The sequence below is a fragment of the Hyperolius riggenbachi genome, chromosome 10, assembly GCF_040937935.1.
Source record: "Hyperolius riggenbachi isolate aHypRig1 chromosome 10, aHypRig1.pri, whole genome shotgun sequence".
Taxonomy (NCBI): Eukaryota; Metazoa; Chordata; class Amphibia; order Anura; family Hyperoliidae; genus Hyperolius; species Hyperolius riggenbachi.
Genome location: NC_090655.1, coordinates 254,780,374 through 254,898,457, shown reverse-complemented (window position 1 = coordinate 254,898,457; position 118,084 = coordinate 254,780,374). Strand labels below are relative to the sequence as shown.

Genomic DNA, 118,084 nt, shown 5'->3' with positions numbered 1-118,084 from the left:
AAAACGCCTATTTACTTACCTGGGACTTCTTTCACCCCCTGAAGTCCTCTTGCTTCCGCGCTGTCACTCATGCTCAGCCATTCCTCTGCTGTCCCCCTCCATAAACACTCATAGGGCCACTGCGAAGTATATAGTATTTTTATATTCCCATTACTGTTGCCCATTTACTTACCTTAAGCTCCTTCCATCCCCATGAAGTCTTTATGGTCCTTCGCAGTCATCCTGCACTCCGCTGTTCCTCCTGTGTCCCCCTCCAATGCTGGATGTGCGGCCAGATGCCGTGTGCATCCTCTATCATGCTCCTGTGGTTGGGAGCGCTCTGCACTTGTGCAGTAAGCAAAAATTGCTACCATTGCCTGCGCAGAACGCTCCCGGCTGTGGCAGTGCGATTGAGGACGCACACAGCTGGGGAAACACAATATATACTATATACTTCAACTAACTAGCCACTGCGCATGCATGGCATGAACCATGCGCTTCCTCTTTCACACTCTTGCGCATTCACAATAGCAATTTTTGCTTAGGCTCCTCACCACAGGAACGTGATAGAGGACACACGCAGCACAGGGCTGCACATCCAGCATTGGAGGGGACACCAGAGTAACAACGGAGTGTGGGATGCCGTCGAGGGACCAGGAGGACTTCAGGGGGCTGGAAGAAGCTCCATAGCTTATAGTGACCCTACTGGGCAAATATCATTAATGCCATAGATATAAAGGAACAGCATAGAGAATATAAAAATATTATATACTTCAAGTCACAGTGACACTATAAGTCATAACAGCCATAGTCCTAGATCTTAACTCATAAATGCAGTAGCATGGTCGCATCCACCATTTATCACAGAGCCTTATATTAACCACCAGCAAGGCCTAAGACAGGGACAACTTGTTATCTAGTATCTAGTACAATAGAAACTATTACCTGGTCTGTAATGTATATTAACCTGAGGTTGTTTACCTGTAATATTTAAGCGTATCTGACTTTATATATCATGAATGAATGTGTGTCCTATCGGTGCGCCCGGAGAAGGCTCTGCCAATATTCACACCAACCGTACACAATGGCAGCCTAGGAGTGTCAGCAGAAAATGAGCTCCTGCTCCCTCTATCCATCATTCCGCAAATGCAATGAAGCCTGGGGGCCTCCAATGCTTCAGTCTAGGGCCACTAAATGCCCTCATTATCACAACTTATTATAGTTCTCCCAATAACTACACCTACGGAGGAGACCAGGAGGCGGTGCAGCTGGAGCAGGGGAGATTTACAATGCAACAGAACTACATACAGAAATAACTGCAGGTGGTATCATGATAAATGAGTTTGTTAAGTGCACTGGGAAAATATACTCAGCACTCTCTATATGTAATCAGCACATTTGTACATATACACAACTGATTTACTAATCCAAGAAAAATATTCAATTGCACAGCTGGTATAAAGGGTAATAAACTCATTATTTTTTTGATACACAAGAGTGACTAAAACCAATTAAAAACATACAAGCAAAAAAGCAGAGCTTACAGTGGGTTGCAAAAGTATTCGGCCCCCTTGAAATTTTCCACATTTTGTCATATTACTGCCACAAACATGAATCAATTTTATTGGAATTCCACATGAAAGACCAACACAAAGTGGTGTACACATGAGAAGTGGAACGAAAATCATACATGATTCCAAACATTTTTTTACAAATAAATAACTGCAAAGTGGTGTGTGCATAATTATTCGTCCCCCTTTGATCTGAGTGCAGTCAGTTGCCTACAGACATTGCCTGATGAGTGCTAATGACTAAATAGGGTGCACCTGTGTGTAATCTAATGTCAGTACAAATACAGCTGCTCTGTGATGGCCTCAGAGGTTGTCTAAGAGAATATTGGGAGCAACAACACCGTGAAGTCCAAAGAACACACAAGACAGGTCAGGGATCAAGTTATTGAGAAATTTAAAGCAGGCTTAGGCTACAAAAAGATTTCCAAAGCCTTGAACATCCCACGAAGCACTGTTCAAGCGATCATTCAGAAATGGAAGGAGTATGGCACAACTGTAAACCTACCAAGACAAGGCTGTCCACCTAAACTCACAGGCCGAACAAGGAGAGCGCTGATCAGAATTGCAGTCAAGAGGCCCATGGTGACTCTGGATGAGCTGCAGAGATCTACAGTTTTGCGTTTTGTATGCGTTTTTTAATTTAAATTTATTCAAATCACTAGAAAGACAACAGGAAGCGGAAACACCTCAGAAATCGTCAATTTTTACTTAAAAATGCATGCAAAACACAATGCATATGCGTTACCATAGACTTTCATTATGGCAACCAGCCTGCATATTATGCAACACTACCAGCGTTTGCGAAACGCATAGTGTGAAAACGCATTGAAACGCAGCTTCTTCTGCATCCCATAGGCTAACATTGCTGCATAAAATGCAGCATTTCCCGCTACGCTAGCATTTCTGCTATGTGTGCACCCAGCCATACAAAGATACACCACCACTCGTAGGCATAGTTTCATAGGCAAAAAGTTGAATACATTTCGTATTGACAGTTTAGCCCGTACAACGTGGGAGACTCTGTCCATGGGACAACTATAAGTCATGCACTGTACAAAGTTGGCCTTTATGGAAGAGTGGCAAGAAGAAAGGCATTGTTAACAGAAAGCATAAGAAGCCCCGTTTGCAGTTTGCCACAAGCCATGTGGGGGACACAGCAACCATGTGGAAGAAGGTGCTCTGGTCAGATGAGACCAAAATGGAACTTTTTGGCCAAAATGCAAAACACTATGTGTGGCGGAAAACTAACACTGCACATCACTCTGAACACACCATCCCCACTATCAATATCAAATATGGTGGTGGCAGCATCATGCTCTGGGGGTGCTTCTCTTCTGTAGGGACAGGGAAGCTAGTCAGAGTTGATGGGAAGATGGATGGAGCCAAATACAGGGCAAACTTGGAAGAAAACCTCTTGGAGACTGCAAAAGACTTGAGACTGGGGCGGATGTTCACCTTCCAGCAGGACAATGACCCTAAACATAAAGCCAGGGCAACAATGGAATGGTTTAAAACAAAACATATCTATGTGTTAGAATGGCCCAGTCAAAGCCCAGATCTAAATCCAATCTGAATCTGTGGCAAGATCTGAAAACTGCTGTTCACAAACGCTGTCCATCTAATCTGACTGAGTTGGAGCTGTTTTGCAAAGAATGGGCAAGGATTTCAGTCTCTAGATGTGCAAAGCTGGTAGAGACATACCCTAAAAGCCTGGCAGCTGTAATTGCAGCAAAAGGTGGTTCTACACAGTATTGACTCAGGGGGCTGAATAATTACGCACACCCCACTTTGCAGTTATTGATTTGTAAAAAATGTTTGGAATGATGTATGATTTTCGATCCACTTCTCACGTGTACACCACTTTGTATTGGTCTTTCACGTGGAATTCCAATAAAATTGATGCATGTTTGTGGCAGTAATGTGAAAAAATGTGGAAAACTTCAAGGGGGCCGAATACTTTTGCAACCCACTGTATATTGCACATAACAGCCGGCTCATTCCCCTCACTCCCACAGTCATACAAAAGATAGTGACCGGTCACTGGAAAGTTTCTGCAAAGCAGAGATGCTAATGCTGTACAGCTCTATAGGGCCACAGTACTGTGATGAAATTTGATGACAGATGACATTTGATGTGCAAAGCCAAGAAGCAGACTGGCAAAACATGCTATGTCCATCAATAGGGACTTTATCCAGCTAAGCAGCAGGTCCCCTTATACTGCATCATGTGCCATAGACTGAACCATACTGTACATTGCAATTCATAGTCAATGCGCTCATTCAGATCATACCATGTAGGCTGTACAGATCCTGTTGTTGCTTCACTGCCCTGAGTCAGCCACCACTTGATCACAGGACATTGCTGTATGGCTGGCGAGCGTTCAGACAAGTGTCCAGCCAAACCCGCTTGGTTCCAGCTCTCCAATGCGAGGGGAGACGTGAGGCTGAGCTAACATGGTTCTTTTCCATGGCTGCCTGACATGTGGACCGCAGGGATAGCGTGTGACGTCACTCACCACATAATAATTGTGGTGGAATAGGCTAACTGCAGCCTCTGTTTGTGGAATCATCTGCATCATTTTTTATCATCATCATTATTTTTTATCTATCACTGCACTACATCCTCAAGCACCACATTCTTTTTTTTCCTTTTTATTACTCCTCAGGCAGTTGCTGTAGATGGAGAGCTGCCATATGGATGTGGCTCCATAGTTATGGGACGAGTCAGTTTCCTGCACCAGAACGGGAAGAAGAGGCAGAATTACTGGAGAAATTGTCTGGGCTGGGATGTCCACTTAATCCCTTCATATCTCTCCTGGGACTCCCATTCTCTTCTGGCTGTACTCCTCCTCCCAGCAGCTGACAGACTGGTAGCCGGGAAATGGAAGTCCTCTCCTCCCTCCGCCATTACTGAGCTTATGGGAAGTATCCTGGAAATCAGGTGACTGGATGGGTCACAGCTCTGATGTAGACTACAATGGACACTATTGGACACATTTGCTATCCAGGCATCAGAAATTAGTGATGGGAAGTAAAAGAGGAAACAGATTGTAGTGAGCATGTCTGCTGCTCCATGATGTAGATAATGGTAAGCTTATTTAAAGTTGCCTTAAAGCATACCTGTAGTTCCACATGTAGTTACAATTATCTCTGACCCCCAACAATCATCAGCCACCACCCGAATTTAAAGAATCTGTAATCCCGCTCATCCCAACACCTGCCAGGGACAACACTAACTTTACAAACTTTCATCTTATCTCACTTCTAAACATTCTCTCTTAGGTCTCCAGTGACCACACACGCCCTACAAGTTTAGAGGAAATCCCACTTCAAGAATAAACTACAGTATACTGTCTCCCCCTTACAGAGATTTTAGGAAACCCTGACTTCCCTGCTGGTACTGAACCAATGGCCTTCCTATGGTGGCAGATTGGGGATATTACCATTATTATTTATTGTATTTATAAAGGACCAATGTATTACACAGCACTGCACAATAGATAAATGAGTTGGCATACAAGGTAGGACACAAGGAACTCGCAACAAAACAAGATCATGCAAGCGTCTTTGATAACAGTAGTTCAGTGTCTGTTCAGAATAGTGTCTGTTCAAGCAAGAGGGAGTAAGATCCGCTGTTTTCTACCAGCGTCAGGGCACCGAGAACCGGGCTGCAGCCTGAACTTCTGGGTCTCAGCAGGGCCCTGACGTCACTGAAGCACAGGGTGATTCTTGCTCCCTATTGGATAGACGGAGGACGCGTTCACAGTACACGCTCCCCAGACATAGCTCCCAACTGTCCCTCTTTTGGAGGGACAGTCCCTCTTTGGGAGCCCTGTCCCTCTTTCCTCATTTGTCCCTCTTTCAGGACTTTGTCTCTCTTTCTATGTAAATATATGTATTTTTCTACTGAAAAAATGTGTTTAATTGCCTCAAAACTTTATGACCATCTTTTAAATTGATATATTTCTTATTTTCAAATGTTTATATGAAGGATAATGCATCAGAATAGAAAGGACCAGTGTGGTTTGAATTATAAAACGACATATTTTTCTTATGAAATCTTTATGGCATGTGTGACTAGGGGTGTGCTGGAGGTGTGATCAGGGGTGTGGCAGGGGAGTGACTTAAGTGTCCCTCTTTCTCATCTCAAAAAGTTGGGAAATATGCGCAGATGCAAACAGTAGTGCACGTGTACCTGCGTGTCAGCTAATTGCTTACACGCTGTTCTCTGAATGGTTGTTTTCAAGTCTGCTTTATGTTGATTTACTAGGCCTTGTATTTAAGCACAGTGAGCGCCCTCAGTTATCACCCGTGATAGCTTCTAGCTTTGGCTTGTTGCTGAGTATGCGCTCACGTATTAGAAAACTCCATTGCCAACTTTGTTTGTTCCTGACCACGTTCCTGATTGATTACCTGCTGTCGACCTCTGCTCCGTCTGACCATTCTTCTGCTTGATTACCTGCTGCCAAGCTCTGCTCCATCTGATCACGCTTCTGCTTGATTACCTGCTGTCGACCTCTGCTCCGTCTGATCACGCTTCTGCTTGATTACCTGCTGCCGACCTCTGCTCCGTCTGACCACGCTTCTGCTTGATTACCCGCTGCCAAGCTCTGCTCCATCTGATCACGCTTCTGCTTGATTACCCGCTGCCGACCTCTGCTCCGTCTGACCACGCTTCTGCTTGATTACCTGCTGCCGACCTCTGCTCCGTCTAACCACGCTTCTGCTTGATTACCTGCTGCCGACCTCTGCTCTGTCTGACCACGCTTCTGCTTGATTACCTGCTGCCGACCTCTGCTCCGTCTGACCATGCTTCTGCTTGATTACCCGCTGCCGACCTCTGCTCCGTCTGACCACGCTTCTGCTTGATTACCCGCTGCCGACCTCTGCTCCATCTGACCATGCTTCTGCTTGATTACCCGCTGCCAACCTCTGCTCCGTCTGACCACGCTTCTGCTTGATTACCTGCTGCCGACCTCTGCTCCGTCTGACCACGCTTGTGCTTGATGACCTGCTGCCAAGCTCTGCTCTATCTGATCACACTTCTGCTTGATTACCCGCTGCCGACCTCTGCTCCGTCTGACCATGCTTCTGCTTGATTACCTGCTGCCAAGCTCTGCTCTATCTGATCACACTTCTGCTTGATTACCCACTGCCGACCTCTGCTCCATCTGACCACGCTTCTGCTTGATTACCCACTGCCGACCTCTGCTCCGTCTGACCACGCTTCTGCTTGATTACCTGCTGCCGACCTCTGCTCCGTCTGACCATGCTTCTGCTTGATTACCCGCTGCCGACCTCTGCGCCATCTGATCACGCTTCTGCTTGATTACCCGCTGCCGAGCTCTGCTCCGTCTGACCACGCTTCTGCTTGATTACCCGCTGCCGACCTCTGCTCCATCTGATCACGCTTCTGCTTGATTACCCGCTGCCGAGCTCTGCTCCGTCTGACCACGCTTCTGCTTGATTACCTGCTGCCGACCTCTGCGCCATCTGACCACGCTTCTGCTTGATTACCTGCTGCCGACCTCTGCTCCGTCTGACCCCGCTTCCGCTTGATTACCCGCTGCCGACCTCTGCTCCGTCTGACCACGCTTCTGCTTGATTACCTGCTGCCGACCTCTGCTCCGTCTGACCATGCTTCTGCTTGATTACCCGCTGCCGACCTCTGCTCCGTCTGACCACGCTTCTGCTTGATTACCTGCTGCCAAGCTCTGCTCCATCTGATCACACTTTTGCTTGATTACCCACTGCCGACCTCTGCTCCATCTGACCACGCTTCTGCTTGATTACCTGCTGCCAAGCTCTGCTCCATCTGATCACACTTCTGCTTGATTACCCACTGCCGACCTCTGCTCCGTCTGACCACGCTTCTGCTTGATTACCCGCTGCCGACCTCTGCTCCGTCTGACCATGCTTCTGCCGGATCACCCACTGCTGACCTTGGCTAGTTACTGGACTTTGCAAGAACGCTGCCTGCCCTGAACTTGGCTCCCATGACCACGTTTATCTGGACTCTTACACCACTGGTTCTGTCCTGCTTCAACCACCTGGACTACCTTTGCTACTAGGCCTCAGGTGACTATACAATACCTACTACTTTTCTGTGCCCATTGCATTATTGTCTTAGTTCCTATTGGTGAGTTACTATATGTCAGTATGTATGCCACATCTACCTGCAGGGTTTGTTAATGTGTATGCTAGGTAGGAGCTATAGCAGGTGTTAGGGCTGGGTTATAGGTCAGTCATATGGGCATACAGTCTGACCTATAGTCATTGACCAGACAAGCCTGACAGAGGGTTGTCAGACAGTGAGATTGCATAATCAAGCTGGAAACACTAGGGAGGAAGGCCCTGCCAGAGGCTTACAATCTACTACTCTGGAAGACACTCTGTACAACAATAAACTACCTTCTTTAAGTGCGTTCATTATGAAAATCCAGCCCCCAACTGCTGAACTATTTAGGTGCAGACAGGTACATCGCTTCCTCGCCTCCTTAAAGAGAAACTGAAGTGAAAACAAAATTATGATATAAAGAATTGGTTGTGTAGCACAGATAATTACTAGAACATTAGTAGCAAAGAAAATATTTGCATATTTTTATTTTCAATTATATATATTTTTTTTTAATAACATTTCGTCATTCTCTAACATTTGCAGTTTACACATTGCACTCAGCATTCTAAATGATTTCACAGAGCAGGATAGTGAACCTTTGAACTTTCCTCTGCAGACAAAAACAAAACACGACAGACACTTGAGATAATAAGCTTCAGAAGACAAACTCTCTGCGACTTTGAAAGTCAGAGAGATCAGTGGTTTTTTTTTTTGCATAGATAACAACTGGAGTTTCTTAAAGAGACTTTGAAGCCAGTCTAAATTCACGTTTTTAACTTTTATTAACGTTAAGCACTATAGCTAGTGCTAAACCACCGCATCCTCACAGCAAAATGAGGGGTTTATACCCCCAAATCCCCTCTGCTAAATCCGGGGAGCGCTTCCTGCTTGAGGCAGAGCTTAGGGCTGTAGTTCTGCTTCTTCACGCGTCAGTCCCCGCTGATCGCTGCCTCTCCCCACCCCTCTCAATCTTCCTTCACTGAGAGGGGCGGGGAGAGGCGGAGATCCACGGGCAGATTGGCGCACATGGAGGCAGAGCTGCAGCTCAAAGCTCTGCCTCCCTGTGCAGCAAAATCCACGACCAAGAAAGTTGTGGATTTAGCAGAGGGAATTTGGAGGGTATAACTCCCTCGTCGTGCCGCGGGGATGCGGCGGTTTAGTACTAGCTATAGTGCATAACATTAATAAAAATAACAAAAGTTAAAACCGTGAATTTAAACTCGCTTCAGAGTCTTTTTAACTCTTCCTGTAATGGAAACAATATTAGACTCATATCTCTGCTGCTAATGTTTTATTTCTTAGCTGTACTACACATACAAATCATTATATCATAAGTTTATTTTCACTTCAGATTCCCTTTAATCAAGGCCGGATTTAGGCCAAGGCCACTAGGCCATGGCCTAGGGCACCACAGGAACAAGGGCACCAAAGCAGCAGGTTAACCTGGTGCATTTGCAAGCTTGCAAATGCTGCAATGCAGGGAGTTTGGATGAGCGCCTGGCTGCGGTACTCTGCTGCTAGCCACCTGCTCTCTGTGCACATTTGCATTGTGGCGGGTGGCTATGGACTTGGGCAGCATTGGAGATGGAAAGGAAGAGGATATTTCTGCACTGGAGACAAGTGGAGAAATGATTGACACTGATGGCTGCTGCAGTGTGAAGGCAAACTGGCTACCTATACTGAAAGGGGGGGGGATTAAGGGGGTCATCTGGCTACCTATACTGCAGGGAGGGGGAGGGGTCATCTGGCTACCTATACTGGAGGGGTCATCAGGCTATCTATACTAGAGGGAGGAGGAGGGGTCATCTGGTTACCTATACTGGAGCAAGGGGGGTAGGGGTCATCTTGCTACCTATAGTGAAGGGGGGCAGCTGGTGACAGTGGCCTTGGGTGGTAAAAAGTATAAATCCATCCCTGCCTTTAATGACCTCTCATCGGGATATTCAGACCTGCACCTTTGACCTATATTGCCAAATAGACCCAGTTTCTTTCCTGTACTCCACCCTGAATCAGCCACCTTGGGAGGTCAGGTTTTCCTTTGTAAACTGTTGAGAAGAAGATGGGAGGCATGATTGATAAGGAGGATTGGCGGCAATTATATGAGACACTATCCAAGGGTAGTATTCAGGCTACGGCTATAGAGGTCTCCATTCGACTCCTCCACAGGACCTATTTGGTCCCTCTCAAGATTGCTTAAATATACCCCTCATTATTTTCTGACTGCTTTAGAGATTGTTCAACACTTGGTGGGAATGTCCAAAGGTGGAAGGGAGGAGAGACAAGTGAGGATGCACACCTAGTAATAGATCAGGCAATAAAGCTAACAGGGCCAGTTCTCTCTAGAGATGGTCCGAACCTCCGATTTTCGGTTTGCGAACCCCGTTCGCGAACTTCCGCGGAAGGTTCGGTTCGCACGAACCTTTGCGAACCACAATAGACTTCAATGGGGAGGTGAACTTGGAAAAGTAGAAACACTTATGCTGGCCAGAATAGTGATGGAAAAGATGTTTCAAGGGGTCTAACACCTGGAGGGTGGCATGGCGGAATGGGATACATGCCAAAAGTCCTGGGGAAAAATCTGGATTTGACACAAAGCAGCTTTTTAAGGGCAGAAATCACATTGAATGCTAAATTACAGGCCTAAAGTGCTTTAAAACTTCTTGCATGTGTATACATCAATCAGGTAGTGTAATTAGAGTGTAATTAGTGTAGTGCTTCATACTGACAGACCAAACTCACTGTGCAACGCACCGCAAACAGCTGTTTGTGTAGTGACGGCCGTGCTGGACTACTGAGCACCATGGCGAGATTGCTCTTCCTCACTCAGTGATGTCAGGTTAGGTAATGTCTGACTGCCTTATCAACTTTTCATGGTTCTTTCTCTACCATTGTTAAAGCTTACATCTATTTTTTTTTAAATTACATTTTCTGCTTGCGATTCAGTACCTTTAACGAGAATCCTATGGAGGGCAAGTCTGCCATTGTGACCAAGGGTAATGGTTGGGGAATCAGGGTTCGATTCCGGTCCGAAGTGGGAGCATGAGACCCATGCTGTATAAGTCCTGTACCTGCCCTGACCACGCTTTGCAGACCAGGCATCTGTGGTAAGATGGACCCTTGACCCAAACAAACCAAGTCGAAAGCATTTGCCAAGAATGTGTTATGGAGGGCAAGTCTGCCCTTCATTCAAGTGTGTGAAACTTTCTTTGGTACTTACTCAGTACCATGGTGTCCACGGCGGGTAACAAACAGGCCGGGGAATCCTGCTTCGATTCCGTTCCGGAGTTGGAACCTAGGAAACGGCTACCACAAGGAAGGCAGCAGGCACAGCAGGGGATACACTGGTCCTGACTGTCAGAGTAAAAGAAAGAACCGACCAGGACTTTTTCGAGGCCCTGCTGTAATGAATCAACTTTAAATCCTTTAACGAGAATCTGTTATGGAGGTCAATGATTCCATCATCACCATCCTTTTATGAGAATCTGTTATGGAGGTCAAGTCTGCCATTGTGACCACTGACCATGGGTAATGGCCGGGGAATCCTTCCTGGTCTGATTCCGGTCTGAAGTTGTAGCCTAAGAAACGGCTACCACCACACATCCAGGCAAGGAGGGCAGCAGGCATGGCATGCCCGCCCCGAGGTAGTGACCAAAAATAACAATACAGGAGGACTTTCGAGGCCCTGAATGAATCAACTTTAAATCCTTTAACGAGAACCTATGGCGGCCTATTTTTGCACCATGAGCCTTCTACGAGAATCCTCTGGAGGGCAAGTCTGCCATTTGTGAGTGACCACGGGTAATGGCCGGGGAATGAGGGTTAAATTCCGTTAAGAGGAGACTTTGTGAATCAGGCCTTCATGGTAGAATATCTGCTAGGAAACCAAGGACTATAAAGACTTCGGGGGGATTGAAGGAGCTTAAGGTAAGTAAATGGGCAATAGTAAAGGGAATATAAAATACTATATAATTTGCAGTGGCACTATGAGTGATTACGGAGGGGGGCAGCAGAGGAATGGCTGAACATGAGTGACGGTGAGGAAGCAAGAGGACTTCAGGGGGCGAAAGAAGTCCCAGGTAAGTAAATGGGCGTTTTGTTTTATTTTAGGTTCACTTTAAGTGTAAGTGTACCTTTATATTCTGTTTCAAGGGTGTTTATTAATATAAAAACTCAAGAACAGGAATATTTCACTTCATAGAAAATTTCCGCACGCAGGAGGAGTGACTTAAGGAACATCATCAATGGAACAAAAAGTATGAAACATTCCAGAAACATATTAATAGAACACATTTTGAATTTTATGAATCTTAAGGTGTGTGTGTGTGGGGGGGGGGGGGGGAGATGAGGTAGGGAGGGGGAAAAGATATGGAAGGGTACAGGAATATGAGACCCAGGAGTGCAATGCACAACATGCCAATGGGTCTCAGGTAAAGGAAGAGGGGAAGGGATGGGGGTGGAAGGTTTTCCCAAATATATATAAGCAGGTTTACAATTTACCCAAAAATAAAGATGTGAGGTAGCAGGGTCCCAGATAGTCCAGACAGCTCCTGCTTCCATGTTGTGCCAGAGGTAATCTATTTAAAAGGAGTGGAGGAGGACATAATTTAGGCCATTGTTGTCCTGCCATTCAATCCAGTCATTCCATGTTTTAAAAAAGTTTTGCATTTTATCCTGAATTTTGGCAATAATATGCTCAGAGAGCATGGTTGAATTGAGATCCGAAAATACACAATCAGAGGATAAAGTGGCGGACTTCCATCTAGAAGCTAAGTGACGTTTCCCAAGTGCAAATGTATGTTGAAACAATCTATGCATGGGATGTTTAAACTTTGTGGGTTTGTTACCCAACAAGATGACTGTTGGGTCTATAGGGATTGTGACTTTAGTAATAATACATAACTTAGTCCAGATGTCATTCCAAAATGATTGAGGTATTGGACAAGTCCACCATGTGTGCCAGAGATCCCCCCTGATCTGGCAGCCCCTAAAACAAAGGGCTGAAAATGACCGATCAAAATCATGAATTCTGGCTGGGGTCATATAATATCTATGGAGGAGCTTAAGTGAGGGTTCAATAGATGAGTAGTATGAGCTGTTTTTCAGCAGAGAGGTACAGCTGTCCATCTGCTGGCAGATAATTCCATATTCATATCAGTTTCCCATTTACATTGAAAATTAAATTTTGTATCTGGAGGAACCTGTGTAAAAGTATCATATAAATCCGAGATCAGACCCCTCTCAAGTGCAGAGTCTTTGCATCTGACCTCGTAAGCCAGGTACGAGGTAATGGAATTAGTTGGGTTCAGTGATCTGAGAAATTTAAAGACTTTTCAGCAGAGAGGTACAGCTGTCCATCTGCTGGCAGATAATTCCATATTCATATCAGTTTCCCATTTACACTGAAAATTACATTTTGTATCTGGAGGAACCTGTGTAAAAGTATCATATAAATCCGAGATCAGACCCCTCTCAAGTGCAAAGTCTTTGCATCTGACCTCGTAAGCCAGGTACGAGGTAATGGAATTAGTTGGGTTCAGTGATCTGAGAAATTTAAAGACTTGTGAGACTCTATAAATTTCACTTGGAGGGGGGTGATGTTCAGTCAAAAATTGGTGGATAGGGATTAATTTGTATGCACTTATGAAAATAACCATCCTCGTAAGACCCTTATCAATCCACCATTTGAACAGGTTTATTTGATGACCGGGCGGGAAATCCGGATTACCGAGTATTTCTGTCAAGTGGGTGACAGATGATTGTAAACCATAAAGGAATCTGGCTTTTTGCCAAATAGTGAGAGAGTGAGCAGTGATGGGTGATGATTTTTTAATAGATGGGAGTGGAATTTTTGAGCCCACATTACTCCGGGCAGGGTAAGAGGGGCAATCAACTGTGATTCTAATTGAACCCAGAGAGGTGTATGGGATTTCGCATTTATTGCGGCTAACTGGGCAATCTGGGCTGCTTTGCAGTAGGTGGGCAGGTTAGGAAGGTTAAGTCCTCCCAGATGCTTTTTCCTGGAAAGGGCGACTATTTATTTTGGCTCTGCGGTTTTGCCAGATAATTTATGTATTTTGGTTTGGAGATCCTTGAATGGTTTAGCTTTAAGTTTGATTGGAAGGGTCCTGAAAAGGTATAATATTCTTGGCAAGAAGGTAATTTTGATAGAGTTCACCCTTCCTAGCAAAGACAAAGGATAAGAGGACCAAGTTTGGGGATCATTAGTCAATTTATGATAGATTCTGAGTGTAGGTGATTCCAAAAACAGAGGCTGCAGTTAGCCTATTCACCACAAGATGGCAAGCCAGGTGGAAAGCATAGTGAGGAAGAAATTAAACCAAAGATAGGAAATGATGTAACAAAGACAAGAAGTGATGTCACAGCAGGAGGCGCAGTAGCAGGAAAAGGAGAGGAGATATGTCGTTGGAAGAGGTAATTGTGTAATTTTTTTGTTATATATTGAGTAGAGCAGAGGTCGGGGTGGGCATACTTTGTTACAGAGGAGGTCATAGTACAGCTGTCACTGTCCTGATCACCCCCTTGAACTAGCTGCCATGCAAGATACTTTTATATAACTGCTGTTACAATATATCAAAAAGAGAAAGAGGCCTTGCACATCTCTATGTAAAACTTGTAGGTTTATTAGAAAAAGTTTAAAAGGCATACATTACTGTTCCAGTCAACATGGCAGAGAGAGGTATAGGCAGGTGGGGAGGTCGACAGCCGTTTCGCGCCGTCACATACAGTGGCGCATCGTCAGGACATCGGTCATATGCCTTTTAATCTTTTTCTAATAAACCTACAAGTTTTACATAGGGATGTGCAAGGCCTCTTTCTCTTTTTGATATATTGGACTTTACTTGCCTGGCCAATTGCACTCCCTTAGTGTGTTGGATTCAGCCTCCTGTGCATGGTCAATTTTCTCCATTGGATTGATATAACTGCTGTAACGTGTGGTCGCCCTATATGTGCCATAGATTATGGTTGGCATCTCGGTGCTAGTCTACTTTAGGGGACTCAGCAGGAAACCTCATATAGAAATTCTGCTAACGTGATTGGGCGGACGGCACCTTCTCATACTGCTAGATTTCAGATAGACTGCAGCAAACACACTATTCAGCCAATCACAACGCTTCCTGCTGTAGATGGTGCTGTAATTAGAGTACTGTCCCCTATGAGGTTTCCTGCTAGGTCCCCTAAATTAGACTAGCGCTGCCCGTTCCCCCTGTGTACCCAGCATTGCCATTATCCTCCAGTATGTAATGTACCCACCCCAGTAATGCCATTTATTTCCTAGTATAGCCATGTCCCCCATGTGTCCCCAGCATTGCCATTATCCCCCAGTATATAATGTCCCCCAACCACAGTAATTATTATTATTTAGTATTGATGTAGCGCCAACATCTTCCACAGTGCTGTACAGAGTATATTGTCTAGTCCAGTGGTCCTCAAACTACGGCCCGAATGCGGCCCCCCAAGGCTTTTTCACTGGCCCCCAAAGACATAATGTATAACTTATAGATGTGGCCTATTGCACCTTTAATCATCAGCACCCCACATATAGAATAACAGTGCTGGCACCACCCATCCACATACTGTAGAAGCCAGCAGGCAGTCATTCGCTGGCTTCCAAACCAATTCTGTATCAGGTGACACTGCTGCCCAACTAGACGTCAGTTTGTCACCCGGGTATGCTTCACTGTCTGGTGCACAAAGACGTTCCTTCAGGCGTCACATGACTGAATGGCTGCTGCTGGGAGTTCTCCAGGCATGATTGGGGGCGGAATCAATACCTAGATTCAATGTCATGTTTTTCAAAATCATTTTATTTATGTTCTGACCCCCCCCCCTCCCCCCAGCAGCCTGAAGTATACTGACCCGGCCCATGACCGAAAAAGTTTGGGGACCCCTGGTCTAGTCACTTAACAGTCCCTCAGAGGTGCTCTTTATCTAATCCCTACCATAGTCATATGTCTATGTATGTATCATATAGTGTATGTCTAGGGCCAATATAGGGGAAGCCAATTAACTTATCTGTATGTTTTTGGTATGTGGGAGGAAACTGGAGTGCCCAGAGGAAACCCACACAGACAGGGGAGAACATACAAACTACTTGCAGATGTTGCCCAGGCTGGGTTTAGAACCGGGGACCCATCACTGCAAGGGAAGAGTGCTAACCACTACGCCACTGTGCTGCCCACAGTAGTGCCATTACATCCCCAGTATAGCCATATCCCCCTGTGCCCCCCCAGCATTGACATTATACTCCAATATGTATTGTCCCACCCGTCCACCCCATCCATTTTTTCCCAGTATAGCCATGTCCACCCCCAGTACTTCTTTCTTCCCCCACCTCCATAATATGAGGCAGGATTTACATTGCTTTATAGCTAGCTGTCACTGTGTGCTCCAGTCCTCTTACCACTGACAACTGTACAGCCTAGATTATCCTTTCCTTATGATCTATCAAAAGGCAGCAGCATCCTGTATGGATCACCTGACCACATCACTGAGGATGGATGAGGACCAGAGTCACATGACTGAGCGGATATTCAACCTCACCCTGGAGATCATCTATCTGCTGACTGGAGAGGTGAGGAGGATTCTGGATGTCTCTTATATCTATTAATAAAACACACAGCCAGTTCTGGGCCAAGGCAGGGAAGGCATTAGCCCCGACGGTGCACCAATGACCCCTCCCTTTGAGAGACACCCTTGCCTGTCTAATACAGAGTCGAGAGTAGAGCTTGTAGTGTTGCTCCTCTTCCCACTGGGAGCTCCGCGATGTCACAGGCTTGCAGCAGCTTCTCTCTCTCTTCCTTTTTTGGCATCTCTCATTAGTTTCATCACTAGAAGGAGACAAGGAGATGTTGTGAGCCTGACACAGCTGAGTTCCTGGTGCAGTGATGTAAGTAGACAGCACTAGAGGCTCTGCTCACAACTCTGCATGCGGGGAGGGGCTGCTCAGTTTAAGGGGTGGCCTAATACTGGGGCTGATCTGGCTACCTAAACTGGGGAGGGGGTCTTCTGTGTACTGGGGCTGATCTGGCTATCTAAACTAGGGAGGGGGGCTACCATATACTGGGCACAGTTTAGGGGACACTGAAAATCTGGTGCACTCTATGGAGACACTGGTAAGCTGGAAGACACCATGGGAATGCTGGGACACACAATAAGGAGGCTGGGAATCTTGGATGCACTATGGGGCCACTGGGAAGCTGGGACACTATGAAAGACACTGGGAAGCTGGGACACACTATGAGGGGCACTGGGAAGCTGGGACACTATGAGAGACACTGGGAAGCTGGGACACACTATGAGGGGCACTGGGAAGCTGAGGCACACTATGAGGACACTGGGAAGCTGGGACACACTATGAGGGACACTGGGAAGCTGGGACACACTATGAGGGGCACTGGGAAGCTGGGACACACTATGAGGGGCACTGGGAAGCTAAGGCACACTATTGGGGTACTGGGAAGCTGGGGCACACTACGAGGGGCACTGGGAAGCTAAGGCACACTATGAGAGGCACTGGAAATCTGAGACACAACTATGAGGGGCACTGGGAAGCTAAGGCACATTATGGGGATGCTGGGGCACTCTATGAGGGATACTGAGAAGCTAAGGCACACTATGAGGGGCACTGGGAAACTAAGGCACACTATGAGGGGCACACTATGAGGACACTGGGACGCTGGGAAACACTATGATGGGCACTGGGAAGCTGTGGTGTACTTTGAGGGGCACTGGAAGGTGGGACATACTGTGAGGGCATGGGGAAGCCGGGTTGCACTATGAGGGGCACTGGGAAGCTGGGACATACTATGAGGGACACTGGGAAGCTGCAGCACACTATGAGGGACACTGGGAAGCTGGAGTGCACTATGAGGGGCACTGGGAAGTTGGAGAACACTATGAGGGGCACTGGGAAGCTGGGGCACACTATGAGGGGAACTGGGAAGCTGAGACACACTATTAGGGGCACTGGGAAGCTGGGACACACTATGAGGGGCACTGGGAAGTTGGGGAACACTATGAGGGGCACTGGGAAGCTGGGGCACACTATGAGGGGCACTGGGAAGCTGGGGCACCCTATGAGGACACTGGGAAGCTGGGACACACTATGAGGGGCACTGGGAAGCTGGGACACACTATGAGGGGCACTGGGAAGTTGGGGCACACTATGAGGGGCACTGGGAAGTTGGGGGACACTGGGAAGCTGGGACACTATGAGGGACACTGGGAAGCTGAGACACACTATGAGGGGCACTGGGAAGCTGGGACACTATGAGAGACACTGGGAAGCTGGGGCACACTATGAGGGGCACTGGGAAGCTGGGGCACACTATGAGGGGCACTGGAAGGTGGAACATACTGTGAGGACACGGTGAAGCTGGGTTGCACTATCGGAATACTGGGAAGCTAAGACCCACTATGGGGACACTGGGATAGGCCTGAACGATAAATCGTTTGGGGATCGAAATAGCGATCACGGAAACAGCGATTCCACGATCATCATTGCGGCGATTTCGTCCCCCTCTGCAGGCAGCCCCCTCTCCCGCTGTGCACAGCTCGCTGCTCCGTGCAGCGGCGGCTCAGCGGGTGTTACTCGCAGGTCCCTTTCGGCGATGGAGGCGGCTCACTCTCCCACCAACTTCCGTGCCTGCAGCCTGTGAGATGAGCCGGCAGCAGACTCCGGCAACAGTCTCTCGCTCTTGCGGCGGCTCACTCCTCCCAGCGCCTCTATGTCATTGGCTGGGCGGACGGCAGACTCCGCCCACAGGCTCTCAATCACGCGTAGCTCAGCCTCCCGGGTCCACATCACTAGCTGGCCGGGCAGCCTGTCAATCAACTTTTTTGCACTGCCTCCACTTTCTTTGCACAGCGTGTCAGCATGATAATGCTGATGACTGTGCTGTGGCAACCTAGTATTCTGCACGGCTGTTTGCAGTGGGGTACTGTGAATGTGAAATTGAGGCAATCTATTCTGCATAGCTGTTTGCTGCAGTGGGGCACAGTAAATTTGTGCAAAGGCATAATTGTGTTTGCAGGAAAGGCTAGGCTTGATAAACTGGCCAAAGCAAAGCTTGATTGACAGGCCTGCAGAGACTCTCATAAAGCAAAGGAAGGACTCTGCTCACACACACACACACACTGATCCTAGCTGTGAAACTACAAGCTGTTTGAAGAAAATCGTGAATCAAATCGAAATCTTAATTTCTGACAGAAATCGTGCGATTCACTCTTCTTAAAATCGTTCAGGCCTACACTGGGACACAGTTTAGGGGACACTGGGAAGCTCAGACACACTATGGGGGACACTACAAAGCTGGGACACACTATTAGGAGGCTGGGGCACAGTATGGGGACACTAGAAAGCAAGGACACACTATTAGGAGGCTGGGACTCAGTATGGGGACACTAGAATGCTGGGACACACTATTAGGAGGCTGGGACTCAGTATGGGGACACTAGAATGCTGGGACACACTATTAGGAGGCTGGGACTCAGTATGGGGACACTAGAATGCTGGGACACACTATTAGGTGGCCGGGACACAGTATGGGGACACTAGAATGCTGGGACACACTATTAGGAGGCTGGGACACAGTATGGGGACACTAGAATGCTGGGACACACTATTAGGAGGCTGGGGCACAGTATGGGGACACTAGAATGCTGAGACACACTATTAGGAGGCTGGGGCACAGTATGGGGACACTAGAATGCTGGGACACACTATTAGGAGGCTGGGGCACAGTATGGGGACACTAGAATGCTGGGGCACACTATTAGGAGGCTGGGGCACAGTATGGGGACACTAGAATGCTGGGACACACTATTAGGAGGCTGGGGCACAGTATAGGGACACTAGAATGCTGGGACACACTATTAGGAGGCTGGGACTCAGTATGGGGACACTAGAATGCTGGGACACACTATTAGGAGGCTGGGGCACAGTATGGGGACACTAGAATGCTGGGACACACTATTAGGAGGCTGGGGCACAGTATGGGGACACTAGAAAGCTGGGACACACTATTAGGAGGCTGGGACACAGTATGGGGACACTAGAATGCTGAGACACACTATTAGGAGGCTGGGGCACAGTATGGGGACACTAGAATGCTGAGACACACTATTAGGAGGCTGGGGCACAGTATGGGGACACTAGAATGCTGCTGGGGTGGATTTAAGTCCTGGAAGGGGGGGGGTTGGTGATATTAATCTCCAATGTGTAAATGTTCTCTGATACACAGAAAAAGCCCCCCTTGCTGCTGCTTCCATCAGCTGATCTGATTATCTAACTTGGGTAGGGGGCTACCTAACACTGGGGGCACATCTGGCAAGTTAAACTGAAGAGGGGCCCTGCCATATGCTGGGGGCTTCATCTGGCTAACTTGTGGAGGGTGGCTACCTGTTACTGGGGGCTGATAAGGCTATCTAACTTGGGGAGGGTGGATGCCTAATACTGGGGCTGATCTGGTAATCCAAATACAAAAATGTTTATTGGCAGGACCAAATACACTTAGCATGGCCAAAGGAAAACAATAGCATTAGCATGGGAGGGGTGGTTGTGGTATTAAGGGAAGGGTATAGGGGTTTGGGGTATACAGTCCATAAGGGTGTGGAGAATATCAGGGACAGTATAGGGGGCTAGAATATATAGCCTATAGGGGTAAGGAGGTAATAGGAGGCAATATAAGGCATATACTGTCTGTGGGGTATCATGTTCCTCACAGTGGGTGGCAGGTAGCGACATATTGGGCCACTATTTGCATGGTTGTTTCCTCTTCCCCAGTTGGATGTAGAGGTTCTTTCCTCATCTGAGGAGGTGAAATCCGGTATGTGGGTGGAGAGTCTCTGGAAGTGGGCAGTCCTTACAGGTGTATATTTGCTGAAGGGTAGCAGGAAGTGGTCCTCATCCTCCAGGGGGGTCACACTGCCTGCACAGTCTCTCCTCCCGGGGCTTCCATGTCTGCCTGTGCCGCCCTGTCTCTACCTCCAGGCCGTGGGCGCTCAGACGGTACAAGATCAGGATCTGTCTGTCTTTGGGGTGGTGTAGCCTCTCTTATTGTGTACTCCCTCTGCGGTGATTGGTAGACAGAGAGTTTCTGGGAGTTCTTTGTCACTCCTCCATTATTCCAGATATCGCACCTTGTAGCTTTCTATAGTCCCTTTTATTTGGACTTTTGTCAGACTGTGTTGGTGGTTTTGGCTGGGATGATGCTTTGCTTCAGAGCGCATGGTATGGTCTTGGCCCCCTGGCTCAGCGAGGCAAGGGTAAGTGCCAGGGCTGCTGCTCTGCATGTGCGCCCAGATGAGAGCGCCCTCTGCTGCATAGTCAGCCACAGTGGGAATCTGCCTAGCTCTGCCCAGCAGGCTGAGTTTGAAGTGCAGGGATGGACTTGGAGAAGATACTTTGAGAACTCTAGATGGAAGACTTCTGTTGGGCTGGAGTCCCATTTTGATTGGTCAGGGTAGGTGACCGGGCCCCATACCTCACTACCATAGAGCCATAGAGTCTCTGCTATGATTTTCTAGGTCATCGACTTTGCTTTTAAGTGCTCCTATTTGCTCACTGTTGCTCTGAAGTATTTCCTCAAAACCCCCCGCCCACTCTCCAAGTTTTTTTGTCTCTGACTCTACCTCTTCAACCCTTGCAGTAAGGTCTTGTATTGCATCTTTTATAGGCTTAATCTCTGCAATTATTTCCTTCATATAGTCTTTTAAGGAGTTCTGTATATTTAAGACAAAGTCTGAAAGCCTTTTAGACCTTATTTATTCAATTGAGGTACGCAAACTGATTAGATCACTTTAACGGCCTGTTCTGTATCTTCCAGTTACAGCAGAGAACCCCAGTTCTGTTTAAAGTTTTGCTTCCAGTGGTTTTATTCCTGTATCTGGTATGGTTTGCCATTGTTTACAATGATCTCGCAGTATATAATTTACACTATGGGTCACAGATATTAGATCAAGGTGCTTCCTTAGAGTCTGAGACTCAAAATCTGTAAACTACTCACTTATAAAAGGAAGAAAACAATTATATAAAAATATCATTTATTATAAATCACCAAATATATAAAAAAGGACTATGACATCCATTAAAATCAGAGCCCTGACTCAAAACACCCAATGGGACTAGAGGCTTGACCAATGCAACACATATCACATCAGATAGAAAAGAACTTTTTAGCTGGAGCTCTCAGCACAAAAAAAATCTGTTAGATGTAGGCCACAATAACGTTCAGAGTTCCCAGAAGAATTATTCACAAGACATGGAAATTCCAAAAAAGACAGTTCAGTGTACTTTGCAGATGAAAAATCACTTGTTTTGCACAACATAAGGAGTGCTCACAGGTGCATGTAAAGATCCACCTCAATAGACGGGTTTCTAGTAGGCAGGACAGTCACCAAATCCTAGGCCCTTCATTCAATCTTCAATCCTGATTTGTATATGGTATAGTATCTCACAAAGTGCTGCATCATTATTTTTCTCTTATTATATATTAGGTGCTGGAGCCCTTTTTGTTGCCTGTATTTTTATTTATTCATTATTCATTTTTTTGGGTTTGTGTTCTTTCCTGGGGCCGCTCTGCTGTGTCGTCTCTGACCCCGTTTGTGGGGGGGGGGGGGGGGGTGCGCTGTTGGCACTGGGCCGCTGCTTGGGGGGGGTGTCTTACCGGCCCCTGCGGGCGCAATCTGAATGAGATCTACCTTGCTATTTGAGTACAAATTTGTTTACAACTGTCCCCATTTGGGGACATTGTTGCTTGTTATCATATTTAGGGTATCATGTATTCAGAAAATGTTTTGCTGTATATGCTGTTAGTTATTTATTTCTCAAAAATGGATATACATTTTGATTTTTTATTAAATTATGTTGATAATGTGGAGAATTCCCTATGGTGTGACCGCTATGGCCCCCTGGGGTCCCCTCTTTTTTCCCCCCTTCCTTTCCCCGGTAAGGGGGGGGGTGTTGCCTGGCCTGGGGGTTCCTGGGGTGGGCTGCACCTATGGGCATTATTGATATGTCCCTTACACGGGGCGTATCTGGCTTTCTAAACTGGGCAGGGAACTACCTAATACTGGGAGTCTGATCTGGCTATCTATATTGGGGATGGGGGGGGGGGGGGCTACCTAATAGTGCAGACATATTTGACTAGCTAAACTTGAGTGGGGGCTGCCTAATACTGGGGGCTGATCTGGCTATCTAACTTGGGTAGGACGCTGCCTAATAGTGGGGGCTCTTATAGCTATCTAACTTGGGGGGGGGGCAGCCTAACACCGAAGGCACATCTGGCTAGTTTAACTGGGGAGGGGGCTACCATATACTGGGGGCCGATCTGGCTTTCTAACTTTTAGAGGGGCCTACCTAATACTGGGGGACATTTGGCTAGCTAATCAGATGAGGGGACTGCCATATACTGGGAAGCTAATCTGGCTGTCTATCTTGGGTAGGGGCACCGCCTAATACTGGCGGCTTCTCTGGCTATCTAGAGTAGTAGGGGTGTCTCAGCACCCTAGAGGAAAAGACACAGGAGACAAAAACGAGAGCCCAATAGTGCAATATGTTATCATATACGAGATACCAACAGGTAAGGTAATTGTACTTCTCACAAAGGTGGGTTGCAAAGGGGCAACTAACCGCAGGAAGCAGGTGGAGAAAACACATCTGACTCCATTCGGGGTGGTCCAGCCGGACCTGGGTGTGGTCGCTCTCCTTGGTAAAAGTGACTGATTATCGCTATGGTTTAAACCATGTGTGGTCTGTCTACACCCCTCCAAAGGGTATGTTGGGGGGTACGTAAAGCACAATTTGGGTAAAGAGGCGCCCAAGTGTGAATACATTTGGATTAAAAACAAGATAAAATTGAAAAAGAGGCTCCCTTTGCTGATCGGCTATTTGCAGTTGGCACTGTTATTGGCCTGAGGAAGCGGGCTTAGAATCATAAAACGCGTTGCCTGTGCTAAATAAATAACTGGAGGTCTCTCCACCTCTAGTGCTGGGGAACCTTGTCCCAGCCCTGCACACAGCTGACTGGAGAGGTGAGGAGGATTTTGGGAGATCATGTGACATTATTGTTGGTCTTTCTATACAGAGTTTTCCTCCATTAAAGTCTGGTGATCATGTGACCATCACTGTGCCCCCACCTCAACCCCTGATATCTGAAAGACACAACAAGCAGAAGATTCTGGAAATCACCAGGAAGATGATGGAGCTGCTGACAGGAGAGGTGAGCAGTGCTGGGAATTATGGGACATTATCCAGTAACAGCAAGCGGTGTGTCTGGGTCTTAACTGTATTATTGTATGTGTCAGGTTCCTAAAAGGTGTCAGGATATCGCTGTCTGTTTCTCCATGGAGGAGTGTCAGTATATAGAAGGACACAAGGACCTCTACAAGGACATAATGATGGAGAATCAGCCACCCCTCACATCACCAGGTAAGAGGAAACTTTCATGTCATGTAAAGAAGAGTGCAGACTGAGATCCCCTCCATCATTTCATAAACGCATGGATCAATGTACAGGTGAAAGTCCATTTATATCAGTAATTCAACTTAGGTGAAACTAATATAGGAAACCTTTGCAGGTGTTTTGGATTAGTTTGGATTGATTAGCTGACACTCTGAGCCTAGGATATTGAATATTTTCTCAATATACGAATGGTCTGAGATTTTGATTTTAAAGAGGCTCAGAGATGAGTCTCGACACAGTTTTTTCCTTACCCGGGGCTTCCTCCAGCCCCATAAGCATGGGTGCGTCCCTCACCGTTATCCTGCAATCTCCCGTTCAGCTGCGGTGAGCCCCGGTAATGGGCTTAGTTGAAGCCAGTCAGGGTCGCATGTGTGGAACTACTGCACATGCGCAGTATTCCTGGACTGACATCACTGAGTCTGTTACCGGGGATCACCGCGGCTGAACGGGAGATGGCAGGAGGACGGTGAGGGACACATCCATGCTTATGGGGCTGGAGGAAAACCCGGGTAAGTAAAAAAAACTGCGGTGAGACTCATCTCTGAGTCTCTTTAAGGATTTTCATAAGCTGTAAGCCATAATCATCAAAATTATAACAAATAAAGGCTTGAAATACTGTATATTGCTTTGCATGTTATATATATGTCTCCTCTTATATTTATATCGTGTATTGTCTGTTAAACCTTGTATTGCTGCCTCTGAAGAAGCAGGTTATCCTGCGAAACAGCTGTTAGGCTGATCTTTACTGCATGTATATGTCTGAAGGTGTTGGGAGTATAGATTAAAGGTGACTACTTATGCAAATTGGTGCCCGGAAACCCTCTGTTCTTTTTCACTTATACAATTGCTTTGCATGTAATGAGTCTATTGCATATATTAGTTTCACCGTTTAAGTTGAATAACTAAAATAAATGTTTTGAACAAAATTCGAATTTTTCAAATTTCAGCTGTATTCAGTCAGTGTGTGTTTCCTTCAGATGGATCCAGTAACAGAAACCCACCAGAGAGATGTACAGGTCCTCTTTATTCCCAGGATTGTCATAAGAAACATCACACCATCCCCCACCATTATCAGGTAGGTGGGGCTGAGGGTCCCCAGAGACTCCAAACCATGACACATTCTTTCTTCCTGTGTATGCTATTATCTGTGTTCACATTTACATCATCTCTCACTTTGTGCACTTAGGGTGGAGAACTTATACATGGAAGTGTTGTGGTTAAAGAGGAAGAAGAGGAGACATATGTGAGGAGTGATCAGCAGTCTATGGAGGAGGGTGACATTATGAGGACAAGTAAAGAGGAAGAAGAAGAGACATATGTGAGGAGTGATCAGCAGTCCATGAAGGAGGGTGACGTGATGAGGACAAGTAAAGAGGAAGAAGAGACATATGTGAGGAGTGATCAGCAGTCTATGAATGATGGTGGCATGATGAGGACAATTAAAGAGGAAGAAGAGGAGACATATGTGAGGAGTGATCAGCAGTCTCTGGAGGACAGTGACGTGATGAGGACAAGTAAAGAGGAAGAAGAGACATATGTGAGGAGTGATCAGCAGTCTATGGAGGATGGTGACGTGATGAGGACAAGTAAAGAGGAAGAAGAGACATATGTGAGGAGTGAGCAGCAGTCTATGAAGGAGGGTGGCATGATGAGGACAATTAAAGAGGAAGAAGAGGAGACATATGTGAGGAGTGATCAGCAGTCTCTGGAGGAGAGTGACGTGATGAGGACAAGTAAAGAGGAAGAAGAGACGTATGTGAGGAGTGATCAGCAGTCTGCAGAGGAGGGTGACCTGATGGAGACAAGTAAAGAGGAGGAAGAAGAGACATATGTGAGGAGTAATCAGCACTCTATGGAGGAAGAGGACATGATGAGGACAAGTAAAGAGGAGGACATTGTTACAGAGGGCAGAACAGGTGAGTAAGCAGCAGTAAATATGGAATAATGTGTATCTGTATTGCTGTATGACTGTCACTGCTCACAGACTGGCCATATTAGGGGTTATGCTATGTGACCATGTTAGATGTTTGCCATCTATAACTATCATTCATGAATACATATGGTGACAGCATACTAACAATAGCAGTACAGACACCCTGAGGAAGAGAAAGGTCTCTTTATTCTCTCACACTGGGCTGCCCTCTTTTCCTCTGAGACTTTAGCAGTGGCCTTTTGCTAGTGTCAGCAGTGCTGATTGAACTAATAAAGTGTTACATTTCTCCTGTAGTTGTCGCTGATTCCCATATGTCATTGTTCTGCCACCTTAGAGCGATCCCGGTTGCTTAGCAACTAGGGTTGCAACGTTATGAAACTCCACGGTATGATAACCGTCTAAAAAAAAAAACCATGATATTACGGTATACGGTATTATACAGTTATTTAGTCCCAGGCCCCGCCCTTAAATTAAATGCCCCTCACCCACCCCAGTGTGGGGTGTCCCACTCCCTTGGCATACATATGGTTAGGCCATCGGGAGATTTGGGGCACTGGGTAAAACTGTAAAAAGGCTCACCCTGCTCCTGCAATTTAATGAGCTTAGCTAGCTGCGCATGCGGTGGCAGTCAGCTGACACGGAGAGAGATCAAATTACAAAGTTTGCTGTTGTGCTGCGCAGTCACAGAGAGGGCATTATGGTACATACACTGTCTAAAGGCTCATACACACGTCAGATTTTTCCAAACGACCGGTCGTTTGAACGTCAAATCGGGCGCATGTACAGTCGGTCGTTCAGCTGATAACGCTGGTTTTATGGATCCACCCGGCGGATCCATCACAACCAGTGTTATCAGCTAAACATCCGACTGTACACACGCCCGATTTGACGGCCAAACAATTGGTCGTTTGGAAAATTCTGACGTGTGTATGAGCCTTTAGACAGACAATTTGCCTCTAAATACATGCAGGGCAGCAGGGAGCATTTATCTGTTTTTTTTTTTTTATTATGTCCTCACTTAGTCACGTCGCAGGTGGTGACACAGGGAGGAGATCAAATTACAACGTGTGCTGCTGTGCCAGCTGTGTGAGGTAGAATATTAGATAGGCTAAACTCTCTTTATAGATACAGGTGGGACGCAGTTCTCTGTTTTCCTTCAATCTGCCCTATGCAAGAGTTCAGGCTGCCATACACTGGTCGATTGCCACCAGATCGACTAGCAGATAGATCCCTCTGTGATCGAATCTGATTAGACAGGGATCGTATGGCTGCCTACACTGCAAACGTATTTTGAATCAATTTCACTATGAAACCGATTCACAATCTGTGAAGGTGCCCCTGCCGGGGCCCTAACCCCCTCCTTCCTCCTCCCTGCATGCATTACCTGATCCGGCCGGCGCGAGTCCCCCGGTCTCCGCTGTCTCTTCTCCGCTATGGACTCCAGCTTCACTTTACTTCCTGTCGGGGGAAGTTTAAACAGTAGAGGGCACTAATGAAATTAATTATAATTAAACTTCCCCCGACAAAACGTAAGTGAAGCCAGCCGGAGCCCAGCGCGGAGAAGGGACAACGGAGAGAGCGGAGACACGCGCCGGCCGGATCAGGTAATGTATTGCCGCTAGCGTCGGACATTTGAACGCCGCTATCGACACACTCCTGACCCACCAGCGATCAAGCAAAATCTTCCGCACAGACAGATCGACGGGAACGATCGATTTCGGACGGAAATCGATCGTTCGGTCAGCGTTTGCGCAACAATTTCACAGGAGATTTGATCACAGTGATCGAATCTGCTGTATATCGGCGGGAAATAGTATAAGTGTATGGGTGGTCCACTTTAAAATTTCTGGTACAGTGGTGTAGTCCCCTCAGCTGTGCCCCAGGCAGGAAGGCCCTCAGTGTAATTGTGTCAGACTCCTCATTGGGGGAACTTAGAGGCCACTGGAGTGACTGTGGGATGACATGAGTGGGGGTCGGATGTACTAACCTTATGGCATAGTGATGGTGTTTGCTTTCTGCCTCCTAATCCGCAGCATATATTGGCATACCTGCCTCTGCTTTCCCCTTGTACTCCTCTCTGTCCCCCTCCACGAGCATCCCTGATGACACCACACCCCCACTATGTTCGCGATCCAGCCGTGGCCCCATCTTCTCAGAACGTGCGTCACCATCTGACGCCTGCTCAGACTGTCAGTAAGCTGCCACGGCTTGCATCTGTCATAAAGGGGGACGGAGAGCCGGGAGCAAAGTGGGGGGAAGCGGAAAACCGGTATTTTGAAAATGTGCATGGTATGATTACCATGTACATTAAAACCGTGGTTTACCGTCATACCGGTATACCGCAGCAACCCTATTAGCAACCAAGGATGCTATCTATAGGGAATTGGAAAATCAACTAGAAGAGGAGAGTAATTGGCGTATCTCTGCATGGAATTAGCAATGAATATATCAAAATTTGTCAGGAGGAGGAGATACCTCCAAACATTAATGGAAAACCAACAAAATTTCTTTTGAGGCATTTGTCCCTCTCGTGACCCTTCAAAAAATAATAATCTATCGCCACATAAATTATAAAAATATCAAAATTGTATTCCTAAATAGAAAACGAAATCACAGCACATCAATAGTCCCCATAGATGAACCCGAAAACCACCACCCACTTAAAAACCTATTCCCATCATGTTGGCTATGGGAGCCCCGAAGTGCAAGGTCGCCCCCCCCACCCCCCACTGCTCTGCCTGTAGCCTGTCTAATGTTATGCTGGGCATCCCCAGGCAAAACAAGAGTCCAGAAAAATGAGGCATCTTCATGTGTTAGTGAAGCAGAACATCTGTTGGATTGTATGGTTCACTGATGAAATTATATCATAAAGCAGAAAGCAGTCAGCACATGAAATTGTTAGTATAGCGGAGTTGCAAAGTTCATCAAAAACATTGTGTCCCAGAGTCAGAAGCACCAGAAATTCCTTCAGTATAAGTTCATACAGTATATAATCATTATGCCAAAAGAGAGAGAGAGGGAACCGGCACTGCTGTCATATACTTTAATCCAGACTTGTAATAAAACGAAATGACATTGTCCATACAGAAGTCAAAATTCTAAGACACATACCATTGGTGACTGTGGATGGTGCGGAGGGTGCAGAGCCTTACAGCCGTTTCGCGCGTCTTGCGCTTCTACGGAGGCTGCAGGGGGGACTGGCGCAGGCAGACTTATATAATATAACTGATTCTGCGTGCGGCATCTCGCCGCTCAAAACGCCGCCCTCCCGGCCATCACAACAAGCCTCCCAGTTGGCCGCCCGAACGAGCGGAAACTGCTGGGAGCGAGTGACGTCAGGCGCTTCCTGACTATGGTGGCCTGTATGGGAGACACTATATTAGGTCTCCCAGGCAACCTATGCAAGCCAGGCCAACAACGTAAGTCAGGAAATCCTGGCGCCATCTTGTGGCAATAAAAAATATTGCATCTGTCAGGCTGTAAAGCATTAAAATAGTGCACAATTTGAACATTATTAAGATAATAGGAGCATATTAATGCTTATAAAACGTTCATTATATAATTAAAGTGCAATCAGTGCTGTCCCTGGACATAAATGGTGACAGTGTATCAAAAACATGATATAGTGTAAACATTGGAAACTGTGATGAATAGAGCAATTAATTGCAACATGAATGTGCTAAAATGGGGTATGTGAAAAAATACTCATTCATAAAAAAGTGCATGTAAATGAGCCAGGGAGATTTAGCATATTTGCACAAGTACCAGGGTCCCTGGCTCATTTACATGCACTTTTTTATGAATGAGTATTTTTTCACATACCCCATTTTAGCACATTCATGTTGCAATTAATTGCTCTATTCATCACAGTTTCCAATGTTTACACTATATCATGTTTTTGATACACTGTCACCATTTATGTCCAGGGACAGCACTGATTGCACTTTAATTATATAATGAACGTTTTATAAGCATTAATATGCTCCTATTATCTTAATAATGTTCAAATTGTGCACTATTTTAATGCTTTACAGCCTGACAGATGCAATATTTTTTATTGCCACAAGATGGCGCCAGGATTTCCTGACTTACGTTGTTGGCCTGGCTTGCATAGGTTGCCTGGGAGACCTAATATAGTGTCTCCCATACAGGCCACCGTAGTCAGGAAGCGCCTGACGTCACTCGCTCCCAGCAGTTTCCGCTCGTTCGGGCGGCCAACTGGGAGGCTTGTTGTGATGGCCGGGAGGGCGACGTTTTGAGCGGCGAGATGCCGCACGCAGAATCAGTTATATTATATAAGTCTGCCTGCGCCAGTCCCCCCTGCAGCCTCCGTAGAAGCGCAAGATGCGCGAAACGGCTGTAAGGCTCTGCACCCTCCGCACCCACCGCACCATCCACAGTCACCAATGGTATGTGTCTTAGAATTTTGACTTCTGTATGGACAATGTCATTTCGTTTTATTACAAGTCTGGATTAAAGTATATGACAGCAGTGCCGGTTCCCTCTCTCTCTCTTTTGGCATATAGATACTACTTCTACCTGAGCACGCTGAAGATATACAATATACAGCGCATATGTTTTAACATTAGACTGTGTTGCCCTCTCCCCCCTCCTCCCTCCCCTCCGCGGACAGCACATGGCCAGTGAAGTGCCAGCATTTCTTTTTTTCTTCCACCTATATGACATCAGTATATAATCATGAATCCATTTTCTTAGCAGTCAATATAAAGGGCCAATCGCAGCCAAGACATCACAGGATCATTAAACTTCTGCACTCAAGAAAGCAAAAGGCCAAATCGCAGCCACGGATCCTTCAATACATATTGTGCTTCGTTATGGAAGGTTGATGGATTATATTGTAATCATGATTACTATTATAGAACAGTCCCACCATGTGTGAGGAGCTCCTGATTTGTTAGTAGATCAATGAGCATCCGGCGTTATGTAGTCCTCGGATGGATAGAAGAAAACCTCTGCTGTGCTATGCTGTGGGAACAGCATATGGATACCAGGTTTGCAGTGCTAGGGGTGATCCGGTGGGGCGCCTCCCGCTGACTAGTTTCGCCGTGTAACCGGCATCATCAGAGCTGCCATACTGTCTTAAAACTACTGTTTAAATATATCAGGCTGCGCTCTTGCGGCTGCGCACATCCACCCGGGGGGAGGCCCAGCCCATCTGGCGAACGTCACCACCCTCTGGCAACGCCGTGCAGGAAACAAAAAGTCACCAGATTGGCAGGGCCATCCCGGCAGGCGCGTCCATCCGGCGAACCTCACCACGCTCCGGTGACGTCGTGCAGGAAACAAAAAGTCACCAGATCGGCAGGGCACAGCAGAGCGCCGTCTTGTGGAGAATCTCCTAACTGTATCGCACATAATAACCCTCAAATGAAACTGATCAGGTCCCTAGCGTACCAGGGTTTCCTAAACCGTGTCAAATATTCAAAATACCATTACAATACATCCATTGTTCCCTTTCAACAGGGACACAAGGATATACAAAAGAATATACATACATCTACATCGAAAGTGCATGAGTTTGTTATCCCTATTGAATTCAAGAAAGAAAGAAAACAGGCCATCATTTGGGGGTGATCCCATAAACCGGCCGGCCCGCGCCCGCAGCTGCGGCACTGACGGGTGGGAAGGGGGAGGGGGAAAGGGACAAAGAAACAAAAAGGGAGGAGTGGGGAAAAGAGAGAGAGAGAGAGAGAGAGAGAGAAATAAAAAAAACACCACTCATCTAAGGGAGAAAAACTCCATAATTCAATTGGTCATTAAGACCGGGGGGAGGGGGGTTGGGGAAATGTTGCATTGAGCCGATAGATCCATTTCGTCTCACTGCGTAGCAAAGTTACATCGGGATCACCCCCTCTAGGGTTGGGGTGAATATGATCTAAGACAAAAAATGAGATGTGGGACGTAACACGTCCATGTCATACAATCCAACAAATGTTCTGTCACTAACACATGAAGATACCTCATTTTTTTCTGGACTTTTTTGTTTTGAATGGGGACGCCCAGTATAACATTGGACAGGCTACAGGCAGAGTGGGGGGCGACCTTGCACTTTGGGGCACCCATAGACAGAATGATGGGAATAGGTTTTTAAGTGGGTGGTGGTTTTCTGGATCATCTATGGGGACTATTGATGGGCTATGATTTCGTTTTTTATTTATGAATACAATTTTGATATTTTTATAATTTATGTGGTGATAGATTATTATTTTTTGAAGGGTCACGAGAGGAACAAATACCTCAAAATAAATGTGGTTGGTTTTCCACATCTATAGGGAATTGCCTGCGTGTCAGCTCTTCCTGTGTGTCTGACACAGCTGAGATGCACGGACTTAGGCCCAGAGGTGGGCTGTACAGCGACCCAGCCGAGGAAGAAGTGGCCACCAGTGTGAAACGGCTGTCAGGGTTTAGTTCCCTTCACCCACTGCCTGAGTCCTTCCATCACCTGTATGCCAGGCTTATTTTAGTGCCCTGCACCCATTGCCTGACTCCTCCCATCACCTCGGTATGTCAGGCTTGCTTTAGTGCCCTGCACCCACTGCCTGACTCCTCCTATCCCTTCGGTATGTCAGGTTTGCTTTAGTACCCTGCACCCACTGCCTGACTCCTCCATCACCTGGGTATGTCAGGCTTGCTTTGGTGCCCTGCACCCACTGCCTGACTCCTCTCATCACCTCGGTATGTTAGGCTTGCTTTAGTGCCCTGCACCCACTGCCTGACTCCTCTCATCACCTCGGTATGTCAGGCTTGTTTTAGTGCCCTGCACCCACTGCCTGACTCCTCTCATCACCTCAGTATGTCAGGCTTACTTTAGTGCCCTACACCCACTGCACGACTCCTCTCATCACCTCAGTATGTCAGGCTTACTTTAGTGCCCTGCACCCACTGCCTGACTCCTCCCATCACCTCGGTATGTCGGGCTTGCTTTAGTGCCCTGCATCCACTTCCTGACTCCTCCCATTACCTCAGTATGTTAGGCTTACTTTAGTGCCCTGCACCCACTGCCTGACTCCTCTCATCACCTCAGTATGTCAGGCTTACTTTAGTGCCCTGCACCCACTGCCTGACTCCTCTCATCACCTCGGTATGTCAGGCTTACTTTAGTGCCCTGCACCCACTGCCTGACTCCTCCCATCACCTCGGTATGTCGGGCTTGCTTTAGTGCCCTGCACCCACTGCCTGACTCCTCTCATCACCTCAGTATCTCAGGCTTACTTTAGTGCCCTGCACCCAGTGCCTGACTCCTCTCATCACCTCAGTATGTCAGGCTTACTTTAGTGCCCTGCACCCACTGCCTGACTCCTCTCATCACCTCAGTATGTCGGGCTTACTTTAGTGCCCTACACCCACTGCCTGACTCCTCCCATCACCTCAGTATGTTAGGCTTGCTTTAGTGCCCTGCACCCACTGCCTGACTCCTCTCATCACCTCAGTATGTCCGGCTTGCTTTAGTGCCCTGCACCCACTGCCTGACTCCTCTCATCACCTCAGTATGTCAGGCTTGCTTTAGTGCCCTGCACCCACTGCCTGACTCCTCTCATCACCTCAGTATGTCCGGCTTGCTTTAGTGCCCTGCACCCACTGCCTGACTCCTCTCATCACCCTTGTATGTCAGGTTTGCTTTAGCGCCCTGCACCCATTGCCTGACTTCTCTCATCTCCCCAGTATGTCAGGCTTTGCCTTCACATTTCAAAGCAACAGATTTTACATCAGCAGTGTCAGGTGTTTTTTTTTGTTTTTTTTGGGGGATCATGGAGTCAACTGAAAAGCGCTTTTTCCTGGCCAGGAGTGTTTCTATAATCCAGCATTTATAATTGCTCTGCTAATCGGCCACTGGGGTGGAGAAGGAATCGGTAAGGCTCGGTTCTCACTAAGCCTGCAGCTGCTAAATGGACCTGTCAGTGGATCCTGTGCTAAGCATGATCTGATTAGTGATGACCTGCAGTTCACATTGGTGGACAGTTCACAGCAAAAATTTGCCAATGGTATTTACCGCAAAGCTTATGTGAAGTTTGTGTTCTCCCCATACTTTAACATGGAGCCAAATTTTGACCCTTCACCCTCAAGTCAGGTGAGACAGGACAGCCAATTAAGCATTCTTACCATATGGGCCACACACCCCATAAAAGAAACAAACCTGGCAGCCATTCTACAGTCAGACTGGAGTCAGTGTAGGGAGAGCTGTGCTGCTGATTGAGGGACAGAGAGATAACTTGCTGACACTGTTCTGTGTTATTCAGTGTTGTGTAGCTGCTTCCATAGGTGTTCTGCTCCTTGCAGTTCACCAGCTAGGGCAGGGGTCGGCAACCTGCGGCTCCGGAGCCGCATGCGGCTCTTTTTCTCTTTCGCCGCGGCTCCAGTGTCAGTGGCTGACTGGCTGCGGGGCGCATGTGATGTGTGCTGTTGTTGCTGGCCGGCAGCCTATCAGAGAGGCCGCCGGACCAGTGCCGTGCAGGGCTTCGGGCGGCCATTTTCCCGTAGCCCTGCAGGCAGGACGTGACGTAGGTAGAGCATCGTGGGAGTTGCGCGCCACTAGGTCGGGACCGGAGGTCGGGACAGGAGGACATCGTGACAGGAGGTCTTCTGACGAGGTGAGTAAATGGGGTTTTTTTTTCAGATCTGCTTGGATTGTGCATATGGGGGTCATATCTGCGAACTATCTGTGCATATGGGGGTCATATCTGCTAACTATCTGTGCATATGGGGGTCATATCTGCTAACTATCTGTGCATATGGGGGTCATATCTGCTAACTATCTGTGCATATGGTGGTCATATCTGCTAACGATCAGTGCATATGGGGGTCATATCTGCTAACTATCTGTGCATATGGGGGTCATATCTGCTAACTATCTGTGCATATGGGGGTCATATCTGCTGAAGGATTGTGCATATGGGGGTCATATCTGCTGAAGGATTGTGCTTATGGGGGTCATATCTGCTAACGATTTGTGCATATGGGGGTCATATCTGCTAACGATTTGTGCATATGGGGGTCATATCTGCTGAAGGACTGTGCATATGGGCATATATATATATATTATAGCATTATATATAGCATTAAGGTAAGAAACAATATATGCAGTGTACGATTTGTTTTATAATGGTTTTGCGGCTCCCAGTTTTTTTCTCTTTTCGAAAACGGGTCCAAGTGGCTCTTTATGTCTTAAAGGTTGCAGACCCCTGAGCTAGGGACTCCAAAAGTCCTTTAGATGACTGATCCTGCTGTTATTTTTGTTGTTGTTTGTGGTGTGTAGCTTATATACACCACCTGTTTAGTATAGCATAGTGTGTGACTGTGTCACTGTTACAGCCTGTCACTATGTTAAAATAGAGTGATTGAGTGACTGTGTTGTACTGTAAAAATTGGGTGTCACCTGAGATTGTCACACAAAGTGTTTCACATCCCTGTTGATTTTATAGTGCAGTGTTAGGCCCATTGAACAAAGTAAAGGAAAAGTCTGGCACTGTCACTTTTAATGATCTGAAGGAACAAGCAGTATGGTGAATGCACAGCAAAGGCATGAACGACTATAATGAGCGATCATGAGAAGTACGTATCCCATCTGGGTGGTCCTGTGCTGGGGGAGGGGGAGTGTCAAGGGGCCGGACTTGAACTGCTGGACTGGAAGTTGTGTTTTCAAGTGAAATGCATTTAATGGTTGCCCCCAGCACCACTCATTGTGCAACTTTTTACCTCAGAAGAAGCTAGGTGTCACCCTGTGAAATGGTGATAGGCCATCACTCACTGGTGCCCCCTGTCTACACCCCCTCAGCACACAGAACCACCCGGATAAGATAAGTACCTTTCATCATTGCTCATGTTTGCTTGTTCCTTAAGGTCATTAGAAGTGACAGTGCCAGACTTTTCCTCTACTTTGTTTGTTCATTTGGACTGTTCTCTGTTGTCTTGAGCATGTCGCCAGGTCCTGTAGCATATGCAGCATTGTGACACTTGATTGACTAATATGTCCAGTATCCAAGTGCCTACCAGTTCTCTTCTCTACACCCAGTGTTAGGCCCACACTGCACAAGCAGCATGTTTTGTGACTGCAGTGTACTTTAAGAATTAAGCAGGTATTTGCCAAATATTTAAAGCCTCTGCTACAGTGGCTGCAAATAACAGTTTTAGGCAGGTAAACACAGCGGCCATTCTACAAAAAAAAAACGTAATCTAAAAAATATAGACCTGAAATGCAGTTTTAACCTCCTGAGCGGTATGGACGAGCTCAGCTCGTCCATCACCGCCGGAGGCTGCCGCTCAGGCCCTAAAAAAAGCCGCTGTGTAAAATACATAGTTTGAGGAATGCTGTGCCACTGCCGGGGTTTATGGACAGTTTTGACACCTTTTTAACAGCAATTGTAGCTGAAAAATATGCCCTGAAGGTTTTTGAAGTTCAAAGTTTGCGAACGCTGGTTTGTGAACATTTGCGGAAACATTTGTGAATAGTCCCCAGACATTCATTCATGATGTTTGTCCAGCACTAGTTTGGAGATGTATGCTGTGCCCATTGCAGTGACAGGAATCAGACGTGGCATAGGCAGCCATGACAACGATGGAACGTCACAGCACGTTACATCAAATCCGCTGTGACTGTCCTCCTGTTACTCCAGGTCACATTTACATATTGCCCAGCAAGCTCATGGTGAACCAGAACTCCTAGGAGTTTGTAAGGGGCTAAAAAGGACCAAAAAGCCCTCTCACTAAAATGCTACGCTAAACAGAAATTTACCTTCTCAAAACTGAAGATATTTGTAATTATTAAGGTTGGATTGAGTGTTTGAGCTATCCCACAATGCACCACTGCTGAAAATCATCTATTTGTTGTCCCTGCAAGCTGAAACAAGCTGACACATCACTGCATTCCAGCGGTTCTGGAGGTGTGCTTAGCTTTCATGGTCAACAAAGGGACAATTTGCATGTTCAGCAGTGATGCATTGTGGGAGACATCATACGCTGACACTAACATGAAAAATCGTAAAAGCCTTCTGTTTCGAGAAGGCAAATTTATGTTCCAGGTCAACTGTGCACCAGCCTAAGAGCTTCTTATGGTAGAACCTGTGTCACATGATTACAAAAAATCTGATCTAGGACGCGCTCCGCCGGGCAGCGCAGGCGTACTACTCCGGGTCATTGCGACCCGGAAGTAGTAAGAGGCCCATGAATTTAGAGATGTTCGCCGGCGAACGGTTCGGGAACCGTTCGCCACATCTCTACATAAGATATGTATTGCACTATCCACATTTTGATTGTAGTGGATTTTCTATAGAAAAAAAAATCCTTCTTAGGATTCTCAATTTTAACTGTGTCTATCTTGAAGCCAATTCTGATGTCATTTCCTCCCTTACTCTCCTCTGCCTCATTGTGTATGCAATTTTGTAGTAGGGGTGGATGAACACCCTGTAGAAAAAGTCACAGGAGACAAAAAACGGGAGCCCAGTAGTGCAATATGTCAATGACCACAATAAAAGAAAATAAATTAAAAGCACTACTCACAAAGGGAGGTTGCTTGGGGCAACCAACCACAGGAAGCAGGTGGAGACAATAAACCCGACTCCACTCGGGGTGGTCCTAGCCAGAACCGGAAGGATGGTCGCTCTCTTAGTGGAAAAAAGGGGACAGAGTCCACTGTGGGGACTCCACTGGTGGTCTGCCACCTCCCCTCGGACAGGATGTGTTCGGGGGTATACTTAGCACGTAAAAGGGAAAGAGGCGCCCTGATATAATAAAAGCATCTAAAATCAGCTTAAAATCGAAAAGTGATATGAGGTAGCTTACCTCAATGACGAAACCTCTGTAGTTAATACAAGGGATTTTTATTAGCACAGGCAACGCGTTTCGCGGGTCTCAGCCCGCTTCATCAGGCCAGTAAAAGTGCCAAATAGAAAAGATCATCTAGCATAGGGAGCTAGATAGGCTCCCTATGCTAGATGATCTTTTCTATTTGGCACTTTTACTGGCCTGATGAAGCGGGCTGAGACCCGCGAAACGCGTTGCCTGTGCTAATAAAAATCCCTTGTATTAACTACAGAGGTTTCGTCATTGAGGTAAGCTACCTCATATCACTTTTCGATTTTAAGCTGATTTTAGATGCTTTTATTATATCAGGGCGCCTCTTTCCCTTTTACGTGTCATTGTGTATGCATTGCCCGCCCTCCTGCCAGTCTTCAGTCACTCCCACCCAGCTCTGCAACAGAAAGTGCATTGTCTCAGCATGAGAAATATTGGCCAATCGGAGAAGAATATAGGTGTGGCAGGGGAAATCAGGAGGGAAAGAGGCTTCAGCCAATCAGACTGCGTTAGTCAAGTCTGAGAGGAAAGTAAAGAAGCAAAAAAAGACAACCCAGCATGCCCTGCAACTTCCTTTGTGCGACAATGTACTAAATAAGAGTCAGGTAAACTGGGGAATGATAATTTATCTACAAGAAAAGTAATAGTGATTTTTAACTTTTGGATTGCCTGCTTCAAAATAAGAATCAGAATCCTCTTTATTTCGCCAAGTACGCCAGATAACGTACCCTTAATTGTATGTGGTACACATGGCATTGGCAGAGACAGGACAAGACAAGGCATAGTCAACATGAGAGTAAATGAGAATATACCATGGTACAAACAATAGATACAATATACAATGCAAGACATACAATATACAGATCCGTGAGTCAATTTTGGGTGTAGGCAGACGTCTGCGTATGAGTTCATGGTTCAGAGTGGTAATTACACCAGAGAGGAAAATTGTGTGCATCAACCAAGTGAACCTGACAAATCTGGCTTTGCAAATTTGGCCTATTGGCTAATCACGAGACATTGCTCATGCAAATATGCTTTTGCTTTCGCATGCTTAAATATGCAGGGTCAAAAACCAAAAACCGCAAAACAATTGCCCTGCGGGAATTAGTTCATGCTACATAGCACTATCCAGGGGCGCCACGAGGAGGCTTCCCATTGCCCCCATAAAACCGGGGGGCTGCGGGGGTCCCAGGCTCTCTCACCGCCTGGAACCCACACAGCGGCACCCCGGAGGAGGAGGCTGGGGGGTGCAGGCTGTCTCCCCAGCGTGGCCAGCGCCGGGAAGAACCGCCCGCACACACCTCCCAAGATTAAAAACAGGCACTTACCTTAACGTCCATTGTGTTCTGCTACATGTGCATGACCTGGGCGCGACACATAAGGGGAGGACAGGCGCAAACAGTCTGCTCCAGGGCTCTCACCTCCTAAAACAAGCCATTCACCACTTGCCTCCAAAGGGAAGAAATGCAATGCTAATTACACCAGAGAGGAAATGTGTGCATCAACCAAGTGAACCTGACAAATCTGGCTTTGCAAATTTGGCCTATTGGCTAATCACGAGACATTGCTCATGCAAATATGCATTTGCTTTCGCATGCCTAAATATGCAGGGTCAAAAACCAACCAACCAAACCTCCTCGTGGCGCCCCTGGATAGTGCTAATGTAGCATGAACTAATTCCCGCAGGGCGATTGTTTTGCGGTTTTTGGTTTTTGACCCTGCATATTTAGGCATGCGAACGCAAATGCATATTTGCATGAGCAATGTCTCGTGATTAGCCAATAGGCCAAATTTGCAAAGCCAGATTTGTCAGGTTCACTTGGTTGATGCACACATTTCCTCTCTGGTGTAATTAGCATGGTTCAGCGTGGGCAACAGATACATTCTGTGATGCATAATACAGTTCATGGTTCAGAGTGGGCAGCAGATACAGACCAGGTGCCGGTTAAGGATTTGCTTCCCCAGGGCTAGAGTGTTGCAGCCTGACAGGAGTTAGAGTTCAGTAGGAGGACTGCGTGGGAAAAGAAAGTGCACTTACGCCTGCTGGTCCTGGAGGCAATTGCTCTGAACCGGCGACCCAATGGGAGGAGCTCAAAGAAGGGATTGCCTGGATTGGAGGGGTCGAGAGAGATCCCTTTGGCCATCTTCCCCAGTCTGGCAGTGTGGAGGAGATCAAGAGGTGGCAAGGGAAAACCTGTGGTCTTTTCCACAGCATGAATTATTCTCTGGAGTTTGTATTTGTCACTAGCTGTTGCCGCTGCATACCAGACAATGATGGAGGAGCAGAGGATAGATTCTACGGTGGCAGTGTACAAGCTGATGAGCAGCTTCTTTGGGATACCACATTTTTTCAGGTGTTGCAAAAAGAATAACCTCTGCTGTGCCTTCTTTAGAATTTTGATAGTGTTCTCCCCCATGTAAGATCGCTAGTAAGAGTTGTGCCCAGGAATCGAGCACTCGGCACCCTGGAGACTGCAGTCTCCCCAATTAGGACTGGGTGGAGGGTGGGGGAGTGTCTCCTGAAGTCTACGATCAGTTCTACAGTCTTTGCCGTGTTGAGGATGAGGTTATTTCCCCTGCACCAGTTGCAGAGCCTCTCAGTTTCGCTGCAGTAGGCAAGCTCTCCATTGCCGCTGATAAGGCCGATGATTGTTGTATCATCCGTGAATGTGATGACCTTACCAGAGTCGGAGGTTGAGGTACAGTTGTTGGTGTACAGGGAGAACAGGAGCGGGCAGTACACACCCTTGCAGAGCTCCCATGTTGGTGGATCTCTCGCTGGAGAAGCAGTTGCCGAGCTTCACCCTCTGCGTTCTGTTTGAGAGGAAGTCCCTGACCCACCTGCAGAGGGAGATGACAACTCCTAATTGCACGAGATTGTCCAGCAGGATGTCTGGACAGATGGTATTGAAAGCGGAACTGAAGTCCAAGAACAGGATCCTAGTGTAATAGTCAGGCCTGTCTAGGTGTTCCGTGATGTATGCTAGGCTCACGTTAATGGCGTCCTCAACTGACCGGTTTGCCCTGTATGCAAATTGATAAGGATCAATGGCAGTATCTGTGGACTGCTTCAGGAGGGCCCGGATCAGACGCTCAAAGCCCTTCATGATGGTTGAGGTTAGAGCTACTGGTTAGCATCCTTGTTACTTGTTATCCAGATAAAAATAAGAATAGATTTTGATTTTACGCCCGACAGTTACACTTTAAAGAGGATAGAAATCCCGGCATTCACAAGCATTTAAAAGGGTGTCACACAGGTACAGAGGAGAGGTTTGTTACGAAGGTGGAGGAGGTTTCCCAAGTTTTGCAGGGGGAGGTCCAGTGATTTCTAGTGACACCCTTTCCCCTCCCCCACTGATCTCCTGTCCAATAGGAACTGCAGTGTGCAGCAGTTTGGTTCCTTATTAGACAGATGGGAGGAGAGATATGGCTATACTGGATATCAAGGAGTATATATGGATGTATTTATACAGCTACAGAAGTATTAGTGGTTTGGGGTCTCCATGATGTAAATAGATAATTCCTCTACCTCGCAGCTCCTATAATTTATGTTGTGTAATGTCACAATATCTTTATTTGCACAAATGGGAACAAGATTTTGCACAATGGTAATAATAATGTGTAAGTGACACCACATTGCTCTACAAACATAACACAGATCTCTTGCTATAAGTACATATAGGTCTGTTGTCACAAGACTTGAGCTAAATCTACACGCAGCGATCCGGCGGCTCGATTAGCCGCTGGATCGCCTCTTCCGCGTCCCCGCTCGCCCGCGCCGGATTCGATACCCGCTCGTCTCCGCGCCGCACCGCTTATCTTCCGCTCCATTCCCTGCCATTGTCCCCTCGCGGGGAACGAGCAGGGAATCGGTGGTAGCAAGATCCGACCTGTCTCGATTGATAAAACACATCGGAGCCTCATCTACGCGTGTAGATGAGGCTTAACACTTTGCTTCCATTGTCTCATCAATCTGTACAATCTACTGCTTGTCAATGTGTGGCCAATGCTTTATGTGTAGGGAGGTCAATGAGATGCAAATAACTCTGTACTTGTATGCAAATGTCATGCAAATTGTATGCAGCTAATCACATTTCCCTGGTAATTCATTTCATTGTCCAGATTCCAAGATACAGAAATTTTGCATGCAAAGCAAAGTTATTGTCATGTGATTGGCCGCCTGTAATGAGCACAACCTTCTGCAGTTCTCTGTCAGGCTGATAACTAGCGATGGTCAGTGACATGCCAATAACTCTGAGATGGTAAAAATTATATGCTAATGCTAATGATATGCTAGTTACGTAGATGCTGCATCTGGTCCATTTCTAATCTGCATCATCTTGGCATCAACTTGGAGTTATCAGCAGCTCACTGACCATCCCTAATGATAATTGTTCCTCCCCTCAGAATTATCTAACAGGAAGTGATGATGTTTCTCTGTTTGCAGGGCGGAGTCCCGACATCAGGAATCACTCAGAGACTCGTCTCTCTGTATCCACAGACTGTACAATGGAGGATTATGTCACTGGACAAGAGTCTCCTGCAGATATCCTGATTACCCCAAATATTTCCCCAGACTTCCCTCACCTGTCTAACCCTGAGGTGCCACATAGCCAGTACAGCTCTCCCCCTGCTGATGGGTCTCATTCCTGTTCCACATGTGGGAAATGTTTTGTACAGAAATCACATCTTGTCCTACATGAGAAATACCACACTGGTGAGAAGCCCTATTCATGTGCCGTGTGTGGGAAATGTTTTGGACAGAAAGCAAACCTTGTCAGACAGGAGAAATCTCACACTGGTGAGAAGCCCTATTCATGTGCTGAGTGTGGGAAATGTTTTGTACAGAAATCACATCTTGTCAGACATGAGAGATCTCACACTGATGAGAAGCCCTATTCATGTGCTGAGTGTGGGAAATGTTTTGGAGAGAAAGGAAACCTTGTTACACATGAGCGATCTCACACTGGGGAGAAGCCCTATTCATGTGCTGAGTGTGGGAAATGTTTTGCACATAAAGGAAGCCTTGTCAAACATGAGAGATCTCACACTGGTGAGAAGCCCTATTCATGTGCTGAGTGTGGGAAATGTTTTGGGCAGAAATCACATCTTGTCAGACATGAGAGATCTCACACTGGTGAAAAGCCATTTTCATGTGCTGAGTGTGGGAAATGTTTTGGAGAGAAAGGAAACCTTGTCATACATGAGAGATCTCACACTGGTGAGAAGCCCTATTCATGTGCTGAGTGTGGGAAATGTTTTGGAGAGAAAAGAAACCTTGTCAAACATGAGAGATCTCACGCTGGTGAGAAGCCCTATTCATGTGCTGAGTGTGGGAAATGTTTTGCACATAAAGGAAGCCTTGTCATACATGAGAGATCTCACACTGGTGAAAAGCCCTATTCATGTGCTGAGTGTGGGAAATGTTTTGGACATAAAGGAAGCCTTGTCATACATGAGAGATCTCACACTGGTGAGAAGCCCTATTAACCCCCTTGGTGTTATGATTCTTTCTGGATTTTAGGGCCTAAAATTGGTGCAATTTTTTTGCACCCTTTCAGACCCTAAAACCTGGAAAAAATCATGCTGCAAGGGAGATCTGCAGCAGTTACAGTAATCGCTCACCTCTCTGGCGCCGCAGTTAGACCTCCATCCTCTGGGTGGCGCTGCAACTCTAAAGTGAAATTGCCAGCTGTCATCATGACGACAGCCGTCGATCTCACCAGCAGGAAGCAGAGCCCCGGAGGAGAGGAAGAAGAATGCCGGCCGACGTCGGGATCCCCCGGAGGTATGTAGAAACGCTCCCGCTGCACGCATTGCTCTGCATTCAGCCTCTGGCGGGTACCCCGAGCAGAGGTCGGGATTACCGCTCTTAGCTGCGGTTTTCCGCCCCGACCCTAGCTCGGGATTACCGCTAAGGAGGTTAATGTGCTCAGTGTGGGAAACGTCTTGAGTGTAAATCACTGCTTGTCAGACATTTGTGTTGTGTGTAGAAAGTGATTTGGCCATTAGTGTTCTTTTCCAGTGTTTCTTTTACTTCTTGCAAAGTGCACATGGCAGCATTCTTACACTGAATCCTGAGGACTCTTTCATGCTGCTCAGTGCATTGGATTGTTGCTGCTCTTTGACTGTCTATATCAGACGCCTTCATCTCCTCCAGCAGTTGCATGCATTTGCAGGCGTTTGTAAGCGTTGGTCCCTAGTATACATCAGGCATCTTACAGGTTGTGGCATTGGCTGGTTGAACGCTCTGCTACCATATATTGTGCGTTTGTGGCAATTTTTTTCAATCTAAGTGTTTATTTTAGCAAATGTCAAACATCCTGCACAGTGTTGGGCTGCAAGCACAACCCCCACCTGTGGACGTTGGGCCCCCATACCACCCTCTGTTCTGTTTCACCACCCGCTCTAATAAAAATGAAATAGTAGAATAAATAAATAAATAAATAAATAGTAGAATGAAAGTAGTCTAATACTTTCCCTAAGCGCAATTTTTCTGTGTTTTATCTTTACTTTTGGTGTTTATAATTATTGCGGCTATGGAGAATGGTATTGATATATTTGAATTGAGAAGGCAGAGAGTGGTAGATCTTGATGAAATTTTTAATGAAAATATATAGTGTGGTGGATTTGGATTGAGATTTGAAGGCACTACATTCATTAATGAGTAGAGAACAGCAAACATGGTGGGATATAGCAACCTAAGAGAAATATCACAAGGAACAAATTGTACCTAAGAAAATTAGATGGGATCTCACTCCTGATGATGGGGAGGACACCGAGGAAAACTCGGTGGAGTGGGAGGAATTTGTTACTAAAAGTGGGTTAGAATTAATGAAGATACTGATTAAAAGAGAAAATGCTCGGCTTGATAGGTTGGGTAAAGAAATTGAGCAAATTAGACTAAAAATAGAACCCCATAAAACCACTGAGATATATAAAGTAAAGTCAAAAAAATGACAGGAACAACTGTCCAATAGCGAAAAAACTATTATCACCGATAAACAACGGAAATTTTCAAGGGATTTAGATGCACATAGGAAAAAATAGCATATAAGTGGCAACCTCTAGTGGCGAAGAGAATAGATGATAAGAAAAAAGCCACAATAAGCCACATGGAGGTAGCTGATCAACAAATCCCTGAATCAAATGGGGGGACTGGTAGCAACCAAATTTCCAGTAATAATTCAAATCAGGCTAATGGCAATGGTGGTAATCCACAAATAGTCCAAAACACACCCAGAACGGGAATCTAGTGAATCAGATATATTCATACCCAAAAAGAGGGGGAAATAGGGGGGGGGGAAGAGGTACTTATGGGAATGGACCCCAGGGAAATGTCCCCCATCCTCAGGAACATTGGAATAATGGAAAGGGTGGAACAATGAGGCAGTATTCCCAAATAGAAACTCATAACCGTTTCCAGCCATTGTATGAAAACCGAGAGATTGATCATCCCCATTTTTTAGCCCCACGCCCCAGATATTGGAGGGAGGATTGGAGAGAGGGGAGGGGGGAGCCATGGGAAGATCCACAAGGTACACCAAGAAAAAGAGGAGCAGAAGGGGGTGCAGAGCTGGGAAGAGGGAACAAGAGAAGAAGACAGTGAGGGGAAGACGTGTGTTTCATCTGAGTGGTGTTGATTTAAATCGAAAGGAACTACAATTATTGGACCAAGGCCTAAAATATGCCCCCAAAAAAGGCTTGAATAAGTTTCAGACTTTTATTGATGTTCATAAGTACACTAGGAAATTAAATATTAAAAAATATTTCATCCAGAAGGAAGGACCTATAGGTAGAGTAAATCAAATATCTGCATTTAGGAATGCTTCAGTATTCAACCCTCAGGATTCATCTAATCTGAATGCTGTAGAAATCTTTAAGGATAGAGTGTTATGTGATCTAAAGAAAATTGATAGTAAGAAACAGAATCAGGAAAAAAGTACAGTGGAAAGTTTTTAATTAAGGATAAAGATCTGGTGATTCGCGCAGCGGATTAAGGGGGTGGAGTAGTAGTGTTACGGAAGGACCAGTACTTTAAAGAGCTGGATAGGCTGGTCTATGACGAGTTGACATATGAAAAATTAAGGGGTGACCCTACAGTGAAAATTAAACGGGATTTAACATTGATGTTGGATGAGGGCCTAATAAATGGTTTGGTTGATAGAGCCACTGTGGGATTTTTGGTACCCTCTGCACCTAGGGTCCCGGTGGTTTACCTGCTACCTAAAATTCATAAAAATTGAACTGAACCACCGGGGCGTCCAATCTTGAGTGGGGTTGGCTCTATTACACATCGGTTGGGCCAATATATAGACTCCTTCTTACAACCTAGTGTTCGGAGGTTGCCAAGAATTCTACTCGACACAAAACATACTGTACAAATATTGGAACGATTGGAGATAGAGGAAGATTTATTGATGGCTACAGCGGATGTTGGGTCATTATACACTAACATCCCACATAATGAAAGCATAGAGGTGGTACGTTCTTTTTTGATAGAGGGCAGCGATATATCGACCCCATTCATAGGATTTTTAACAGATTTATTGGAGTTTGCGTTGAAGAATAATTACTTTTGGCACAAAGGGGATTTTTTCAGGCAGATCTTTGGCTGTGCCATGGGATCGTCCTTCGCGCCCAGTTTAGCAAATATGTATATGGCACGATGGGAGGAGGAAGCCATACAAATAGGGGGAGAAAGAGTGTTATTATGGCGAAGGTTTATAGACGATCTGCTGATCTTCTGGGCGGGAGATGAGGTGAGTTTCCATGATTTTATTAATGAGATTAACCAGATAAGGCCCAATATACAATTGACAGCCGAATGTAGCCAGACACATATCCATTTTCTAGATCTGGACATCTATAGGGACCAATCGGGTTTTAGGACTAAATGTTTTTTCAAGCCGACGGACCGAAACGGTTTTATTAACACAAGTAGTTGCCACCACCCACAGTGGCTGAAAGGAGTCCCAAAGGGACAATTTATGCGAGTTTTAAGGAACTGCTCAGATTTGGCGAATTATTTTGAACAATCGGATGTCATTAGGACCAGATTTCTGGAAAAGGGATATGAGGAAGGTTGGCTGGATAGAATACAACAAGAAGTAGCAGAAGTTGATCGGGAGGCACTGGTCTTTGGAGATAGAAGAAGCGGTGGGGGAGAACAAAGACCATTCGCCTTTATTTCAGAATTCTCCTCTCAGTTTAAACAGATAGAAAAATTTTTCCAAAGACATTGGAGTATCCTTCAGGGTGATCACATCCTCAGGGATGTACTTCCAGATAGGCCTTCCTTTATATATAGAAAAGCCCCTAATTTAAAAAATCTTATCGCACCAAGTTGCGTGGCCCCCCCAGAAAAAAAGCAGTTAGTAGGCTGGCAGACCCCTGGTTTTTTCCCCTGTAGGGGTTGTAAATGTTGCAGAGAATCGAATGGTGAAAGAAAGGTAAGTATTCGATCAAATACAAATGGTAGGGTTAACAAAATTAGACAGTTTATCACTTGCGCCACGGTAGGTGTGATTTATGTGGTATGGTGTAACTGTGGTCTGCAATATGTAGGCCGCACCACTAGGCCACTAAAGGAAAGGATAGGAGAACATATAAACAATATTAAAAAAGGATTTGAACAACATAGCCTTTCTATGCACTTTAAAGTAGAACACCAGTGTGATCCGAGACAGATGTATTTCTGTGGGGTGGAAAAATATATACTGTAGGTCCCTGGAGGGGATATAATAAAGTTAGAGAGATTTCGAAAAAGGAGGGAATGTGGATTTTTAATTTGGAAACATTGATACCGGCTGGTCTAAATGCTGATTTTGATGTGAACTGTTTTATAAGGAATGATTAAGAAATGATGAGAGGGATGATGTGTTTGGGGATATGTAATGAAGTTATGTGAATGACCACTCTGACAATATCAGCTGAGAATTGCGGTTTTTAGGCTGGGTTCTTGTATTAAGAGTCCTATATATTTTTTAGTAAATCAAAACATTTTTTATATATACTAGTGGAGTTAGGTTAGGAAAGGTGAATTTCGGATTTTATAGGATGTATGATTGTTTGTGATACGTATCAGTAAAACTAAGAGTAGTGGGAGTAAAAAGAAAGTATAAGTATATGAGCATGCGCATTTAATACAGAGTTCTTTATTCCGTTTGTGAAACTTAAGGTACGCATGAATACCCTGATGCGTTTCTATTGCGGAGATATAGTGAGAAGAAAAAATCTAAGTATGCGCACATGCATACTAAAAACCTGGCTGCTCACTGTGTGAGCCCAGTGTGGGAACAATAAAGTTTTTCGTAAAGGGGGAGGAGTGAACTCACACTATATGAACAGCCGACGGGGCGTCTAGCGTCAGCCCCTGATGAGTCATACTTATGACGAAACGCGTAGGGCGGAGCTACGCTAGACGCTGTCGGCAGATGCGGAAGTAGCAGACCAGGCAAGCGGAGACGAGGGGATTCAAGGCGGCTATTGACGGAGTGGTCACCCGGGGACCCAACGTTGTTATACGCGCTATTCCCAAGTCAGCCTATTGTGAGTGCGGTCTGATTTTTATCGTTTTATAAATAAATGGTTTTACACTATATAGACTTTTCTCAGTTATAGTGCTGTGGATTAGAATTGGAGTCTTGCAGTTTGCATTCCCCACATGTTATCAATCTTACCTCCGGAGATCTAAGGAGGCTTACTGGGTGAGTGCACACACGGTGGGGGTGTGCTGTGGTGCCCACAGAAGGTGTACTAATAGCAATAAAACAACACGGATAATAGTATAAGGGAAAGGTGGTGGTGAACATAAAACAGCCATAAGGTTTTACACTATATGCCCTCTCTCTCATTTTTTCACATGACGTGTTGGTCCTGAGCGGAGTCTAACGGTGGAAACCAGGAAATCCAACAGGCCACAGACAAAGAGACTTTTGTTGCTGATGGTGGACATTTTTCAGGTTTTGTTGTGACTTTTAGCTATTTGGCCCTGGAGCGCAGCCTAATTTGGGACTACAATATAGTGATTGTTGCTTCTCAAAATAACACAACTCACCTCACAAGATTGATTGTGTCCAAAGTCATAACAATAAAAGTTGTTTCAGTGATATCTTTAATGACAAACTAACAGATTTCTTTACAAGTTTTCATAACTTTAATTTTCATCTCCAAGCAGGATACAGAACAGGATCAGAGCGGTACCAAAGTAATGGAGCATACAGAGACTTGTATGTGATTCTCAACAAGATCATATATACCGTACATCTCTGTATGTTATGTTACTTTGGTACGGTTCTGATCCAGTTCTGTATCATGCCTGAAGATGAAAATGAAAGTTATGAAAGCTTGCAAGGAAATCTCATACAGTTAGTCATTAAAGCTATTGCCTAAACAGCTATTGTGGTTATGACTTCAGAGTCTCTGCATGACTTACACCGGACAACATACAAATTGATTGATTGTGGACAGTGAAAACACAAGTCTGAATGTTCCAAACACTTTATTGAAACAAATGTCTTGAAACATAAGACACAATAACCCCCCGGTGGTATGATTATTTCCAGATTTTAGGGTCTTTTTAAAATATTTCAGACCCTAAAATCAGGAAAAAATCATGCCGCCAGAATGCCTGCAGCAGCCCCTGCTCTCACTCACCTGTCTGGGCTCCAGCGCTGCAATTTTACCTCCGTCCTCTGGGTGGCGCTGTAACTCCGTGGTGAGATTGATGACGGCAATCTCACCAGAGTGATTCAGAGCCTTGTAGGACAGGAAGGAGAACAGCTACTGATGTCTGGATCCCCCGGGTGGTGAGTAAAAATGCCTGCTGCACGCTATACTCTGCATAGAGCTCCTGGCAGCTAGCCCGAGTGTAGCTCGGGATTACCACCAGGGAGGATGAAGTGGGATGAAACTCCATATTAACTGAAAAGTAAAAAGCACCTAATGAGAATGACTTATTTAGTGTACCGATCCTGTTGTGTTTAGTGTTCACTGTCACATTTAGAAGAAATGTGATATGAGAAAAAGGAAATAATATTTCTGCTGGTTTCCATCTTTACTGTTTCCCTGTGATTCCAAAAGTGACGTTACTTCTGCTTTTTTATTCTTTTTTTTAACCCAGCTTAGTGTTAGTTTTCCTTCCCTACTGTCACAGCTTACTGTCTCTCCCACAGCAAGCATCACCTAGACAGCAGGCTTACATGGCTGTGTATACCAGCGGTTTTCACACTTTTCTGGGTGAGGGGACCCTGATGACTGACATTTTTACAAGGCAGCCCTCGGAAAAAAAAAAACATCACAATATTGTTATGACCTGACAGTAGTTAGTACTTGTACTGTTATAGGTTACAGCACCTTGAAAATTACATTGTGAGCTCCTCTGAGGATATTCAGTGACATGACTATGTATTCTGTAAAATGCTCCAGAAGATGTCCGTACTAAAATACACACTTGTCACCATTAGTGACCTATTACGCAGAACAATCACTGGGAAATATAGATGGCTCGGACCTCCCAATTTTCGGTTCGGGAACCTCGAACGCAAACCTTCCTAAAAAGTTTGGTTTGCGCGAACTTTTTGAACCGCAATAGACTTCAATGGGGAGGCACACTTTGAAAACTAGAAACATTTATGCTGGCCACAAAAGTGATGGAAAAGATGTTTCAAGGGGTCTAACACCTGGAGGGGGGCATGGCGGAGTGGAATACACAGCAAAAGTCCCTGGGAAAAATCTGGATTTGACGCACAGCAGCAGTTTAAGGGCAGAAATCACATTGCAAGCTAAATTGCTAAATTGGAGGCCTAAAGTGCATTCAAACATCTTGCATGTGTATACACCAATCAGGGAGTGTAATTAGTGTACTGCTTCACACTGACAGACCAAACTCACTGTGTAACGCACCGCAAACAGCTGTTTGTGTAGTGACGGCCATGCTGGACTGCTGCGCACCATGGCCAGAGTGCAGGCGATACCGGTTTTCAAGGCCATATGGTCGCCGGGCTGAGGTAGCTCAATGACAGAACAACAGTGACTGTCCAGCTGATCAAATTTGGTCTGTCCACAATGAAGCAACGACCTTATTAACTTGGGTGTGCCCCCCCCTCCCTCCGAGACACTCATATAGCCGGCGGTCATTGCTTCATTGTGATACGCAAGCCCCTTTACCGTGGCAAGGTAACGATCACGAAGGGGAATTGACACATGTACATGTCTTTTGTTTTGTTGTTGCAGCCGCTGTGCAGTCAGCAAAATTAGGCAGGCATGTACACGCACCAGCGCACCAGATTTTTCCCCAGGACTTTTGGCATCTCATCCCACTCCGCCATGCCCCCATCCAGGTGTTAGACACCTTGAAACATCTTTTCCATCGCTTTTGTGGCCAGCATAAATGTTTCTAGTTTTCAAAGTGCGCCTCCCCATTGAAGTCTATTGCGGTTTGCGAAAGTTCACGCGAATCGAACGTTTGGCGAAGGTTCGCGAACCTAAAATTGGAGGTTCGGGCCATCTCTAGCTGCTAGCAGTGACCTTAAAAATTCAGAAATCTGCCTGGAGTCCTGGACCCTGTTGGTGGTGGCGGAGAAGGCAGTCAAGCGGCCTGCGGGCAGAGATGCTGTGTGGGGAGCAACTTAGTCTTGGGGCAGTTAGTCACATGGCGTGCAGGAAGAGATGCTGTGTGTGAGGACTGACTTAGTCTTTCGGACAGGCCTGACCATGCTTTGCAGACCACGTGGTCAGATGGACCCTTGACCCAACGATGTGTGCCAGAGATGACACCACTTGCCTTTCAACATCACGGTACAGTTTGGGTATCGCTTTTTTTGAGAATTAATTGTGGCCTTGTATCTTCCACTGCGGTGTGTGGCTTCACTGAGAGAACAGCCGGGTGCTCACTGCTCACCAAAACGAGCCGGGTGGAGCACCTGGCTAAAAGAGCCTGGGGAGAGCACTGCTCATGGGGAAGGAACTGCCCAGACAGAGCAGCAGAAAAAATATCATTCAAATAAAAAACTAGCACAGTAATGTTTAACATTTTTTTTTTAAATAAATTTTGTATTTCTTAGTACAGTACTTATAAATAATGTAGCAATTAGTCAACCTTTATAGATGGTCAGGGCTGAGGTTTGCTCTGTTCTTTACACATATGTAGTAAGTGGAAATGCCACATCCATGCCTGAGATGGTGTCAGAGCAGAAACATTATCATTGAAACTAGAATTATTTCACTTTTTATTTTTTTTATAAATACATTTGTATCTCTTACTTTGTTATAAATAACAAATCCATCCATAACCATAAATAACTTTCCCTGAAACTTATCAAAGCCGATACTACACTTGATCTAAGCCAAAAAAGCCGAGAAGCGTTCCATTGCTTGCAAGTCTCCACTGCGGGGCTCTGCATTGGATTTGGGTGACACCACCCCTACCATGAGTGGCAAGCAGGCCTGCTGCTGCCAGCCGGACACCTGACTTTGTTTACTTTCTTGTAAATTATCAATTTGAATTATTTTATTACCTTGAAAATTTTTATTTTTTATAACTAAATTTGTATTTCTTACTCTGCAACTGATCAATTTTAGGAATGCAATGTGATTTCTGCCCTTTAGGGATTGTAACCCTTTATAGTCACGTGGGGTGGATACACAGTGCTTCCTACAGTCCATGTACGCATGGAATCGTCACAGAGCACATTTACTCCATAGGATTCTGGTAATTATATTTTCCTATGGAAACATTTTTCTTCACCATATTCAAGATTCAAGAACTTTATTTCATTGTGTAACACAACGAAATTACCTTTCATGACAACCCCACGGTGCATATAGGGAACATAGTGACAGTAACAAAGGTAGAAAGAGAAGAAATTATACAAGTATGCCAGGTATTACAGATATTTAAACAATTTGTACACGGTGTTAATTATTTCAGAGAGGATTCAGAGTTTATCAAGTTTATGGCGGATGGGAAAAAGCTGTTTTTCAGTCTGTTTGTGTGTGTGCGGATTGATCTAAAACATTTACCTTATGGAAGGAGCTCAAACAAGGAATTTCCAGGGTGAGTGTTGTCCTTGATAATGTTTTTGGCCCTTCTCACGCAGCGAGTATTATACAAGAGTTCCAGTGATGGTAGTTAAGTGCTGGTAATGGCTTCTGCTGTTTTAACAACTCGCTGCAGGGCTTCTCTAATAGCCTTGGTGCAGCTGTTGTACCAGGCCGTCATACAATTAGTCAGAACACTTTCTATAGTGCATCTGTAGAAATTAACCAGCAGCTTCTGTGGGAGGTTAGCGCACCTTAGTTTTCTCAAAAAGAAGAGGCGTTGTTGTGCTTTGCCAGTTAGAGCTAAAGCATTGTCAGCCCAGGACAGGTTCTCTGCGATGGCGACTCCCAAAAATTTGAAGCTGGAAACTCTCTCCACAGCCTCTGCATTGATCATTAGTGGTAGGTGAGTGGTCTTTTTGGTGGTCCCAAAGTCCAGAATAATTTCTTTGATCTTCTTTGTATTTAATAACAGTGTCACGCTGATGTGTGACAAGATACGTACAGATAATACACAATTATAGTATCGTCTAGGTTGGTCAAACTTGTGCACAAGTATATGTCGAGGTACAGAGTCATTAAACAAAATCGTAGTCAAATTCAAGCAGGTTCATACACGTGTATCAGATGTCAGTCGTATTGCAAGGATCAGACAGTAACAGAGTCAGGAACAGGCCGAGTCGGTAATGTAAATCAGATGGCTAAGGTACAGAAGGATCAGACTAAAGCAGGGTCAAAGGCAGGCAAAGGTCGGTACACAGATAAATATACAATTGATGTTAAGTTCAATAATAGGAGGATATTACGAATGAATTACAATAGTAATAGTAATCAAATACGAAAATAAAAGACGACTGACTAACTGGAGTACATATATATTGTGCGTCTACCCAATATATAAATGTAGCTCAGAGAAGCTAGGCCAAGAACCAGCGAACTGATTAGTATCAAGGCCAGTGAGCAACTGAAGGTTTCGGCCTTAAACACAGATTGCAATTCCCCTGAAACCACTCCCACAGTGATGTCACATTAGTCGGCTGCGAACTCCTGCTGCTTGCCCGGGCCATGCTGGAGACGCCGCGTCTCCAAACACTCATTACTAGGTTTATCAGGAAATTTCAGATGAAAGTCGCAGACTAATAAATTAGCATGGACTTGCCGGGCTGGAACCCACCATCTCTCCTCAGGACCATATCCCTTCCAGTCCACCAAATACTGTAAAGAGTCACAAACCTTTCTAGAATCTAAAATTTTCTCAACTTCGTATTCAGTTTCTCCATCGACCTCAAATGGAGGAGGAGGAGTGAAAGGTAAAATAGTGTTAGCAGCTGGTTTTAAGAGAGACACATGGAAGGACTTGACTCCTTTAATAGACTGAGGGAGTGGCACCCTATAAACTACATCATTGATCTTCTCCTGAATGGGGTAGGAACCAATAAACCTAGGACTCAGCTTAGCAGAAGGCTGGCGTAAAGGAATATTGCGGGTAGACACCCATACCATATACCCTGGGGAAAAATCAAACTCGGGGAAGCGTTGGGCATCAGCATAGTCTGTCTGATGGGACACGGCATTCTTCAGATTTTGCTGTACCTGAGGCCAAATTTGCTGAATATGAGAGCTCTAATCCTCTAGAGCTGGAAAAGAGGAAGGAGAGGATGGAAAACAAGTAAATTTGGGATTCTGACCTGTCATTATCCAAAATGGTGATAATTTGGTAGAAGTGTTGGGTAAATTATTAAAGGCAAATTCAGCAAAAGGCAAGTACTCTAACCATGTTTCCTGACAGTCTGAGACAAAACATCGTAGGTACTGCTCTAATGATTGGTTGGTTCTTTCTGTCTGCCCATTGGTCTCAGGGTGAAACCCTGAAGAGAACGATAGTTTATTACCCAACAAGTCACTAAAAGCACGCCAGAACCGGGAAACAAATTAGACCCCTCTGTCTGACACAATATTTTCAGGGATACCATGCTATTGGAATACATGTATAATGAACAACTTGGCCAATTCCTGAGCTGAAGGTAGTCCGGGAAGCGGCACAAAGTGTGCCATCTTACTGAAGCGGTCTACAATGACCCAAATTACTCTTTTTCTAGCATTGTAGGGACTCTTAGGGGGATCATGACTGGTGAGTTTCGGGCCCCTAGGCCAAAGAGGTCATAGCCTGGGGCAGGGGTGCCCACACTTTTTCGGCTCGCGAGCTACTTTAAAATTTGCCAAGCCCAGGAGATCTACCAACATTTAGGTAGCTATGTATACGTGCCTTCAGTATAGGTAGATAAGTATAGGGGCCTTCAGTATAGGTAGCCAGGTTTAGTGTAGTTAGGTGTAGGAGCCTTCAGTATAGTTAGCCAGGTATAGTGTAGTTAGCTGTGGGTGCCTTCAGTATAGTTTTCCAGGTATAGTGTAGTTAGGTGTGGGTGCCTTCAGTATAGTTAGCCAGGTATAGTGTAGTTAGGTGTAGGTGGCTTCAGTATAGTTAGCCAGGTATAGAGTAGTTAGGTGTGAGTGCCTTCAGTATAGTTAGCCAGGTATAGTGTAGTTAGGTGTGGGTGCCTTCAGTATAGTTAGCCAGGTATAGTGTAGTTAGGTGTGGGTGCCTTCAGTATAGTTAGCCAGGTATAGAGTAGTTAGGTGTGGGTGCCTTCAGTATAGTTAGCCAGGTATAGTGTAGTTAGGTGTAGGTGGCTTCAGTATAGTTAGCCAGGTATAGTGTAGTTAGGTGTAGGGGCCTTCAGTATAGTTAGCCAGGTATAGTGTAGTTAGGTGTAGGTGGCTTCAGTATAGTTAGCCAGGTATAGTGTAGTTAGGTGTAGGGGCCTTCAGTATAGTTAGCCAGGTATAGTGTAGTTAGGTGTAGGTGGCTTCAGTATAGTTAGCCAGGTATAGTGTAGTTAGGTGTAGGGGCCTTCAGTATAGTTAGCCAGGTATAGTGTAGTTAGGTGTAGGGGCCTTCAGTATAGTTAGCCAGGTATAGTGTAGTTAGGTGTAGGTGCCTTCAGTATAGGTAGCCAGGTATAGTGTAGTTAGGTGTAGGGGCCTTCAGTATACTTAGCCAGGTATAGAGTAGTTAGGTGTGGGTGCCTTCAGTATAGTTAGCCAGGTATAGTGTAGTTAGGTGTGGGTGCCTTCAGTATAGTTAGCCAGGTATAGAGTAGTTAGGTGTGGGTGCCTTCAGTATAGTTAGCCAGGTATAGAGTAGTTAGGTGTGGGTGCCTTCAGTATAGTTAGCCAGGTATAGTGTAGTTAGGTGTGGGTGCCTTCAGTATAGTTAGCCAGGTATAGTGTAGTTAGGTGTGGGTGCCTTCAGTATAGTTAGCCAGGTATAGTGTAGTTAGGTGTGGGTGCCTTCAGTATAGTTAGCCAGGTATAGTGTAGTTAGGTGTGGGTGCCTTCAGTATAGTTAGCCAGGTATAGTGTAGTTAGGTGTGGGTGCCTTCAGTATAGTTAGCCAGGTATAGAGTAGTTAGGTGTAGGTGGCTTCAGTATAGGTAGCCAGGTATAGTGTAGTTAGGTGTAGGGGCCTTCAGTATAGTTAGCCAGGTATAGAGTAGTTAGGTGTAGGGACCTTCAGTATAGTTAGCCAGGTATAGAGTAGTTAGGTGTGGGTGCCTTCAGTATAGTTAGCCAGGTATAGAGTAGTTAGGTGTGGGTGCCTTCAGTATAGTTAGCCAGGTATAGTGTAGTTAGGTGTAGGTGCCTTCAGTATAGTTAGCCAGGTATAGTGTAGTTAGGTGTGGGTGCCTTCAGTATAGGTAGCCAGGTATAGTGTAGTTAGGTGTAGGGGCCTTCAGTATAGTTAGCCAGGTATAGAGTAGTTAGGTGTGGGTGCCTTCAGTATAGTTAGCCAGGTATAGTGTAGTTAGGTGTGGGTGCCTTCAGTATAGTTAGCCAGGTATAGTGTAGTTAGGTGTGGGTGCCTTCAGTATAGTCAGCCAGGTATAGAGTAGTTAGGTGTAGGTGGCTTCAGTATAGTTAGCCAGGTATAGTGTAGTTAGGTGTAGGGACCTTCAGTATAGTTAGCCAGGTATAGTGTAGTTAGGTGTAGGTGGCTTCAGTATACTTAGCCAGGTATAGTGTAGTTAGGTGTGGGTGCCTTCAGTATAGGTAGCCAGGTATAGTGTAGTTAGGTGTAGGGGCCTTCAGTATAGTTAGCCAGGTATAGTGTAGTTAGGTGTAGGTGCCTTCAGTATAGGTAGCCAGGTATAGAGTAGTTAGGTGTAGGGGCCTTCAGTATAGTTAGCCAGGTATAGTGTAGTTAGGTGTAGGTGGCTTCAGTATAGTTAGCCAGGTATAGTGTAGTTAGGTGTAAGGGCCTTCAGTATAGTTAGCCAGGTATAGTGTAGTTAGATGTAGGTGGCTTCAGTATAGTTAGCCAGGTATAGTGTAGTTAGGTGTAGGGGCCTTCAGTATAGTTAGCCAGGTATAGTGTAGTTAGGTGTAGGGGCCTTCAGTATAGTTAGCCAGGTATAGTGTAGTTAGGTGTAGGTGCCTTCAGTATAGGTAGCCAGGTATAGTGTAGTTAGGTGTAGGGGCCTTCAGTATAGGTAGCCAGGTATAGTGTAGTTAGGTGTAGGTGCCTTCAGTATAGGTAGCCAGGTATAGAGTAGTTAGGTGTGGGTGGCTTCAGTATAGTTAGCCAGGTATAGTGTAGTTAGGTGTGGGTGCCTTCAGTATAGGTAGCCAGGTATAGTGTAGTTAGGTGTAGGTGGCTTCAGTATACTTAGCCAGGTATAGTGTAGTTAGGTGTAGGGACCTTCAGTATAGTTAGCCAGGTATAGTGTAGTTAGGTGTGGGTGCCTTCAGTATAGTTAGCCAGGTATAGTGTAGTTAGGTGTGGGTGCCTTCAGTATACTTAGCCAGGTATAGTGTAGTTAGGTGTAGGGGCCTTCAGTATAGTCAGCCAGGTATAGAGTAGTTAGGTAAAGGGACCTTCAGTATAGTTAGCCAGGTATAGTGTAGTTAGGTGTGGGTGCCTTCAGTATAGTTAGCCAGGTATAGAGTAGTTAGGTGTGGGTGCCTTCAGTATAGTTAGCCAGGTATAGTGTAGTTAGGTGTGGGTGCCTTCAGTATAGTTAGCCAGGTATAGTGTAGTTAGGTGTGGGTGCCTTCAGTATAGTTAGCCAGGTATAGTGTAGTTAGGTGTGGGTGCCTTCAGTATAGTTAGCCAGGTATAGTGTAGTTAGGTGTAGGTGGCTTCAGTATAGTTAGCCAGGTATAGAGTAGTTAGGTGTAGGTGGCTTCAGTATACTTAGCCAGGTATAGTGTAGTTAGGTGTAGGTGGCTTCAGTATAGTTAGCCAGGTATAGAGTAGTTAGGTGTAGGTGCCACTCACCTCCCTCCAGTTCCAGCGGTGGTGTCTGGGGCTCTTCCTGGTCTCCCCTCCTTCGGCCGCGCTGGCTAGAGTCAGTGCAGATGCGCGGCATAGAAGAAGACTCCGGCGAGCGAAGGGGGCGGCGGGCAGCGTGCGCTGATGCATTGTGCCCAGCACCGCCCCCCGTTATGACGTTGCGGCGTCCTCCATTCCCGCTGCGCTGCCCCTCTCCTCTCTGCCTCTTCCGATTGGCTAGCGTCTGACAGGGGTGCAAAAGTGGTAAAATCCCTAATAGGCTTTCATTGGGCCTCCTATTTACCGTTCCAAAATCTCACACCATTTCAAAGGGCAATGGCTCAGCAGGGGGATTTTACCACTTTTGCACCCCTGTAACTCTGGTTTGCAGAGATGTAGGGAACCCATCTTTGGATTCCAAGTATAACAATATGCCTTCTACCTGCATAAGACATGTCGTGAGATTCAGACGTTGCTAAAGGCCATGGCTGCGATTTATGTTCGTCAGAATTTCCACCATTGACATTGCCCAAACAAACAGGTTTTTTTAACCCTAGGCTATGACCTCTTTGGCCTATGGGCTCGAAACTCACCAGTCATGATCCCCCTAAAGGTGGCCATACATGGTACAATTTTTCAATTAGATAATTTAGTTCGATTATTCCATTAGATCGAATATAAAGATTTTTCCAGCATGTCCGATCATTTTTCCAGAAAAAACGTGATAATCGTTCGAATTTCTTGATCGAAAAAAAAAATATTTTCAACTTTCATTCAATTCGATCATTTAGATCGAATAAACGGGAAAATCGAACGTTTTTATTGTACCATGTATGGCCACCATAAGAGTCCCTACAATGCTACAACATTTGGTACTGCTGAGCCATTGCCCTTTGAAAATATTTGAGATTTTGGAAAGTGAAATAGGGAGCCTATGGCAGAATTCAGCACTTTTGCACCCCTATAATTCTGGTTGGTTATCATCACCCGCCGACTTTAGCAATTAATAACAAAGGCCCCTTACATCCTAGCATCACCAAATTTGCAGGATATGTTAAAAAGATAGCAGGAAACAATATTTAACGGACTTCCGAGGCCACAAATGTGAAAAAAGTTAAATACCTTTTCATAATCCAGATCCATGGAGGACGCCATCCGCGCCCATTCATTCCCCCATGGCTCCCGCAGTAATACCGGTCCCGGTCGGGCCCCAACCCTTCCAAACGGGTCGGGTTCTCATTCCCCCCTCAATATGACCGCCACAGATTGCCGCTGCTGTGTAGTCTGCATAGGCGCAATTGCGGCTGCGTAGCTCTAGGCCCTCCTCCTGCCGCGTCATCAATATGCGTGCATACATCGGATGCATCGGGAGGAGGCCCTAGAGCTGTGCAGCCGCAATTACGTCTATGCAGACTACACAGCAGTGGCAATCTGTGGCGGTCATATTGAGGGGGGAATAAGAACCCGACCCGTTTGGAGGGGTTGGGACCCGACCGGGGCCGTTATTACTGCGGGTGCCATGGCGGAATGAAAGGGAGGGCGCAGATGGCGTCCTCCATGGATCTGGATTATGAAATGGTATTTAACTTTTTTCATACTTGTGGCCTCGTAAGTCCGGGCTTGTTTGCGCTGATCTGTGCAGCGTGGGCTCTCCAGCCCCCAGCACAGATCAGCAGACAGCCAGGGCGACCAGACTTCCCCACCTTTTTTCCCCACTAGAGGGATGTCCTGCTGGGGGGCTCTGATCACCGCCGGCTATTTGTAATCAGCGGGGGGGGGGGGGGGGGGGGTCTACTTCCCTCCGTGAACTGACATAGAAAAGCCGCTCGAATGAGCGGCCAGTTCCATGTAAAACCACTTAACACCTAGGTCCGCCGATCGGCTGACGGTGGTCGTTAAGTGGTTAAAAAAAATAATAAAATATTATATATATATTTTTTTTTTATTATTTTTATGTGCTGAGTGTGGGAAATCTGAAAAAAAAAATGACGTGGGGTCCCCCCTCCCGAGCCTCTGTAACCCCTTGTCCCCCATGCAGGCTGGGATAGCCAGAATGCGGAGCCCCGGCCGACTGGGACTTCGCACCCTGAGCTATACCAGCCCGCATGGTCCATGGTATGGGGGGCTCTGGGGGGAGGCAAGCCTTCCCCTCCCCCCCCCCCCCCCTCGGAGCCCTTGTCCAATCCATGGACAAGGGCCTCTTCCCCACCTCCGGTGCCCCAGGAGGAGGTGGGGGCGACGACTCCCTGGTGGGGGGGGGTTCATGGTGGCACCTGGGACACCCCCCTCCCAGGAGAAATGAGTATAGGGGTACAAAGTACCTCTTACCCATTTCCACAAAGGGTTAAATGAAATGAAAACACAACCACAAGAAAAGTATAAAAGCCTAGGTGGGGGTTGACAGGTGCAGGCAGGTGGGGAGAGACAGCAGCGAGAGCCAGCAGCTTCACGTCCTGCCGAGGACGCATTCTCTGCTATACTAACGGCTCATGAATGAGCCGGATCTTTTTAATGAATCGGTTTTTTTTTTATGAATCAACTCTTTTTTTTAAATTTAAAATCGATTTTCTCAAAAACTATAAGGTCTTTTTGAAAAAAAAAATGTCCTCTTGTTCCCACTGTTCTTCTTAACATTCCCAGTAATTTTGGTGTTTCTAGCTTTTAAAAGGGCTTTGCTATTAACTGCTAAAGTCGGTGGGCGTTTAATTTTCCCACGGTCAGAAGGAGTTACTTTAAAATGATTTTCTCAAAAAATATAAGGTATTTTTGTAAAAAAAATTTCCTCTCTTGTAGTCACTGAAAGATCTCAGGTGTTAGACACCTTGAAACATCTTTTCCATCACTTTTCTGGTCAGCAGAAATGTTTCTAGTTTTCAAAGTTCGCCTACCCATTGAAGTCTATTGCGGTTCTCGGAAGTTCCTGCGAACCGAACCTTCCACGGCAGTTCGCAAACCGGGTTCGCGAACTGAAAATCGTAGGTTCGCGACATCTCTACTACCTATACAATACAATAACACAGTAATTCTATTCCCTAACCTATACTGTCCTGCTGGCCTGCACCGCACACACAGACACAGACAGGACCTAACTGAGTGAGTGAAAGCAAACAATTACAAGCTAGCTAGCTACAAAAACAATAGAACAACAGTGTAGTGGCGGTGTTTAGCACTCAAAGCTTTAGGTTTATCACTGTATACAGCACTTGCTAAGCCAACAGCACTGGAGCAAGTCTGTCAGTGACCAGCCAGCCACACATGCAAGGACGATCTGTCTCATCATGCCAGCCCTCCTTATTATACAGGGGGGCTGGCCAGGGTTCCCTTCTGTGATTGGGTGCTAGGGCTTAGTCTGGGAGCCCTCTGATTGGCTCAATGAGGTCAGGGGGTGGGCTGGCCAGAGTTCCCCTCTGTGATTGGTTGCTAGGGCTTCTGCTGGGAGCCCTCTGATTGGCTCAATGACATCATCTCCTTAGTTACAGTACCCGGATCCGGATATCCGCCGGATATCCGCCGGATATCCGTGGGTATCCGGATTATGTGGCCAGATATCCCTATAGAGCAGGTATGTCAAACCGGTCCTACGAGGGCCGAGATCCTCACACATTTTTGATACAGCTCAATTGAATTGATGGGTCTGAATCTGGAAAGGTGTGGTCCATCAGGTAGAACACATTCCTTTCTTTCTCAGTCCATCCTAAACACTGGCATGGATCCGGCCCTCCAGGCCTGGAGTTCGACACCTGTGCTATAGAGCTATCCAGATTTGGGCCCAGGTATCTGGGATCTGGATGAGCATCCCGGTCAATGGTCAAACTTGTGCACAGGAATATGTTGAGGTACAGGGAGTCGTTAAACAAAATCATAGTCAAATTCAAGCAGGGTCATACACATGTATCAGATGTCAGGCGTATTGCAAGAAGCAGACAGTAACAGAGTCACAAACAGGCCCTGTCGGTAACGTAAATCAGATGGCTAAGGTACAGAAGGATCAGACTAGAGCGGGGTCAAAGGCAGGCAAAGGTTGGTACACAGATAAATATACAATTGATGTTAAGTTCAATAATATCAGGAGGATATTACGAATGAATTACAATAGTAATAATAATCAAATACGAAAATAACAAACGACTGACTAACTGGAGTACATATATATTGTGCGTCTACACAATATATAAATGTAGCTCAGAGAAGCTAGCTAGAACCAGCGAACTGATTAGTATCAAGGCCAGTGAGCAACTGAAGGTTCCGGCCTTAAAAACAGATTGCAATTCCCCTGAAACCACTCCCACAGTGATGTCACATTAGTGACATCACTGCTGATGTCACTGGAACCTCCTCCTAAATCTTATCGGTGTCCGCATGCACACGTTTGGTCGCACTGCGCGCGCCGGAACTCACCGCCGGAGGGAAGCTGGGGAGGCCGCCAGAAGAAGTCGGCAGTGAAGTCCCGCCGCTCGCCCAGACCATGCCAGAGACACCACGCGACCTGCCACTGGAAGGTAAGAATGTTACAAACAGATTGTTAATGTTGTACCATGCAGTCAGGTTCCTAACTTCTTCTCTGTATGCAGCTTCCTCATTGTCTGATATAAGCCAAATGACAGTCGCATCATCTGCAAACTTAACAATCATGTTTGAGGTATGGATAGGCTGGCAGTCAAGGGTGAAAAGTGCATAGAGGAGAGGGCTTAATACGCAGCCCTGTGGCACGCCAGTGCTCAGGGTAAGGGTGGAGGATGTCTGTTGGTATGTTAATTTATTCACCATATTGGTTACTTTTTGTACTTGGTCTGGATTATTTCACAAAGGAGGTTCGTGCAGTGCATAATATTTATACTGAGCTTTATATTATCTATGTTGGTCAGCTGTTTCTATACTGCCCTGACTACAGGGGTCCAACCTTGGGTGGGGACCTTACTGTATACAGTGTAAAGGTCCATGCTGCCCTCATTTGGTCCTATGGACCTTGCCTACTTGCTGACACCGATACACTGTGGTACTTTTTATATATAGGTACCCTTCTGGCCTTTCATATTAGTTGGTTCACGTTTGGGATTTGAGCTTTTATGCACTTTTGTTTATTATGGTATTGACCTCTACTGTAAAGGTGTCTTGGGTCACTTGGGTTTATACTGGTGTAACTATGCATGGCCAGTGGTATACTATCCCTATACACATAAGTTTGTGTGATATTCTGGTTGATTTTTCTTCATATATTTATACTTTTACACATTGCGGCTGCTTTTGTCTGTGGCCTACAGTTGGTAAGATAAATATTTATATTTAAATCTGCACTGGCCATTTATCCTGACATGCGCATAGGTCTTTAATGGTATGCATATGACTCATATGATCTATAATGTATGTTTTTTAACAGATGTTTGTATATGGTGTGCCTCTGAGGAAGTGGCTTTTGACCGTGGAACATGTGACATGCAGTCTTTTTATGTGAATTGGAACTCTGAATCTGTATCCATACGTCTTGTCTGCAATTTGAAGATACTGTGAACAAAGAATAAATAGAGAATATTGGTTCATAGAAAACCCCATCATTTGCCATTTTGTTGAAATTGTCTACTTCCGTGCACGCCGTCGTCTCACTTCCACAGCCAGGAGCATTCAGCACCTGTGCAGTACTACTGCACATGTGTAGAACACTTCCAGCCATGGGAACGCGCGCAGCCGCACTGTGCATGCGCCGACTAGCCGAATTTACAGGAGCCCTTACAGAGGATCCAGAAGATGGAGGACGGCGGCAAGGGAGCGATCAGCACAAGGAGGCTGGAGGAAGCTCCAGGTATGTATACATCTTTTTCTGTCCCCGTCTCAGGTACACTTGAAGCAAGCTATCTAGTAGGGGACATGTCACAGCTGCCATAAGAGCTCAGGCTTGGAAATTATTGGGTGAGAGGTTGTATATACCCCACAGCTCAGGAAGCAGGTCTTACAGTAGCTGAGGCTCTTGCTATTTTTCAATACTATAACTGGTTACCATGGCTTTGCCTCCATTAAATAACAGATCTTATGGTGCTATCACAAAGCTCTGCATGAGCTACCCCCTCCATACATTTCCTTATTTATTTCCAGATATCATCCCTCCCGGAACCTCCACTCCTCCCAAGAGACCCTCTTGTTGTCCAGCTTGGTCACCTCCTCTCATTCTCGCATCCAGGACTTCTCACGCATTTCACCTCTACTTTGGAACTCTTTCCCACAGCATGTCCATCATGCTCCAAGCTTGGAAATTTAGAAACGTTCCCTCAAGACACACCTATTAAAGAGACACTGAAGCGAGACTAAATCTCGCTTCAGGTCTTATATATAGCAGGGGCACGTGTGCCCCTGCTAAAACGCCGCTATCCCGCGGCTTAACGGGGGTCCCTTCACCCCCAACCCACCCCCCGCAAACCTGGGTCGGAAAAAGGTCGCTGGAGCTGATCTTCCTGGAGGCAGGGCTAACGGCTGCAGCCCTGCCTCCAGTCGCGTCTATCAGACGCGCATCGCCGCCTCTCCCCCGCCCCTCTCAGTGAAGGAAGACTGAGAGGGGCGGGGGAGAGGCGGAGGTACGCGTCTGACAGACGCGCATGGGGCAGGGCTGCGGCGGTTAGCCCTGCCCCAACCAGGAAGCGCTCCCCCGCTGCTCGGAGGGGGTTTGGGGGGACAGGGACCCCCGTTAAGCCGCGCTATAGCGGCGTTTTAGCAGGGGCACGCATGCCCCTGCTAGCTATGAGGTCTGAAGCGAGATCTATTCTCGCTTCAGACTCTCTTTAAGACAAGCTTTTCATTTACTATATCTATTTACAAGCTTACTGCCTCATCTGCTAACCCTTTGTCTACTTCCCCAGTGTCTCCACCCCACTACCCTCTAGATTGTAAGCTTGTAAGGGCAGGGACCTCATTCAAATCATACCATGTAGGCTGTACAGATCCTGTTGTTGCTTCACCATCCCTAAGTCAGCCACTGCTTGATCACAGAACATTGCTGTATGGCTGGTGAGCGTTCAGACAAGTGTCCAGCAAAACCTGCTTTGGTTGACGAAATGCCTACTAAGCGTGAAACGTGTAGCTGGGAGGAGCTTTGCACGGCCTGCTTGCTGTTATGTGGTGAGTTACATCACGCTATCCCTGCGGTCCCCATCTCAGGCGGCTGGGGAAAAAAAACATGTTAGCTCAGCCTCACATCTCCCCTCGCATTGGAGAGCTGGAACCAAGCGGGTTTGGCTGCACACTTGTCTGAACGCTCACCAGCCATACAGCAATGTCCTGTGATCAAGCGGTGGCTGACTCAGGGGCAGTGAAGCAACAACATGCTCTGTACAGACTACATGGTATGATCTGAATGAGCACATTGACTATGAATTGCAATGTACAGTATGGTTCAGTCTATGGCACATGATGCAGTATAAGGGGAACTGCTGCTTAGCTGGATAAAGTCCCTATTGATGGACATAGCATGTTTTGCCAGTCTGCTTCTTGGCTTTGCACATCAAATGTCGTCTGTCATCAAATTTCAGCACAGTACTGTGGCCCTATAGAGCTGTACAGCATTAGCATCTCTGCTTTGCAGAAACTTTCCAGTGACCGGTCACTATCTTTTGTATGACTGTGGGAGTGAGTGGAATGAGCCGGCTGTTATGTGCAATGTAAGCTCTGCTTTTTTGCTTGTATGTTTTTAATTAGTTTTAGTCACTCTATTGTGTATCAATGAAGATAATGAGTTTATTACACTTTATACCAGCTGTGCAATTGCATATTTTTCTTGGATTAGTAAATCGGTTGTGTATATGCACAAATGTGATGATTAAATATAGAGAGTGCTGAGTATATTTTCCCAGCGCATGTAACAAACTCATTTGTGATTATACCACCTGCAGTTATTTCTGCATGTAGTTCTGTTGCATTGCAGATCTCACCTGCTCCAGCTGCACCGACTCCCGGTCTCCTCCGTAGGTGTAGTTACTGGGAGAACTATAATAAGTAGTGATAATGAGGGCATTTAGTGGCCCTAGACTGAGGCATTGGATGCCCCCCAGGCTTCATTGCATTTGTGGAATGATGGATAGGGGAGCAGGAGCTCATTTTTTGCTGACACTCCCAGGCTGCCGTTGTGTATGGTTGGTGTGAATATTGGCAGAGCCTTCTCCGGGCGCACCGATAGGACACACATTCATTCATGATTTATAAAGTCAGATACACTTAAATATTACAGGTAAACAACCTCAGATTAATTGTAACGATTGGGTGTTGCAACTCAGACGTCTGATTATTGTGTGATCTGCAGAATCACCAATAATACAGACTCTATACCTGATTATGTGGTGATCTGCAGTATCACCAATAATGCAAGTGTAGAATGCAGATATATAAAGGTGTATGGTGTTTGGTGCACAGTAGAATAAATAGATCTCACCAGAGGAGCTGGCAAGCACTATCCGCCACAACAAGGCTAGGCCTCACCAGAGGAGCTGGTGGGCACTATCTGTAATAAACGCTAGACCTCACCAGAGGAGCTGGTGGGTACTTTCAGAAGAGCACCTCACCAGTGGTGAGGGCCCACTGGTGAGTAGAGAGGTCAGACCAGAGGCAGCCTTTGGGGGTGGCATTTGGGGCAATCGCCCCAGGCCCCGCACATGAAGAGGGCCCCGCATGTCATGCCCGCCATGCCATGCTTATTTTGGTAGTGGTGAAGGAAAGGTCTACAGAAGTCTAGCTGTTTGTGTTCTGAGCAGTGTGTCATTTACAAATACTCAGATTTTCCTATTTTGTTTTACACACCTTATATTTTGCACCAACCCCCCTTTTTTTGCTCAGGTTTTCATCTCCAGCATGCTTTACTGTACTATGCTGTTTGCATTTTTGTAATGAATTTCTGCACTGACTTGAAGCTTGCCAAATGTCAGATTAAGGTAATGTGCAAGAGCCTCAGCCTGAGGGCCCCAGGGGCATTTAGGTCAGTCAAGCATGGACTGGAGCTAGAGGGGGCTCAGGCTGGAGCTTCCAGACTGGCTGGGGATTGGTGCTAGGTTTCATGGGGAGCTAGGGATAGGTAGAGGCTGGCTGGGGAGCTAGGGATAGGTACAGTTTGATTACATTACATATTGTAATTGTTCCTATATAGGTTGGCTTAGGGGCCTTTAACAAGTTTTTAAACAATAATAAGGTATACTGCTTTAGAGGTGGACAAACCCGTGACTGTGGTGGTACGGTACATGGCCTTCACTTATGGCTCTAGGCCCTCCATATGACACTCGCCCCAGGCCCCGCATACTCTAAGGCCGCCTCTGGGTCAGACAGGCAAGGTTCGGCAACTGAGAGGCAGATACAGTACAGAATCGTTAGGCAGAAGAATAGTAGATAGTCAGGCAGGGGTTCAGCAACAAGATCAGATGGGCAGAAGTACAGAAACGATAAGCAATAGCAAGGTCAGAGTATAGCCAGAATCATACACAGGTAATCAATAATACAATATAATAATAGTCCTAGTCTTGTGTGAAATCCCTGGTTTCCTCCCAGATCAAAGCACACTGGATACTAGTCTAAGGTCTGAGCGCTAACACGAGTGTATTCGCAACAGCAGACAAGTTGCCAATGATCAGTGAAGGCTTAAGAAGCCGAGGAGAGCTCACAGCCGCGCCCCCCATCAATCAGCCAATCCGAGCGGCGAGTCACCACTGACGTCAGCTGACCGGCAGGTCAGCTGACGCGCCTTCTTCCAGCATAAAGGTCCTGTCTCCGCGCGCGCAATACAGCGACCCTATGAGCAAGAGACAGTACCATTCCCGGTGTGCTAGACGCCGATGGAACAGATGAGGCCTGTGAACAGGGAACAAAGGCGGCTGCGGGTATACCCTGCATGTCCGCAGCCACCATATTTGCAGATGTTACGGTACTCCCCCCCCCCCCCCCTCTAGGGGTGGACTCCAGACACGATTCATCTTGAGTGTCAAGACACCAATCATGGGACTTCTCCCCCAGTTTATCTGCCCCGGCGAACTCAGGGAGGGAGGGAGAGGGATGTCCCTCAACAAGTGAACCAAAACAAAGGATAGAGGAAGATCTGTACTCTCTTGACCTAGCTGGCAGAGCCCAAATTATATCCCCTGGAATGAACTGCCATTCCTCAGACTGTCTTTTGTTGTCTAATAAAGAAGAACTTATCAGTGAAGTCTGTTCAACCCGAAAATCAACAGCTGCAAGAACAATTTTTTCGGGAAGAATGCCAACTGGAGTGGCAGGCTGCACTGACTCAGGCTCAAAGCATCTAGACAATGCGTCTGCTTTCGTGTTTTTGCTACCTGGCCTGTAGGTAATAATAAACCTGAAACGCGTGAAAAATAACGACCACCGAGCCTGTCTAGGGGTAAGACGTTTGGCACTCTCAATATACCTAAGTTTTTATGGTCCATATATACCGTTATAGTGTGCTCAACCCCCTCCAGCCAATGTCGCCATTCCTCAAATGCGAGCTTAATGGCTAATAACTCGCGATTCCCAATGTCATCATTTTTCTCAGCGGGGGAGAATTTCCTAGAAAAGTAAGCGCACGGATGCAACCTACCTTGCAGGCCAGAATGCTGGGATAACAAAGCCCCTACTCCAATCTCTGAAGCATCCACTTCAACAATACAGGGAAGGGACACATCCACATGTCTCAAGATGGGGGCAGCACAAAACAACTGCTTGAGAGATGAGAAGGTGGCTTGTGCCTCTGACAACCAGTTGTAAGTGTCTGCCCCCCTCTTGGTAAGTTCCGTAAGAGGTGAGACTACAGAAGAAAAGCCTTTTTTAAATCTCCTGTAGTAATTGGCGAAGCCAAGAAATCGCTGGAGTGCCTTCAACCCCACAGGCTGAGGCCACTCCAGTACAGCAGATACCTTCTTGGGGTCCATGGATAGACCTGCAGTGGAGATCACATACCCCAAGAAAGGAATCTCCGAAACCTCAAAGAGGCATTTTTCTATCTTGGCGTACAAGGAGTTCTGCCATAACTTCCTCAAGACATATCTAACATGCTTTCTGTGTTCGGCCAAAGTAGGGGAAAAAATGAGGATATCATCCAAATGAGGATGAATTTTCCCAAAACCTCTCTGAACACCTTATTAATCAGCTCTTGGAAGACGGCGGGTGCAATGCACAACCCGAAGGGCATAACGAGGTACTCGTAATGCCCGTCGGGCGTGTTAAACACCGTCTTCCACTCGTCACACTCCCTTATACGGATCAGGTTGTATGCCCCCCTGAGATCAAGTTTGCTAAACACACCAGCCTCAGTAACCTGAGAGAATAAATCGTCGATCAGGGGTAGAGGATAACGATTTTTTACTGTAATCTTATTCAAACCCCTATAATCGATACACGGCCTGAGGCCACTGTCCTTCTTTTTTACAAAGAAGAAACCTGCCCCGGCCGGGGACCTAGAAGGGTGGATGAAACCTTTGGCCAAATTGTCAGTGATATATTCCTGCATAGCAAGCTTTTCAGGCCCAGACAAATTATACAGATGGCCCCTAGGGGGCATCCAACCTGATCTTAAATCTATGGGGCAATCAAAGCTTCGATGGGGTGGAAGCTTGTCTGCAGCCCGGGGACAGAATACATCTGCGAAATCAGAATACTGACTAGGCAATCCCTCCACCTAGACTTCCGTGGCGCATACCGTGACTTTCCCCAAACAATGTTGCTGACAGAAAGAGGACCAACTTAGTAATTGTCTGGAACTCCAGTCAATCCGAGGGGAAAGCTTCTGAAGCCAGGGCATACCAAGGATCACCGAGGAGGTTGCCATTTTGAGAACAAGAAACTGTATTTGTTCTCTATGGAGAACCCCAATCTGACATAACAATACAGGAGTCTGCGAGAGGGATCGTTTTCCCTGTAGTGGTGAGTTATCCACTGCAGTAAGAACAAACTGATGTCCCAATGACTGGAGAGGAAGGCCGAGCTGAACTGCAAAATCATAATCCATAAAGTTGGCTGCTGAACCCGAGTCTATGAATGCCTGTGTATCCTGGACCTGATCTCCCCAGGTAATAGTGCATGGAAGGAGTAATCTACTATCTCCTATCGGGACAGCTGAGTCGCCCACCGTGGTACCACCCACCACAAGAGAGCGATATAAAATGTCTGTCTCCTTGAGACAATCTTGAACCATATGATCTGTCTCAGGCGTCGGGGAACAGGATCTCAAACAAGATCTCCCATCTCCCTCAGATTCGGGAAACTCGAAGTAATCGCTTTGTCCCGAGTCATCCTGAGAAAGCGAAGGAACCACCCCAGCTTTCCTAATGATCTTAGCCCGAGTCTGTCTTCGATGTCGAACTCGGCGGTCGATCTTAATTGCCAAAGATATCGCCTCGTCAAGGGACCTAGGTTCAGGGTGACCTAACAACAAATCGGCCACAGCGTCAGACAATTCCCATAAAAAACAATCAAGTAAAGCATGCTGCCCCCATCTGGTTGTCACTGCCCACCTTCTAAACTCTGTTGTGTACATCTCTACAGTGTTATGACTCTGTCTGAGGGTCTTAAGCTTCCTCTCTGACGTTATTGCTAAATCGGGATCATCGTATATAACTGCCATAGCCTTAAAGAAATCCTGCACAGAAGTCAAAGCCTCATGGTTATCTGGGAGAGAATAGGCCCATGACTGTGAGTCTCCTGATAATAAAGTCTTTATTAAAACGACCCTCTGGCTTTCAGACCCTGATGCCGTAGGACATAATTCAAAATATGAAAGGCATCGATTTTTAAAATTCCGAAAATCGGCCCTATGCCCAGAAAACCTTTCTGGAAGAGGTAGTCTGGGTTCTAGAACAAGAGGGGATGACACTGGTGTAGCATGTGTTGGAATGTTTTGTAGGGCCTCAGATAGTTGGTAAATCTGAGTCTGTTGAGTGCTAACTGTGAGAGACAGTCGATCAACAGCCGTAATCAATACGTCTTCCACATGACTAGCCAATGTATCCATGGTTTTATCTGGTCTGCTGTTCTGTAACGATTGGGTGTTGCAACTCAGACGTCTGATTATTGTGTGATCTGCAGAATTACCAATAATACAGACTCTATACCTGATTATTGTAACGGTTGGGTGCTGCAACTCAGATGTCTGATTATTTGGTGATCTGCAGAATCACCAATAATACCAGTATAGCTTCAAGGATGATAGGATGATATGAGTGTAATGCTTGGTGCAACCGTAACTTATAATAATAGTAGTAAGGCCTCACCAGAGGGGCTGGTAAGGCATTATCAGTAAACCAACTGTACAGCTTTGAACAGACCTTCCCAGAGGACTGGAGAAGGTACCAACAGAGAGAATACAGAAATAGTACTGCAGGGCTCTGCCAGGGGAGCTGGCAAGAGATGAGTAGCAATCAGACAGATAATAACACAGAACTTTTCTAGAGGGCCTGGAAGGTCTACTAGGAGAATAATGAATAAAGAACGAGTGCTCATCAGTGGAGCTGATGAGCCTCAGAAACCAATCAGGCTAGGCCCCTTCAGAGGTGCTGGCTGGCACTAGCTGTAACTAATAAAGGCTAGGCCCCTTCAGAGGTGCTGGCTGGCACTAGCTGAAACTAATAAAGGCTAGGCCCCTTCAGAGGTGCTGGCTGGCACTAGCTACAAGGCACTACTAAATACGGCCAGACCTCCGAGGGTTCTGGAACGTACTAACAGATACGGTACTGTATAGTTTGGCTAGACCTTCCCAGAGAAGCTGGCAAGGTACTATAATAGAGAACAGTAACTAATAATTTGGCAAGACCTCATCAGAGGGGCTGATGAGGTCCTATCAGTACGTACAGAAGTACAAGCCCCAGCAAGCTGGGGGATGCAGATACTGAGGCGATCGAATCTCCAGAGTAGCGGGTGATTAAGAGTGTACTGCAGCCTAGAGGACACCTGAGGAGCAGGTGCCACAAACAATACTGCATTTACTGATCACCTGAAGAACAGGCGATTAAGGCTGTACTGCAGCCTAGAGGACACCTGAGGAGCAGGTGCCACAAACAATACTGTATTTACGGATCAACTGAAGAGCAGGCGATTAAGGCTGTACTGCAGCCTAGAGGACACCTGAGGAGCAGGTGCCACAAACAATACTGCATTTACTGATCAACTGAAGAGCAGACGATTAATGCTGTACTGCAGCCTAGCAGAACAACTCCACCAGAGGAGCTGGTGAAGCTAACACCTCACCAGTGGCGAGTAGAATGGTCAGGCGTGCAAGGGTTGGCAGCAGAGAGGACAGTATCAGAGCAGAATAGTAAGGCAGAAGAGTAATCGGTAATCAGGTAGAGGTTCAGCAACTTTAAGGCAGATAGACAGAAGTACAGAATCAGTAAGCGAGATCAGAGTCAGAGTTTAGCCAGAGGCCAGAGTCATACACAGGTAATCAACAACAATAGTAATAATATAATAGTCTAGGTGTGAAGTCCTTGGTTTCAACACCTGGGATCTAGTCTAAGGTCTGAGCGCTAACACAATATGTTGTCACGACAGTAGACAGTGTTTAAATGAAGCCCGGAGGCTTAAGAAGCAGAGGAGACCTCACTGGCACGCCCCCTGCAGCCAACCAATTCGGGGCGCCGTGGGTCTCCTCTGACGTCAGCTGACCAGTAGGTCAGCTGACGAACCTCTTCCTCGCATAAAGGTCCTGTCTGTGCGCGCGCCCGCGCGAGACAGCGACCTTGTGGAAAAAAGAGAGCCCCGTCCTCAGCGTCCTAGACGCCAGAGGGACGGGCAGGGAAGCAAAGTCAGCCGCGGCGGCGGTGCTGTCCGCCGCGGCTGTACTTATTACAATTATGTGGTGATCTGCAGTATCACCAATAATGCAAGTATAGAATGCAGATATATAAAGGTGTATGGTGTTTGGTGCACAGTAGAATAAATAGATCTCACCAGAGGAGCTGGCGAGCACTATCCGCCACAACAAGGCTAGACCTCACCAGAGGAGCTGGTGGGTACTTGGTGAGTAGAGAGGTCAGACAGGCAAGGTTCGGCAACTGAGAGGCAGATACAGTACAGAATCGTTAGGCAGAAGAATAGTAGATAGTCAGGCAGGGGTTCAGCAACAAGATCAGATGGGCAGAAGTACAGAAACGATAAGCAATAGCAAGGTCAGAGTATAGCCAGAATCATACACAGGTAATCAGTAATACAATATATTAATAGTCCTAGTTTTGTGTGAAATCCCTGGTTTCCTCCCAGATCAAAGCACACCGGATACTAGTCTAAGGTCTGAGCGCTAACACGAGTGTATTCGCAACAGCAGACAAGTTGCAAATGATCAGTGAAGGCTTAAGAAGCCGAGGAGAGCTCACAGCCACGCCCCCCATCAATCAGCCAATCCGAGTGGCGTGAGTCACCTTTGACGTCAGCCGACCGGCAGGTCAGCTGACACACCTTCTTCCAGCATAAAGGCCCTGTCTCCGCACGCGCCCGCGCGATACAGCGACCCTATGAGCACGAGACAATACCGTTCCCGGCGTGCTAGATGCCGACGGAACGGATGAGGCCTGTGAGCAGGGAGCAAAGGCGGTTGCGGGTATACCCTGCGTGTCCGCAGCCGCCATATTTGCAGATGTTACATTAATATAGATTACAGACCAGGTAATAGTTTCTATTGTACTAGATACTAGATAATAGGTTGGCCCTGTCTTAGGCCTTGCTGGTGGATAATATAAGGCACTGTGATAAATGGCGGATGCGACCATGCTAATGCATTTATGAGTTCAGATCTAGACCTATGACTGTTATGACTTATAGGGCTCACAAAGCGGTGCTAACCCAGTTAGAGACTTTAGGCATGATAACCATTGCACCACGCAGGTGAAAAGCCAGTTTAGTTTAGGCGTGATAAGTTTAGGCGTGATAAGTTTAGATAAGTTTAGTTCGCTTGCAAAGTCCCGCACGCAAAGCAGCGCCATTAAACTTTATGCGAAGAGCACCAGACTTTGCTAGCGCAAAATTTTTGATCAGCTGTGCACTGCGGTGCTAACCCAGTTGGTGCTTAAACTTATCACGCCTAAACTTATCATGCCTAAACTTATCACACCTAAACTTATCATACCTAAACTTATCATGCCTAAACTGAGTTTAGGCATGATAAAGGGCTTTTCACCAGCGTGCTAACTGTTAGCACCGCTTTGTGAATCAGGCCCATAGTGTCACTGTGACTTGAAGTTTATAGTATTTTATATTCTCTTTGCTGTTCCTTTATATCTATGGCATTAATGATATTTACCCAGTAGGGGTCACTAAGCTATGAAGCTTCTTCCAGCCCCCTGAAGTCCTCCTGGCCCCTCGCCGTCACCCACACTCCGTCGTTCCTCTGGTGTCCCCCTCCAATGCTGGATGTGCAGCCCTGTGCCGCGTGTGTCCTCTATCACGTTCCTGTGGTGGGGAGTGTAAGCAAAAATTGCTATTGTGAATGCGCAAGAGTGTGAAAGAGGAAGCGCACGGTTCATGCCATGCATGCGCAGTGGCTGTTAGTTGAAGTATATAGTATATTGTGTTTCCCCAGCTGTGTGCATCCTCAATCGCACTGCCACAGCCAGGAGCGTTCTGTGCAGGCAATGGTAGCAATTTTTGCTTACTGCACAAGCAGGGGCGTAGGAATAGACCCTGCAGCCCCTGCAGTTGCAGGGGGGCCTCTAGCAAGTCAGGGGCCCGGAGGAGGAAAGGCTGTCACCACCGGCGTACCTACCGGGGATGCGACTCTCTCAGCCGCAGGGGGGCCCTGCCGCCCGGGGCTGCTCTGGGGCTCGCTCACTGTGCGTGGGGGGAGCGCTGCTCTGGACCCCCCAGCAAGGTGCTCAACTGGCCGCAGCGTCTAATAGACGCTGCGCCAGTTCAGTCCCCGCAGCCCCGCTCCAGCAGCCTGCATAGTCTCCGGCAGGCAGAGCAGGGCTACGGCAAGATGGCCGCCGAAGAAGCCCTACACTGGAGACTATGTGTCTCTAGTACAGGGCTTCGGCAGCCATCTTGCCGTAGCCCTGCACTCTGCCTGTCAGCGCGGGAGATGTGCTGCAGGAGGACTCGGGGAGCTGCGAGCCAGATGCCGGGAGAGGAGAAGACTTCTGTCAGGTAAGTGAATTGGTTTTTTTTCACAGGTGCATTTTTTTTTCTAGTGTCTGCTGCCCACATTGTGATTTTCAGGTGTCTGCTGCCCACATTGTGATTTTCAGGTGTCTGCTGCCCACATTACGATTTTCTGGTGTCTGCTGCCCACATTGCGATTTTCAGGTGTCTGCTGCCCACATTACGATTTTCTGGTGACTGCTGCCCACATTGCGATTTTCAGGTGTCTGCTGCCCACATTACGATTTTCTGGTGACTGCTGCCCACATTACGATTTTCAGGTGTCTGCTGCCCACATTACGATTTTCTGGTGACTGCTGCCCACATTGCGATTTTCTGGTGTCTGCTGCCCACATTACGATTTTCTGGTGACTGCTGCCCACATTACGATTTTCTGGTGTCTGCTGCCCACATTACGATTTTCAGGTGTCTGCTGCCCACATTGCGATTTTCTGGTGTCTGCTGCCCACATTGCGATTTTCTGGTGTCTGCTGCCCACATTACGATTTTCTGGTCACTGCTGCCCACATTGCGATTTTCTGGTCACTGCTGCCCACATTGCGATTTTCTGGTGTCTGCTGCCCTCATTACGATTTTCAGGTGTCTGCTGCCCACATTACGATTTTCAGGTGTCTGCTGCCCACATTACGATTTTCAGGTGTCTGCTGCCCACATAAGGATTTTCTGGTGACTGCTGCCCACATTACGATTTTCAGGTGTCTGCTGCCCACATTGCGATTTTCTGGTGTCTGCTGCTCACATTATGATTTTCTGGTGACTGCTGCCCACATTATGATTTTCTGGTGTCTGCTGCCCACATTACGATTTTCAGGTGTCTGCTGCCCACATTACGATTTTCTGGTCATTGCTGCCCACATTGCGATTTTCTGGTGACTGCTGCCCACATTACGATTTTCAGGTGTCTGCTGCCCACAATACGATTTTCAGGTGTCTGCTGCCCACAATACGATTTTCAGGTGTCTGCTGCCCACATTATGATTTTCTGGTGTCTGCTGCCCACATTGCGATTTTCTGGTGTCTGCTGCCCACATTACGATTTTCAGGTGTCTGCTGCCCACATAAGGATTTTCTGGTGACTGCTGCCCACATTACGATTTTCAGGTGTCTGCTGCCCACATTGCGATTTTCTGGTGTCTGCTGCTCACATTATGATTTTCTGGTGTCTGCTGCCCACATTACGATTTTCAGGTGTCTGCTGCCCACATTACGATTTTCTGGTCACTGCTGCCCACATTGCGATTTTCTGGTGACTGCTGCCCACATTACGATTTTCAGGTGTCTGCTGCCCACATTACGATTTTCAGGTGTCTGCTGCCCACATTACGATTTTCAGGTGTCTGCTGCCCACATTGCGATTTTCTGGTGACTGCTGCCCACATAAGGATTTTCTGGTGACTGCTGCCCACATTAGGATTTTCTGGTGTCTGCTGCCCACATTACGACATTCTGGTGACTGACTGCTGCCCACATTAGGATTTTCTGGTGACTGCTGCCCACATTACGATATTCTGGTGACTGCTGCCCACATTAGGATTTTCTGGTGACTGATGCTCACATTGCAATTTTCTGGTGACTGCTGCCCACATGGCGATTTTCTGGTGACTGCTGCCCACATTGCGATTTTCTGGCCCACATTACGATTTTCTGGTGAACACTGCCCACGTTACGATTGTCTGGTGAATGCTGTCCACGTTACGATTTTCTGGTGAACGCTGCCCACATTACGATTTTCTGGCCCACATTACGATTTTCTGGTGAACACTGCCCAAGTTACGATTGTCTGGTGAATGCTGTCCATGTTACAATTTTCTGGTGAACTCTGCCCACATTACGATTTTCTGTCCCACATTACGATATTCTGGTGAACGCTGCCCACATTACGATTGTCTGGTGAATGCTGCCCACGTTACAATTTTCTGGTGACTGCTGCTCACGTTACTATTTTCTGGTGACTGGTGCCCACATTACGATTTTCTGGTGAACTCTGCCCACATTATGATTTTCTAAAGGCCCACATTACGATTTTCTGGTGAACTCTGCCCACATTACGATTTTCTGGCCCACATTACGATTGTCTGGTAAAATGCTGCCCACTTTACAATTAATTTACAGTGAAACGCTGCCCCATTACGATTATTTGGCACCTATGGGGGGGGCCCCATCCAAATATTCGCAGGGGGGCCCAGTGATTTCTAGTTACGCCCCTGTGCACAAGTGCAGAGTGCTCCCAACCACAGGAGCGTGATAGAGGATGCACACGGCATCTGGCCGCACATCCAGCATTGGAGGGGGACACAGGAGGAACAGCGGAGTGCAGGATGACTGCGAAGGACCATAAAGACTTCAGGGGGATGGAAGGAGCTTAAGGTAAGTAATTGGGCAACAGTAAAGGGAATATAAAAATACTATATACTTTGCAGTGGCACTATGAGTGATTACGGAGGGGACAGCAGAGGAATGGATGAGCATGAGATGACGGTGAGGAAGCAAGAGGACTTCAGGGGGTGAAAGTCCCAGGTAAGTAAATGGGCGTTTTGTTTTATTTTAGGTTCACTTTAAGTGTAAGTGTACATTTATATTCTGTTTCAAGGGTGTTTATTAATATAAAAACTCAAGAACAGGAATATTTCACTTCATAGAAAATTTCCCCACGCAGGAGGAGTGGCTTAAAGGAAACCTGTACTGAGTAAAATTATTTAAAATAAACACATGAAGAAACTTCAAATGAACATTACATAGTTACCTCGCCATCAGTTCCTCTCAGAAGCTCACAATTTTCTTCTAACAATGATCCCTTCCAGTTCTGACAACATTTTGTCAGAACTGAAATCTATCAGTTGCTGTCAGTTATATATCAGTTGCTGTCAGTTTCAGTTGAGAGTAAAAATTGATGTGTCCATGCTTCCCTATGGCTCAAGTGGGCGATGTTACAGTTTAACAGTGTGCTGACCAGAAAGCTGTTATGGTGTAATGGCCATTTTCAAAATGGAGGACAGAGAATTCCATTGGTCACAGTGGACAAACAGGATGCAGGAGAGGAGAAAGAGATTGAGGAGTAGACTACACAGGAGGTAAGTATGACCTGTGTATGGTTATTTTGACTTTTAATTTTCAGATCGGGTTTTCTTTAAGGAACATCATCAATGGAACAAAAAGTATGAAACACTCCAGAAACATGATAATAGAACACATTTTGAATTTTATGAATTTAAAGGTGTGTGTGTGTGGGGGGGGGGGGGGGGGAGTGGGAGAGATGAGGTAGGGAGGGGGAAAATTATGGAAGGATACAGGAATATGAGACCCAGGAGTGCAATGCACAACATGCCAATGGGTCTCAGGTAAAGGAAGAGGGGAAGGGATGGGGGTGGAAGGTTTTCCCAAATATATATAAGCAGGTATACAATTTACCCAAAAATAAAGATGTGAGGTAGCGGGGTCACAGATAGTCCAGACAGCTCCGGCTTCCATGTTGTGCCAGAGGTAATCTATTTAAAAGGAGTGGAGGACATAATTTAAGCCATTGTTGTCCTGCCATTCAATCCAGTCGTTACATGTTTTAAAAAAGTTTGGCATTTTATCCTGAATTTTGGCAATAATATGCTCAGAGAGCATGGTTGAATTGAGATACGAAAATACACAATCAGAGGATAAAGTGGCGGACTTCCATCTAGAAGCTAAGTGACGTTTCCCAAGTGCAAATGTATATTGAAACAATCTATGCATGGGATGTTTAAACTTTGAGGGTTTGTTACCCAACAAGACGACTGTTGGGTCTATAGGGATTGAGACTTTAGTAATAAGGCATAACTTACTCCAGATGGCATTCCAAAATGATTGAGGTATTGGACAAGTCCACCATGTGTGCCAGAGATCCCCCCTGATCTGGCAGCCCCTAAAACAAAGGGCTGAAACTGACCTATCAAAATCATGAATTCTGGCTGGGGTCATATAATATCTATGGAGGAGCTTAAGTGAGGATTCAATAGATGAGTATTATGAGCTGTTTTTCAGCAGATAGGTACAGCAATGTGTCTATCTGCAGGCAGATAATTCCATATTCATATCAGTTTCCCATTTACATTGAAAATTAAATTTTGTATCTGGAGAAACCTGTGTAAAAGTATCATATAAATTCGAGATCATATTTGCATGAGCATTGCCTCATGAATAGCCAATTGAGCCAGATTTGCAGAGCCAGACTTGCTAGGGTTAAAACTTGGTGTTAGAGCACGCATACATTTTCCTCAGGTAAGCATTTTAAATCCGAGATCAGACCCCTCTCAAGTGCAGAGTCTTTGCATCTGACTTTGAAAGCCAGGTACGAGGTAACGGAATTAGTTGGGTTCAGTGATCTGAGAAATGTAAAGACTTGTGAGACTCTATAAATTTCACTTGGAGGGGGGTGATGTTCAGTCAAAAATTGGCGGATAAGGATTAATTTGTATGCACTTATGAAATTACCCATCCTCGTAAGACCCTAATCAATCCACCATTTGAACAGGTTTATTTGATGACCAGGCGGGAAATCCGGGTTACTAAGTATTTCTGTCAAGTGGGTGACAGGTGATTGTAAACCATAAAGGAATCTGGCTTTTTGCCAAATAGTGAGAGAGTGAGCAGTGATGGGTGATGATTTTTTAATAGATGGGAGTGCAATTTTCGAGCCCACATTACTCCGGGCAGGGTAAGAGTGCCCCTCTTACCCTGCCCGGAGTAATGTGATTGCCCATCAACTGTGATTCTAATTGAACCCAGAGAGGTGTATGGGATTTCACATTTTTTGTGCCTAACTGGGCAATCTGGGTAGCTTTGTAGTATGTGGGCAGTTTAAGTCCTCCCAGATGCTTTTTCCTGGAAAGAGCGACTATTTATTTTGGCTCTGCGGTTTTGCCAGACAATTTATGTATTTTGATTTGGAGATCCTTGAATGGTTTAGCTTTAAGTTTGATTGGAAGGGTCCTGAAAAGGTATAATATCCTTGGCAAGAGGGTCATTTTGATAGAGTTCACCCTTCCTAGCAAAGACAAAGGATAAGAGGACCAAGTTTGGAGATCATTAGTCAATTTATGATAGATTCTGAGTGCAGGTGATTCCAAAAACAGAGGCTGCAGTTAGCCTATTCACCACAAGATGGCGATCTCACCTCTTCTAGATGGAACGCATAGTAAGGAAGAAATTAAACCAAAGATAGGAAATGATGTAACAAAGACAGGAAGTGATATCACAGCAGGAGGAGAAGTAGCAGGAACAGGAGAGGAGATATGTCGTTGGAAGAGGTAATTGTGTGATTGTTGTTATGTATTGAGCAGAGCAGAGGTCGGGGAGGGCATACTTTGTTACAGAGGAGGTCATAGTACACCTATCACTATCCTGATCGCCCCCCTTGAACTAATTGCCACACAAGAGACTTTTATATAACTGCTGTAACGTGTGGTCCCCCCTACATATGCCATAGATTATGGTTGGCATCTTGGTGCTGGTCTATTTTAGGGGACTCAGCAGGAAACCTCATAGGGAAATTCTGCTAACGTTGTTCTGAGGTTTCCTGCCGGGTCCCCTAAATTATACTAGTGCTGTTCCCCCTTTGTCCCCCAGCATCCAGTATGCAATGCCCCCCACCCCAGTAATGCCATTTATTTCCTAGTATAGCCATGCCCCCCCACCCCTGTGTCCCCAGCATTGCCATTATTCTCCAGTATATAATGTCCCCCAACCCTAGTAATTATTATTATTTAGTATTTATGTAGTGACAACATCTTCCACAGTGCTGTACAGAGTATATTGTCTAGTCCAGTGGTCCTCAAACTACGGCCCGAATGCGGCCCCCCAAGGCTTTTTCACTGGCCCCCACAGACAAAATGTATAATTTATATAGATGTGGCCTATTGTACCTTTAATCATCGGCCCCCCACATATAGAATAACAGTGCTGGCACCACCCATCCACATACTGTAGAAGCCAGCAGGCAGTCATTCGCTGGCTTCCAATCCAATTCTGCATCAGGTGACACTGCTGCCCAACTAGACACCAGTTTGTCATCCGGGTATGCTTCACTGTCTGGTGCACAAAGACGTTCCTTCTGGCGCCTCATGACTGAATGGCTGCTGCTGGGAGTTCTCCAGTCATGATTGGGGGCGGAATCAACACCTAGATTCAATGTCATGTTTTTCAAAATCAGGTTATGTATGTTCTGCCCCCCCCCCCCCCCCCCCCCCCCCAGCAGCCTGCAGTATATTGACCCAGCCCTTGACCGAAAAAGTTTGGGAACCCCTGGTCTAGTCACTTAACAGTCCCTCAGAGGTGCTCTTTATCTAATCCCTACCATAGTCATATGTCTATGTATGTATCATATAGTGTATGTCTAGGGCCAATATAGGGGGAAGCCAATTCACTTATCTGAATGTTTTTGGTATGTGAGAGGAAACTGGAGTGCCCAGAGGAAACCCACACAGACAGGGGAGAACATACAAACTCCTTGCAGATGTTGCCCTGGCTGGGTTTAGAACCTGGGACCCATCACTGCAAGGGAAGAGTGCTAACCACTACGCCACTGTCCTGCCCACAGTAATGCCATTACTTCCCCAGTATAGCCATATATCCCTGTGCCCCCCCAGCATTGCCATTATACTCCAATATGTATTGCCCCCTCTCCATCCATTTCTTTCCCAGTATAGCCATGTCCACCCCCAGTACTTCTTTCTTCCCCCACCTCCATAATACGAGGCAGGATTTACATTGCTTTATAGCTAGCTTTCACTGTGTGCTCCAGTCCTCTGCTCCCATTATCCTCTCTGCCTCTTCTCTCCTCATATCCTCATCCATCTACCACTACCAGCAATGCTGTAACAGTGTGAGGTGGATGTGAGGAGAGAAGGCCAGCTGGAGAGAGAGGGGGCAGAGGCAGGACAGGACTGCAGCATGCTGTGAGTATAGTGCACAGGTGGCTATAAACCAACTTATTATGCTTTCCTTTAATACTCTGCATGGCCCTACCACCCACAAGTGACAGCAATGGGGGTGCTGGGGGATCTTGTATTGGTAGTTTTACCACTGACAACTATACAGCCTAGATTATCCCTTCCTTATGATCTATCAAAAGGCAGCAGCATCCTGTATGGATCACATGACCACATCACTGAGGATGGATGAGGACCAGAGTCACATGACTGAGAGGATATTCAGCCTCACCCTGGAGATCATCTATCTGCTGACTGGAGAGGTGAGGAGGATTCTGGATGTCTCTTATCTCTATTAATAAAACACACAGCCAGTTCTGGGCCAAAGCAGGGAAGGCATTAACCCTTGAGGGTGCACCAATGACCCCTCCCTTCGTGAGACACCCTTGCCTGTCTAATACAGAGTCGAGAGTAGAGCTTGTAGTGCTTCTCCTCTTCCCACTGGGAGCTCCGCGATGTCACAGGCTTGCAGCAGCTTCTTTCTCTCTTCCCTTTTTGGCATCTCTCATTAGTTTCATCACTAGAGGGAGACAAGGAGATGTTGTGAGCCTGACACAGCTGAGTTCCTGGTGCAGTGATGTAAGTAGACAGCACTAGAGACTCTGCTCACAACTCTGCATGTGGGGGGCTGCTCAGTTTAAGGGGTGGCCTAATACTTGGGCTGATCTGGCTACCTAAACTGAGGAGGAGGTCTTCTGTGTACTGGGGCTGATCTGGCTATCTAAACTAGGGAGGGGGGCTACCATATACTGGGCACAGTTTAGGGGACACTGAAAATCTGGTGCACGCTATGGAGACACTGGTAAGCTGGAAGACACCATGGGAATGCTGGGACACACTATACGGAGGCTGGGAATCTTGGATGCACTATGGGGCCACTGGGAAGCTGGGACACTATGAGAGACACTGGGAAGCTGGGACACTATGAGAAACACTGGGAAGCTGGGACACTATGAGAGACACTGGGAAGCTGGGACACACTATGAGGGGCACTGGGAAGCTGGGACACACTATGAGGGGCACTGGGAAGCTGGGACACACTATGAGGGGCACTGGGAAGCTGGGACACACTATGAGGGGCACTAGGAAGCTGGGGCACAATATGAGGGGCACTGGGAAGCTGGGGCACACTATGAGGGGCACTGGGAAACTGGGACACACTATGACGGGCACTGGGAAGCTGGGGCACACTGAGGGGCACTGGGAAGCTGGGGCACACTGAGGGGCACTGGGAAGCTGGGACACACTATGAGGGGCACTGGGAAGCTGGGACACACTATGACGGGCACTGGGAAGCTGGGGCACACTGAGGGGCACTGGGAAGCTGGGGCACACTATGAGGGGCACTGGGAAGCTGGGGCACACTATGAGGGGCACTGGAAATCTGAGACACAACTATGAGGGGCACTGGGAAGCTAAGGCACATTATGGGGACGCTGGGGCACTCTATGAGGGATACTGAGAAGCTAAGGCACACTATGAGGGGCACTGGGAAACTAAGGTACACTATGAGGGGCACTGGGAAGCTGGGGCACACTATGAGGACACTGGGAAGCTGGGACACACTCTGAGGGGCACTGGGAAGCTGGGAACACTATGAGGGGCACTGGGAAGCTGGGGCACACCATGAGGGGCACTGGGAAGCTGGGGCACACTATGAGGGGCATTGGGAAGCTGGGGCACACTATGAGGGGCACTGGGAAGCTGGGGCACACTATGAGGGGCACTGGGAAGCTGGGGCACACTATGAGGGGCACTGGGAAGCTGGAAACACTATGAGGGGCACTGGGAAGCTGGGGCACACCATGAAGGGCACTGGGAAGCTGGGGCACACTATGAGGGGCACTGGGAAGCTGGGGCACACTATGAGGGGCACTGGGAAGCTGCAGCACACTATGAGGGACACTGGGAAGCTGGAGTGCACTATGAGGGGCACTGGGAATTTGGGGCACACTATGAGGGGCACTGGGGAGCACTATAAGGGAACCTTGGGGAGGGTGGATGCCTAATACTGGGGCTGATCTGGTAATCCAAATACAAAAATGCTTTACTGGCAGGACCAAATACACTTAGCATGGCCAAAGCAAAACAATAGAATTAGCATGGGAGGGGTGGTTGTGGTATTAAGGGAAGGGTATAGGGGTTTGGGGTATACAGTCCATAAGGGTGTGGAGAATATCAGGGACAGTATAGGGGGCTAGAATATATAGCCTATAGGGGTAAGGAGGTAATAGGAGGCAATATAGGCGTATACTGTCTGTGGGGTATCATGTTCCTCACAGTGGGTGGCAGATAGCGACATATTGGGCCACTATTTGCACGGTTGTTTCCTCTTCCCCAGTTGGATGTAGAGGTTCTTTCCTCATCTGAGGAGGTGAAATCCGGGATGTGGGTGGAGAGTCTCTGGAAGTGGGCAGTCCTCACAGGTGTATATTTGCTGCAGGGTAGCAGGAAGTGGTCCTCATCCTCCAGGCCCCCCTGGTCACACTGCCTGCACAGTCTCTCCTCCCAGAGCTTCCATGTCTGCCTGTGCCGCCCTGTCTCTGTCTCCAGGCCGTGGGCGCTCAGACGGTACAAGATCAGAGTCTGTCTGTCTTTGGGGTGGTGTAGCCTCTCTCATTGTGTACTCCCTCTGCGGTGATTGGTAGACAGAGAGTTTCTGGGAGTTCTTTGTCACTCCTCCATTCCTCCAGATATCACACTTTGTAGCTTTTATTTGGACTTTTGTCAGACTGTTGGTGGTTTTGGCTGGGCTGATGCTTTGCTTTAGAGTGCACGGTATGGTCTTGGCCCCCTGGTTCAGCGAGGCAAGGGTAAGTGCCAGGGCTGCTGCTCTGTATGTGCGCCCAGATGAGAGCGCCCTCTGCTGCATAGTCAGCCACAGTGGGAATCTGCCTAGCTCTGCCCGGCAGGCTGAGTTCGAAGTGCAAGGATGGACTTGGAGAAGATACTTTGAGAACTCTAGATGGAAGACTTCTGTTGGGCTGGAGTCCCATTTTGATTGGTCAGGGTAGGTGACCGGGCCCCATACCTCACTGCCATAGAGCCATAGAGTCTCTGCTACGATTTTCTAGGTCATCGACTTTGCTTTTAAGTGCTCCTATTTGCTCACTGTTGCTCTGAAGTATTTCCTCAAACCCCCCGCCCACTCCAGTGTTCTCCCCAGAATTTTTTTCCAGCCGGGTGGCATGAAATAGTAGCCGGGTGGCATGAAAAAGTAGCCGGGTGGGGCGAAAGGAGAGAATGCAGGGCCGGTGCTTCTGTGAGCAACTATGCTTACAGCAGAGGAGGAAGTGAGCTGATGACAGCAGGGTGGTCACCAAAACTAGCCGGGTGGAGCACCCGGCTAAAAGAGCCTGGGGAGAACACTGCACTCTCCAAGTTTTTTTGTGTCTGACTCTACCTCTTCAACCCTTGCAGTAAGGTCTTGTATTGCATCTTTCATAGGCTTAATCTCTGCAATTATTTCCTTCATATAGTCTTTTCAGGGGTTCTGTATATTTAAGACAGTCTGAAAGCCTTTTAGACCTCATTTCTTCCATTGAGGTACGCAAACTGATTATATCACTTTAACTGCCTGTTCTGTATCTTCCAGTTACAGCAGAGAACCCCAGTTCTGTTTAAAGTTTTGCTTCCAGTGGTTTTATTCCTGTATCTGGTATGGTTTGCCATTGTTTACAATGATCTCGCAGTATATAATTCACACTATGGGTCACAGATATTAGATCAAGGTGCTTCCTTAGAGTCTGAGACTCAAAATCTGTAAACTACTCACTTATAAAAGGAAGAAAACAATTATATAAAAAAAATATATCATTTATTATAAATCACCAAATATATAAAAAAGGACTATGACATCCATTAAAATCAGAGCCCTGACTCAAAACACGCATGGGACTAGAGGCTTGACCAATGCAACACATATCACATCAGATAGAAAAGAACTTTTTAGCTGGAGCTCTCAGCACAAAAAAAAATCTGTTAGATGTAGGCCACAATAACGTTCAGAGTTCCCAGAAGAATTATTCACAAGACGTGGAAATTCCAAAAAAGACAGTTCAGTATACTTTGCAGATGAAAAATCACTTGTTTTGCACAACATAAGGAGTGCCCACAGGTGCAAGTAAAGATCCACCTCAATAGACGGGTTTCTAGTAGGCAGGACAGTCACCAAATCCTAGGCCCTTCATTCAATCTTCAATCCTGATTTGTATATGGTATAGTATCTCACAAAGTGCTGCATCATTATTTTTCTCTTATTATATATTAGGTGCTGGAGCCCTTTTGTTGCCTGTATTTTTATGAATTCATTATTCATTTTTTTGGTTTGTGTTCTTTCCTGGGGCCGCTCTGCTGTGTCGTCTCTGACCCAGTTTGTGGGGGGCGCTGTTGGCACTGGGCCGATGCTTGGGGGGGGGTGTCTTACCGGCCCCTGTGGGCGCAATCTGAATGAGATCTACCTTGCTTTTGAGTACAAATTTGTTTACAACTGTCCCCATTTGGGGACATTGTTGCTTGTTATCATATTTAGGGTATCATGTATTCAGAAAATGTTTTGCTGTATATGCTGTTAGTTATTTATTTCTCAAAAATGGATATACATTTTGATTTTTTTATTAAATTATGTTGATAATGTGGAGAATTCCCTCTGGTGTGACCGCTATGGCCCCCTGGGGTCCCCTCTTTATTCCCCCCTTCCTTTCCCGGGTATGGGGTGGGTGTTGCCTGGCCTGGGGGTTCCTGGGGTGGCGCTGCACCTATGGGCATTATTGATATGTCCCTTATACGGGGCGTATCTGGCTTTCTAAACTGGTCAGGCAATACCTAATACTGGGAGTCTGATCTGGCTATCTATATTGGGGATGGGGGGGGCTACCTAATACTGCAGACATATTTGGCTAGCTAAACTTGGGTGGGGGCTACCTAATACTGAGGGGGCTGATCTGGCTATCTAACTCGGGTAGGATGCTGCCTAATAGTGGGGGCTCTTATAGCTATCTAACTTGGGGGGGGGGGGGGCAGCCTAACACCGAAGCCACATCTGGCTTGTTTAACTGGGGAGGGGGCTACCATATACTGGGGGCTGATCTGGCTTTCTAACTTTGGGAGGGGCCTACCTAATACTGGGGGACATTTGGCTCGCTAATCGGAGGAGGGGGCTGCGATATACTTGGAAGCTAATCTGGCTGTCTAACTTGGGGAGGGGCACTGCTTTATACTGGGGGCTTCTCTGGCTATCTAGAGTAGTAGGGGTGTCTCAGCACCCTAGAGGAAAAGACACAGGAGACAAAAACGAGAGCCCAATAGTGCAACATGTTATCATATAAGAGATACCAACAGGTAAGGTAATTGTACTCCTCACAAAGGTGGGTTGCAAAGGGGCAACTAACCGCAGGAAGCAGGTGGAGACAACACATCTGACTCCACTCGGGGTGGTCCAGCCGGACCTGGGTGTGGTCACTCTCCTTAGTAAAAGTGACTGATTATTACTATGATTTAAACCATGTGTGCTCTGTCTACACCCCTCCAAAAAGGTATGTTGGGGGGTACGTAAAGCACAATTTGGGTAAAGAGGCGCCCAAGTGTGAATAAATTTGGATTAAAAACAAGATAAAATTGAAAAAGAGGCTCCCTTTGCTGATCGGCTATTTGCAGTTGGCACTGTTATTGGCCTGAGGAAGCGGGCTTAGACCTATGAAACGCGTTGCCTGTGCTAAGTAAATAACTGGAGTTCTCTCCACCTCTAGTGCTGGGGAACCTTGTCCCAGCCCTGCACACAGCTGACTGGAGAGGTGAGGAGGATTTTGGGAGATCATATGACATTATTGTTGCTCTTTCTATACAGAGTTTTCCTCCATTAAAGTCTGGTGATCATGTGACCATCACTGTGCCCTCACCTCAACCCCTGATATCTGAAAGACACAACAAGCAGAAGATTCTGGAAATCACCAGGAAGATGATGGAGCTGCTGACAGGAGAGGTGAGCAGTGCTGGGAATTATGGGACATTATCCAGTAACAGTAAGGGGTGTGTCTGGGTCTTAACTGTATTATTGTTTGTGTCAGGTTCCTAAAAGGTGTCAGGATGTCACTGTCTGTTTCTCCATGGAGGAGAGTCAGTATATAGAAGGACACAGGGACCTCTACAAGGACACCATGATGGAGAATCAGCTGCCCCTCACATCACCAGGTAAGAGGAGACTTTCATGTCATGTAAAGAAGAGTGCAGACGGAGATCCCCTCCATCATTTCATAAACGCATGGAGACAATGTACAGGTAAAAGTCCATTTATATCAGTAATTCAACTTAGGTGAAACTAATATAGGAAACCTTTGCAGGTGTTTTGGATTAGTTTGGATTAATTAGCTGATTAGAGTCTGACACTCTGAGCTTAGGATATAGAATATTTTCTCAATATACTAATGATCTAAGATTTTGATTTTAAAGAGACTCAGAGATGAGTGTTACCACAGTTTTTTACTTACCCGGGGCTTCCTCCAGCCCCATAAGCACGGATGCGTCCCTCACCGTCCTCCTGCAATCTCCCGTTCAGCCGCGGTGAGCCCCGGTAACGGGCTCAGTTGAAGCCAGTCAGGGTCGCATACATGGACCTACTGCACATGCGCAGTAGACCCGGACTGACGTCACTGAGTCTGTTACTAGGGCTCACTGCAGCTGAACGGGAGATCGCAGGATGACGGCAAGGGACACATCCATGCTTATGGGGCTGGAGGAAGCCCCGGGTAAGTAAAAAAAAAAAACTGCGGTGAGACTCATCTCTGATTCTCTTTAAGGGTTTTCATAAGCTGTAAGCCATAAATAAAATTAAAACAAATAAAGGCTTGAAATATATTGCTTTGCATGTAATGAGTCTATTGCATATATTAGTTTCACCCTTTAAGTTGTATTACTAAAATAAATGGAGTTTTACGCAAAATTCGAATTTTTCAAGTTTCAGCTGTATTCAGTCAGTGTGTGTTTTCTGCAGATGGATCCAGTAACAGAAATCCACCAGAGAGATGTACAGGTCCTCTTTATTCCCAGGATTGTCAACAGGAAGGTCACACCATCCCCCACTATTATCAGGTAGGTGGGGCTGATGGCCCCCCCGGAGACTCCAAACCATGACACATTCTTTCCTCCTGTGTATGCTGTTATCTGTGTTCACATTTACATTATCTCTCACTTTGTGCACTTAGTGTGGCAAATTTATGCATGGAAGTGTTGTGGTTAAAGAGGAAGAAGAAGAGACATTTGTGAGGAGTGATCAGCAGTCTATGGAAGAGTGTGACATTATGAGGACAATTAAAGAGGAACAAGAGGATACATATGTGAGGAGTGATCAGCCATCTATGGAGGAAGGTGACCTGATGAGGACAAGTAAAGAGGAAGAAGAGACATATGTGAGGAGTGATCAGCAGTCTATGGAGGAGGGTGACCTGATGAGGACAAGTGAAAAGGAAGAAGAAGAGACATATGTGAAGAGTGATCAGCAGTCTATGGAGGAGGGTGACATGATGAGGACAAGTAAAGAGGAAGAAGTAGAGACATATGTGAGGAGTGATCAGCAGTCTATGGAGGAGGATGACATGATGAGGACAAGTAAAGAGGAAGAAGTAGAGACATATGTGAGGAGTGATCAGCAGTCTATGGAGGAGGGTGACATGATAGGGACAAGTAAAGAGAAGGACACTGTTACAGAGGACAGAACAGGTGAGTAATCAGCAGTAAATATGGAATAATGTGTATCTGTATTGCTGTATGACTGTCACTGCTCACAGACTGGCCATATTAGGGGTTATGCTATGTGCCCATGTTAGATTTTTGCCATCTATAACTATCATTCATGAATATATATGGTGACAGCTTGCTAACAATAACAATACAGACACCCTGAGGAAGAGAAAGGTCTCTCTTCTCTCACACTGGGCTGCCCTCATTTCCTCTGATACTTTAGCAGTGGCCTTTTACTAGTGTCAGCAGCGCTGATTGAACTAATAAAGTGTTACATTTCTCCTGTAATTCCGTCGCTGATTCCCATATGCCATCGTTCTGCCACCTTAGTGCGATCCCCGGTTGCTTAGCAACTAGGGTTGCAACGTTATGAAATTCCACGGTATGATAACGGTCTAAAAAACCCACGGTTATACGGTATTATACAGTTATTTTGTCCCAGGCCCCGCCCTTAAATTAAATAATGACCCCCCACCCACCCCAGTGTGGCGTGTCCCACTCCCTCGGCATACATATGGTTAAGCCATCGGGAGATTTGGGGCACCGGGTAAAACTGTAAAAAGGCTCACCCTGCTCCTGCAATTTAATGAGCTTAGCTAGCTGCGCATGCAGTGGCAGTCAGCTGACACGGAGAGAGATCAAATTACAAAGTTTGCTGTTGTGCTGCGCAGTCACAGAGAGGGCATTAAGGTACAGACACTGTCTAAAGGCTCATACACACGTCAGATTTTTCCAAACGACTAGTTGTTTGGCCGTCAAATTGGGCGCGTGTACAGTCTGTCGTTCAGCTGATAACGCTGGTTTTATGGATCCACCCGGCGAATCAGTCAAAACCAGCGTTATCAGCTAATTGACCGACTGTACATACACACGATTTGACGTCAAATCCGACGTGTGTATGAGCCTTTAGACAGACAATTTGCCTCTAAATACATGCAGGGCAGCAGCGAGCATTGCTCTTTTTTTTTCTTTATTCTGTCCTCAGTCATGTCGCAGGTGGTGACACAGGGAGGAGATCATATTACAACGTGTGCTGCTGTGCCAGCTGTGTGAGGGAGAATATTAGATAGGCTAAACTCTCTTTATACATACAGGTAGGATGCAGTTCTCTGTTTTCCTTCAATCTGTCCTATGCAAGAGTTCAGGCAGCCATACACTGGTCGATTGCCACCAGATTGACCAGCAGATAGATCCCTCTGTGATCGAATCTGATCAAAGAGGGATCTATTGGCTGCCCGCACTGCAAACAGATTTTGAATCGATTTTACTATGAAACCGATGCACAATCTGTGAAGCTGCCGCTGGCGCCGTCCCCCCCCCCCTCCCCCCCATCCCCATACATGACCTGATCCGGCCAGCACGAGTCTCCCGGTCTCCGCTGTCTCTTCTCCTCTCTGGGCTCCAGCTTCACTTTACTTTCTGTCGGGGAGGTTTAAACAATAGAGGGCGCTCTACGGTTTAATTAAACTTCCCCCGACAGGAAGTAAGTGAACCCAGCCGGAGCCCAGCGTGGAGAAGGGACAGCGGAGAGAGCGGGGGCACGTGCCGGCCGGATCAGGTAATTTATTGCTGCTAGCATCGGTCGTCATATGATTACCATGCACATTAAAACCGTGGTATACCGTCATACCGGTATACCGCGGCAACCCTATAAGCAACCAAGGACGCTATCTATAGGGAATTGGAAAATCAACTAGAAGAGGAGAGTAATTGGCATATCTCTATATGGAATTAGCAATTAATGTATCAGAATTTGTCAGAAGGAGATACCTCCAAACAGTAATGGAAAACCAACAAAATGTCTTTTGGGGTATTTGTCCCTCTCGTGACCCTTCAAAAAATAATAATCTAACACCACATAAATTATACAAATATCAACATTGTATTCATAAATAAAAAACGAAATCATAGCACATCAATAGTCCCCATAGATGAACCCGAAAACCACCACCCACTTAAAAACCTATTCCCATCATGTTGGCTATGGAAGCCCCAAAGTGCAAGGTTGCCCCCCCACCCCCCACTGCTCTGCCTGTAGCCTGTCTAATGTTATGCTGGGCGTCCCCAGGCAAAACAAGAGTCCAGAAAAAATGAGGCGTCTTCATGTGTTAGTGAAGCAGAACATCTGTTGGATTGTATGGTTCACTGATGTTGTTATATCATAAAGCAAACAGCAGTCAGCACATGAAATTGTTAGTATAGCGGAGTTGCAAAGTTCATCAAAAACATGGTGTCCCAGAGTCAGAAGCACCAGATTCCTTCAGTATAAGGTCATATATAATCATGAATCCATTTTCTTAGCAGTCAATGTAAAGGGCCAGTCGCAGCCAAGACATCACAGGATCATTAAACTTCTGCACTCAAGAAAGCAAAAGGCCAAATCGCAGCCACTGATCCTTCAATACATATTGTGCTTCGTTATGGAAGGTTGATAGATTATATTGTAATCATGATTACTATTATAGAACAGTCCCACCCATGTGTGAGGAGATCCTGATTTGTTAGTAGATCAATAAGCATCCGGCATTATGTAGTCCTCGGATGGATAGAAGAAAACCTCTGCTGTGCTATGCTGTGGGTACAGCATATGGATACCAGGTTTGCAGTGCTAGGGGCGATCCGGTGGGGCGCCTCCCGCTGACTAGTTTCGCTGTGTAACTGGCATCATCAGAGCTGCCATACTGTCTTAAAACTACTGTTTAAATATATCAGGCTGCGCTGTTGTGGCTGTGCACATCCACCCGGGGGGAGGCCCCGCCCATCTGGTAGACGTCACCATGCTCCGGTGACGCCGTGCAGGAAACAAAAAAGTCAGCAGATCGGCAGGGCCATCCCGGCAGTTGCGTGCGCAGCACAGCGCTATCTTGTGGACAATCTCCTAATTAAGACCGGGGGGGGGTCGGCATTTAGCCGATAGATCCATTTCGTCTCACTGCGTAGCAAAGTTACATCGGGATCACCCCCTCTAGGGTTGGGGTGAACATGATCTAAGACAAAAAATGAGATGTCGGACGTAACACGTCCATGTCATACAATCCAACAGATGTTCTGTCACTAACACATTAGGGCTGCACGATTTTAGGAAAAAATTGAAATTGCGATTTTTCTCTCAAAAATTGCGATTTCGATTTTTTCACGATTTTCTTCAAATCGAGCTTTAGCACTAAATTCACAATGCCCCCAGTATAGTTTAGCCAGCTATAGGTTTCCCAGTAAAGGTTAGCTAACTATAGGTGCCCCAGTATAGATAAGCCAGCTATAGGTGTTGCAGTGCAGGTTAGCCTGTTTAGGTACCGCAGTACAGGTTAGCCAGTGTCGGTATCGCAGTACAGGGTAGCCAGTGTATGGTGCCGCAGTACAGGGTAGCCATCCTGATCCCCTTTAGTGTAACCAGATCCCCCCGCCTCCCCCCACACATACAGTCGCACACACCTTTAGTGTATATAGGCTGATTCCCCCCCCCCCCCTTCTAGGCAGATTCTTTCCCTTCCCTTTAGCCAGGCCACCCCTTTAGTGTACATAGGCAGTCCCTCCCCCCTTAATGTATATAGCTAGATCCCCCTTTAGTATAGGCAGATCCCCCACTTTAGCTTATATTGCCATATCTCCCCTTTAGTATAGGCAGACACACTTCCCCACTTCCCTTTAGTGTAGATCCCCTTTAGTGTGTATATAGGCAGTCCCCCCCTTCCCCCGCTTAATGTATATAGCCTGATCCCCCTCTTTAGCATATATAGCCAGATCCCCCCTTTAGTATAGGCAGATACACTACCATCCCCCCCCCCCTTCCTGTTAGTGTATATAGGCAGATCCCCCTCACGATGGTACCTGCTTCTCTCCCGGCCCCCTCCTTCTCTCCTGGCCCCCTCCTCCAGCAAGTTCTGATCCCATGCGGCTTCACCGCATTAGAGTGTCGCGCGGTGAGCCGCGGTGAACAGGCAGCGAGTGTTGCTTGGTAACGGTGGGCGCCAGGAAGTGATGTCACACTTCCTGATTCAGGCCCCGCAATACTCGACAACACTCGCTGCTTGTTCACCACGGCTCACCGCGCAGCAGTCTAATGCGGTGAAGCCAAACGGGATAAGAACTTGCTGGAGGAGGGGGCCAGGAGAGAAGGAGGGGGCCGGGAGAGGAGTAGGTACCAGCGGCTCCAAAAATCGCAGCAAAACCGACACTTTGACGATCTGAAGATCGTCAAGCCCCTGATCGCGATTTTCGGTTTTAAACCGAAAATCGTTCAGCCCTATAACACATGAAGATACCTCCTTTTTTCTGGACTTTTTTTGTTTTGACTGGGGACGCCCAGCATAACATTAGACAGGCTACAGGCAGAACAGTGGGGGGCAACCTTGCACTTCGGGGCACCCATAGACAACATGATGGGAATAGGTTTTTAAGTGGATGGTGGTTTTCGGGTTCATCTATGGGGGCTATTGATGTGCTATGATTTCATTTTTTATTTATGAATACAATTTTGATATTTTTATAATTTATGTGGTGATAGATTATTATTTTTTGAAGGGTCACGAGAGGGACAAATGCCTCAAAAGAAATGTTGTTTTTCCACATCTATAGGGAATTGCCTGCGTGTCAGCTCTTCCTGTGTGTCTGACACAGCTGAGATGCACGGCCTTAGGCCCAGAGGTCGGGTTCTGTGATGTCAGTTACCTGTGAGTATGCAGCACTGGGTTTAAATACCAAGAAGTATGGCTGTGCAGCGACCCTACCTAGAAAGAAGGGGCCGCCAGTGTGAAACGGCTGTCAGGCTTTAGTTCCCTTCACCCACTGCCTGAGTCCTCCCATCACCTCTGTATGCCAGGCTTGCTTTAGTGCCCTGCACCCACTGCCTGGCTCCTCCCATCACCTTGGTATGTCAGGCTTGTTTTAGTGCCCTGCACCTACTGCCTGACTCCTTCTATCCTTTTGATATGTCAGGCTTGCTTTAGTGCCCTGCATCCACTTCCTGACTCCTCCCATCACCTCAGTATGTTAGGCTTACTTTAGTGCCCTGCAACCACTGCCTGACTCCTCTCATCAACTCAGTATGTCAGGCTTACTTTAGTGCCCTGCACCAATTGCCTGACTCCTCTCATCACCTCGGTATGTCAGGCTTGCTTTAGTGCCCTGCCCCTACTGCATGACTCCTCTCATCTCCCCGGTATGTCAGGCTTGCTTTAGTGCCCTGCACCCACTGCCTGACTCCTCCATCACCTGGGTATGTCAGGCTTGCTTTAATACCCTGCACCCACTGCCTGACTGCCCCATCACCTTGGTATGTCAGGCTTGCTTTAGTGTCCTGCACCCACTTCCTGAATCCTCTCATCACCTCGGTATGTCAGGCTTGCTTTAGTGCCCTGCACCCACTTCCTGACTCCTCCCATCACCTCAGTATGTCAGGCTTGCTTTAGTGCCCTGCACCCACTTCCTGACTCCTCTCATCTCCCCGGTACGTCAGGCTTGCTTTAGTGCCCTCTACCCAGTGCCTGACTCCCCCATCACCTTGGTATATCAGGCTTGCTTTAGTGCCCTGCACCCACTTCCTGGCTCCTCTCATCTCCCTGGTACGTCAGGCTTGCTTTAGTGCCCTGCACCCACTGCCTGACTCCTTTCATCTCCCCAGTATGTCGGGCTTTGCCTTCACATTTCAAAGCAATAGATTCGACATAAGCATTGCCAGGTGCTTTTGTTTTGTTTTGTTTTTGGTTTTTTTGTGGCTATGGCGGATCATGGAGTCAGTTGAAAAGTGCTTGTTCCTGGCCAGGAGTGCAATAATACAGCATTTATAATTGCTCTGCTAATCGGCCACTGGGGCGGAGAAGGAATCGGTAAGGCTCTTTTCTCACTAAGCCTGCAGCTGCCAAATGGACATGTCAGTGGATCCTGTGCTAAGCATGTTCTGATTAGTGATGACCTGCAGTTCACATCGGTGGACAGTTCACAGCAAAAATTTTGCCATTGGTATTTACCGCAAAGCTTATGTTAAGCTTGTGTTCGGCCCATACTTTAACATGGAGACAAATTTTGACCCTTCACCCTCAAGTCAGATGAGGCAGGACAGCCAATTAAGCATTCTTACCATATGGGCCACACACCCCATAAAAGAAACAAACCTGGCAGCCTTTTTACAGTCAGACTGGAGTCAGTGTAGGGAGAGCTGTGCTGCTGATTGAGGGACAGAGAGATAGCTTGCTGACACTGTTCTGTGTTATTCAGTGCTGTGTTGCTGCTTCCATAGGTGTTCTGCTCCTTGCAGTTCACCAGCTAGGGACTCCAAAAGTCATTTAAATGACGGATCCTGCTGTTATTTTTGTGGTTGTTGTTTGTGGTGTGTAGCTTATATACACCGCCTGTTTAGTATAGTGTAGTGTGTGGCTGCATTACTGTTACAGCCTGTCACTGTGTTAAAATAAAGTGATTGAGTGACCGTGTTGTACTGTAAAAATTGTGTGTCACCTGAGATTGTCACACAAAGCGTTTAACATGACTGTTGATTTTGTAGTGCAGTGTTAAGCCCATTGAACAAAGTAGAGGAAAAGTCTGGCACTGTCACGTTTAATGATCCGAAGGAACAAGCAGTGTGGTGAATGCACAGCAAACACATGAATGACTACAATGAGCATAAGCTTACATAAGCTTTGCGGTAAATACCAATGGCCAATTTACTGCTGTGAACTGTCCACCGATGTAAACTGCAGGCCATGACTAATCAGATCATGCTTAGCACAGGATCCACTGACAGGTCCATTTGGCAGCTGCAGGATTAGTGAGACCCGAGCCTTACCGGTTCCTTCTCCGCCCCAGTAGCCGATTAGCAGAGCAATTATAAATGCTGGATTATACAGTGGTTTGCAAAAGTATTCGGCCCCCTTGAAGTTTTCCACATTTTGTCACATTACTGCCACAAACATGAATCAATTTTATTGGAATTCCACGTGAAAGACCAATACAAAGTGGTGTACACGTGAGAAGTGGAACGAAAATCATACATGATTCCAAACATTTTTAAAAAATAAATAACTACAAAGTGGGGTGTGCGTAATTATTCAGCCCCCTTTGGTCCGAGTGCAGTCAGTTGCCTGATGAGTGCTAATGACTAAATACAGTGCACCTGTGTGTAATCTAATGTCAGTACAAAAACAGCTGCTCTGTGACGGCCTCACAGGTTGTCTAAGAGAATACTGGGAGCAACAACACCGTGAAGTCCAAAGAACACACAAGACAGGTCAGGGATAAAGTTATTGAAAAATGTAAAGCAGGCTTAGGCTACAAAAAGATTTCCAAAGCCTTGAACATCCTACGGAGCGCTGTTCAAGGGATCATTCAGAAATGGAAGGAGTATGGCACAACTATAAACCTACCAAGACAAGGCCGGCCACCTAAACTCATAGGCCGAACAAGGAGAGCGCTGATCAGAAATGCAGTCAAGAGGCCCATGGTGAGTCTGGACGGCTGCAGAGATCTACAGCTCAGGTGGGGGAATCTGTCCATAGGACAACTATTAATCATGCACTGTACAAAGTTGGCCTTTATGGAAGAGTGGCAAGAAGAAAGCCATTGTTAACAGAAAAGCATAAAAAGTCCCGTTTGCAGTTTGCCACAAGCCATGTGGGGGACACAGCAAACATGTGGAAGAAGGTGCTCTGGTCGGATGAGACCAAAATGGAACTTTTTTTGCCAAAATGCAAAACGCTATGTGTGGTGGAAAACTAACACTGCACATCACTCTGAACACACCATCCCCACTGTCAAATATGGTGGTGGCAGCATCATGCTCTGGGGGTGCTTCTCTTCAGCAGGGACAGGGAAGCTGGTCAGAGTTGATGGGAAGATGGATGGAGTCAAATACAGGGCAATCTTGGAAGAAAACCTCTTGACATCTGCAAAACACTTGAGACTGGGGCGGAGGTTCACCTTCCAGCAGGACAACGACCCTAAACCTAAAGCCAGGGCAACAATGTAATGGTTTAAAACAAAACATATCCATGTGTTAGAATGGCCCAGTCAAAGTCAACATCTAAATCCAATCGAGAATCTGTGGCAAGATCTGAAAACTGCTGTTCACAAATGCTGTCCATCTAATATGATTGAGCTGGAGCTGTTTTGCAAAGAAGAATGGGCAAGGATTTCAGTCTCTAGATGTGCAAAGCTGGTAGAGACATACCCTAAAAGACTGGCAGCTGTAATTGCAGCAAAAGGTGGTTCTACAAAGTATTGACTTAGAGGGCTGAATAATTACACACACCCCACTTTGCAGTTATTTTTTTTTTTTTAAATGTTTGGAATCATGTATGATTTTCATTCCACTTCTCACGTGTACACCACTTTGTATTGGTCTTTCACGTGGAATTCCCATAAAATTGATTCATGTTTGTGGCAGTAATATGACAAAATGTGGAAAACTTCAAGGGGGCCGAATACTTTTGCAAACCACTATAGAAGCACTCCTGGCCAGGAACAAGCACTTTTAAGCTGACTCCATGATCCGCCATAGCCACACAAAAAAAAAAAAAAAACACCTGGCACTGCTGATATCAAATCTGTTGCTTTGAAATGTGAAGGCAAAGCCCGACATACTGGGGAGATGAGAGGAGTCATATTTATTGCAAAAAAGGGTGTGTGCATCAAACACCAAGTGAACCCTTATATACCTGGCTTTGCAGATAAGGCCTAATTAGCTTATTCATGAGACACTGCTCAAGCAAATCTGCATTCGCTTTCACATGCCAGGGCATGCAGGGTTTTGCCAACTAACTCATCGCAAAATGTTTGCCCTGCGGGGGATTAGTTCGCACAGCATTTAGCACTTAACCAGGATCGCCAAGTGGAGGCCCCCCCAGGATCCCAGGAAAAGGGGGGCCAACAGCGCACTCCAAGCACACTCACTGCTCAGAGACTCTGTAGCCGCCCCCCTGGGGGGAGGTTAAGAAGTGCAGGACGGCCCCCCCCAAGCGCTGCCACTGCCAGAGAGGGCCGCCCGCACCCACCTCCAAAAGGATAGGACCTACCTTATTTCTTATTGTGTCCAAGTTGCATGATGAGATGAGAGGAGTCAGGCAATGGGTGCAGGGCACTAGAGCAAGACTGACATACCGGGGAGATAAGAGGAGTCAGGAAGTGTGTGCAGGGCACTAAAGCAAGCCTGACATACCAAGGTGATGGGAGGAGTCAGGCATTGGGTGCAGGGCACTAGAGCAAGACTGACATACCAAGGTGATGGGAGGGGTCAGGCAGTGGTTGCAGGGCACTAAAGCAAGCTTGACATACTGAGGTTATGAGAGGGGTTAGGCAATGGGTGCAGGGCACCAAAGCAAGCCTGACATACCGAGGTGATGGGAGAAGTCATGCAGTAGGCCCCTAAAGCAAACCTGACATACCGAAGGCATAGGAGGAGTCAGGCAGTAACACCTCTGGGCGGTTCTGTGTGAGGGGAAGGGGGGGTTTCAAGGGGCGGGACTTGAACTGCTGGACTGGAAGTTGTGTTTTCAAGTGAAAAGCACTTAATGGCTGCCCCCAGCACCACTCATTGTGCAACTTTTGACCTCAGAAGAAGCATCACCCTGTGAGACTGTGTTAGGCTGTCACCCACTGGTGCCCCCTGTCTACACCCCCTCAGCACACAGAACCACCCGGATGAGATGAGTACTTTTCACCATTGCCCATGATTGCTTTCTCCTTCAGACCATTAGAAGTGACAGTGCCAGACTTTTCCTCTACTTTGTTTGTTCATTTCGGCTGTTCTCTGTTGTCTTGAGCACGTCGCCAGGTCGTGTAGCATATGCAGCATTGTGACACTTGATTAACCACTTTCGGACCAGCGGTCTCCGGGCACCTGAGGACCAGAGACCGCTGGTCCAATCCCGATGGATTCCCGACAAATCGCCGCACCTTACCGCCGTCATCGCCGCTCGCCGGGACCCCCAGGATACAGACTCTTCCATCTCTATGACGGAAGAGTCATGTGAGCGGGTCAGGAGCCGCTCTCATTGGCTCCTGACCCTGTTTTCCCATGTAAGCCAATGGGAGCTGCTTACATGAATGACAGGGCCAGGAGCCAATGAAAACGGCTCCTGCCCGGCTCACAGTGCTCTGCCGTCATAGAGGCGGCAGAGCATGCAAATTTTGGCGGGTTGAACGCGACGGGAGCGACGGGAATGGCGGGGCGTGCGGTCAATGGGACGTAGACGATGCGTCCGGTTAGGACCGCAGCGCCCCCTGCCCACCGTAGATTTGTACTACGTCGGGCCGGAATCGGTTAACCAATATGTCCAGTATCCGAGTGCCTACCAGTTCTCTTATTTACACCCAGTGTTAGGCCCACACTGCACAAGCAGCATGTTTTGTGACCGCAGTGTACTTTAAGAATTAAGCAGGTATTTGCCAAATATGTAAAGCCTCTGCTACAGTCACTGCAAATAACAATTTTAGGCAGGTAAACCCAGCGGCCATTCTAAAAAAAAACTTAATTTGAAAAATATAGACCCAAAATGCAGTTTCAAATAAAGCCTCTGTGTAAAATACATATTTTGAGGAATGCTGTGGACAGTTTTGACACCTTTTTAAAGAGACACTGAAGCGAAAAAAAATATATGATATAATGAATTGGTTGTGTACTATGAATAATTACTAGAAGATTAGCAGCAAAGAAAATATTCTCATATTTTTATTTTCAGGTATACAGTGTTTTTTCTAACATTGCATCATTCTCTAATATGTGCAGATTACACAACACTCAGCATTCAAAATGAGTCTTTCAGAGCAGTCTGTGAAGTAATGAACTCTCCTCTAGCAGAGGAAAAGTAAACAGTTCAATTACAGTTGAGATAATAAAAGTCAGATAACAGCCCTCTCCACGACTAAGTTAGTAGGAGAGCTTAATAGCTTTTTTGCATAGAGATAACTGGAGTTTCTCAACTCTTCCTGTACTGGAAACAATTAGACTGATGTATCTGATCTTAATGTTTTTTTTCTTAGCTGTACTACACATACAAATCATAATATCATCATTTTTTTTTCGCTTCAGTGTCTCTTTAATAACAATTGTAGCTGAAAATATGCCCTGAAGGTTTTTGAAGTTCACCTGCCAGTAATGGCAATGAAGTCCCCCGCGAACGTTCGGTTTGTGAACATTTGCAGAAACGTTTGTGAATAGTCCCTGAACATTCATTTACAATGTTTGTCCACCATTAGTTGGGAGATGTATGCTGTGTCCATTGCAGTGAAAGGAATCAGACGTGGCATAGGTAGCCATGACAACAATGGAAAGTCACAGCACGTGTTACATCACATCCGCTGTGACTGTCCTCCTGTTACTCCAGCTCACATTTACACATTGCCCAGCAAGCTCAGGGTGAACCAGAACTCCTAGGAGTGTGTAAGGGGCTAAAAGGCCCAAAAAGCCCTCTCACTAAAATGCTATGCTAAACAGAAATGTACCTTCTCAAAACAGAAGATATTTGTGATTATTCAGGTTGGATTGAGCTTTTGAGCTATCCCACAATACACCACTGCTGAAAATCATCTATTTGTTGTCCCTGAAAGCTGAAACAAGCTGACACATCACTGCATTCCAGCGGTTCTGGAGGTGTGCTTAGCTTTCATGGTCAACAAAGGGACAATTTGCATGTTCAGCAGTGATGCATTGTGGGAGACATCATAGGCTGACACTAACATGAAAAATTGTAAAAGCTTTCTGTTTTGAGAAGGCAAATTTATGTTCTAGGTCAACTGTGCACCAGCCTAAGAGCTTCTTATGGTAGAACCTGTGTCACATGATTACAAAAAAAATATTAAGGTTTTCTTTAAAGAGGAGCTGTCAACAATACTATCTCAGAAAATAAAAACCCAGTGCATATATAAGTAGATAAATACTTGCTCTACTTACATAAGATATGTATTGCACTGTCCATGTTTTGATTGTAGTGATTTTTCTATAGAAAAAAAATCCTTCTTAGGATTCTCCATTTTAACTGTGTCTATCTTGAAGCCAATCCTGATGTAATTTCCTCCCTTACTCTCCTCTGCCTCATACTGTATGCATTGCCCGCCCTCCCAGTCTTCAGCCACTCCCACCCAGCTCTGCAATAGAAAGTGCATTGTCTCAGCATAAGAAATATTGGCCAATCAGAGAGGAACAGAAGTGTGGGAGGGGAAAACAGGAGGGAAAGTGTCTTCAGCTAATCAGACTGCATTAGTTAAGTCTGAGAGGAAAGTAAAGAAGCAAAAAAAGACAACCCAGCATGCCCTGCAACTTCCTTTGTTCGACAATGTACCAAATAAGAGTCAGGTAAACTGGGGAATGATCATTTATCTACAAGAAAAGTAATAGTGATTTTTAACTTTTGGATTGCCTGGTTCAGAATCAGAATCCTCTTTATTTCACCAAGTACGTCAGATAACGTACCGGAATTGTATGTGGTGCACATGGCATTGGCAGAGACAGGACAAAACAAGGCATAGTCAACATGAGACTAAATGAGAATATACATGGTACAAACAATAGATACAATATTGTACAATGCAAGACATACAATATTCAGATCCATGAGTCAATTTAAGGTGTATGGAGAGGTCTGCGTATGAGTTCATGGTTCTGAGTGGGCAACAGATACAGTCTGTGATGCATGATACAGTTCATGGTTCAGAGTGGGCAACAGATACAGTCTGTGATGCATGATACAGTTCATGGTTCTGAGTGGGCAACAGATACAGACTGTGATGCATGATACAGTTCATGGTTCAGAATGGGCAGCAGATACAGACCAGGTGCCGGTTGAGGATTTGCTTCCCAAGGGCTAGAGTGTTGCAGCCTGACAGGAGTTAGAGTTCAGTAGGAGGACTGCCTGGGAAAAGAAAGTGCACTTGTGCCTGCCTGTCCTGGAGGCAATTGCTCTGAACCGGCGACCCAATGGGAGGAGCTCAAAGAAGCGATTGCCTGGATGGGAGGGGTCGAGAGAGATCCCTTTGACCCTCTTCCCCAGTCTGGCGGTGTGGAGGAGATCAAGAGGTGGCAAAGGCAAACCTGTGGTCTTTTCCGCAGCATGAATTATTCTCTGGAGTTTGTATTTGTCACCAGCCGTTGCCCCTGCATACCAGACGATGATGGAGGAGCAGAGGATAGATTCTACGGTGGCAGTGTAGAAGCTGATGAGCAGCTTCTTTGGGATGCCACATTTTTTCAGGCGTTGCAAAAAGAATAACCTCTGCTGTGCCTTCTTTTGAATATTGATAGTGTTCTCTCCCCATCCAAGATCGCTAGTAAGAGTTGTGCCCAGGAATCGAGCACTCGGCACCCTGGAGACTGCGGTCTCCCCAAGTAGGACTGGGTGGAGGGTGGGGGAGTGTCTCCTGAAGTCTATGATCAGTTCTACAGTCTTTGCCGTGTTGAGGATGAGGTTATTTCCCCTGCACCAGTTGCAGATCCTCTCAGTTTCGCTGCGGTAGGCAAGCTCTCCATTGCCGCTGATAAGGCCGATGATTGTTGTGTCATCCGCGAATGTGATGACCTTACCAGAGTCAGAGGTTGAGGTACAGTTGTTGGTGTACAGAGAGAACAGGAGCGGGCAGTACACACCCTTGCAGAGCTCCCATGTTGGTGGATCTCTCGCTGGAGAAGCAGTTGCCGAGCTTCACCCTCTGCGTTCTGTTTGAGAGGAAGTCCCTGACCCACCTGCAGAGGGAGATGTCAACTCCTAATTGCACGAGATTGTCCAGCAGGATGTCTGGACAGATGGTATTGAAAGCGGAACTGAAGTCCAAGAACAGGATCCTAGTGTAAGAGTCAGGCCTGTTCCGTGATGTATGCTAGGCTCACGTTAATGGCGTCCTCGACTGACCGGTTTGCCCTGTATGCAAATTAATGAGGATCAAGGACGGTATCTGTGGACTTCTTCAGGAGGGCCCGGATCAGGCGCTCAAAGCCCTTCATGATGGTAGAGGTTAGAGCTACTGGTTAGCATCCTTGTTACTTGTTAACCAGATAAAAATAAGAATAGATTTTGATTTTATGCCCGACAGTTACACTTTAAAGAGGATAGAAAGCCCGACATTCACAAGCATGTAAAAGGGTGTCACACAGGTACAGAGGAGAGGTTTGTTACAAAGGTGGAGGGGGTTCCCCAAGTTTTGCAGGGAGTCCAGTGATTTCTAGTCACACCCTTTCCCCTCCCCCACTGATCTCCTGTCCAATAGGAACTGCAGTGTGCAGCAGTTTGGTTCCTTATTAGACAGACGAATGGGGGGAGAGATATGGCTATACTGGATATCAAGGAGTATATATGGATGTATTTATACAGCTACAGAAGTATTAGTGGTTTGGGGTCTCCATGATGTAAATGAATAATTCCTCTACCTCGCAGCTCCTATAATGTATGTTGTGTAATGTCACAATATCTTTAATTGCTCAAATTAGAACAAGAATTTGCACAATGGTAATAAGAATGTGTAAGTGACACCACATTGCTCTACAAACATAACACAGATCCCTTGCTATAACTACATATAGGTCTGTTGTCTCAAGAGTAACACATTGCTTCCATTGTCTCATCAATCTGTACAATCTACTGCTTGTCAATGTGTGGCCAATATGTGGGGAAGTCAATGAGATGCAAGAAACTCTGTACTTGAATGCAAATGTCATGCAAATTGTATGCCGCTAATCACATTTCCCAGGTAATTCATTTAATTGTCCAGATTCCAAGATACAGAAAATTTGCACGCAAAACAAAGTTATTGTCATGTGATTGGCTGCCTGTAATGAGCACAACCTTCTGCAGTTCTCTGTCCGGCTGATAACTAGCGTTAGCGTCAGTGACATGCCAATAACTCTGAGATAGTAAAAATGATATGCTAATTATATGCTAATGCAAATTTTATGCAAGTTACACAGATGCTGCATCTGGCCCATTTCCAATCTTTGCATCATTTTGGAATTAGCAGCAGCTCACTGGCTATCCCTAATGATAATTGTTCCTCCCCTCAGAAATCTCTAACAGGAAGTGATGATGTTTCTCTATTTGCAGCGCGGAGTCCCGGCATCAGGAACCTCTCAGAGACTCGTCTCTCTGTATCCACAGACTGTACAATGGATGATGATGATGTCACTGGACAAGAGTCTCCTGCAGATATCCTGGTTACCCCAAATATTCCCCCAGACTCCCCTCACCTGTCTAACCCTGAAGGGCCTCATACTCAGAACAGCTCTCCCCATGTTGGAGGGTCTTATTCCTGTTTCACATGTGGAAAAGGTTTTGTAAGGAAATCACATCTTGTCAGTCATGAGAGATCTCACACTGGTGAGAAGCCCTATTCATGTGCTGAGTGTGGGAAATGTTTTGGGCGGAAAGAAAGCCTTGTAATACATGAGAGATCTCACACTGGTGAGAAGCCCTATTCATGTGCTGAGTGTGGGAAATGTTTTGGACATAAAGGAAACCTTGTCAGACATGAGAGATCTCACACTGGTGAGAATCCCTATTCATGTGCTGAGTGTGGGAAATGTTTTGGGTGGAAAGGACACCTTTTAATACATGAGAGATCCCACACAGGTGAGAAGCCATTTTCATGTGCTGAGTGTGGGAAATGTTTTGGACAGAAAACAAACCTTGTCAGACATGAGAAATCTCACAAATCTCACACTGGTGAGAAGCCCTATTCATGTGCTGAGTGTGGGAAATGTTTTGGGCAGAAAGGAAGCCTTGTCAGACATGAGAGATGTCACACTGGTGAGAAGCCCTATTCATGTGCTCAGTGTGGGAAATGTTTTGGAGAGAAAGGAAACCTTGTCATACATGAGAGATCTCACATTGGTGAGAAGCCCTATTCATGTGCTGAGTGTGGGAAATGTTTTGGAGAGAAAGGAAACCTTGTCAAACACGAGAGATCTCACACTGGTGAGAAGCCCTATTCATGTGCTGAGTGTGGGAAATGTTTTGGAGAGAAAGGAAACCTTGTCAAACACGAGAGATCTCACACTGGTGAGAAGCCCTATTCATGTGCTGAGTGTGGGAAATGTTTTGGAGAGAAAGGAAGCCTTGTCACACATGAGAGATCTCACACTGGTGAGAATCCCTATTCATGTGCTGAGTGTGGGAAATGTTTTGGAGAGAAAGGAAGCCTTGTCACACATGAGAGATCTCACACTGGTGAGAAGCCTTATTCATGTACTGAGTGTGGGAAATGTTTTGGACATAAAGGAAGCCTTGTCAAACACAAGAGATATCACACTGGTGAGAAGCCCTATTCATGTGCTGAGTGTGGGAAATGTTTTGGGCAGAAAGGAAACCTTGTCATACATGAGAGATCTCACACTGGTGAGAAGCCCTATTCATGTGCTGAGTGTGGGAAATGTTTTGGAGAGAAAGGAAACCTTGTCAGACATGAAAGATGTCACACTGGTGAGAAGCCCTATTCATGTGCTGAGTGTGGGAAATGTTTTGGGCAGAAAGGAAGCCTTGTCATACATGAGAGATCTCACACTGGTGAGAAGCCCTATTAACCCCCTTGGCGTTATGATTCTTTACGGATTTTAGGGTCTAGAAGTGGTGCAATTTTTTTGCACCCTTTCAAACCCTAAAACCTGGAAAAAATCATGCTGCAAGGGAGATCTGCAGCAGTTACAGTAATCGCTCACCTCCCTGGCGCTGCAGTTAGGCCTCCATCCTCCAGGTGGCGCTGTAACTCTAAAGTGAAATTGCCAGGTGTCGTCATGACGACAGCCGGCGATCTCACCAGCAGGAAGCAGAGCCCCGGAGGAGAGGAAGAAGAATGCCGGCCGACGTCGGGATCCCCGGGAGGTATGTAGAAACGCTCCAGCTGCACGCCTTGCTCTGCATTCAGCCTCCGGCGGGTACCCCGAGCAGAGGTCGGGATTACCGCTCTTAGCTGCGGTTTTCCTCCCCGACCCTAGCTCAGGATTACCGCTAAGGAGGATAATGTGCTCAGTGTGGGAAACGTCTTGAGTGTAAATCACTGCTTGTCAGACATTTGTGTTGTGTGTAGAAAGTGATTTGGCCATTAGTGTTCTTTTCCAGTGTTTCTTTTACTTCTTGCAAAGTGCACATGGCAGCATTCTTACACTGAATCCTGAGGACTCTCTCATGCTGCTCAGTGCATTGGATTGTTGCTGCTCTTTACTGTCTATATAAAACTCCTTCATCTCCTCCAGCAGTTGCATGCATTTGCAGGCGTTTGTAAGCATTGGTCCCTAGCGTATGTCAGGCATCTTACAGGTTGTGGCATTGGTTGGTTGAACGCTCTGCTACCATATAGGTGTTCTATGGCAAATGTCAAGCATCCTGCACAGTGTTGGGCTGCAAGCACATCCCCCACCTGTGGACGTTGGGCCCCCATACCACCCTCATGGAGTCTGTTTCTTACCGTTTAGCAGACACATGCACATTTGTGGCCCGCTGGAGGTCATTTTGCAGGGCTCTGGCAGTGCTCCTCCTGTTCCTCCTTGCACAAAGGTGGAGGTAGTGGTCCTGCTGCTGGGTTGTTGCCCTCCTACAGCCTCCTTCATGTCTCCTGGTAGCACCTCCATGCTCTGGACACAGTGCTGACAGACACAGCAATCCTTCTTGCCACAGCTCGCATTGATGTGCCATCCTGGATGAGCTGCACTACCTGAGCCACTTGTGTGGGCTGTAGACTCCGTCTCATGCTACCACCAGAGTGAAAGCACCGCCAGCATTCTAAAGTGACCAAAACATCAGCCAGAAAGCATAGGAGCTGAGAAGTGGTGTGTGGTCACCATCTGCAGAACCACTCCTTTATTGGGGATGTCTGGCTAATTGCCTATAATTTCCACCTGTTGTCTATTCCATTTGCACAAAGTCATGTGAAATTTGCAATCAGTGTTGCTGCCTAAGTGGACAATATGATTTCACAGAAGTGTGATTGACTTGGAGTTACGCCGGGTCAGGAACCTTTTTGGCTGAGAGAGCCATAAATGCTGCATATTTTAAAATAAATGTAATTCCATAAAAGCCATACAATATGTTTCAAACTGACACAGTGCGCATGCGCAGCAGAGGGCTCACGTCCCTGTTGTCATGGTGATGTGTATACAGTTGATCCGCCAGGCAACAGAATCGTGAGACGTGTCTTCAGCTTCTTTTGGGTTTCAGCAACATCCGCAATTTTCCTGAGAGCCAGACAGGTGAAATACTGACTAACAGCTTGTACAATTAGCTAGCTGACTTGGGGGTTGATTTACTTTGTAGGACGAGATTCCCGTATTTTTGCCCAATAGGCTGCCTGTCAAGTGACAGAAAGCCTATTGGGCCAATCAAAGTGCAGGGATTTCATCCTACAAAGTCACTGGACCTGACAGGATCCAGAGTGGGACAATTGGAGCAGCTGTTAGTTTTGAGGGGAGTGAGAGTAAGTTAGTAGTGTATGCTACGGCAGTAGTGTGCCTACACTAAGCTGTGTTGCTTGAGCAATGTAGCTTAGTGAATCAACCCCTACTGATTTGTATGTGAGCCAGATGTAGCCATCAAAAGAGCCACATCGGGCTCCCGAGCCATAGGTTCCCTACCCCTCTTTTAAGCGTTTGTTTTATTTATTTTGAGCAGTGTACCTCATCTTCCTTTACTGAACAATTACATTCTCAGCTACCCATGTTTATCAGAGCTGTGTGTGTTGTCTGATCCTCTCCAGCTTGGCCCTGCTGTCAGTTTTGGTTTCTTTACAAGCTTAATATTTCTAATGACTCCATTTACAACACAGGAAATTTGCAGAATGTTTGATCCTATCACATTCCCTTTGCTTTGTGTTCCCATCACTGGAGGGCAGTGGCCGGGTGTGCAAGAGGAGTGAATGGGAGGCTGATAGGAGTGAACATTTATGTCTGAAATGAGTGTAATTATTCAAAGTATCATTTATAGAGTGATGATGGAGAATAGGGGGATTCAAGGATCAGCTGCTGAGATAAGTGGCTACATGTTTAACATTTTACACAAGCTCAGCTGCTGCCAGTCCTGATGATCTCTCTGGCTGCAGGACTGTCTGCCGGTCATTGTCACGCCGGGTGAGCCGAATGACGGCTGACCCTGCTGCACAAACTCGGGGGGTGTTATGTACTATTCTGTCTCTGAGTCGCAGCAACTCGGAGGCAGCTGTACTTCAGGGTCTGGCAATTGCGGATTCCCTAATTACCCATATGCAGTACAGTATTACTGCTGTAGCTACGCCAAGCTGCGGCCTTTGCTGATAAACTCTGCCACGTGAATCACAAACCTGGAACAAGCATGCAGGTAATATTCTTGTAGTTTTATAAGCCAAAAATAATCTGAATGCTTGTTCAGGGTCTGCAACAATAGCAGTAGAGGTTGAGCAGGACAGCCAAGCAACTGGCATTGATAAAAAGGAAATATTAGGGGGTGGAGCTAAGATAGGTTGCACACAGCAGGAGCTTCGGGCATACCACCACCAGCGTTACCCACCGTCTGCTGCAGAGTCACTCTCTGGTACCCCAGAGGATGTGCAGCACACCAGGGATGATGACCACCACTACCCACTCTAATAAAAACAAAGGCGGGACGGTAATGTCCTCCCTCGGGTGCTTCATGCAGCTCCAGCAAGATGGCGCCGGCCTCCCACACTGCACACAATCTCTCCAGCATGGCCTGTGGCTGCAGAGGGAAGAGAGCCCACCGTCTCCCGAGCGGACCCCCCACAGAGGGGGACAGGATGGCTCCCAGCAGCCTGAGAGCCCTGTACACAGACACACAGGAGCTCAGTCTGGTAAGCAGCTACATGTGGCAGAGATCCCCCATCTACTTACCCACACTGCAGCTGAGCTCTCTCCCCCTGGGCAATGCAAACAGCCAGAGTCTATCAGCCCCCTGCACACAGTACTGATTGGGGAAGTGAGGGAGAAACAGAGACTGAAGTGACAATAAAAGATATGCATGCTCAGCTAATGTCTGCTATCACTGACACACACACAGCAGTCACAGCTATAATCGAAGACATGAAGGTGGATTTGGGCTTCTCAGGCAAGATATGCAATGGCTGAGGGGGGTACATCTGAATTGGAAGTGCGGGGATCAGAGCTTGAGGACACGCCCCCCTTCTAGCCAGAGACATACAGTCTGTTATACAGCAGTCAGTGGCTAATCACAAGTCTGATGATATAGAGAACTGACTCAGGCGTAACAACTTGTGATTCATTGGGTTACCGGAGGGCACTGAGGCTACTAAACCTGAAGATTTTATTGGCCTGGCTAATACAACAGTTTGGGGCTGATCAGTTGTTCAAAACCTTTCCAGTTGAAGGAGCGCATAGGGTGCCGCCCAGACGCCCACAGCCTGGTGCTCCGCCTCCTGCATTTCTAGTGCAGATTGTAAACAGTAGAGATGGAGATGCTATACTGTGCATGGTGTGCATCAAAGGGGATCTAATGGTGGAAAATACCAGAGTGATGATCTCTCCTGATTACTCCATTCACTTTCTGAGGAAACGGGCCTCTTTCACATTCCATGCAGTTCCCGGCTAAGCTATGTATTGTAGGAGGTGACCAAACTCTATTTTTTCAAGACCCCAAGGAAGTGGTGCACTGGTTAGATAGTAGACCTCCCCGTAGCTGAATATTACATCTATACTCGCCTTTGTGATGTCACTGTTAGAGCAGGTGCAGAGACGAGCAACAAAATTGACACGTGGGATGGAAGGTCTCAATTACCAAGAAAGGTTAGATAAACTGGGTTTAACATGTATAAATACACCACAGGGCAATATAAAAGCTTGGCGGATGAGCTTTTTGTCTCTAGGCCTTCTCAAAGGACTAGAGGACATGATCTGCGCATGGGGGAAAAACATTTTAGACATTTAGGAAAGGGTTCTTTACAGTAAGAGTGATTAAGATGTGGAATGCATTGCCACAGGAATTAGTTATGGCATATTCTATACCTGCATTTAAAGGGGGCTTAGATGCTTTCCTTGCGTTGATAGACATACATGGCTACAATAACTAGGTAATACCCAATGATGTTGATCCAGGGATTTTATCTGATTGCCATCTGGAGTCGGGAAGGAATTTTTTCCCTTTTGGGGTTAATTGGACCATGCCTTGTAAGGGTTTTTCGCCTTCCTCTGGATCAACAGGGATATGTGAGGGAGCAGGCTGGTGTTGTACTTTGTTCTCTGGTTTAACGCGATGGACGTATGTCTTCTTTTTCAACCCAAATAACTATGTAACTGTGTTTGATTTAGCTATGTATAATCCTTACCTATATTGCTATATAGGTGCCCATACATCAGACGATTTGAAGCCGCGATCGACCAACCGATAATCGAATCGGAAGAGAATCGAGTCAATATTGAGCACAGAAAGAGTACTCGACCAACCAACAATTCTGAGAATTACGCCGTTTCCTTGATTGCGCATGCTGCAAAATATCGGTTGATTGAGAATGAATCGAGTGATGTATGGGCTCGATTAACCGATTGCCCTGCTAAAAAGAATCGATTGTACTAGTTGAATTTGCATGCGCACAGTATACACTCTGGGGACAACTGCCGGTCGCACTTCATCGATTGCTCCGCGATGGAGTGCACCCGTGTACTGTACTAGTAAACCGATCAACCAAGGCGGGCAACAGAAATAGTCGACTTTCTACAGTATTGTCGCACATAATGTATGGCCTACCGTCCGATTCATCACCAATCAACCAACTATTTTTAAAGTCGATCATTCTAGTCGGTCAATTCTACATTGCCAGATGTATGAGCACCTTAAGTTTACTTTACAGATACCCATGCGCTTGTTATACTTCTGATAAGGTTGGAAAGTGATAGGCTGGCTAGGCAGTAGGCCTCACCATAACTGAATTTTACCCCTACATTCATCTTTATAATATTATTTACATAATAATATATAATTAACATCTTTACATTAATCAACTCATTTGGGTTTCATTACCACTTATATGCAGATGATACACATCGATCTGTACCTCTCAGCCCCAGACCGTAACTCCCTCCTCACACGTGTTCCTGACTGCTTGTCTGCTATATCCTCCTTCATGCAGGCCTGTGGAGTTGCAGGTGAGGAGTTGGAGCAATTTCTGGCACCTGGAGTCAGTGGTCTCAATAAACTGAGGGGTCAGATGATTTTTGTATAAACTCCACAGTTCTCATAAGTATTAGACTAAGGAGTCTGAGGTGGAGCAATTTTGATTGAGTACCTGGAGTCGGAGTCATTGGTTTCATACACTGAGGAATCGGAGTCCGATGATTTTTGTACTGACTCCACAGCCCTGCTTCCATGTCCTCTCCTTAAAACTTAATGAGTGAAACAGAACTAATAATGTTTCCACTACTCTGCTTGAAATGACAATAGATCAGAATCAAATTTATTTCGCCAAGTGCGGCGGTTGCTAAACTCGGAATTGTTTGTGGTACACATCGGCATTGTGCATAGTGCAAGACAGCATAAACCATAGTAGTGCAATACACATACAAACATTGACATGGGCATTGAAGCAAAAGTAATGCAATACACGTGCATACATTGACATAGGCATTGGAACATAGGGGTGCAGGTGCTCGTGCACTGAAGAACTAGACAGTTAATTAGACCAGCTAGATAGTTAATTAGTCCAAGGAGTGGATATACATGGAATGAAGAACAGCCGCACGGTAGGAGCAAACGGGCTATCTAGTCCATGGTGACAAGCCTGCTGTGTGCAGGGCTCGAGTTCAGAAGGTGCACTGCTTGGGGGAAGAAGGAGTTCCTGTGTCTGGAGGTTTTAGTAGAAATAGCTCTGTAGCGGTGATCTGAGCGCATGCGGTTGAAGAAGCGACTGCCAGGATGGTGGGGGTCTTGCGTGATCCTGTTAGCCCTTGTTCTCAGCCTAGAAGCGTGCAGGAGGTCTAGTGGTGTCAGGGGACTCCCATAACGTCAGTTCCCAAAGCAAAGGTGTAATATTTGACTCCTCTCCCTCTTTTATTCCTCACATTCACTCCCTAACCAGCTCCTGTCATCTCAAACTCAAAAACATATAACACATCCGACTTAATCTCACTCAAGACACAACTAAAATATCAATACATGCTCTTTTAATATCTCATCTGGACTATTGTAACATACTACTTTGTGGATTACTTTCTAACAGACTGATACCGCTCCAATCTGTACTGAATATGGCTGCTTGTCTCATTCATCTTTTTTCTAGTGCTCCCCCACTAGCCACGCCCCCTCCCCTTTCCTGCTGTGACCGCCACTATTTAAAAGTTAGTGTCTTACAGTTAAGTGCATTTCAAATCTTCAGTGGTTTCAATTATATTAAAGACTTAATGCATGGTTACCAACCCAAGTTCTTATTTTTCCTGGACAAGATGGTTTTAAAATCTGGAACCTAACATTTTGGACGGACAGGGGGCGGAGTTATTAGCAGGCCTTGTAAGGGACTTCTGGGTGAAGGTATATAGTGTCTTTTGTCCTTTTTTATGCGTAGACAATGCCTGCTCCTCATGGTGTGCATGTCATTTTTGACTCTGAAAACATACAGCTACGCTGTCTTCCCCCTAAGAAGTGGCCCTAGACTATGACATATGACCATGACAGGGAATTGATTATGAGCTCCTGTAAGGACAGTCAGTGACATGACTGTATTCTGTAAAGTGCTGCAGATGTCAGTGCTATATAAATACATAATAATAAGAATATAGTAGGACATTAGACTAGGACTAAGGTAAGATTATATTGTGAGATCCTCTGAGGACAGTCACTGACATGACTATGTACTCTGTAAAGTGCTGCAGAAGATGTCAGTGCTATATGAATACATAATGATAATATAGGAGGACATAAGACTATGGACTTGATTCACAAAAGAGTGCTAACTTTTAGCACGGCCGTTCTCGCGCGAATTTTCGGGCGTTTTCGCGCGAATTTTCGCATTTGCGCGCAATGAAACGTTTTCGCGCGAAGTCGCTAACGATTTCACGCGAAAACTTTTAATTGCGCGCGAACGCGAAAATTCGCGCTAAAAGTTAGCACTCTTGTGAATCAAGCCCTTTGGTAGGATTAGATTGTGAGCTCCTCTGAGTATAGTTGGTGAAAAGGCTGTCCCAGAACAACATTTATACTGCAGGATATAAAACAAACCTCTCCAGACACGAGACAGTCTTGACCAAACAAATAATCATATTACCATTACATCGATGTCTGCCATCTACTTTAGTGAAGCCTACCATATTTATATCTTCAAAGCTTGCCTTGGTGATGTAGTACACAAAACTTTACTTTTATTGTGAGGTGCCTTTTATATTACATACTGAGAAAAAAAAGATAAGTGATTTTCCTTCATGGAACTCCTTAAGTTTGCACTTACCCTAAATACAGATCCATAAATTACATCAGCCATGCTTGTTTCTCCGTCATTTGAATTACACCTCACAATAAAGCTAAAGTTTTATGCACAGCACCAGACTACATTACACTCATTTGTGCAGCATTATTGTGGTATGGAGCAGATTGTCGTGGGATAACTGCTTTTGCAGCAAGCTGTGTGTGTGTGTGTGTGTGTGTGTGTGTGTGTGTGTGTGTGTGTGTGTGTGTGTGTGTGTGTGTGTGTGTGTGTGTGTGTGTTTCTCTGTGTGTGTGTGTGTGTGTGTGTGTGTGTGTGTGTGTGTGTGTGTCATGCAGCCCTACCTGGCTGCCGGTGTTCTGCACTATGTCACACACTGTGAGGTTACACGGGACGTATTCCTAATGCTGGCTACGGTAGCTGATGCTACCTCTCGTTTCCCCCTATTCCTTTATATTGTAAGCTTGCAAGGTCAGGGCTCTCTCCCCCTTTTGTGTCTTGATATTCATTATACATTTCATTCATTGTGTTACTTTTGTCACTGTAATTACCAATTCTGTATTTTGTATCTATTTTGTATTTTGTTACCAATTCTGTGTTTTGTATATTGGTGTATACACCAATTTGTCTGTATTATTATGTACCCCATGTTTGTTTCTTAATTTTGTACAGTGCCACGGAATATGTTGGCGCTTTATAAATCGATGAATCAATAAATAATAATAATAATGCTACTACATTTGATTCAGATATGCATCATTTCCTTTTGTACTGTTTGCTGAAATTCAGTTTCTAGATACGGGTAAAGGAGAGAAAGAGGCACTGTTGTTGCAAAAAAGAGGTACCTTTTTAATCCACGGTGAAAAGACACATCAGGGTGTAGAGGGGGGTGAGGGGGGGGGGGGGCTGACAGCTGTTTTGCTTAAAGAGACTCTGAAGCCTCTTTAAAAATCAGTTTTTACCCTTAATTCTTGTTAAGGATAATCGGCAGACCTAGAACGCAGCTATGCCGCTGCCAAATGAGGGGTTTATCACCCCCAAATCCCCCCGCAAAATCCACTGGATTTTGCTCTTCCTGGAGGCAGAGCTATGAGCTGTAGCTCTGCCTCCATGCGCGTCAATCTCCCGTGGATCTCCCCCGCCTCTCTCTGTGATGGAAGACTGAGAGGGGCGGGGAGAGGTGGCGACAAGCGGGGGATTGATGCGACGAGAGGCAGAGCTACAGCCATTAGCTCTGCCCTCTCCAGGAAATGCTTCCCAGTTTTTACCTCGGGGATTTGGGGGTGATAAACCCCTCGTTTGGCCTTAGCATAGCGGCGTTTTAGGTCTGCCAATTACCCTTAACAAGAATTAAGGGTAAAACGGATTTTTAAAGAGGCTTCAGAGTCTCTTTAAAACAAAAGCTTCTTCAGAGGCCAATAAAGGGAACAACTTGACCCAAGTACTGTTAGACAATAAATAGTTTCATATCTACACCACACAATTACAGCGCCAAGCTTTGCATAAGGTAATGGTTTGTACAGAAATTCTCTATGCAAATACTATATACAGGGGACCCTATACAGAGGGGCCACAGAAATCACCTATAAGGGAAAAACATTAGCATAATAGATACTATTATCAAAGCAGTTGTGTATCAATATGATCTGATCCTCCAATCAATATGATCCAATATACACAGTTCGTCATACAATCCCAGCGTCTTAAGCAATATTGTTTATAACTGGTGCGCTTCTGTAAAAAGAATGAGCTGTTTCTTCAAGATATACTAAGTTCAACATCAGATCAGCGCTCCTAGTAGTTGCCTCTCGATCCGCTACACCTCCACCAGTTTCACCCTGTGAGATCCACACTCACCAACAGTAGAGGGCCTGGATTACATCGGCCTCAGACGCTTTTGGGGCATTAATAGGCTCCCCTCGCCCACGATCCTCCTCTGTCTCCTTTGCAACCACCACTCTTCAATAGTATCACTGGGTCAATGCTTCATACTGTTTTCCTCAACACATAATAATAAAAGCTCATTGCGCAGCTTGTTAAAAACAAAAATACCTTTATTGAGCTATTGCACTCACGTTTTTGGAGTAGATAGAGAGCATGTGGAGTACATGAACGGGCTCCCCCCCGTGCGACCTCCCGGGCTGGCCGCGGCTTAGATGTTAATAGGGTCCCGAGCCGGCTCCTCCGCTATCCCTCACTCCTCACGCGTGCCTTCACTTCCGCATGTGGCTCCTCCCGATCGATTTCGTCACCACGTGACTCATTCAGGGGATGGAGCCACCATGCGGGTTGTGTCTACAAATACTATCCGAGGGCTCCTCCCAGGTCCGACGTCATGCGCTCGACGCCATTGCGTAGCCGCCCGACGTCATGCTCTCCAACATACGCTTTCGCATGGCTCACCAGTGCGCAGCCGCCCAACATCATGCGTTCCAGCTCTCGCTTCCGCATGAAGTTGTACACCAGTGTGTGAGCGCACAACGTCATGGATCCAAAACTCATATCCGCATGACATTCCATATCCCGGGAGCTCGCACTCACATAATGCCCTTACATAAATACAATTAATTCCCATATATGCATGTAATACAATAATATCAATTAAAAACAATGATATTAATAATAAATCTAATAAAACCTTACACGATGAGTCATGCAGCCACCAATGACCACATTCATTAATATTAAGGGAACATTATGAAACTATATGTGAGCTGCCTAATGTACACAATATAGGAATGCATATGCATCTATACCCTAACTACTCTTATGCATATTACAACAATACAAAGGAAGTAACCTCCCCCTCCATAGTCCATGTGAGTCCCTTACCCAGCACTTTGTTCTTTCTAATATACTATACTTCTCCTCTTAAATGTATTACAAATTCTCCCACAGGATAGTACCACCCTAGCCTATCAATACACTAACTCTCATCAATAAAACAATTAAGATCCACCTCCACGTTTAATCCCTTGGGATACAATGTTTCCATATTGAAGATCCACTGAGTTTCTTTTCTTGATATCAGCCTAATTCTGTTACCCCCCCTCCATGGTATATTCACCTTCTCAATCGCACAAAACCGTAATGACTCCGGATTACAATCATGTTTCTGTCTGAAATGATCCGACACACTATGCCCCTTCACCCCCTTTCTGATATTTCTCACATGTTCTCCCATTCTTTCTGATAACGTTCTTTTCGTTCTGCCTATGTACTGTGCACCGCAGTCACACCACAGCCGGTACACAACCCCCTTACTGTGACAAGTGATACACTGTCTGATTTAGAAAGATCTACCATTATGGTGGGAGACAATAGTGTCCGTCCTAGTCCCCCTCGCCTCCCTGCATGGGAGGCATCCCCCACATGGAAAAAAACCTTTGTTCTGCCAAGGTGCCAGTCCAGGCATCTGGGAGGGGGTCACACAACTCGGTGCAATTATAGACTTTAGGTTATGCGCTTTCCTGTAGATCATCTTTGTTTTTTGTGGTAACATACCCCTCAGTACTTCATCCTCTAATAGTATATTCCAATGTTTGGTCATAATTCTCTCTAATATTTTATGCTGGCCATTAAATTCTGTTATAAATGCAGTTTGATATCCATTGTTCTTCTTCTTTCCTTTCTCTATCCTTTAATAAGCTTTCCCTATCCCTTCTTCCTATTTCCATCATTGTTCTTTGCAAATTAACCTCATCATACCCT

The 118,084-nt window shown here is 46.3% G+C and overlaps 2 protein-coding genes across 2 annotated transcripts; both read left to right on the top strand.

Moving 5' to 3' along the window:
* The first annotated feature begins 14,063 nt into the window (after positions 1-14,063).
* On the top strand, positions 14,064-115,042 carry LOC137535334 (zinc finger protein 585A-like). The gene is made up of 8 exons (XM_068257164.1): positions 14,064-14,099; positions 16,141-16,260; positions 23,774-23,908; positions 23,994-24,117; positions 25,128-25,225; positions 25,337-26,066; positions 42,339-43,316; positions 105,301-115,042. The coding sequence occupies exons 1-8, from the start codon at positions 14,085-14,087 to the stop codon at positions 106,548-106,550; spliced, it is 3,450 nt and encodes a 1,149-aa protein (XP_068113265.1). The 5' UTR covers positions 14,064-14,084; the 3' UTR covers positions 106,551-115,042.
* On the top strand, positions 80,590-89,686 carry LOC137535327 (oocyte zinc finger protein XlCOF7.1-like). Its single transcript, XM_068257159.1, has 5 exons — positions 80,590-80,644; positions 82,468-82,587; positions 88,170-88,304; positions 89,313-89,410; positions 89,524-89,686. The coding sequence occupies exons 1-5, from the start codon at positions 80,630-80,632 to the stop codon at positions 89,582-89,584; spliced, it is 429 nt and encodes a 142-aa protein (XP_068113260.1). The 5' UTR covers positions 80,590-80,629; the 3' UTR covers positions 89,585-89,686.
* Positions 115,043-118,084: the final 3,042 nt, after the last annotated feature.

What these genes read in the sequence shown, in the direction of transcription:
- LOC137535334 (XM_068257164.1), top strand. An exon ending in TGGAGCTGCTGACAGGAGAG is followed by an intron (nt 23,909 to 23,993) that starts GTGAGCAGTGCT and finishes TGTATGTGTCAG; the next exon opens with GTTCCTAAAAGGTGTCAGGA. An exon ending in CCATCCCCCACCATTATCAG is followed by an intron (nt 25,226 to 25,336) that starts GTAGGTGGGGCT and finishes TTGTGCACTTAG; the next exon opens with GGTGGAGAACTTATACATGG.
- LOC137535327 (XM_068257159.1), top strand. An exon ending in TCTATCTGCTGACTGGAGAG is followed by an intron (nt 82,588 to 88,169) that starts GTGAGGAGGATT and finishes CTTTCTATACAG; the next exon opens with AGTTTTCCTCCATTAAAGTC. An exon ending in TGGAGCTGCTGACAGGAGAG is followed by an intron (nt 88,305 to 89,312) that starts GTGAGCAGTGCT and finishes TGTTTTCTGCAG; the next exon opens with ATGGATCCAGTAACAGAAAT.